The following is a 144,179-nucleotide window of genomic DNA, read 5'->3' on the forward strand; positions in this document are numbered from 1 at the left end:
TGGGCCCCCAGCAGGCTCTACCTTTTGGATGGTGGATGGAGGATGGTGTTTGGAGGTCCTAAACAGTGAGGTCTTTTCTCTGAGCCATTTGGTTTGTTCAGAGGAGAATCTGTCACTTTCCTGCCTCGGGAGTTAAATCCGGCCACTGGGGGTCTGGGTCCAGGCTGGAGAAGGCGGCTGGGCACTCGCCGTTTCCACAGACGTCCACGGATTTCCATTTTGCCAACATCGCTCTGCCCGGGCTCTGCTGCGTCTGCGCCCGGAGCCACAGCTCCTCCAGCTCATCCCTGCAGAGGGGTCGGCCCTCCTCTGCTGCCCTGGGTGGAGGGACCTGGAGTGTCAGCTGGGGGATAGCCCGTGTCCAGCCTCAGGGCCCCTGTGCCTCCAGCTTCCCGAGCGGACTGTCTTCCTCCCTCGGCAGCTTTACTGTTTAGTTACTCGTCCTCCTGCATCTGCACTCTCCTTTTGGAAATATTTTTGGTATTTCTCATCCCCTGCTTCCTCTCCTGGTCTCAGGCCCTGTGAATCCACACCATGGTCTCAGGAGGACGCGGAGGTGACTGTGACCTCAATCCCCTTTCCAGCTGGAGGTCTCGGGTTCATCCTCAGTTGTTTATCGCTTTGAAGAAGGTTTCTTAACTTCTCCAGGCACGAGGAACACCTGGTAAGCCACGAGTGCCGAGTTTCAGGCACCATAGATCTCAGCGGGCGGGTGACCCAGGTGCCTGGTGTGTTGTGTGGCCAGGACTTGGCCCTGGCTTTGGGACAACAACCTGTCGCTCGTTGCAGAACAAGGCGCAGGAAATGGCAGTGTGGGCCAAGTCAGTGCTGAGGTTCAACAGTGATGCTAAAGGGAGGCTCCAGAAAGAAGAAAAGAAAGAACCCCTTCTCATGAGCTCAAATGTCCACTCTGCCCCTGCACTGGATGGACCACTCACCTCTCGTAGCCTAAGCCTCCTCCTCCTTATTTTGATGAGAGAACCTCCATGCAGCCATAAGGACCAGGGGAGTGAAGGGATGTCATTGACAAATGGAGAATGATGAATGGAGGTAAATGGTGGATGGTGGACGGAGGATGGAGGATGGAGGATGGAAGATGGAGGACGGTGGATGGTGGATGGAGGATGGTGGATGGTGGATGGTGGATGGAGGATGGAGGATGGAGGATGGAGGATGGTGGATGGTGGATGGTGGATGGAGGATGGTGGATGGAGGATGGTGCGTGGTGGATGGAGGATGGAGGATGGTGGATGGTGGATGGTGGATGGAGGATGGAGGATGGAGGATGGTGGATGGTGGATGGTGGATGGAGGATGGTGGACAGTGGATGGTGGATGGAAGATGGTGGACAGTGGATGGTGGATGGAGGATGGAAGATGGAAGATGGTGGATGGAGGATGGAGGATGGTGAATAGTGGATGGTGGATGGAGGATGGAGGATGGAAGATGGTGGATGGAGGATGGAGGATGGTGGATGGAGGATGGAGGATGGAGGATGGTAGATGGTGGATGGAGGATGGTGGATGGAGGACGGTGGACGGAGGACGGTGGACAGTGGACGGTGGACGGTGGATGGAGGATGGAGGATGGAGGATGGAGGATGGAGGATGGTGGATGGTGGATGGAGGATGGTGGACAGTGGATGGTGGATGGTGGATGGAGGATGGTGGATGGTGGATGGAGGATGGTGGATGGAAGATGGTGGACAGTGGATGGTGGATGGTGGATGGAGGATGGTGAATAGTGGATGGTGGATGGAGGATGGAGGATGGTGGATGGTGGATGGAGGATGGAGGATGGTGGATGGAGGATGGAGGATGGTGGATGGAGGATGGTGGATGGAGGATGGTGGACGGTGGATGGTGGACGGTGGACGGTGGACGGTGGATGGTGGATGGAGGATGGAGGATGGAGGATGGTGGATGGTGGATGGAGGATGGAGGATGGTGGATGGAGGATGGTGGATGGAGGATGGAGGATGGTGGAGGGAGGATGGAGGAGGGAAGATGGAGGATGGAGGATGGAGGATGGAGGATGGAGGATGGTGGATAGAGGATGGTGGATGGTGGATGGAGGATGGAGGATGGAGGATGGTGGATGGAGGATGGTGGATGGAGGATGGTGGACAGTGGATGGAGAATGGAGGATGAAGAATGGTGGACAGTGGATTGTGGAGGAATGGATGACAATGGAGGCTGGGAAGCATTCCCCACCTCTGGGTAAAGGAAAGACTTCTCTCATTTCTGTGATTGTCACATCCGCCTTCAAAGGATTTTTTGCTCGCAGTCCCTTTGGAAGAGTAGGAACCCTTGGAGGGCTCTCAGCGGGCTTGGGCGTGAGGCGAGGAAAGAGAACACCTCAGTGCGGGCAGACGAGTTCCAGAGAGCGAGCTCCCAGGACGTAGCTCTAACCCTCGCTCAGTTCCTAGGGACAGACCTGGCATGTTCTCCAGCGTGGAGAGCCGTGGTTCTCAAAGTGAGGTCCTCGCAGATGCCTCGGTACCGCCGAGAGCTGGTGAGAAGTGCAGATTGTGGGCCTCAGCCAGGCCTGCTGAGGGGGACTCGGGGGCAGGCCCAGCACGCCGAAAGAGCCTCCGGTGATGTGCCTGCCCAGCTTCCGCCCCGGCTCTCTGCCGGGCACACAGATCGCCCAGGGATCCTGTTAAGATGCAAGTTCTGGGGCCCGAGGTCCTGCGTGTCTATCAAGCTCAAGGTCATGCCAGCGCTGCTGGCTGAAGCACCTCACTCTGACTAGTGAGGCTCTCAAATTTGAGCCGCAGATTGGATTTCAAATTTTCTAATAGCCACATTTTAAAAAGTAAAAGCGAATAGGTTACATATGTTAACCTTTTTATTTAAACCAATACATGGAAAAGATTATTTCAACATGCAATCCATATAAAATGTATCTAAATATGTTACATAATTTCCATGTGTGTTTTTATACTCAGTCTTTGAAATCTTGCTAAGTTTAGAGCACGTCTCAGTGGGGAATGTCCACACCTCAGGCATTCTGTGGCCACGCACGCCTAATGGTTACGTATCAGAAAGTGCAAGTCAGTATGCCCCCTCCACACTCCCACCCACACACCCTCCTCCAAGGACCCACGCTGGGATGAAGGCATAACCCACAACCCTGCCGGTGACTTCCTAGGGAACTGTCTGTCCCCTTATTAGAGTGAATATACATTCCACGTCACCACTGATTTAATATTAAAGAAGATTCACACCTGTATTTGGAACATTTATTGCTCACCAAACATAATTCCCCCACAAAGAGAAAATCATTGTGCCCACTCAAGCCAGAGAGCTGGAATGGAGACCACACAACAAAGTTGGGGTCCACCGGGGGGAGGGAACCGGGGGGGGGGGGAGGTGGTAGCAACACCAGGGGAACAAGGGAACAGGGAAATCCTGCCCACCAGCAGAAAGAGAGGGAGGAGCTGGTGTCTGCCAGCTTTTCAGTGGGGCCCAGGAGGGAGGGGAAGAAGGAGATTCTTCCAGGGAAACTGCAGACCTAAGCTCCATCGCCCACTGGCTTGCAGCCCTTGGGCACACAATCAGGGAGGCCTGGCAACCCCTGAACTGAAATTTTAACAGGAGAATGGGCTATCATTGGGTGAGAGCTCAGGCATCCTAGAGGCAACAAAAGCAAAACCAATCTTTAGGAACATATTCCTACATTCAAAACAAACCAATCAGCCCTAACCGGTTTGGTTCAGTGGATAGAGCATCGGTCTGCGGACAGAAAGGTCCCAGGTTCAATTCTGGTCAAGGGCACGTACCTTGTTGCGGGCACATCTCCAGTAGGAGGTGTGCAGGAGGCAGCTGATCGATGTTTCTAACTCTCTATCCCTCTCCCTTTCTCTCTAAAAAATCAATAAAATATGTTTTAAAACACACACAAATTAAATCCCTGCTATATATGAGGTTCCAATTTAAAAATTCTAAAATATACAAAGAAATAATACACAATGAGTAAAAATTAGCAGAAACATCAAACAAGAGAATTAGCCTCCACTGTTCCAACCATACTGGAGTTAGTAAACCATTATTTTTAAAGTTTATAAAATAACACTATTTAAAATGATTAAAGAGAAATGGGAACTTTGAAAATATTAGCCAGGAAAAAACACACACAGCAGTTGTAGCTACATTTCTATTGAACAAAATAAACATTAAGACAAAAAACATCATCACATGATGATAATGGGAACAATTCATCGTAAAGATATTTTTAAAATCCAGGTCTGTATGTTTCTAACAATACAGTCACAAAACCAATAAAGCAAACGTTAATGTATTTGTAAAGAGAAATTTTAAAATTGACATCATAATGAAATTTTTATAAACCCCTACTCAGTAACTGATAGATCAGGCACAGAAAAAAGATTAATAAGAACACAAAACATTTAAACAGCACAGTTGACAGGCTTGAGTTAATAAATATGTATAGTAAGCCCAGCAATCAGTATAATCTAACCAGTTTCTAGACAAAAAAGTTGGCCTCCACGAATGCCAAAACCCCACAGCATGTAGACCAGTTCTCTGACCACAGTAAAATAACATTGGAAATCAAAAGTGGAAAGAGTGAATCTTGCAAATGTATTTGAAAATTCAAAACCTGTCAACAGCAGAAGAGGTGAAGAAGAAATCATATTGGAAATTGGAAATTAAAATCAAATAATGATGAATACATAACATCAGAAACTAGGAAATTTACAACTTTAAATTCATGTACTAAAAACAAGGAAGACCAAAAAATCATGAAACAAGAGTCAAACTCAAGACATCATTAAAACAATAACAAGCTAAAACTCTAACATGCAAACTCTAGAAGGAAGAAAATGATAGAGACCGTGTTCATTTGGGGAAGTAAATGAAATTAAACCTCTACTGCACACCATGCATAAAAGTCAGTTCCAGCTAGCGTAAGTACTTAAACAGCAATAGTAACATGTTTAGTAAAAAACGTAAGTAAATATTTTTCTAAATTTGCAGTAGGAAAAGATTTTTTCAAACAATACATGGCAAGCACTAGCATTAAATTAAGTGACTGATAAATTTGAAATTGTCAAAGCTAAGAATTCATATTCATCAATAAACACCTTAAAGAGAAAGCAAAAAACAAGTTACAAACTGGGAGAAAATATTTGAGAAATATATACCCTACACCAGATTGGTATCAAGAATATGAGAAGGACAAACAACCCAATAAAAATGAACAGGAGAGATCCAAGAAGGCACTCTCCCAGGGCCAAACGGGGATTCAACTAAATTATAGAACCCGAATAACCAACTGAAGACTAGCTGGAGAGAAGTCTTATAACCAAAGAGAAGCCACTTGGAGACTGGGAGGAAGGGTAAGGCATGACAGAGCCTGGTTCGCTCCCACCGGCTGAGGCTAAGGTTCTGGAGGGATATCTCCGCTGAGGCGTGCTCCCCTGAGAAGTGTGGGAGGTCAGGCTGAGCTCCAAGCCCAGAGTGCGAGAGCCGGGAAGAGGTGCCCACATAATATCTGCAGTGAAAACAGCGTGGGGTTTCTGTCTGCCAGGGGAGACAAGAGTCCCCTAGAAACACAGGCACCCTCTTAAAGGGCCAATGCACAAAATTTCATTTGCAGCCACTCATCCTGGGCTCTGGCAAAGGGAGGATAGAGTGGACTAGAGTTGCATGAGGATAGACTGGGGCTTGTGGCTCTGGGCAGAGAGCTGAACAGAGGCCCCTAGGATTCTGTGCTGAGTCACCCTCTGGCACTGAAGGCATCACCTCTCTTGGGTGGAGCATTCCCCTCCAAGAGGCATCAGCCTGGAAGAAAGCAATAGCCCCACCCTCTGGACTCACTCTCATCCCACCTTGTGGAGCTTACACCCTGCTGAGGAGTCAGCTGCCTATCTCCAGAATCAAGAAAAATCTCAAATAAACTATCTAACTTTACACTTAAAGGAACTTCAAAAAGAACAACAAAGACCAAAGTGAGTAGCACAAAGGAAATAATAAAGATCAGAGCAGAAATAAACGAAATAGAATCTAGTGACACAATACAAAAAATCAATGAAAACAAGAGCTGGTTCTCTGAATGATAAACAAGATTGATAAACTTTTAACCAGATTCATCGAAAGAGGGAGAGAGAGGACAGAGAGAGAGAAAGGAGACATAAATAAAATCAGAAATGAAGGAGGAGAAGTAATAACTGACACCAAAGAAATACAAAGAATTATAAGAAAATGTTATCAGGAAGAATCAGAGAATCTGAATAGACAGATTACAACTAGTGTAATTGAAGTAGGAATGAAAAATCTCCCAGTGAACAAAAGTCCTGGACTACATGGTTTTACAGGTGAAATTTATCAAACATTCAAAGAACTAAAACCTATTCTTTTTCTTTTTCAAAAAATATATTTTTATTTATTTCAGAGAGGAAGGGAGAGGGAGAAAGATAGAAACATCAATGATGAGAGAGAATCATTGATCGGCTGCCTCCTGCATACCCCCTACTGGGGATCAAACCCACAACCAGGGCATGTGCCCTTGACTGGAATCGAACCCAGGACCCTTCAGTCTGCAGGCCAACGCTCTATCCGCTGAGCCAAACTGACTAGGGCTAAAACCTATTCTTAAACTATCCCAAAAAAATCAAGAGAAGGGAAGACACCCAAGCTCATTTTGAGGCCAGCATTATCCTAATTCCAGAACCAGATAAAAACACAACAAAGAAAAAAAAGTATAGAGCAATATGCCTGGTGAACATAGATGCTAAAATCCTCAACAAAATATTAGCAACCAAATCCAGTAATACATTAAAAAGACCATACACCATGATCAAGTGAGATTTATTCTTGGGAAGCAATGTTGGTACAATATCAGCAAATCAATAAATGTATACACCACGTAAACAAAAGAAAAGATAAAAACCACATGATCATATGAGTAGATACAGAAAAAGCATTTGATGAAATCTAGCTCCAATTTATGACCAAAACTCTCAGCAAAGTGGGAATAGAGGGAACATACCTCAATGTAATAAAGGCCATATATGACCAACCCACAGCCAACATCATACTCAATAGACAAAAAATACAAGCATTTCCCTTAAGATCAAGAACAAGTCAGGTATATCCCACTTTTACCACTCTTATTCAAAATAGTACTGGAAGTCCTACCCATAACAATCAGACAAGAAAAAGAAATAAAAAGCATCCAAGTTGGAAAGGGAGAAGTAAAACTCATTATTTGCAGATGACAAGATACTACATATATAGAATCCTAAGGATTCCACCAAAAAACTACTAGAACTGATGAATGAATTCAGGAAAGTAGCAGGATACAAAATAAATATCCAGAAATCAGTTGCATTTTTATATACAAGTAGTGAACTAGCAGAAAGGGAAACTAAGAAAACCACACCATTCACAATCGCTTCAAAAAGAATAAAATACATAAGAATAAAATTAACCAAGAATATAAAAGACCTATACACAGAAAATTATAAGACACTGCAGAAAGAAACTGAAGAAGATAAAAATAAGTGGAAGCACATATCGCATTTCATGGATAGGAAGAATTAACACCATTAAAATGTCCATACTACAAAGAGTAATCTATAGTTTCAACACAATCCCTATCAAATTACCAATCGCATATTTCACAGAACTGGAACAAATATTCCAAAAATTTATATGGAACCACAAAATACCCCAAATAGCCTCGGTAATCTGGAGAAAGAACACAAAGTTGGAGGTATTATGCTACCTGATACCAAACTATACTACAAGGTCAGAGTCATCAAAATAGGATGGTATTGGCATAAAAACAGACATATACACTGAGTGGCCAGATTATTATGATCTCTAAATGCATAATAATCTGGCCACTCAGTGTGTGTGTGTGTGTGTATGTGTGTGTGTGAATATATATATATACATATATATATATATATGAAAAGATGCTCATGTGCATAAATTCATGCATGGGTGGGGTCTGGCCAGCTTGGCCAGGGGAAGGGGACATGGGCAGTTGGCCGGCCTGCCTGCTGGTCGAACTTCTGGTCAAGGGGACAATTTGCATATTAGCCTTTTATTATATAGGATATATACTGAGTGGCCAGATTATTATACGTTCAGAGATCATAATAATCTGGCCACTCAGTGTAGATCAATGGAACAAAATAGAGAGCCCAGAAATAAATTCATGCCTTTAGAGTCAATTAATATTTGACAAAGGACAAAAATAAACCATGTGATAAAGATAGTCTTTTTAATAAATGGTGCTGGGAAAATTGGACAGGTAAATGCCAAAAATTGAGACTAAACCACTTTCTTGCACCATACACAAGAATAAACTCAGAATGGATTAAAGACATAAATGTTAGATTTGAAACCATAAAAATCTTAGAAGAAAACATAAGCAGTAAAATCTTGGACATTTCTTGTAGCAATATTTTTTCTGGTATATTGCCCCAGGCAAAGGACACAAAATAAAAAAATACATCAAACTAAAAAGTTTTTGAATAGCAAAAGAAACCATCAACAAAATGAAAAGACAACTCACTGAATGGGAGAATATATAAGGGATTAATATCCAAAATGTTTAAAGAATTCATAAAATCCAACACCAAAAAAAACAACAACCTGATTAAAAAATGGGCAGAGGACCTGAATAAACATTTCTCCAGAGAGGGCATACAGATATAGAAACATGGAAAAATGCTCAATGTCACTAATCATTAGAGAAATGCAAATTAAAACCACAATGAGGTATCACCTCACACCTGTCAGAATGGCTGTCATCAATAAATCAACAAACAAGTGTTGGTGAGGATGTGGAGAAAAGGGAACCTTCGTGCACTGTTGCTGGGAATGCAGACTGGTGCAGCCACTGTGGAAAGCAGTATGGAGTTTCCTCAAAAAATTAAAAATGGAGCTGCCTACGACCCAGCGATTCCTCTTCTGGGTGGAATACCTGAAGAAACACAAAACACAGATTTGAAAGAATATATGCACCTCTATGTTCATTGCAGTGTTATTTACAATAGCCAAGATTTGGAAGCAGCCCAAGTGCCCATCAGTAGATAAATAAATGTAAAAGCTGTGGTACATTTACACAATGAAATGCTGCTCATCCATTAAAAAAAAAAAAAAAAAAAAAGGAAATCTTACCCTTTGAGACAGCATGGATGGGCCTAGAGAGCATTATGCTAAGTGAAATAAGCCAGTCAGAGAAGGACAAGTACCAAGTGATTTCATTCATATGTAGAATCCAATGAACAAAATGAACTAACAAGCAAAATAGAGACAGACCCATAGACAGAGGGGTGGGGGAGATGTTGGGGTCTGGGTGGTTAGGGAGGGATTGAGAAAAAAAAGAAAAACTTATAGATAGGGACAACAGTGTGGGAATTACTGTGGGGAGATGGATGGGAGGTAGAAGAGGGTATGAGCTAAAATAAATTTTTTTAAATGAACAGGAAAAATATGAAGAGGAAAGGAATCATACATGAAGAAATGTTTAAAATCATTAGTGAGCGGACTTCCGGCTTCCTCAGCATGGCAGCCTTTCTGGCTCCTCTGCCTCTGTTCTGGCTCCTAACTGCTGGGTCCAGCCTGAGGTAACAAGACCAAGAATATGGGGGTGTCCTGGTCTCCGTCAGGACACAGGGGTGAGGCTGGGCGACCTCGCCCAGGTGACCTGCACCAGGCCCAGGACAGGGTTCCCACCTCACCCGCAGCCCCCGCCTGCTCCGCCCACAGAGTCCGAAGGCAGCCGGGCCCAGGTGGTGGGCTGAGTGTGACCTTTGGTGATGTGCCGTGTGCTTCTCCTGGGAGGAATGGGATCTCCTGGGTGAGGCTCAGAGACACCTGCACCAGGATGTGATGCTGGAGAACTTGGCACTTATCACCTCCTTGGGCTGCTGGCGTGAGGCCGAGGATGAGGCACCTGTGCAGAGCGTTTCTGTAGAAAGTGTCACAGGTCAGGGTTCCCAAAGCGGATCTGTCTTCCCAGAGGGCCCACCCCTGTGAGAGGTATACCCCGGTGTTGAAAGGTATTTTGGTCTCGGCTGAGCATCAGGGAATGCATCATGGACAGAAGCTGCGCAGGCTTGGCCTGTGTGGGAAACAGTTAAATTTCAGTGCAAACCTCCCTCAGCACCAGATACAGAATATTGGACAGAAACCCTTCACAGTCAATGTGAACGGAGCTTCCATTGGGAATGACTGCAAACTTCATGTGTCTGGGAAGCCATTTACCTGCTGGCAGGTTGGGAACGCCTTCCGGCCACTTCAGGATTCCTCTAAGTACAAACCACTAACACTGAAAAAATTCAAACCCCGGAACCAACCGTGTGACAGCCTCTCCCATGTGAAAGACTCATTACAACCTTTAGAACATACAAAAGCTTCGTGGTACAAACACAAACTTGTTCATCAGCAGAGAGTCTTCAATAGAAACAGGTGTTACATATGCAGTGAATGTGGGAAATCCTTTAGCCAGAGTTACAGCCTCATTAGATACTGGAGAGTCCACACGGAAGAAAGGCCCTATGAGTGTGGGGAATGTGGAAAATCCTTCAGCAACAGCCAGACCCTCAGTAACCATCAGAGAGTTCACACTGGAGAAAGCCTTATTAAGGTAGGGAATGTGGGAAAACCTTTACTCATAGCTCTAACCTCATGAACACCTGAGTTCACACTGTAGAAAGGCCATATGAGTGTAAGGAATGTGGGAAATTCTTTATCTACAGGTCCCTTCTCTCAGAACACCAAAGAGTTCACACTGGAGAAAGGCCTTACGAGTGCAGTGAATGTGGGAAATCGTTTAGCCAAAGATCCCACATCAATAACCATGGGAGAGTTCACACTGGTGAAAGGCCATATGAATGCTGTGATTGTGGGAAATCCTTTAGCCATAGCTCCAGCCTCATTAAACACCAGAGAGTTCACAGTGGAGAAAGGCCTTATGAGTGTGGGGAATGTGGGAAATCCTTTTACCAAAATTCTGGCCTCCTTCAACACCAGAGAGTTCATACTGGAGTCAGGCCTTATGAGTGTGGGGAATGTGGAAAATTATTTAGTAACAAGTCCAACCTCAATAAACATTGGAGAGTTCATACTGAAAAAAAAAAAAAAAGATAAAATAAAATAATTAGTGAATAAGGAAAATCAAATTAAGATGAGGATGAGATTTTATACTAATTCGATCCCCCAAAATTAAAAAGTCAGCTTCAAGTCATTGACATAAATCAGCAGATTTTCTTATATGTTGCTTGAAGGAGTGATATTTGATACAATAGGTAGAATTCCTCGTTATATGTATAAAATGTAAAAAAATTTTAAAAAATAGCCTTACCAGGAAGCATATGTCAGAATGTTGATAGCCACAGTGCTTATAATATAAAAACAGAATGTCTTTTGTTGACCCCAAGAAGAGCATACCTGACAAAAGGATTTTTCATGGTTCACTGGACTCAAATTTATGACCAGAGTTTAGCGCCCATTTGTTCACCCAAGCTGCCAAGCTTCCTGCACTGCACTCCTGCTATCTGAGTCAACCCTATAGAAGTCCAGAAATCAACCAATGGGCTGAAGACCTGCCTCAGCCAATGGGGCTGTGCTGTTGTGTCTTCATTTTCATCTTTACCAACCAACCAGAATGGCTGTCCAACTAATCAGGACAGTGCATTTTGGATCAATAAAACTGAGGCTTTGGAGTCCTCATTCGCATGAGAACTGGCAATCAGGGACCAGAGGCTGGAACTCCTCTACACAGCCAGCTTCAGCTCCGTCTCCATGGAGCCCACTCTCAGTTTCCAGTGAAGACTGCCTTTCCCCAGCTGGAGCTGCGAGGGCAGAGCGAGGGCAGAGCGCCAGTGGAGCGCAGCTGTGCCACCAGGGCCTCCTTCCGGGCCGCCTCCCAGCCACACTGTTCCACCACTGACTGTCCCGCCGCCATGCCATCCCACAGCTGAGCTGTACCACCACTGAGCACTATCACAGCGGAGCTGTTTGACAGTTGAGCTGTTTGCTCTGAGTCAAGTCTGTCCCCCGCTTCACCGTACCCCAAATTGGGATTCCTGTAGGCATTGAATTGGTGGCAGTGGCCTTCAGTTGACACTTTCAATAATAGAATAGATCAATTGTGGAATGTTCACAACATGACATGTTGTACCATGGTGAAAATTAAAATACAGCTACATGCAGTATCACAGATGAAACACAGCAATGTAATATTGACTTTAAAAAACAAGTCCCAGAATATAATGTACTGCAAGATGCCCTTTGTATTAAGAACTCAAAATAAGTAATGTCGTCCTAGAAATGTGTACTCACATACACAAAACAAGAGAGTGAAACGCATGGTTACTCAGCTGGGGACGTGGGAAGCAGAACGGGGCGGGTTGGGATAAATAGGTAGCGGTGAGCTGTTGGAAGTCCTCTCTCTGACCGAGCAGCGGCTCCCACCTGCTTATTCTCAAGGTAAGGTGACCAGACGTCCCACTTTTGGCGGGACAGTCCCGATTTTAAACAATTTGTCTCGCGTCCCGCAGCGTTTTAAAAAAGTCCCGATTTTTGGAAAGAATGCACGACAAGCTAGGGAACGGCGGGAGAACGGGAAGGGAATATACGGTTTTGGGCAGCCATGTGGCTATTTAGCCAGGTTATGAGTTTTATATTATTTTTGTTAATTTTATAATGTTAAACTTTAATAATAACAAATAATTGTTGAGAACTGATTATCGAGAACTGCTTATCAAAGTTCGCATTGTTGATCGGTTGTTAGAATTCGACCACCATTGTTTGGACTTAATGAACAATGGCATTTTTTGGGGATTGGCAACGACGAAAACATTTTGTAACTGTCTCTCAGACGATACACATCGTACTGCGTGCTAGTAAGCTAGTTAAACAAGTGATGTCATTACAAACCAGCTATTCAGATAATTTAGGTAAGTAATTTATTTATTTATTTCTTTTTTTTTTCTTTTTTTTTTTTTTACAGAGAGGAAGAGAGAGGGATAGAGAGTTAGAAACATCGATCAGCTGCCTCTTGCACACCCCCTACTGGGGATGTGCCCGCAACCAAGGTACATGCCCTTGACCGGAATCGAACCCGGGACCCTTGAGTCCGCAGGCCGACGCTCTATCCACTGAGCCAAACCGGTTTTGGCATATTTATTTATTTCATAAATACATAAATGTTCTTGAATTTAGCAGACAGTACTCTTATTATTTATATTTTATAGTGGCGGCAAAAAGTCTAGCGCCAGCCTTGAAAGTGACACTTACGACTTACGTTACGGCAAATTCATGACCTTTTAAACAACGACAGCAATCTACTAAAAAAATTCACTCAAATGAGAAATATGCCAAAGAATAAAATAATACTATACATAATTTTTTATTTATTATATTTGTAAATTGTACTTATGTTGAAATTTTAAAAAATATATTACAATACTATTTTTGCGTTCTATGAAAATTTTTGTTGCTCCATATAGACCAAATTTTTAATCAAGAACTCCTCCTCTCCCCCTCCCCCCCCCCCGGTCAATGGTGTCCCGCTTTACCAATGTTAAAATCTGGTCACCTTATCTTAAGGGCATAAACACAATAAATTAGGTCAGGACGGGATAAGGATGGGCATCCTGAGCCAAGAATTCCCACGTATCCAATTCTGAGCACCTGAGGTTCATGAGAAAGTTAACTACGTAGTAATCGAAGAAATACTAGAAAGAATGACAAAACCAAATGCTTTCTTTAAAAGGGTCCTTTGAACAGACTAATAAGAGACAAACCTCCAGCATGATATGAACACGAAGAGAGAAAAGTCACAAAAACAACCCTAGAAATATAAAGGAACAATTACAGATACAGTTAAAATTTCAATCACATTGGAGAATAAGATAAATAACTCAATGCCAATAAATTTGAAAACCTACATAAAGTTAAACATTATCTACAGAAATAGAACTTAATAAAAGTTACATGAGAAAAAACAGAAATGCAGAATAGATTCATATCTATTTGTTTAAGTAGAATCGGTAGCTACAACTCTTGCCACAAATATATACACAGCAAAACAGGTGCATTTTCCCAGATTTCAAGGAACAAATCATCTTATGCAAATTTCTTCAAAGAGTTGAAAAGCAGGATAACTCTCCCGATGCAACATATGTTCTAAACGAGAAAAGTACACGAAAGGAAACCATGTGCCAGATTCCCTTATGAGCACAGATGCAATGGCCCTACCCCAAACAGTGGTGAGTGGCGTCGAACAGTATTTTCAAAAAAGTAGATTTATCACAAGATGCCAAGGATAGCTTCACCTTAGACAACAGAGCAGTGTGCTCCATCACATTAACAGATTAGGAAGGAATAAAACCACTATCCCCTCAATAGATGTAGAAAGAGCATTTGTAATAATAATGATTATAATAATGATTCTTAGTAAAATCAGAGAAGGAAATTTCCTTAGTCTGATAAGGCCAGTTGTCAGAACCTAAAGCAAACAACTTTGAAATTATTACCAAGTGAAACTTTGAAATCATTACCATTAAAACAAGGAGTACAAATTTTTTACAAAGGAAAAAGAGGAAGATTCTACAGATAAAACTAATAGATCTTAGAGGATTTAATTACCAACTGATAAATATAAACAAATCATGGGGAAATGTAATTTTTAACAATAAAATTTATAGATATCTTTGAATAAATCTAACAAAAAATGTTCATAAACTTATATTGCTAATAGTATAAAACTCCATAGATGGATTTAAAAGACCTGCATAAATGGAGAGTTTTAACAGACTGTTCAATATCATAAATATAATGTCTCACAAAATAATCTATAAATCCCACCTAATTCTAATTTATATCCAAATAAGATATTTCATATAAACCTGAAGTGCTGACCTTAAAATTCCGAGAAAACAAAAGAACCAAGAAAAGCCAAGTCTATTCTGAAGATGGAGATGGTAGAGTTTCTACTTCACATATCAAGCCTCATCATAATGTTACAGAAATTGAAGCAGTATTTATATATTTACATATATACATGTATATGTATATGTAAAGAAATATAGACATATAAGACTTACCTGGCAGAAGTAAAATTATAAATCGGTATTTATAAATTGGGGAAGAAATTGTGCTGGGTCAATCAGCTATTTATATGGAAATAGATAAAATTAGATTCCTACCTCACATCATTCACAAAAACAAATTCCACACATATTGAAAACCTAAATATGAAAAATAAAACTAGAACAGACTGACAGCTGTCAGAGGGAAGGGGGTGAGGGGAAATAGAAGAGGCTAAAGGTAGGATAAATGGTGATGGAAAGAGACTTGATTGGGGCGGTAAACACACAATACGATACGTAGATGATGTATTGTAGCATCGTATACCTGAAACCTATATAATTTTATTAACCAATAAATTCAATTAAAAGCATTTTGATGAGGATATAGATGATTTTTATGACATTAGGGAGAGGGAATGATTTCAGAAACATCGCATAATATGCTCAAACCATAAATAAAAAGGCTGAAAACTTCTCTGATAAATAAATGTTATACAAAGTAAAAACACAAGCCATTCAGAGACATTTGTAACTACAGATGAAAAGATTGGTATCTAGAATATGTGAGTCAGAATATCAGTAAGAAAAGGGTAATACAAATGAGCAAATAATATAAATAGGTAATTCACAAAAAAAGAACATGAATGATCTCTTGAACAAATGAAAAAACACTGAACCTTACTAATGATCAGAGAAATAAAACAAGGAGATACAATTTCACTATCCATTTAAAATACATTTTAAAATGTGAATGTTTTGCCCTAGACCAGTGGTTCTCAACCTTTCTAATGCCACGACCCTTTAATACAGTTCCTCATGTTGTGGTGACCCCCAACCATAAAATTATTTTCGTTGCTACTTCATAACTAATTTTGCTACTGTTAATGAATCATAATGTAAATATCTGTGTTTTCCGATGGTCTTAGGCTCTACAGCAGCAGTTCTCAACCTGTGGGTCTTAGGTGACCCTGCTAGTGGTTCTCAACCTGTGGGTTGTAACCCACAGGTTGAGAATCGCTGCTGTAGAGCCTAAGACCATCGGAAAACACAGATATTTACATTATGATTCATTAACAGTAGCAAAATTACAGTTATGAAGTAGCAACGAAAATAATTTTATGGTTGGGGGTCACCACAAAATGAGGAACTGTATTAAAGTGTCGCGGCATTAGAAAGGTTGAGAACCACTGCCCTAGACGGTTTGGCTACTAGTAAGTGGATAGAGCGTCAGCCTGCAGGTTTGATTCCGGCCAAGAGCACATGCCCAGGTTGGGGGCTCGATTCCCTGCCCCAGTAGGGGGCGTGCAGGAGGCAGCCAATCAATGATTCTCTCTCATCATTGATGTTTCTATCTATCTATCTCTCTCCCTTTCTCTCTGGAAAAAAAATATTTTTTAAAAATAAGAGGTTTCTCTGAGGTTGACAGATACAAGATCAACTCATAAAAACAGTAGCATAAAAAAAAAAACAGTAGCATATTTTTACAATAACAATAAACTAATAGAAAATATAACTAAAAATTAACCACAAACAATAACAACAAAAGTATGAAGTGTCTAGAAATTTTAAAATAATTCATAAATCCTTAAACAGAAAAAACTTAAATCTATTGAAGGACTAAAAGAAGATATAATTGATGAACAGTTATACTCTTGGTTGAGAATAGTTAATATTAAGAAGAAACCAATCGTCCCCTAAACAAGCTAAAATATAATGCAACTAAAATTAGAATTCCAGCTGAATTTTTGGTGGATTTTGATGAATTCAATCTAAAACTTATTTTAAAATTTTAATAAAGCTTCAATAATAGCCAGTTCAACACTGCAAAATAATTTTTAAAAAAAGGTGAATAGTTTTTAAATCTATTAACAAGTTTTGGCAAGAGTATAGCTCCCATGAACGGCAGCTGAGGTGAATCAGTGCAGCTGTGCAGAGCGCTGCCAGTCCCTAGAGGAGCTGAGAGTGCGCCCCACATCCAGATGTCCACTGGGGGCAGCCCTGGCACATGTGCACCGGGGAGCATTATTGAACACCTGAACAATTTTAGTGTACACTTCAGTGGCCTTTAGTACATTCTCAATGTTGGGCAACCACCAACTCTATGTAGTTTCAAGGCACTTTAGTCAAAGTGCTCCCCAAAGAGAACTGTGTACCTAGTAAATAGTCCCTCTGTATCCACCACCCCTCCAGCCTCTGGTAACCTACAGTCTACTTTCTGTCTCTAGGGATTTGTCTATTCTGGATATTTTATACAAATGGAATAACATAATATGTAGTCTTTTATGCCTGGTTTCTGTCACTTAGATTATTTTTTTGAGGTTTCTCGATTTTGTAGTATGTATCAGTACTTCCTACCTTTTCATGGCTAATTAATATCCCATTGTTTGGAAATACTATTTTTTTTATCCATTCATCTGTCAATGGACACTTCAGTTACTCCCAACTTTGGCTATTGTGAATAGTGCTACTACGAACATGGATGTACAAATATCTCTTTGAGATATTTGCTTTCAATCCTTATGGGTATACTAGAGGCTTGGTGCACAAAATTCATGCACAGGTAGGGTCCCTAGGCCTGGCCAGCGATTGGGGCTGATCGGGGCCTCCTGGCTGCTGGCTGAGACCTTCCTTCTGGCTGCTGGCTGGGGCCTTCCTTCGTTCCACACCACCCCCTGGTGGTCAGCACACATCATAGTGAGCAATCGAACTCCTGGTTTCCTGGTCAAACTCCCGAGGGGACACTTTGCACATTAGCCTTTTATATACTAGAGGCCTGGTGCACAAATTCGTGCACAGGTGTGGTGGTCCAGCAGGCCCACCCGATGGGGGACCACCGGGCTGGGCTGGTGGGTGGGAGGAGATATGGGCAGTTGGCCGGCCAGCCCCACCCCTGATCAGGGTGTTGGGGGCTGATCAGAGCCCGATCAGGTTGGTTGGCTGCCTCAGTGCGCGTCATAGCCATGGGTCGTTCTGCCTTTCTGGTCGCTGGGCTTTTTTATATATATAGACTAGAAGCGCGATGCATGAAATTTGTGCAAGGGGCTCGGCCCTCGCAGCCTCAGTGGCTTGCCTTGGCCCTCGCAGTCCTGGCTTCGTCCAGAAGGTCATCTGGAAAATTATTGAGCTGTCTGGTTTAATTAGCATATTACGCTTTTGTTATTATAGATGCCCAAAAGTGGAATTGATTTCTATTTTTAAATTTTTAAGGAATTGGCATACTGTTTTTCATAGTGGTGGTACCATTTTATATTCTCACCAACAGTGCATAAAAGGTTCAATTTTTTCGCATCTCTATAGACTGTTAGGTTCAGTTGACTTATAGTGTTGGTCAAATCTTTTTATTTTTTTAAATATATTTTATCGATTTTTCATGGAGAGGGAGAGGGATAGAGAGCCAGAAACATCGATCAGTTGCCTCCTGCACACCCCCCACTGGGGACATGCCTGCAACCAAGGCACATGCCCCTGACCAGAATCGAACCCAGGACCCTTCAGTCCACAGGCCAACGCTCTATCCACTGAGCCAAACCAGTTAGGGCAGTGTTGGTCAAATCTTGTTTCATTGTTGAACGTCTACCTACTTGCTCCATCCATTATTGAGGATGGGGTACTGAAGTCTACAACTATTGTTTATTTCTCCCTTTATTTCCACGAGTTTTTGCTTCATGTGTTTTGGTGCTCTCTTATTAGGGGCATACATAATCGTTATATGTTCTCAATGGGTTGACCCTTTACTATTATAAAATGTTCCTCTTTTTCTCTAGTAAACATTTCTTAAATTTTGAAGTCTATATTATCTGATGTTAGTATAGCACTTCAGCTTTCCTGTGGTTTCATGATCTTTTTACATTCCTTTTGTCTTTGATTTAAAGGCCCTTATAGACAAGTTAGATCATTTTGTTAATTCAATCTGACAATCTCTGACTTTTGATTGGATTGTTTAATTCACTCACATTTATTACTGTACTAGAGGCCCGGTGCATGAAATTTGTGCAGGGGGAGCGGGGGTCCCTCAGCCTGGCCTGCACCCTCTCCAATCTGGGATCCCTCAGGGGATGTCTGACTGCCTCTCGCAATCCGGAACTGCTGGCTCCTAACCGCTTGCCTGCCTGCGTGCCTGATCACCTCTAACCCCTCTGCCTGCCTGTCTAATTGCCCCTAACTGCTCCCCTACCAGCCTGATCGCCCCTAACTGCTCCCCAGCTGGCCTGATCGCCCCTACTGCCTCTGCCCCGGCCCGCACTTGAGATCCAGGATTCCCTCCTGCGGCCAGTTGCAGGCACCTGGGACCCAGGCTTCCCTCCCTCTGGCTGGCTGCAGGCACCCAGGACCCAGGCCGGCTTTGCCTGGGCCGCAGCCACAGGTGCTGGCGCCCAGGACCGCAGGACGGGCAGCTTGTCCCTCTCCCGGGCCACAGGCGTAGGTGCAGCCGTTGGTGCCTGGGACCACGGGGCAGGTGGCTTGTCCCTCTCCCGGGCCACAGGCGTAGGTGCAGCCGTTGGTGCCTGGGACCACGGGGCAGGTGGCTTGTCCCTCTTCCGGGCCGCAGGCGCAGCTGCTGGTATCCAGGACCATGGGGACCATGGGGCGTGTGGATTGTCCTCCCGGGCCGCAGGCACAGGTGCAGCCGCTGGCACCTGGGACCGCGGGACAGGCGGCTTGTCCCTCTCCCGGGCCACATCCTGGCTGATTCCCATTCCTCTCTCACAAGCTCATTTGTACTTGGCTTGTCCCCATTCCTTTCTCCCCAGTGTTGAGTGTCTGAGCCATTACTGCATGACGGCGTGATGACCATTTGCATGCCCTTGACTGGAATCAAACCTGGGACCCTCTATCCACTGAGCCAAACCGGTTAGGGCTATCCTTCATTTTATAATACCTTTGCTGGATACAGGACTCTTGGTTTATCATTTTTTCATTGAGCACTTTGAGTGTTATCCTTACCTTCTGGCCTCCATTACTTCTTCTGAGTTACTAACTGTTAATCATGAAGTTCCCTTGTAAATGATGCATAATTTTTCAATTTCTACTTTCAAGATGTTCTTTTTGTCTTTGATTTCAGCGTTTTACTATGATGTGCCTGTGGGTCTCTTTATATTTATCCTTTTTGCAGTTCATTTAGCTTCAAGGATGTTTTTCAATACATTTGGGATGTTTTCAGCCATTATTTGTTTGAATATTTTTTCTTCTCCTTTCTCACTCCTCTCCTCTGGTACTCCCATTATGTGTACATTGGTGCACTTAATGGTACATCACATTTCTCCAAGGCTTGGTACATTTTTCTTCATTATTTCTCTTCTATCTTCTTTGAATAGCATCTCTATCAATCTATCTGCAATTGGCTGAATCTCCTGCCATTTCAATTCTACTTGAGCCTGCCTAGTAAATTTTTAATTTGTTGCTACACTTTTTAACTCTATAAATTTAGCCCCTGAACCTTGAAGCTGGAGAGGATGAGAAATGCTGGCTGCATGCCCCTCCAGTGAGATACTGTTCCCTTGACTGGGAACTGAGGGAAGGAACCCAATTTTGTGAGCTAAACATACCTGAATTATAGCATCTCTCATCACTGAGATGGGGACGAATAAGTTGTGGCTCAAAAGTCATGGACTCTCACTGTAGATTTCTTGACTAAATGTTTCTTTGTTTGCAGTATTCCCTTAGGACTGTTTCTGGAAATATTAAATTTTGAGGTGGTGGTGGTGGTGTTTGTCTGTCTTTTGAAATTGTGCCATTATGGTTGCTTTCTGAATAGCAAGTCGAAAGGGTCCCTCACACTGCCATTCTGGAGGTGAAAGTCTAAAAGATGTCCTAATGTTGGAAAGGTTAACTGTATTTTATGACACTATGAGAGATATTTAAAGGAGAAAAATTACACAATCAAATGGACAGATGCAGAAAAAGCATTTAATACAACCAAGCAGTGTATTCTGGGCTGCAAAGAGCATTTCTTTAACCTGGTAAAGGCCATCTGCTAGAAAACAACAGCAACTGTGTACTGGGTGTCCCAAAATGTATACATACCTAACAGCTAATAGCTCAATTTTGAAAATGAAATGTATCCTAATAAACACTGCCATTATAATTATTCAAAGTGTGTGTATACATTTTTGGGAACACCATATATTAAATGGCAAAAACCTAGAAGCTTATCTTCAATGTCAGAAATAAGACAAGGATGCCAAACATTGTTGTTTACACTCATTATCATATAGGAAATATATAAAATATAAATATCGGAATAGAAGAAATATAATTGTCATTATTTGCAGTTGATATAATTGTCACATACAGAATAATTTATAGATTACCAGAACTAGTAGAAGTTCAGGAAGACTGCTAGAAGTCAACAATAAAACTAGAAAATAATTTTTAAATGTTACTGTAGCAACCAAAATTATAAGATCATTAGGAATAAATGTAAGGTGTGCATAATCTTATAAAATATCAGTGAAAGACAAAACGGAATTATGTCTTTGTAATAAATATTCATTATAAATGCCCTATTCATACATGAGAAACTCAATATTATAATCATACCCAAGCAATCTGTACAGTCATTACAATTTCAAAAACAACAAAATCCAAATATGATGAGGTGATCCCAAAATTTATATGAAACAAAGGTCCAAGAATTACAGCATTTCTAGAGGATGACAGGGTTCATTCTATCATATATTGATAGCCAATTATAAAGCTACAATGATTAAAACAGTGGGTTATTGGCAGTTAGATATGTGGACCAATTTAATGGAACACAGAGCCTAGAAACATTCCCATAATACATGAAAACTGAATAAAATGTAGGGGAGGAGAAAATGGCGGCCAAATAGGCAGACCTGTTGGGCACCTCGTCCCAGAGCCAAGCTGGAAATACAACTAAATTGGAGAACATTCACCTGGAATTTCCATCTGTGGTCCAGCTGAGGAGGTGACCTATATCAAGGAAGAACAGGAGGGACCTGGAGGTTGGCAGGAAGGGCAAGATGAGAGGTGGGGAGCCCGGAGAGGAGGGACCTGAGCTACAGGGAGAACTATTCCAGGAGCACAGGCAGGGCTCCCACCTGCCGGCGGCGGTGCTCCCGACCCACTACAGCGCCACCTGCAGTGCCCACATCGTCCAAGCGGCTGCAGAAGACAGCAGGACTGCTGGCAGCAGCACAGTCTAGACCCGGCAGACCAGAGCCAGTGGGGACAGAGCCAGTTTCAATTGCCTTTTTTTTTTTTTTTTTTAAATCTCTAAACCCAGAGCACAGAAGTCTTCATTTGTAACTACACACCTGAGGCACTGGCACAGGGAAGGAGGTGTGGGTTGAGGTGCCTGAGGACAGGCGGGGGATGGAGGGGGAGCAGGGCAGGGAGACTTGGAAAAGCACTAGCCAGGAGTCCTGCATTGGGTCATTCATGTGCTTGCAAACTGAAACGGCCATTTTCCCTGGGAGGAGCTTCCTGCTCCCCACACCCAGAGGGCAGGTAAATGAAAAAACAAGAAGAGATCAACCTATGAACTTGTATGAATATATGCATAACCCGTGGACACAGACAATGGGGTGGTGAGGATTGGCGGGGTAGGGAGACGGGAGTGGGCTGGAAGAGGTTAATGGGGGAAACGGGGACCTATGTAATAGTTTCAACAATAAAAAGTTTTTAAAAAGAATATAATGTAGAAGTGGTCTTATGAATTAGGAGGGAAAGGATGAATATATTTTTTAAAGGTACTAGGAAAAATATCTATCCTTACGGACTTTACAAGAGAATTTGTGAGAATGTAATCATAACTTTAGGTCATTAAAGAGGCTATTAAATAAGTAAACAAAACAAAGTATGGAGAGACTAAATTTTACTGTATTTAAATTAAAAATTTCTGTATAATAAATGACAGCATAAACAAAGTAGATATCTGGATGTTCCAATTTCTCAGATTTTTATGTAAAATTTAAAAATTCTCACCCAAAACTAAAAATCTATAAAATATCTAGAAATAAGCTTAATATGAAACATGCAAGATCTTTATGAAAAAGTTATTAAAATTTTATCCAAGAGCATAAAGTATTTTAATTAATAAAGAGACCTATCATGATACTAATGGGAAAAATTATATTATAATTAAGTCTATTCTCCACAATGTTAGTGGAACTTAATAAATTGATTCTAAAATTCACACAGAACAGAGTATGTACAAGAATAAGACAATGGAAGAGGGGGCAAGGAAGGGAGAACTTGCCTCTAGACAATAAGACGCATATGAAGTCAAATGACAGTGAAGAGCATGGTTGGTAGGACAGACATCTAGATCCATTGTCCAGAAATAGGCAACGTACCATACGGTAAACTTGGTATTTCAAATAAATGAAGAAAGAAATGGACTAGTTAATACTAGTTGGGACAATTGCCTTTTCATTTTTGCTTGTAGTGGGGGAGGAACCCTTAAAGAGAAATAACCAATAGTAAAACTAGGCAAATATGACATAAACAGGCAACATACAATAGAGGATCTATAAATGACAAGAAAATATGAAATGTTTAGTTTTAAAAGTAATCAGGGAAATTCAAGTTAAAGCAAGATTATCTCCAACCACAAGATTGGTAAAAAAAAAAAAAAAAAGACACTAGTATCTACTGTTGTCAAGGGTGTAGAGTATGGTCCTTTGAATAGAAGAAAACAGTTTTATTATCCTATATAATAAAAGCCTAATATGCTAAGTGTCTGCTCATCCATTCAACCAATCAAAGCATAATATGCTAATGATCTACTAAGGCTGCTCAACCACTCGCTATGACGTGCACAGACCACCAGGGGGCAGATGCTCCAACAGGTAGATTAGCTTGCTGCTGGGGTCTGGCCAATCAAGACTGAGCGAGATGGGCCGGACACACCCTGGAGCCCTCCTGCGGTCCCTCCCCGACTGGCCAACCTCTCGTGTCCCTCCCCTGCCCAGATCATACATCAGTGGGGTCCCTTGGCCTGACCTGCACCCTCTCACAATCCGGGACCCCTCAGGGGGGCACATTGACTGTCAGATAGTTCCATCCTATCTAATAAAAGAGTAATATGCAAATTGACCATCACTCCAACACACAAGATTGCCGCCCCATGTGGTCAAAGATGGCTGCCCCCATGTAGACACAAGATGGCTGCCACAAGATGGCCAACAGGGGAGGGCAGTTGTGGGCGATCAGGCCAGCAAGGGAGGGTAGTGGGGAGGGACCAGGCCTGCAGGGGAGGGCAGTTGGGGCAACCAGGCCAGCAGGGGAGGGCAGTTAGGAGTGACGGGGACGGAAGGAGAGGGCAGTTAGGGGCAACCAGGCCTGCAGTGGAGGGCAGTTGGGAGCGACCAGGCCTGCAGGGGAGGGAAGTTGGGGGGGGGGGGACCAGGCCTGCAGGGGAGGGCAGTTGGCGGGGACCAGGCCTCCAGGTGAGGGCTTTTAGGGACAATCATGCCTGTAGGGGAGGGCAGTTGGGGGGACCAGGCCTGCAGGAGAGAACAGTTAGGGGTGACCAGGCCGGCAGGGGAAGGCAGTTGGGAGGGACAAGGCCTGCGGGGGGGAGGGGGGGGCAGTTAGGGACAACCAGGCTGGCAAGGGAGGGCAGTCAGGGGTGACCGGGCCAGCAGGGGAGGGCAGTTGGGAGGGACCAGGCCTGCAGGGGAGGGCAGTTGGGGGGGTCCAGGCCTCCAGGTGAGGGCAGTTAGGGACAATCATGCCTGTATGGGAGGGCAGTTGGGGGGAGATCAGGCCTGCAGGGGAGGGCAGTTAGGGGTGACCAGGCCGGCAGGGGAGGGCAGTTAGGGGTGACCAGGCCAGCAGGGGAGGGCAATTAGGGGTGACCAAGCCAGCATGGGAGGGCAGTTGGGAGGGACAAGGCCTACAGGGGAGGGCAGTTGGGGGTGACTAGGCCTACAGGGAAGGGCAGTTAGGGGCAACCAGGCTGGCAAGGGAGGGCAGTCAGGAGTGACTGGGCCAGCAGGGGAGGGCAGTTGGGGGCGACCAGGCCTGCAAGGGAGGTCAGTTAGGGGCGACCAGGCTGTGGGACACACACCCCCATGCATGAATTTCATGCACTGGGCCTCTAGTCTATATAATAAAAGCCTAAGCAATAGTTATGGCATAATGACCAGTCTCTATGATGAGCACTGACCACCATGGGGCAGACGCTCAACGTAGGAGCTGCCCCTTGTGGTCAGTGCACTCCCACAGGGGGAGCGCTGCTCAGCCAGAAACCAGGCTCACGGCTGGCAAGTGCAGTGGTGGTGGCAGGAGCCTCTCCTGAGCAGGTGGGCAGTAAGGAGCGAGGGGTCCTGGACTGTGAGAGGGATCCCCCCCAATCCCTCTCCCCCATGAATTTTCTGCACCGGGCCTCTAGTCTCCATTAAAATTAAGAATATACATGATTTTTAATCCAGCAATTCTATGAAGGTAGAGGTGTCATTATAGGAATGAAAAGACATCTTGCATATAATGTTAAAGAAAAAATTAATTGCAAAATAAGGATATAATCCCACTTATGTAAATCACATGCATTGAAAAAAACAAAACTGGCTGCTGTAATAAAGAGACTCCAAAGGACAGTGGTTTAAGCAAGCCAGAAATTAATTTCACTCTTATGTTACAGGAGAAAGGAATTTTTCCATCCTTAACACGACTTCTGCCGATCCCATGCCACTGCTTAAGCTCGCACTTGCATCTCAGCCAGCAAGAAAGGGGAATGACAGGATTGTACACCCAACTCTTTAGTTAAAGACCTAATCTGGAAGGTCTACTCACGTCCATTGCCTGGTCGTGTGGCCACAATTACTGTAAGAGGCTTGGAAACAGCCTTTAGCTGGGCAGCATCTGTCCAGATACAACTTTATTAGTAAAGAAAGGAGAACAGTGTAGATTTCAAACAGCGTATGATGCCCACACACTTCCCACTGACTAACTGCATCAGGACTTCAATCTCTGAACAAGGGGACACAGTTCTCTTCTAGGCTAATGACTACAAAAATAAAAATACCAGAGGACTTCTCAGAATCAGAACAGTCATGAGCTGGGCTCCCTTCTGAGCCAAGTACTCCAGTTTAAAAATCCCTTCCATGACTTCTAGATAATGATGGCGAATGAGGGAAATATAGAACCTTTCTCCTCTGATATATATGGAATTGCTCTATAAATAGAAAAAGAAATGAGCAAGCCAGAATCCCCCCAGAACAGCAGAAAACCCCTGTGGTAATCGCGACTCGACTTCTCCTGCCAAAGTGGAGGGTCCTGGCCCAGCCTACTGACCAGAACCTCAGGTGAAAAAGTAACACACGTCCTCCCCCAGAGCTGCCTGCTGCCCCGCAGAGCTCCCGCCCCCACGCCCATGCCCAAGCCCCTCTCGTGGTGGCAGGGAGGAGCGTACAGAAGACCTGGACACAGCTGCTCTTTCAGCAGGCGTGGGACGGGGGGAAAGCCAGCATAATACAGGAAATGAGAGGACGAACAGCAAGCCAGAGAACACAAATCCAAGAAACAAACATGTAGCACTGAACAGCTCTAGAACAAAAAATCTAGAAATATAATGACTTTCAGAGAAGACTTCAGGCCATGGCCATTGTTGCTCAGTGGTTAGAGTGCTGGCCCTGCACTGAAGGGTCCCAGTAGGGCTACATGCAGGAGGCAACCATCAGATGTTTCTCTCTTCCCCCTCCTACCCTCCCTTCCACGCTCTCTAAACAAACAAACAAACAAAAATTAAAAGACTTCAAAGCTGAGAGCTTAATGTAACAATGAGAAGGAAACAAGGAAAAACAGGCTAAGAAAACAAACAGGTTCAAAAAGCACCATCAGAGAACTGCAAGCACAGGGATAACAGCCAGAAAGAGCAGCTGAAACCACCTCTCTCACAGGAGCGCCACCACCAAGGCGAAGGCCAGACCCCTGCGGAGAGCAGTGCTGCCTGACACAAGGCCACCAGCACCACGGAAAGGAATCCGAGGTCACCTCCCAGCACAGCAGAGGGCTGGGATGGCTCCCGCGCAGCATCCAGCATCCACGGCAGATCCGGGAGGGCTCTGGAGTGCTGTTTGTTCGCGCGTGTGTGTTGGCTGTGCTATCTGTACTTACTTTTGGTTCTGCTTGCTTTTTTGTTTTTGTTTTTGAAGATAACATTTCATTTTCCTAAAACCAACAGTCACGGTAGGGACTTTGCTTGCTATAAAACCGAGTACACTACAACTTTCTACAAACACGTCTTGTTTATCTCAGGCTATTTCATGCTTTACTAACAAGAATACCTGCCAATTCAACAGCACCTTAAAAGAAAGACTATTTATCAGCAATTAAGATGATGCAAAAGATAAATCTCATCTTTTTTGGGGTGGCAAATGATAAATTTAAACATTTTAAAAAGTTAAGCACCAAAAATAATGCTGTTGTCAGATATTGCTGAATTAATTTATTGAGCAGGTCCCACCGAACAGAAGACATGTTTTAGTGCAAGAAAAGAACTCTTGCGATTCCGGTCACAGACTTCTCGATGAGCAGCAGCGTGCTCGGGGACAGCGGCTTTTGGGAAAAGGAACAACGTGTCCGAGGACTGTCAGGCCCGCGGTTTTATAACATAATTCATAGCATCAAAAAAATCACCCCTGTGCTTATAAATCCTTTAAGTCCCACAGAATTTCTTCTTCCTTAAAGTTTTAACTATGAGGTAGCTATCATTCAAGTAAACATCAAATGCAGCCAACCTCTGCTGACAGACGTGAGCACTAGTCATAATTATTGGAAATCGCCACTGGAAAGACAATTAAAAGTTTAGAAATTAATGTTAATCAGCAGTATTCTGGCTTGAGTTTCCAAATTCCTTCCCCACCAGAAGTTCTATGAAAAGTGCAGAGGTTTCTCAACAGTTCTCGAAAGACACAAGACTGGGACACTGTTAACTTGGGCTCGAACTCCTGCAGAAGCTCCTGCGTGCTGGCCTGGCCGTCCACCTGGGCCTGGAAGGCAATGAAGTTCCTCATTTCCACCAGGAGGTCGTCGTGCTCCGTGCAGGAGGGCGGCGCGGCGCAAGCCTCGTGAGGGGGCACGTTTTCACTTTCCAGCCGCTCTGGCAAAATCAGGTGGTTCCTGGCTCTCATTTTAGCCAACAGTGAGGACGACGCGAGGGCCCCGGACGAGGACTCCACAGCTTCCACGTTTCCGCTAAAATGCTCCGAAATGTGGTCTTTCCCACCCTTGTTCACGATGCCGTCCTGCAGAAGGAAGAGCACGGCACTGGTACGTCTAACGTCCAACTGCGGCCACTAATCTCCCCAGAGCTCCGAGGGATACAGTACATGGGTGCCGGGCCAGGGGTCCAGTTCGTGGGGAAAGAATGAGACACCAGATACCACAGAGGGAAAGGAGAGTCACCATCTAAATCCATCCGTATTAAACCAACAACAAGAAAACTCCCAAAGCCACACCAGTCACTCGGTGGCCGCTCTGCGTGATGAGGACAGAGGGAGCAGAGGGGCCGGGGAGCAGGCACCAGGAAACTGCCTCCAGGAAGGCTGAGTTCCGTGGGCTTCTCCTGCTCTTCCTCCCAAATCTATCCCGGTCTAGGCTGGCACTGTGGGATAGGAACAATATTGAGCTGTACTTCTTCTTCTTCACTTGTTATCATTTTATTCTTTACTAATTTATACCTCATGTGTTACCTTAAAAACAAAGGTTCGCTGAAACCGGTTTGGCTCAGTGGATAGAGCGTCAACCTGCGGACTGAAAGGTCCCAGGTTCGATTCCGGTCAAGGACATGTACCTTGGTTGCGGGCACATCCCTAGTAGGGGGTGTGCAGGAGGCAGCTGATCGATGTTTCTCTCTCATCGATGTTTCTAACTCTCTATCCCTCTCTCTTCCTCTCTGTAAAAAATCAGTAAAATATATTTTTAAAAAAGAAAAGTATAATTAAAAAATTTAAAACAAAAAACAAACAAAGGTTCTCTATTCGTATTAATCTAAAATAGGAGTCTGAACCTGGCAGTTCCAAAGGTTGTCAGTAGCATAGCCCTTAACCAGAAGACCAGAGAGCACTGAGGGGGCGAGGCCCGAGGGGGTGAGGCCCGGCTGCCCTCGTGGGAGAGACCGGCAGAGCTCCGGCAGCTGGTGAATGCCAGCATCCCAGGCCTTTGTTCTAGAGGGCAGTGGTCTTTGGAAGCACTGAGCCTCCGGGTGGAGCAGGCTGCCTGGGCCACGCCTCCCACCTGTCACCGATCCCTGTCTGACTCCCCCCGCCGCCCCCCATGACACACACACATTACCTTTCTCAAGGAAAAATAGAGAATTTGTTCCAGATTGTGGGTTAAAGACTTTTTCTGTTAGGGAGTTAGCTGGCCTTTTAGATTCGAATAAAGTGGTTCATAAATCAGAGCAGACAGCACAAATCGCAGGTGGCTTTAGCCAGCGACTTCTTTCACATCCGAATCGGGTTACATTTCCCTGGGAATGCAATCAGTCTCCCAGGTGGAAAGAGACAGGCTACCACATTACCTGGCCTTTCTGCTTCGGGGCCGTCGAAGAAGGACGCTGCACCGAGAAGCTGGAATTCCTTTTCTGACCAAATCTACTCCTAAATAAGGAAAAGAATCACAGATAAAGTGTTGGTTTTTGTGACGAAGAGGTGAAAATGCCTTTTCAACAACTAAACTCCGCCTGGAAAACGTTTTTCTGCGTGACTCCTCTTTCACAGCCATGGCCCCGCCTTTCCTCCACTCCATTCTCCTGGGAAGAACTGCTGCTTCTCGAGCAAGAACCCCTCCACATGCGTGTTCAGCACACGGGCCACTGCCTCCTCCCGGGGAGGAGAGCCCTCCCAGGAGAGTGGACTGAGCAGCACAGCCACGCCGACCGTGGAGCTGGCGAGATGTCTTATGAGGCTTAACCGTGATTCCGCATCTCCTCCTGGTTTTAACAAAACAGCCCTCCCTCCCCGGAAAGCTTGTCTTTGGAAAGCAGGGACAAAAGCCAAGAAGGTAAGGCTACAAATGTGTTTCGCTGAGTCCCACAAGCTGGCTGGCCGTCCCTCCCTGAGGCTTTCCCCCGCAGGAGAGCGGGAGCCCCGCCTGCCCTGACTGCCCGGGACAGCCTGGCCCTCGCCCAGCGCGGCAGGGCAGCACTCCTCACCTTGCTCCCGCTGGTGCACCGGAAACGCCCCGGCGGCCGGTCCAGGTGGGAACGCCGGACGCCACTCCCAGACACCGCTGACGGGAGAGCCGCAGTGCCTTCAGGGCGTCCTGGGCCACTCGGTTGGCCTCCGCCTCCACCAGCACATAATCGGGGCTGGCTCCATCCATGATGGCGTCGTGCTTCATGACACTGTGCACGCCAACTAGCAAGAACATGGGAAACAGGAAACGTGTTAGTTCAGGTGGGACACAAGCGCCGTTTTTCTTCTGTACAGTCTAGCATGTTGTAGGTAGAGGAAAACAATGAGTATTTTTATTTACTGAGACCCAGACACTTACACGCTGTGGCTACTTACCTTCACCACATGGTATGAGCTAGGGCCGATCACTATCCCTGTTTTACAACGATGGAAGCATGATGCTTCGATCATAACTTCAACATCACCTCTTCCCACCTATCTGGAAATTTTAAAAGCTTCTATGGGATGGTATATGAATTATATCTCAATAAAGCTATCTTTCTGAATCAATCAAGAGAAAAAAAATTCTTTATTGAAGGGAAAAATATAAACCAGAATTATAGAATTTCTAAAATGTAATAACCAAGAAAATATTACATATTAGACTAATTTAATGTAGTTATTAGTGAAAAATTCATAGCCCTAAATACTTATATCAATAAAAATAAATGAATACAAGAACTACATTTCCAAGTCAAATGGTTTTATAAAAAGTAAGCAAAAAAATTCACCAAAACACAATAAAAACAAAAGCATAATGAAGATAAAAGCAAAAATTATGAAGTAGAGAACAATCATGGATCTAATTAATAAATCAAAATCTTGGTTTACTAAAAAAAAAAAAAATCACAAAATGGGCAAACTACTAGCTTAACTTGATCAAGAAAAAAGGAAGGTGTGTGGGGGACATAGAAAATTAGAAATGACAAGAGGGAAATTATCTTGAAAAAGAAGTAAATTAAAAAGAAACATTTCAAGAGTATTTTCTATGTCTCTAGGCAAATGAACTTGAAAACTAGACAAAACAGATAATTTGCTAGGAAAACAGACCAATAACTGCAGAAAAGGCAGAGTTAACAAGTTACAGGAAAGCATCAGGCCCCGACGGTTTCTCTCTGAAATGCCATGCTAAGCTGCCTCCTTGAACAGAGGACCATGCCAGCGACCCGTTCAGGCCTAAACAGGACCACACCCCACGGACGACTAAGCTGGCAGGACTGCCTGTCCCCAGGGTCCTGACATTGCTGAGACTCCTTCCTAATTGTTCTCCCTTGACGTTAGCCATCAGCTTTCCTGCTTCCAGATGCCTGCCTCTGGCCATACACACACACACACACACACACACACACACACACCCGCCGCGCCCGCCGTTGCTGCAATCTCCCGTGGTTGGAAAATCAGATAAATATAACATGTAGGGAAATTTCCTATTAATGTTCAGACAGGACAAATCCATTTAAAGCAGTGCACCCCTCCTGTAAGTGGTTATGTCAAGTGCTATTGTTCTCCCAAGTTTCAAATCCTAGGTCTTCAAAAGGGAGAAGTGAATGTAATTTTCAAAAATGTCAATAAATTTCAAATCTTAATTTTAGAAGAAAAAGTTACTTCCAGCAGACAGCACTGTGAGTAGAGGCTGCTACTGCTAGAAGCGGCCTGCTCGTGCTCGGTCCCCAGCACACCTGTGGCAAACTCAGCACTGGACTGCCTGACTTTTGTTTATTTGTTAATCCTCACCCAAGGATATTTTTCTCCATTGATTTTTAGATAGCGTGAAAGGGAGGAGAGAGGAGTAGTGTATATATGTGGGGGGGGGGGGGGGGAAGGAGAGAAGGAGAGAAGGAGAGAAGGAGAGAGGGAGAGAGGGAGAGAGACAGAGAGGGAGAGAGGGAGAGAGGAAGAGAGGCAGAGAGGGAGAGAGGGAGAGAGAGAGCAAGAAACATCGATGTGAGAGACACATCTATTGGTTGCCTCCCGCACACGCCCCAACCAGGGCCAGGGATTGAACCTGCAACCCAGGTACATGCCCTTGACCAGGAATGGCACTTGGGACTCCACGGTGCACAGGCCGACACTAACCACTGAGCCAACACCGGCCAGAGTGGATTACCTGATTTTTTGAAAAGCTTCTCTAGAACATAGTCATCATGGTTCTGCTGCGTGCTCTCCTGCTCGTTTTCACTGTCCTGCTTCCGGTACTTTCTTTTCTTCACAAGGTGTGGAATTCGAGTTCCTTCAAACTTGGCGTCTCTGCGGCTCTTGGAGCTCTTAGGCTTTTGCTTTGGCCTCGGAAGCGTCTCCTGGGTCTCTTCTTCTGCCACACTATGCTTTGTTTTCGACTTGTGCTTGTAGAAGTTATTGTCCATTTGTCCATTCTCCCAAAGAGGTTCAGTTTGGACCTGGCAGCTTTCTCTTTTGTCAGAAAGACCCTGCTTTTCACCGATCCTTTCCCCGCCAGACGTCCTGCCCGTGTCACTGGTTCCTGGAGAACGTGAGCACTGCCCCTCTGCACTCGGCACTGGTGAGTCCTCCAGTCGACACACCGCGTCTGTCTCCTCAGCAAGTCTGTCACCGCGAGCTCCAGTGCCGGGTGTCTGAGGGGCCTCTCGCAAAGGGTCACCTTGATTAGAAGGCACTGCATTTACTGCTGCTCCTACAGCTGCGGATTTCTCTGCTGATGCTGTGCCATCGCTGGCAGGTGCATTAGAATCAGGGAACCTTTTGCATATTGGAATGTTATGGTCTGTTCCAAAGGCCAGCTGAAGTTTTCTTTTTAAGTGGCGTTTGGGTGTTTGAACATCTGAGCCAGTTCCTGTAAAAGGAAAAACACACTTATGTTACATTTTATAATTCTTATATCAGTTATTCCTTCAAGTTAAACGACCTTCTGCAATACCTGCAAAAATAGCACTTGTTTCAGTGCCCTGGGATGCATCAGGACTCGTCAGAGTGAACAGCTCATAGAGGTCATTGGACTTGAAGAACCGCCGTTGCTTCGGATCCTTTAGCACTCGATTTGTCAAGAACTGCTTGAAGATTTGTCTGAAGATAAAAAGTAAACTGGTATGAAACAATATTTAGCTCTACCTCAAATGCTAATGATAAAACAATGTAAGAGAGACATGATAACTGCGGCTGTACAGGTGTCAAAACAATGCCTAGAACTTCTAGCCTTGGACATTACCATTCCAAAAGTACACAAAACATCAGTGGTCTCCCATGTGTTACAGAATGTAGTTAGAAATAATACCTTATTATTCTTTATACCCCACGGGTTTCTGCAACTTCCAAGATTCATCACATTCCAAGAAACACCTTTTTCCACACAAGCAGGTGGCGCACAGCCTGTCTACGCTGCAGAAGCCGGCCCCGGACTCCTGAACAGGCCCTTCCCACGACGGCTCAGCAAACCCCGCCTGGGCTTTGCAGTTTTCACACGGAGCTACCTCACCAGCTTCCACCTACTGAGCCACACCCCACGCTAAAGCACCAGGCCACTGTCACTCTTGCCCAGATCCCTCCATAAAGCAGCCCTCCCCGCTTAGTGGCTTATTCTTCAGGCGAAGGCGTGTATTTCTAAGCGGAGAGCTCTCCCTCTCAGGACTCAACTGGTCTCCAGCCCTCTCACAGCCAGGCCCCTGAAGAGCAGGCACGGTCCCACAGGTGGCCCAGCACCTGGTGGAGAGCAGGGGCCTCCCTTTAGGAGCTGGGCTGTGGCTCAATAGTCTTCAGCAGGGGAGGGGCGAAACTGGCAATATCTCCATCCCACTGTGTAGGTGCTCCTTGCTCAAATCCCTCCTCTTCACAGGGAGAAAGATGGAGGAGGAAACAGGTGTCCTGGTCAACCTTCCTCTACGGGGCATCAGAGCCAACGTGAACAGAACACCCACGCCAGTCACACCCACATGCTATGTGAAATACCAATATTGTTAGCATTTCAATTCTGGCACGTCTTAAAATTTTTCTGAAAAAAAGATGGCACACTACAGTAGGCAGGAAAATTTCTTTCAAATAACAATAGTATTAAGTTAAAACAGAAGCAGTCCTTGACGTTTAGTAAAGTAGAACAATGACCATGTTCAAAGACACCTTTTAAACAACTCACAATAAGCCATTTTAAAAAACTAAAATAAGGCTTATTTTAGTAAAACAATATATATATAAAAACAAAACAAAAAATTCAAGAACTGCATCATCCCTCACGTTATAGCCACCATTGCTTTATAGATGCCTGCCCGCCCGGGCGGAGGGTTCTGACCCACACACGCGCGCGGGAGCGGGCCCAGCACTGACCGGTGGTAGATCTTCTCCTCGATGGTGCCCGCCGTGAGGAGCCGGTACACCGTCACCTGCTTCCTCTGGCCGATCCTCCACGCGCGCTCCCGGGCCTGCGGCAGAGAGCACGCGTCAGCAGGGCCCTCCCAACGACAAGCACCGGGTAAGGAGAGGGGGCTGGGTGCTGCCCTCCGCTCCCAGTCAGAGTGCGGGCTAATGAGGCTCACACACCTCAGGCCTGTTAGGAAGACAAACAGGCAAGTGACAGAGAGACCGCAGTCTCTGCCTGAAGAACGGTGAGTCTGTGGCATTCCCTTCCCAGACCTGGTGATGGAGGCTGCGAGCGAACAGAGGCGCGTCCTCCTCAGGCCGAAGCCCAGCAGCAGCACGAGCGCAGAGCTCGCAGGGCCCGGCGGGCACCCCGGTGCGGCCCGTCACCGACTGCTGACCCGCTGACTCGCACAAAAACCCGAGGCAACTTCACTCCAAAGCCTAACTGCTGACAGCCCACTGCTGAAGCTGACCCCTAACATAAACACATGCTGTGTATGTTGTATGTACGATATACTGTAGTCTCACAATAAAGTAAGCTGGAGAAAAGAAAATCATAAAGAAGACAAAGGACATTTACTGTACTTATTTTTAAAAAGCCTCAGGTAAGTGAACTCACGCAGTTCAAACCCATGTCGTTCAAGGGCCAACTATGTCTCCAACACACTCCTTTTAAAACATAAACTGACCTGCGTGTCTGTGCTTGGGTTCCAGTCGGGGTCGTAGATGATGACTCTGTTGGCCCCCGTCAGGTTGACTCCGAGGCCGCCCACCCGAGTGGTCAGAAGAAACACAAATATGGACGTGTCCTAGAGTAAGACACACAACATGAGTGCACACACTTAGGACAGAGAGACTCTTCCCCTCTGCCGCCCCTACTCCACCCACGGGCAATGGCCCTGATATAAGGAATGGGCTATGGACTAGAGACCTGGTCAGTCAAAGATGCCATCTCACAACTCCCACTCTTAATAGCAATATTAGTTGACATGTAAAAGTTTGGTTTTCAAGAAAAAATATATACACATTAATAATTTTAAAGGCACACAGACACACACATCAATAATCAAGAAATGCAGAGTTAAAAGCAAAAACTCCCGCTCCCCCTGCTGCCCAACCCAGACCCAGCACGCTCAGGCGGGGTGGCACGCCTGCCCTGCACTCAGCAGCAGCTTGGGCATCACTGCCAGTCACTGGTCACCTCGTTGTATCTTGTGATCAGTGGCTGTCTTGAAGCTATGGTCGTGGTACCATCCATTTTGAGATAGGAATACTTCTGGGCTCTAAGAAAGACTTCAAGTATGTCCAACATCTGTTTGGGAGAGAGGGTGGGGGATAAGAGTTTAAAAATTAAATGCACGCTTCTGTGAGTGCTTTCACATTTGTGTAAACAGCCACACCTTCCCAACAGTCACATTAAAAGGGTTTCTTGCTTTGAGGGACATAAATTGCTACGAGTATTTTTGGGATTTCCCTGCTGTTAATTTTTATAAGTTTTGTAAATAGCTGGGCATTTATTTGAGTTCAGGTCCAAACTCGCCCAGACCCAGAATCACATGGTAACTAAGCCTTTTTTAAAGCCAACTTCTGGGCGCCAAATCTAGAGAGAGAGAGAGATCTAAGCTCCCAAAGGGATTAGCAGGCTGCCACCCCAGTATCAGCAGGTAGAGCTGCTGAGGGGATCCTTACTTTAGATTATATTCTGTATTTTGAATTATAAGCCGTAAAGAACCAACTTGGCTCCTGCATGAGCTTTGTCGGCTCACCTGCCTTGACTGGGAAAACAGCAGTACTCGCTGGCCCTGCTTGTGCCATATCTTCAACAAGGACTCAACAACGATCATTTTCCCAGAACGTTTCCAGTATCCAAACTGATCTTCCTCTGGTTCATTATCGGAAATGCCTCTGAGAGTCTTGGGGCCTCCAGAAAAGAGATCAGGGTGGTTGCAGATTTTCCTCAGGGCTACCAGTCCAGAGAAAACCTAGGGCATAAAAGAACATGTGCACTCTATAGAGGACTTGGTGTAAACTCACAGTCGCTCAGGAAGGAGGGGAGGAGGCTGTTCAATACGGAACGCAGATTAAGAAGGAATTCTTCACTCGCTTCTTAGCTTCCTCCCTAACCACAGCATATGAGGAGCTAGAAGAAATTAACCTTCAGTCAACTTCTTTTCCTGATAGGGCAAGTTCTCCAGAAACAAAAAAATTCTACTGGGCCAAACATGTCTGTGGGGGTCATATTCAATTACTGATTATCTATTTCCCTCACTAGAAGAAAAGGTGTGCAGCTCACAGCATCAGAAAAACGTGATCTATAAAACTGACTCATCTTTTACGTACAAATAAAAAACGTCAAGAGAAACCAAGATGGCAGCACAGGTAAACACCTGAACTTGCTGCCTCGCACAACCACTTCAAAACTACAACTAAAAGACAAAACGGACATCATCCAGAACCACAGGAGAGGCTGGCTAAGTGGAAATTCTACAACTAGAAGGGAAGAGAAAAGCACACTGAGACTCAGAGTAGCTGTGGAAATAAAGTGCAGAGGTATGGAGGCGTGCGCGGAAAGGGCTGGCAACTGAGTACGAGGCTGGCTTTCTCAATCAGGAGGGAGACACAAGCTCCCGACTGCTCTGAACTCCAGTTCCGGGCGAGACTCTGGGGACCCAGACTCATATGGGGAGAAACTGGATTGTCTGGCAGTGGGCGGAACTCGAGGGCGCCTTTCTCTCAGAGGTGCTTGCAGTGATAACCAAGGGACACTGAGACCCGGGGGCCTCTTAGGGAAGCCATTGCTGTTTGCCCTGAGACTCTGCCCCCACCCAGCTGTGTGCAGAGGCTTTTGCATATGAATGGCCTGGTCCTTTGAAATCTAAACTTACCTAACAAACTGCAGCTGAGTCAGAGAGACCCAGAACATCCAAAAGAAGGCCCAAGGCCCCACAGAAGCTTGCATTGCTTCACAGCTGGGCCTCATCTGGGCATCTCCAAAACCCAAACAAAGAAGAGGAATCTGCAGATCTCTCCGTAGCTCCTGCTGGGTGGCCAACGGCAGAGGTTAAAATAGCATCTCTTTGGAGATCCAAGAGCCAATATACCCAGGAGACAGAGTAGGACCATCCAGATTACAACTCCTCAGATCCATAAGGGACACACTCAGGGGGCAGACTCAGTGAGCACCAAAGCCACACTGAAGCAAATCTTGCCTCATAAGGGTGTCTCCAGCACAGAAGTTCTCCCATCGAAGACACAGCTGATCCTCACAGCCAGTTGGCCTGGAGGTCAATTCCTCCCAGTGATACCAACAACAATCAAGGCTTAACTACAACAAGACTGTGCACACAGCCCACAAAGGGGTGCACCAAGCATGTCCACCTCAGGTAACTGGGGAGGCTGAGCCACTGGGCCTTATAGGACACCTAGCACACAAAGCCACTCTATCAACTCAGGGAAGCAGCCAAAATGCGGAGACAAAAAAACAGGTCACAAATGAAAGAAAAGGAGGGAAGCAAACTACTGGATATAGAGTTCAAAACCACGGTTATAAGGTTTTTCAAGAATTTTCTAGAAAAGGCCAATAAATTTAGCAAGACCCTCAAGGATAAGAAAAAGGACCAACTAGAAATTAAGCATACACTGAATGAAATAAAAAATAAAAAATATATACAGAGATCCAACAGCAGACTGGAGGACTGCAAGAATCAAGTCAAAGATTTAAAATACAAAGAAGCAAAAAACACCCAACTGGGAAAGCAAAAAGAAAAAAGAATCCAAAAATATGAAGATAGTGTAAGGAAGCTCAGGGACAACTTCAAGCGTACCAACATCAGAATTATGGGGGTGTCAGAAGAAGAGAGACAGCAAGATACTGAAAACCTATTTGAAGAAATAATGACCGAAAACTTCCCCCACCTGGTGAAAGAAATAGACTTACAAGTCCAGGAAGCGCACAGAACCCCAAACAAAAGGAATCCAAAGAGTACCACACCAAGACACATCATAATTAAAATTCCAAGAGCAAAAGACAAAGAGAGAATATTAAAAGCAGCAAGAGAAGAAGAGTTATTACCTACAAGGGAGCACCCATACGACCGTCAGCTGATTTCTCAATAGAAACTATGCAGGCCAGAAGGGAGTGGCAAGAAATATTCAAAGTGATGAATAGCAAGAACCTACAACCAAGACTACTCTATCCAGCAAAGCTATCATTCAGAATTGAAGGGCAGATAAAGAGCTTCACAGATAAGAAAAAGCTAAAGGAGTTCATCACCGCCAAACCAGTATTATATGAAATGCTGAAAGGTATTCTTTAAGAAGAGGAAGAAGAAGAAAAAGGTAAAGATAAAAATTATGAACAACAAATACATATCTATCAACAAGTGAATCTAAAAATCCAGTGAATAAAAACTCTGATGAACAGAACAATCTGGTGAATATAATAGAATCAGGGGCATAGAAAGGGAGTGGACTGATAATCCTCGGGGGGGGGAAGGGGTGTGGGGGGTGCGGGAAGAGACTGGACAAAAATCATACGCCTATGGGTGAGGACAGTGGAGGGGGAGGGTAAAGACATGGGGTGGGGAGGGAACCGGGTGGGAGGGGAGCTACGGGGGTAAAAAAGAGGAACAACTGTAATAATCTGAACAATAAAGATTTAACAAAATACAAAAAAAAAAGAATCAACAGATGAATGCATAAATAAGAGAAACAACAAATCAATGTGGGTTTTTTCTTTCTCTCTCAAATCAATAAATAAAATTTTAAAAATTAAAAAAAAATAAAATAAAAAACGTCATGCCCATCTCCATTAGCAGAAATCAGTCACATAACTTGCAAATGCACTGAAATAGTCCACTCCTGAGGACTCACTAGAAGTTCTATAATTTAGTATGAGTCGAGGTTTCCACTAGTATCATATCAGAAGTAGTATGTGCATGGGAAACACACAAATGGGAAGATGTGCGGTGGTTCACTCTGCAGGACACACAGCAGGGGAGCGCTGCCTCCATGCCTGGCAGGAGGGCCTCCCTCAGTTTTCAGAGCACATTCACATCGACTCCCCGGTATAAAAGCTCAAGTAGGAAAAGGTAAGTCATAAACTGAGCCAGTAGTGAAAGACTATGATAGTTCTGACCAGTAAATAACAGTTCAACAAATACACTATAAAGGATCTGCATAAATCAGGAACATTGTCAAAATCCCCCAGTGTCACCTAACTCATCTTTCCTCCCCAGCCCTTGCCTCCAACACAGCAGTCACAGCCATGTGTGGCCACAGCACAGGAAGTGTGGCTGGTTTGAACCGAGAGGAGCCACAGTATACATACAATGACCCTTTGAACTGAAGGCAAACTTTTTTCAATAAATCAGTCAGCCCTTCGTATCCACAGGCTTAGCATCCTTGGATTCAACCAATCGCTGACGGAAACGGTGTTTCTGATCCAAGGCTGGGAATCACGTATGCAGAAGGCTGACTGTATGCATTGTCCTGTGCCATTTTATATAAGGTATGCGAGCATCTTTGGATTTTGGTATCTATGGGAGTCCTTAAACCAATCTCCTCAGGTACCAAGGGACGACTATACACTGAGTGGCCAGATTATTATGATCTCTGAACGCATAATAATCTGGTCACTCAGTGTATATCCTCTATCAGTGGTCGGCAAACTCATTAGTCAACAGAGCAAAATATCAGCAGTACAACGATTGAAATTTCTTTTGAGAGCCAAATTTTTTAAACTTAAACTTCTTCTCACCCAGGCCATGGTATTTTGTGGAAGAGCCACACTCAAGGGGCCAAAGAGCCGCATGTGGCTTATGAGTCAGTTTGCTGACCACAGTCCTATATAATAAAATGCTAATATGCAATTGTCCCCTCCACCAGGAGTTCGACCAGCAGGCAGGCCGGCCAACCACCCATGTCCCCTCCCCCTGGCCAGGCTGGCCGGACCCCACCCATGCACGAATTCATGCACTGGGCCTCTAATACACACACACACACACACACACACACACACACACACACACACACGTGGCCAGATTATTATGCGTTCAGAGATCATAATAATCTGGCCACTCAGTGTAGTTAAGTTTTTGAGGAGTCAAAAGTTAAAAGCAGATTTTTGTGTGGGGTGGGTACTAGCACCCCAACCCCTGAGTTAAGGGTCAATTACCCAATTTTGAAGACTTAACTACGAAAAAAAAAAAAAAGAGTAAATATCTCAATTATTGATTACATATTAAAACATTTTGGATATATCAGGTTCAATAAATGTATGATTAAAACTGATTTCGCCATCTTTCTTCACCTTTTTTAAGTGACTACTGGAACACTTTAATCACACACGTGGCTCCTATCCTGTATCTACTGGATAGTGCAGATCTAGACCATGTAAGGCCTCAAGACTTGGAGGCACCTGAAGATTAGGGGAGATTTAGGAGAGATGAATAAATGTGAATGATTTAACAAACCTCCAATAGAAGACAAAATAAGAAATTGTGAGACCTAGTGTTCTCAGTGGTTAGAGCATCAGTCCCTGCACTGAAGGGTTGCGGGTTCAATTCCGGGTCAAGGGCATGGGTACCTGGATTGCAGGTTCCATCACCGGCCCCTGAGTCAGAGTGTGTACAGGAGGCAACCAATTGATGTGTCTCTTACATCGATGTTTCTCTCTCTCTTTTTCTCCCTCTCTCGCCCTCCTTCCTTCCCTTATACTCTCTCTAAAATATCAATGGGAAAAACTTCCCTGGATGAGGATCAACAAAAAATAAAATAAGAAAAGAACTGAAGTGACTTAACCTGGAGGAAAAAGCATGCAGATGCCACAGAGCCCGGTAGCCCTGTCCCTGCACTCATCTCTGTCTGCCCACAGATAAGCAGGAGTGTGCACCTGGGAGCACACCGTGCTACTCCAATGAGAACAGGTCAAGGATTACGCAAGTCTTCCATGTCAAATAAATAAACCACATGTAAGATTCTGAAACACAAACACGTTGAATAGTTTACATGAAGCTTTAGACTTAATTGCTGATTATAAACCTACTACATACACTTACTGAACAGACATTTCCTCACAGACTGATGAGTATTGCCAATAACTAAATTGTTATCACAGAAAAATGTATAATGATAGTTCTTCCTCTAGGCGCCTAGTAACCCCAGCAGGCCAAGACTGCTCCCCGCATCCTGCATGGATCAGCAGCCCCCAAAGGACTCACCATCAGATCTGTCATCTAGAGCTGCTCTCCCACTAGACCCCCCGGTGCTGGGTTCAAGTCTTAACAGCACTCCGCACAGACGAAAGGGAGCGTGCGGAGTGTAGCCGTGGTCTCTTACTTCTGGTAAAGGTTCTAAATGAAGTGAAGGTTTGCACCAAAATGTTTTCAAGAGTGTAACTGTGATGCCCTGGCAGTCATGGCTCAGTGGTTAGTGTCGGCCTGTGCACTAAAGGGCCACGAGTTCAATTCCCGGTAAAGGGCATGTCCCTGGGTTGCAGGTTTGCTCCCCGTGCCCGGGTCAGTATGTGTGCAGAGGCCAGTTATGTATCTCTCTCACATCGATGTTTCTTCTCTCTCTCTCTCTCTCTCTCTCTCTGTCTCTCTCTCTCTCTCTCTCTCTCTCTTCCCTCCCTCTCTCGCTTTCTCTGTCTCTCTCCCCCTTCCTTCTACTCTCTCTGAAAAAGCAATGGAAAAAATATCCTCAGGTGAGGATTAAACAAACAAAAATAAAAAAAGAGAGAGCGAGAGACAGTGATCCGCTGACCGGTGCTGATATCTGTTCTTTCCCCGCTTCCCTTCCTTTCTCTAGCTTCTCTCACTTTACTGACCTGCATCTCTCCATTGAGAATTCTGTAAACTTCTTTGGAATCAATGAAATTTTGATAGACTTTATGTTGCTCATCTGTAAGACGGCAAAATAAGACCTATGGGGGAGAAAATAAAACAAAAAAAACCCCTGTAATTTCAAAAAACATTTTAACAGAATAAAATAATTAAAATATCAATGAAATTTCCTAATCCAACAGCACAATGTATGCAATTTTAACAATGTATCTCTTGTTTATAAAACAAAATGAAGCCACATCTCAGAAATGAACAATGAGTACAGTTCCCTCCTCTCATCAACCCCTATTTCTGTCATCTGTCCACCTCCTGGTCCCCACCCCACTGTCCTGAGAGTCCCTGACGACTGGCTTCCTGCTCACAGGAGAGCTCAGGACCAGGTGCTGAGCTTCTCCATCTTAGCCATCACGTGCCGGGAGGCTCACCTCCCATGATGCCCCCGTGCCTCAGGTCAGGCCCACACCTCTGCTCCCAAGGACTCTGCAGGGACTGGCTGATTCATGCCCTTCCTCCATTTTCTTTCCTCTTCAATGTTTGCAAACACCACCTGAGTAATCCTTCTAAAACAGAACCCGAGTGTATATAATTCTTAATTTCTTAAATTCATATTTCAGTCCTTTAAAAATGGCAACAGAAAAGCCTCCCCTCTCAATCGCAAGTTAATTGCGCAAGTTATTCACCAGGTTCCTAGAGTCTGCAAATCACTGTTTCGGGTGCCATGCGGACCCCGAAGATGGGAAAGACAAAGTCCGACCTCGGAGTCCAGACTAGGAGAGGCGCCAGTGGAGCCTAGTGAGGTCCCCAAGTGGAACCTCTGTGTGTGCGCTTGTGGAGGGATGGGAAAACCTTCAGGCAGAGGGGCCTCAGGTGCAAATGGGAGGAAAAGTGGGGCATTTTTTTAAAAATCAGAAGCAATTTGCCTTGGTTACTGCATAGAATACAAGAGGCATTCTAGGATTCCACAGTAAAAATAGTGTTGCAAATAAGCTAAATCAGTATTCTTGGTGGGGAGAGAGATATTGAAGGTATCCAGCAACACTGCAATATTGAGAGGACTGGGGAGTGCCGACGGGCAGGCCATCGGACGACCCCACCGACTTCTGAGGATGTGAAGCAGAGCAGAGAATGAATCACCACAGCCACTGGTTGATGGGGAATCGGAGGCAGTCAGAGGGCTATGGCCTGAGTGGCCGGCAGGGGTGGGAGCCTGTGGGGAGTGCTAAGACCACAACTAAATCTGGAGATGAGTTGTGCTGGGAAGCAAAGAGGCAGCCATGAAAGTAGCCTTGATGACCAATCTCCCAGATCCTTTAGAGTTTCAACACTCCAAATCTACAAAGCCTTTATTTTTAGATGCTGGACAGAAGTTGTGGTCATCTATTGAGATAACAGGACACTAGGGTGAAATTTAAAAGGATGATCCCTCAAAAGCCTAAGTCAGATGATGTCACTCCTCGTCAAGGGATCTTCCTGTGAATTTCCTCTCAAGTCTTCCCCATGCCCAGTGGCCCTATCACACACCTGTATATACAGATGCAGATCAGCCTGCCCACAGCCCCTCAAGCACACCTATTACCCTCACCAACTCCGCATCTGAAACGCAGAGTGACGGAGAGGTACACCATGCTTTAGGAATATTTTGGTAACTCCTGGATTTACAGACCTGTTCATTTTTATCCGGTAAAGAAAGACTCATCTTGACATCTGACTTCATTCTCCGCAGAAGGTATGGATTTATGGTATCTCGTAAGACGCATGCACACTTATAAGCAGTTTTAACCTTTAGTAAGACAAAAGGAGACACAATTACTGTATGTTTAAGGAATGCATTTGTTCCTAAATCTCAATTGATTCCAATGCTTAAAAAAAGAATTTTCAGAAGAATGACCAATGATTATACAAAATTGGTTGGAAATGGTTTGGAAAAATTAGTGTAAGTCCAATATGTTCCAGGAGGTGGGAGCTTTCATAATATCAGTAAAAAACACATCTTATTAACCAAAATGTAAAAGCAAAAGAACAGCTGGTAATTTTGTACCCTATTCCTTTTCTATACTTTGCTTTAATTATTACTGTATAGTTAAACGCCAAAATAGAGATTTATTTGGTTCCCAACCAACCTCTAGGGAAAAAACTGCTTGCAAACAAATCTCTATTTACAATCTCATATTCTCCAAAAGCTACAAGAGAATGGCTACGCTGCAAGCTGAAGATCAAACGGCAACCAGGGGGGAAGCTGCAGCAGTGGAGGCAGCCAGATAATCAGCAGAGATTACTGCCCTTTGGAGACTTCAGAAAGTGAGTTCAAGACAAGCCCTATGATCCCAGAAATGAAAGGTCGCTCAGGTCTACCACGGAGCATATGGCTCTGTAATGGAGCAGCCACATGAGATGGTATTAACTATGTAGAAAAACAAAGACCCACAGCACAGAAACCACTCTGCATTTCATTTAAAGGCAAACAAAGAATTTAATAAATTATTGATATTAAAAAAATCTACATAGGCTTAACAACCTAGTGAATTACTATTTAATGGAAAAAGAAAAATCCTAACTAAAGTTTAAATTTAAGAAGTTAGCTGCAAAATGAATGAGAGGTTGATCATAATACAGAAAAATTCATGTTACAAACTTAACATAGTAAAAATGTTAACATTTAAAAGACTCTATGAACACCTCAAGTATGTATACATGTATGTGCATGTATGTGTGTTTATCTTCTGTGATATTTTTGCCAAAACATGCAAAACCTGAATCCAATCACAAAGAATGAAAGACAAACCCAAAGTGAGGCACATTCTATAAAAAAACAGGCCTATGGTCTTCAAAAATGTCAAGGTCATCAAAAGCATAAGAAAAGTTAGAGAAACTGTCCAAACTTAAAGGAGACTAAAGAGACACAGATACTACCAGAACTGGCAAAATGTAAATGACATACACATTAGATAACAAAATTCTATCAATATTATATTTCCTCCTGATTCTAATATTTACTAGGGGCGTGGTGCACGAATTCGTGCATGGGTGGGGCCCTCGGGGTGGCCTGCAGGTGTTGGGCCCCAGCTTGTGCCCCGCCTGGCACTCCTGCAGCCCCGCCTGGCACTCCGCCATGGCGTGGCGCTGCCCTTTCACCTGCCCCACCATGCCGCCGTGGTCTCACTCTCGTCGGGGCCCATCAGGGCCAGCAGTGTCTCCACTGCTGCCTGCTGCCAGCACTGCATCACTGATGCCCACCATGTTCCGCGCCGCCCCCTGGTGGTCAGCGCATATCATAGCAAGCGGTCAAACTCCCAGTCGAATGACCGCCCGAGGGGACAATTTGCATATTAGGCTTTTATTATATAGGATGCTGTGGTTCTGTTAAGAAAATGTCCTTGTTCTTAAAAAATACACACTGAAGGATTTAGAGGAAAGAGTATCATCTGCAACTTGCTCTCAGATAATTCAGAAACAAACATAAATCTGTGTGCAGATAGAGGTGCGGGGGAGGGAGGGAAGGGAAGATCGAGCAAATATGGCAAAATGTTAGCTAAACACGAAAAACTAGTGAATCTAAGTGAAGAGCATGTAGTTCTTTCTAATTTCTGTTGAACTTGAAATTATTTGTGGCCCAGCCGGTGTGGCTCAATGGTGAGCACCTACCCATGAACCAGGAAGTCACGGTACGATTCTAGGTCATGGCACATGCCTGGGTTGCAGGCTCAATCCTCAGTAGGGGCGAGCAGGAGGCAGCCGATCAATGATTCCCTCTCATCACTGATGATTCTATCTCTCTCCCCATATCCCTTCCTCTCTCTCTGAAATCAATGAAGACATACTTTTTTAAAGAAATTATTTCTAAATAAAAAAAAAACACTATAAATGAAGAACAATAGGGATTCAGTGGAGGAAGAGAGCCCTTACAAAAGTTAATTAAAAATCATTCAATCTCAAGATATATAAGGTATTAAAATTGTTGTTGACAATCCTCTGATAGTAAAGGTCTAAAATTCTATTTCTAATCAAGTATTTCAAACATGTGAACGTCTCTTTCAGTGAAAGGCTTTTTGTTGAGGCTCAGCCTTGACCTAACAGTGCAGGCCCCCTCTGAGGGCTGTGCAGAAGCCCTGCCTCTCACCCAGGATGGAGCCTGCTCTCAGGTCGGCTGTCCATGCCGGTGACAACCCCATTCTCCCAGTCACCCAGGACTAAAATCTCAGGACTCAGCAGCAAGCTCACCACCATCTATCCCATTTCCTTTATCTTAGCAGCCTCCACATCTCATTTGTTCTGCCTAAAAAATTGCCACCAGGAGCCCTCCTCTCCACCATCTTTCTCAGCACCACCACCCAAGTCCAGGTCCAAGTCCAGGTCCAAGTCCTCATCGCCCTCATCCCCACGGGTCCTGCAGGGCCCTCAATGCAGCCTGAGTACCCACTTGCAGCCTGAGTACCTGACCTGCAGCCTGAGTACCCACCTGCAGCCTGAGTACCTGACCTTCAACCTGAGTACCCACCTGCAGGCTGAGTACCCACCTGCAGCCTGAGTACCTGACCTTCAACCTGAGTACCCACCTGCAGCCTGAGTACCCACCTGCAGCCTGAGTACCCACCTGCAGCCTGAGAACCCACCTGCAGCCTGAGTACCCACCTGCAGCCTGAGTACCCACCTGCAGCCTGAGTACCCACCTGCAGCCTGAGTACCCACCTGCAGGCTGAGAACCCACCTGCAGCCTGAGTACCCTCCTGCAGCCTGAGTACCCACCTGCAGGCTGAGAACCCACCTGTAGCCTGAGAACCCACCTGCAGCCTGAATACCCACCTGCAGCCTGAGTACCCACCTGCAGCCTGAGAACACACCTGCAGCTTGAGTACCCACCTGCAGCCTGAGTACCCACCTGTAGGCTGAGAACCCACCTGCAGCCTGAGTACCCACCTGCAGCCTGAGTACCCACCTTCAGGCTGAGTACCCACCTGCAGCCTGAGTACCCACCTGCAGCCTGAGTACCCACCTGCAGGCTGAGAACCCACCTGCAGCCTGAGTACCCACCTGCAGCCTGAGTACCCACCTGCAGCCTGAGTACCCACCTGCAGCCTGAGAACCCACCTGCAGCCTGAGAACCCACCTGCAGCCTGAGTACCTGTGAGAACAGCCCTCTGCCGTCTCCACTCAGACAGCCTCGGTGGCTCTTCCTTGCCTGAGCGCCTCTGCCTCCCTTTCAAGGCTCGCCTTTGCGGAACCCACAAGCTTTCCTGGTGCTTCCCCACAAGCATCTCCAGTCCAGTCAAGTGTCTCTTCACTGCCCATGGCCACCTAAGGTGGCTGTTGCCTTGTTCTCGGGCCTGTTTTCCCAGAAGCAGGATAAGAATACCTGTCGCATTAAGTCTTCCCTGACCAGTTCTCTCTGGTTTCCCCTTCCTAAGACTTTATACTACTTTATAAGATGGACTGCCCCAATTTGCACTAAATTACATGCTGTCCGGAACTGATTCACTCTTGTTTCATAATTTGACTGCTCTCAAATATTTTACATGATTTTTAAAAAATCATCTGGAAAAATATGAGCTATTAAGCAAACATAATTTTGTGATTTTTATCAGATACTAATTTATAGGCTTGGCCATTTCCCTTATTTCTAAACAGCTTGGCTACAATGTATAATATTAAAATGTAGAAATACCAGCAGCGTTACCTGTACTGGGGAGGCATTTGAATACCCCCCCATGGTGATGGGGACCGAGAACTGCTCCATAAACACAGGTAACGTGCCCAGCTTCCCTGGGAAGACAAAGTCAAAGAGCGACCACAGCTCACGGAGGTTATTTTGCATTGGTGAGCCAGACAAGATGATGCGATGAGGCGTGCGGAACTATTTTGGGGAAGGAGATATTTTCTTATTAAATTCAGCTTTTAACAGATGATCACCGACTTTACCCCAAAACACTCCCACTCTATTTTGTTATTTAACACATTTACGTATCATTTTGGTCTTTCCAAAACACGGGAGACATTTTATATAATTTTAATTCTTCAACTACATAAGGGGAGAATTATTTCTTATTGTTCTAGCTGAATACTACGGATTTGAGTTAGATTTGTTTACATTATAACAACTGATCCCTATAAGGATATTAACTTACATGAACAATTAGAATTTAAAAAAAAAAAAACAAGACTAAAGCAAGAATGAAGAATTATCTGTATTAAAGCTAAATGTATATTTCAAATTCCTTATGCAAAGGCACAAGGCAAGATTTAGTAAATGCGTTACTAAAATCAGGGAGTTTATTCCAATTAAATATCATTACCCACCTGGAAATCCCCCTTGTTCCGAGAGGTCATACCTGTTTGCAAGCAAGGGTGATGGCAGCATTTGGATTTCGAATTTTGTGTCCCTCATCCAAGATCACGTAGTGCCAGTCATGCCTACTGATATCATCCTGCCTCAGTCGGACGTAGGAGTAAGAAGTGATCAAAATTCCGTGACAATGAGCAATATCTCGAATTAGTTTCTCCTAAAATGATAATAAAATGGAAAAGCAAGTTTTAAATAAAAAGTTAAATTAAATAAGCATGACTCTTAAAATGACAGTCTTCCAATCACTGTGCAATCTAAAGAATTTTATAAATATATATACAAACACAATACAGACAATTGTAGTTATACATTAGCAGCAATGGAAGGTTACCGCAGGTTTCATTCATCTGTAAGTAGCAAGTACTAACACAGTCATTATTGGGGAAAAGGGCTCAAAAGAAGACTAAAAGAATTATAACATACAAACACTCAATTTTTATTTTTCCAAAACCTCCTTTGTGTCAATCCTTGTTAAACTTAAAACAACACGGTAGATGCAAAGTGATTTATTTTAGTAAAAAAGATAGAAAATGAGAGAAAAGCCAACGAGATAAGATAAACAAATCCAGGCGTTCTAACAACTTATGGCATGAATTCCAGGATAATAGAGTCGAAAGAATATAAAAGTAATCATTTTTTTTAAAAGGTAGGAAAAAATCTGAGGAGACTTGGGTCTAGAAAGCAAAACATCCAAGAGTGTCAGGTGGAAGGAAACACTGAGAAAAGACACAGACTAGGCAAATACCTACTAGATGTCTGAATTCCAAAAATAAAGAAAAATAAGAGAAACTACTACAGTTTTTAGTTAGAACAAAAAAAGAAAAGATTTCCTTCAGAGGAAAGACTAACTGTGTTGAATTTATTTTATGCAACATTAAAATTTTCAGAAAACAGCCTGGCCAGCATGGGTCAGTGGTTGAGCATTGACCTATGAACCAGGAGGTCATGGTTCGATTCCAGGTCAGGGCACATGCCTGGGTTGCGGGCTCAAACCCCAGTGGAGGGCGTGCAGGAGGCAGCTGATCAATGATTCTTTCCCATCATTGATGTTTCTACCTCTCTTACCCACTCCCTTCTTCTCTGAAATCAATAAAAATATATTTTAAATTTGTTTTTCAGGAAACAACTGGAAAATCTTTCCATAATTCTAGGGGAAAGCAGTGACCCGGGAACTGTGCACTGATCCGAAGTAGCAGTCATGCTTGAGAGGAAAAGAAATTCCACCCCAGACAGGCAGGGGCAGAACACAAAGCAGCAGGAGGTGGGCCAGCGCAGGGCTGCAGTCACCCAGAGAACACGGTGCGCCCGCAGACCCTGGGCCGGAAAGCTCATCGCACACAGTGTGCTCAGGCATCTCTGAGAGACAGAGGCCCCATTACCAACCCCCACTTCACAGATGAGGACACTGGAGCTCAGAGACAGTAAATAGCATACCAGGTCACACAGCGGAGAAGTGGTGGAGTCAGGATTTGAATATAGGAAGGCAGCCAATTCTAAAGCTTATTAACTAAATGTTACGAAACACTGCCTCTTACTTTACCATAAAAGAAAAAGAATTTTAAGGGAAAATTACATGTAATATACATTCCAGTTCTTAAAATAAATTATTAAAACAATAATTAAGTAAATATTAAAACACTGTTAAATACTAATAAAAACTGTTAAAAATTTAAAATATAAAAGGGATATATTAAGTGTTATTATAATTCCAGTTTAGTTTTAAAAAACCTAGAGTGAGAATAGGGAAAATAAAAGAGTACTAAAAATCCTACCCTGTCCAAGGGTAGAATGGGGCTTAGGTGATCGATATAGTTTAATTTCTTAACCGCAAGAGAAAAATACATTGAAATACATTTGTAAGCCATTTATGCCCACTTACTGATTCATATTTGCTACTCTGGCATGAATATGAAAAAAAAGAAATAATATTATAGAACTAACAAACCACTGTAGGGAAAACAAGACAAAACATGCCATGGGTCTCCATATGACAGTGGGTAATTAGCAGCTAGATTTACCACTGGGTTAAGTACAGAAAAAACATTATGGGAATTATCAAAGACACTAGAGGCCCGGTGCATGAAATTCATGCTGGGGGGGGGGGTCCCCCTCAGTCCAGCCTGCACCCTCTCCAATCCGGGACATCCCTCTCACAATCCAGGACCACTGGCTCCTAACTGCTCACCTGCCTGCCTGCCTGGTTGCCCCTTACTGCCCCCCCACTGGCCTGGTCGCCCCTTACTGCCCCCCTGCCAGCCTGGTTGCCCCCAACTGCCCCCCCCCCCGCTGGCCTGGTCGCTTCTTACTGCCCCCCATGCCAGCCTGGTCGCCCCCAACTGTCCCCCCTCACTGCGCCCTCCCTGCCAGCCTGGTTGCCCCCAACTGCCCACCCTGCAGGCCTGGTCGCCCCACACAGCCTGCTATTCGGTCATTTGGTCACCCCTCACTAACCCCCCTGCCTGCCTGGTTGCCCCACGCAGCCTGCTACTCAGTCGTTTGGTCGCCCCTCACTAACCCCCCTGCCGACCTGGTGACCCCACGCAGCCTGTTCGGTTGTCTGTTCGGTTGCGATGGTCGCTTAGGCTTTTATATATATAGATAAAAGGAAATGCAAACAAAAATAGGGCAGGATAAGAAATATAAATATCAGACAAAAAGAACTGAACAGAAAAAAAAGGATATTTTATATTTTAAAGGAAACAACATAAAGAAAGAAGAGCCATGAAACTTTACCTACCAAAAAAGCACCACAAGACAGAAAAGCAAAGCCCTGAGAGCTACACTGACAAAGTGGCATAGCCACAGCCTTCAGGGGACCTGACCACTGCCTCTCAGAGTGTGACAGATGAGAAGAGAAAAAACATTGAAGAAAACAAAACATTTAAAATTAAGATACAAGGGATCTGAGTGTATTGTGGCTCTCAGCAGTGCTCAGACCACATGAGGAACATCCCTCTTCACACTTCAGAAAGGCTGGGCCCAAACCCAGCAGTCAAGCAATCTGCTCAAACAGGAAAATGAGAGGACGGATAACACAAAAATTAGTGAATCTTAAAGACAAAAACCTGACAGAAATGATAAAGCAAAAAACTAAACAATTCTTTGAAAAGACAAAACAAAACAGACAAACCTCTAAAAAGTCAACCCAAGAACACACAGACATGAGAACTGGCAAAGCAGGGTCACCGCAGGTGCAGAGAACACAAGATGCTAGCCAACGGTGCTGCACTCTAATGCCAAACCATCACATCTGACAGGAGACGACTGCTGACAAAATAAGTCACCAAAATGGACTCGAGAAAAACGAGACAAACCAATCAGTATATCACACCCAAAGGTTTCATGAGTGAAGTAGGAATCCATCCTGTTAAACTGTCCCAAAATACAAAAGATAGAATAAATTCCAAATCATTAATATAAAGCTAGCAAAACTCTGTTTTCAAAACTGACATACACATTAGAGATTCATTACTTTATAAATAAAATTTAGCAACATAAGAATAGATTAATATCAGGAAACCTAATTAAATAATTCATGTAAACACAATCACATAAATTTTTACAAATTTAACATCTTAAAAATTGAAATTATCTTAATAAACTATTCTTAGAATATTTTTAATTAGAGTACAAAAGTGTATAACAAGGGCCAAGAAATTTATGAAATAAAAACAAAGAGGAGGATAAAAAAAAAAAAAAAAAAAAAAACTTCCAGCAAACAAAAGCCCTGGGCCAGACGGCTTCACAGGGGAGTTTTATCAAACATTCAAAGAACTAAAACCTATCCTCCTCAGACTATTCAAAAAAATTCAAGAGGAAGGCACACTTCAAAGCTCTTTCAATGAAGCCAGCATTACCCTAATCCCAAAACCAGATAAAGGACAAGGAAAGAGAATTACAGGCCAATATATCTGATGAACATAGATGCTAAAATCCTCAACAAAATTCTAGCAAATCAATCCAGCATTACATTAGAAAGATCATACACCATGACGAAGTGGGATTTATTCCAGGGATGCAAGGCTGGTACAATATCTGCAAATCAATAAACGTGATACATCACATAAACAAATTGAGAGAGAAAAATCACATAATCTATCAATTGATGGAGAAAAAGCATTTGACAAAATCCAAAACCCTTTCCTGATAAAAACTCTCAAAGTGGGAATAGAGGGATCATACCTCAATATAATAAAACTAGAGTGCCAGTGCACGGAATCGTGCACCAGTGGGGTCCCTCAGCCTGGCCTGCGCCCCCTCCTGCAATCCGGGACTCCTCGGGGGATGTTGGACTGCCGGTTTTGGCCCAATCCTCGCAGCCAGGCCAAGGGACTCCACTGGTGCACGAATCCATGCACCGGGCCTCCAGTATGCATATAAGATCTTTGGTTAATCTCCTTATATCCTCCCCCTTGCCCCCTTCCCTCTGAGATTCATCAGTCTGTTTCCATGCCTGTGTGTTGAGCATCTGCCCACTGGTGGCCAGTGTGCATCACAGCTACCGGTCAAACAGTCTCTTAGGCATATATATATATATATATATATATATATATATATATATATATATGTGTATATGTGTATATATATATATATATATATATATAGAGAGAGAGAGAGAGAGAGAGAGAGAGAGAGAGAGATCCTTATATGACAAATCTACCGCCAACATCATACTTAATGGGCAAAAACTAAAACCATTTCCCCTATGAACAGGAACACAACAGGGATGCTCACTCTCACCACTCCTGTTCAACACAGTAATGGAAATGCTAGCCATAGTGATCAGACAAGAAGAAGAAATAAAAGGCATCCAAATTGGAAAAGAAGAACTAAAACTATCATTATTCACAGATGATATGATAGTGTACATAGAAAACCCTAAAGACTCCATAAAAAAACTACTAGATTTAATAAATTAATTTGGCAATGTAGCATGATACAAAATTAACACCCAGAAATCTATGGCTTTTTTATACACCAATAATGAACTCACAGAAAGATAAACAAACAAACAAAAAATCCCACTTATCATTACACCAAAAAAATGAAGATACCAAGGAATAAGCTTAACTAAGGAGGTAAAAGACCTGTACTCAGAAAACTATAGGACATTGAAAAAAGAGATAGAGGAAGACGTAAACAGATGGAAGAACATACCATGTTCATGAATTGGTAGAATCAACATCATTAAAAGGCCCATACTACCCAAAGCAATCTATAGATTTAATGCACTCCCCATTAAAATACCAACGGCATATTCACAGACCTAAAACAAACTCTCCAAAAAATCATATGGAATAAAAAAAAGACCCCGAATAGCTGCAGCAATCCTGAGAAAGAAGAACAAAGTTGGAGAGATCACAATACCAGATATCAAGCTGTATTACAAAGCCACTGTTCTCAAAACTGCCTGGTACTGGCACAAGAACAAACATATAGACCAATGGAATAGAACAGAGAACCCAGAAATCAATCCAAGACATTATGCTCAATTAATATTTGACAAAGGAGGCAAGAATATACAATGGAGTCAAGACAGTCTCTTCAATAAATGGTGTTGGGCCCTAATTGGTTTGGCTCAGTGGATAGAGCGTCGGCCTGCGGACTCAAGAGTCCCAGGTTTGATTCCGGTCAAGGGCATGTACCTTGGTTGTGGGCACATCCCCAGTAGGGAGTGTGCAGGAGGCAGCTGATTGATGTTTCTCTCTCATCGATGTTTCTGACTCTCTATCCCTCTCTCTCTTCCTCTCTGTAAAAAATCAATAAAATATATTTAAAAAAATAAAAATTAAAAAAAAATGATGTTGGGAAAATTGAATAGATACATGCAAAAAAAATGAAACTAGACTACCAACTTACACCATACACAGAAATAAACTCAAAATGGATAAAGGACTTAAACGTAAGACAGGAAACCATAAAAATCTTAGAAGAATCCATAGGCAGCAAAATAGCAGACATTTGCCATAGTAACAGCTTTATCAATACAGCTCCTAGGACAATGGGAACTAAGGAGAAAATAAACAAATGGGACTATATCCAAATAAAAAGCCTCTGTACAACAAAAGAAACCATCAACAAAACAACAAGAAAGCCCACTTCATGGGAGAACATATTTGCCAATGTTATATCTGATCAGGGCCTAATCTACAAAATGTGTAGGGAACTCATACATCTTAACAAAAGGAAGATAAACAATCCAATTAAAAAATGGGCAAAGGACTTAAATAGACACTTTTCGAAAGTGGATATACAGAAGGCCAACACACATGTGAAAATATGCTCAAAGTCACTAATCATCTGAGAGATGCAAATAAAAACGACAATGAGATACCATCTCACACCTGTCAGAATGGCTATGACAAGTGCTGGCGAGGATGGGGAGAAAAGGGAACCCTCGTGCACTGCTGGTGGGAATGCAGATTGGTGCAGCCACTGTGGAGAACAGTATAAAGTTTCCTCAAAAATTAAAAATGGAACTCCCATTTGATCCAGTAATCCCACTTCTAGGAATACTATATCCTAAGAAATCAGAAATACCAATCAGAAAGGATATATGTACCCCTATGATCATAGCAGCACAACTTACAATTGCTAAGATTTGGAAACAGCCTAAGTGCCCATCAGCAGATGAGTGGATTTAAAAACTCTGAAACACCTACACAATGAAATACTATACTGCTGTAAAAAAGAAAGAACTCTTACCATTCGCAACAGCATGGATGGACATGAAGAGCATTATGCTAAGCGAAATAAGCCAGTCGGAGAAAGATAAACATCACATGATCTCACTCATTTGTGGAATATAATGAACAATATAAACTGATGAACAAAAATAGATCCAGAGACATAGGAGCATCAAACAGACCGTCAAACTTAAGAGGGAAGGCGGCGGGGGGGGGGGGGGGGGAGGTGGTAAGAGATCAACCAAAGGACTTGTATGCATGCATATAAGCATAACTAATGGTCACAGGCACTAGGGCGGTGAGGACATGTGCTGGGGGGTGGGAGTGGCCGGGGAGAGGTCAATGGGGGGAAAAGGAGACATATGTAATACTATATGTAATACTTTCAACAATAAAGAATTTAAAAAAAAAATAAAGAGGACGAAATTGTCTTCTCATCTGTCACAATAAACTTAACACTTCAGAGCCAATAACACTGCTTTAGAGAATAATTATAACACCTGTGCCTATTAAAGGTTTGACAGGTGAGAGCTATCACATTATGACTGGTATTTTGCCATCTTCCTATTCATAATTTCCAGTGCTTGCACAATACTACATTAAAGGCCACCCTGACTTAACCATTTCCTGACTTCCTGCTTATGATGAATGCAGCAGTAAATACCTCCGGGCTCACACTCCTTCATCGCTTCCCCCTGACTACACCCCTACTCTGCTGGCACCGCCACCAGCTCCTGTCCAAAGATGCAGCGTTCCCCCTCGAGCACCACAGCCCATCTCCCAGGACTTCTAGAAGCAGTGATGATTTCAACAGTTCCTCCACATCTAGATCTTCCACGGAGATTCTGGCTGCTAGAAGTATGAAGCAGGTTGGGCATGAGACAGACGATAGATAGCAAACGGAGACCCGGACTGTTCCAGGCCGCATTTCACTCCAGGCACAATGCTGTGTGCGAGCACAGAGAGAAAAGGAGATGAAGACAACCACAACTGCTTGGGGCCTGAAATACACCAGAAGTTAAGTCACTGATACCATTTTCCACTGGATCATGGCCCAGCCCTGCAAACGTGGACCCTGCGATCCCGACTGCTGGACGCCGAATCCCCAGGATGGCTCTGGACAGCACTTCACCAAGTTACACAAATGAGATTCCAACCTCTCACATATGTACCCCTGGTACCATAGTTAGCTTCTTTTTTATGTTTAAGGATTAAAGTTTATCTTTTAAATTCTGTAATGTTATCTATAAATGTATAATGAGTAAGGATTAAGAGAACACTTTTAGAAAAAGAATAAGTAAAATTTTAAAATGCCCCCATTGAAAAGATAACCTCCACACACAATAGCTACTGGTAAAAGCACATCCAAGACTATCTGCTTTCACCTGATTCAATCACAGAATTCTGTAACTGCTAAGACTGGAGTTTCAATAATGGTGAATTGTTGAATATTACGGATGTCTCTATCCAAATACTTAAGACAAATTATCTCGGGCGGTTTCAAATTAAAAGCTTGTAAAATATGTAACCTCGCTCCTAGTTTTTGCAATTAATAGGGTACGTCTGCAATTAGCCTGACTTACTGAACGCAGTGCTGCTGTCATTAAAAGATGTCTGTTCGAGAGCTGCTGTTATTACGGAGGCTCAGGAGACCAATCGCTCCTAGAGGGCAAACAGTGGACTGGTAGGAAACAAGAGCCATAAATCACACTGTCAGGCGCCGAGAGCGGAGGGGAGCACCGGCACATGAAGGCCATTCACGGCAAGCACAGCATGGCAGCTTCCCAGGCAGGATTTACTGCACCTGTAATTAATTAAAATTTCCTTCAAGCTAAATCTTTAATAAACAAGGATTTGTGCTGACAATGAAGAAAAAATGGCCCCAGCAACATAATTTTACAATACACCTCACAGAACAAGCACAGCATCTATCATTCCTCGTATCAGGTGAACATACCGTCTCTGAAGTTAACAGGAATTACATCACTTTGCGTAATCATTTGTGTACTTGGAATGGGTCTGAAATGTTTAGGGTGCTGGAGGCACCGTGTGGCCCTTTTCTTTTATTGGTTATGGTTTCACGCTCTACCAGCTTTTTAAAAAGCCAAGTCTTTTTACTCTAATGTTTCAGAAAACAGGACTTTTAAAAGAGCACACAATAACAGTTTTATCAGATGCCCATGTTTTGTGTGGTTTGTCCTTTAATCACACGCTGTAGTTCTCAAAAAGAATTTTAACGTTCTACTTCATTGTTTCCATTTGGGGCCAAATGTCTGGACACGAGGAAAGGTCTATCCATGAATGACCATGAACATTTTTGATGCGTTTCTATGGAATCATCAGATATGCTAGAATGTATTTTCTTTCTCAACAACTAAGATAGAGACCTACAATATTCTTTGCTTCTAGTAGAAAAAATTCCCCGAGTAAATGTAAGCTTTGCACATGCCATTTCACAGGAAGTCAAACTGGGTTCATAGAGGCTAAGTGACTTGCCCAAGATGACTAAGTGATGAAATGATAGATCCAAGATTCAAACCCTTGTCTGGTAATAGCAGAATCTAGACTTTACACCTTTAAGCCATTGTATTTCTCTTTTTTTAAAAAAAAATATGTCGTTATTGATTTCAGAGAGGAAGGGAGAGGGAAAGAGAGATAGAAACATCAACGATGAGAGAAAATCATTGATTGGCTGCCTCCTGCACACCCCCCACTGGGGATCAAGCCCGCAACCCAGGCACGTGCCCTTGACCAAAATCGAACCTGGGACCCTTCAGTCCGCAGGCTGACGCTCCATCCACTGAGCCAAACCAGCTAGGGATATTTCTCACTCTTAAGCCTCTAAATGCCATGAATTGATCAAAATAAGATAAAACCCTTTGAATTATCTAAAATGTTCCACAGAATTACTATATCCTACATAGAAGCATAAGGTGAGACATAAATTGACAACTGTTTCAGAATATAAGCAAGAAACTTCTCGTTATACATCTGCAAACAAACTGAAAGAAAACTCCTTAATAATTAAATAAATGTTTCAACAGAGTGTTAAAGATACCGCCACCTACTGTGAATTATGGCAGAAGTATCAAAAAACTACCTTCTTTTATTATCTTTTCATATATTTTCTTTCCCCAACAAAATAGTTAGCTTTCAAGGCCAGTTGAAACCTTATACCCATTTTGGGAAGCCGTAACAGCATAAAAAACCTGGAACATCATGTTTATAATTACACAACAAATAAATACTAATTGACTGACGCATTAGGTTTGTCTATATTAAAAAAAAGGGACCACAAAACATGAGAAAGGGAAAAATTTTGACTCCTATTAAATAAGATTTTAACTGACCATTGAAGGAGATTTAAAAGGCTAGAAATGACTTTATCTGGTTGGACCATTTGGTTGAATATATTAATCAAACATTTTTTTTTTTTTTCATGGTAGCTGGGTTTTTACTTGCTATCAAAGAGAATATGAACAAAGATAATATAACATGGTGACAGAGGTGGGAAGAAGAAGAAGAAAAATAGATGCATCCCATTTAGAAATTGTTTGTTCATTTAAATATGTTCTCTAAATGCAAAAATTTCAAAATTTTGTCATACCAGCTACAACAAATCATTATGAAAACTAGAGGCCCAGTGCATGAAATTCGTGTATCGGAGGGGGGGGTGTTCCTCAGCCCGGCCCACACCCTCTCCAATCTGGGACCCCTCAGGGGATGTCCAGCAGTCGGACATCCCTCTCACAATCCGGAACCGCTGGCTCCTAACCGCTCGCCTGCCTGCCAGCCTGATCGCCCCCTAACCACTCCCCTGCCGACCTGATTGATGCCTAACTGCTCCCCTGCCAGCCTGATCACCCCCAACTGCCCTGCCCTGCAGGTCTGATCACTCCCAACCGCCCTCCCCTGGCAGCCTGATCGCCCACAACTGCCCTCCCCTGCCGGCCTGATCGCCAACAACTGCCCTCCCCTGCCATGACCTGCCTCCTCCACCGGGCCCCACCTCCACTGTGCACGTGGCCATCTTGTGATGGCTATCTTGTGATGGCCATTTTGTGACGGCGTGAGGGCGTGACAACCACCTAGGCTATTATTAGTATAGATAAAGATAAATCTATTTGAATGGTAAACAGAACAATTCTGGCATGATTACTCTGTTAGGTATTTTTAAAGAGAAATTCTCTTCTCTCCCCTATTCTCCCCACCCTGAATGTCCATATGCCAAAAGCACCACTGTTACATTTAGACAGGACAACCAGTGGGCACAGAAAGCTGGAGAAAAGGAGACTTAGCCAATAAGGATGGAAAGGAGGGCAGACAATAGATGCAGGGTGAGAAGCTAGACCGGCAAAATATTTGAAATATGACTAAGGAACATAAATTCTATTGCAATTGAACGCACTTCTAAACCAACAGGTGTGCATGGGATGGCAAAGATCTGTACATACAAGTATGAAAGGACAGAGCAGAGGGATCAAACACCACTTGGATGCCTGAATCCAAAAGCCAGAGTTCTGATCTTGGCAGTGTTACTAACAGGCCTGGGTAAGGAATTAACACATTTTTGAAATATCATCACAAATAGCAAAATGATATTAGCATTCAAAATAAATGGATTGTGTTTCTAAGTCAAGAGTATGGTTTGAAAGAGAACATCATTTTGATCTTTCGCTTGACAGCTTGCATCTTTAGAGATCTGAGATACATTTTTGTTTGTTTGGTTTTTAAAGAAACCTGAAGTGATCTGCTTTCCTACATAATCTCCAGGAGATATATATATATATATACACACACACATACACACACATATGTATATACACACACACACATATATATATACACACACACATACATACATACATATATACATATATATATATATATATATATATATATACACACACACACACACACATATATTTTTGTTTGTTTGTTTTAAATATATTTTATTGATTTTTACAGAGAGGAAGGGAGAAGGTAGAGAGTTAGAAACATCGAGTAGAAAGAAACATCCATCAATTGCCTTGTGCACGTCCCCAACTGGGGATCGAACCTGCAACTAAGGTACATGCCCTTGACCAGAACTGAACCCGGGACCCTTCAGTCCGCAGGCCAGCACTCTATCCACTGAGCCAAACCAGTTAGGGCAGATCTGAGATATTTTGTAACAAAGAAGAAACAATAGAGTTAAAGGTCAGAATAAAATCACAAGTCTATGAAGACAGAAGAGAAGCAGTCCAGAGATGGAAGACGCTTACATCGCCTTGCCATACTAGCAGTTAGCAGCTGTGCATCACAGCAGGTTGCCCAGGACCAAACCAGAGAGGGTCAGACCTGCATTACCACCATTTGCCCACCATCCAGAACTGAAATATCATTGCTGACATGTACACATAAGGAACTGTTTGACATTGAAATTGGGTCTCAAAAGAACTGTTGGCCCAGAAGAAACTCACTACAGACTGATTCATTTGCCTTTCAGCATAACCATTATTGCTTGTCTCATTTATGGTTCTTATAAGTGTATTTCTAGTAGCACATGATCTCACTCATCTAGGGGAAATGATAAACAACATAGACTGATGAACAAGAACAGACCCAGAAACAAGGAGGCATGGATCAGACTGTCAGGCCTCAGAGGGAGGGGAGGGGAGGGTGGGGATAAAGGGGAGAGATCAACCAAAGGACTTGTGTGCATGCATATGAGCCTAACCAGTGGTTAAGGACAACAGGGGGGTGGGGGGCATGCGTGGGGATGGGTGTGGGATGGGAATGGGGGGAAGAGGACAAATATGTGATACCTTAATCAATAAAGGAATTTAAACAAACAAACAAACAAAAAATCACAAGTCTACTGCTTTTCCTTAAAGTTTAGAAAGGAACTTCAAGTCCTTGGTGAACTGTAAAGAACTGAGAAAATTATGAACAATCACATGTCAGCAAAACAACCTCGGAAGCTAAAATCACTATAAGCGGAAGTGAAATATCTGTCCTTAAGATTTTGCCCTCTGAACAAGTTAAGGAAGCAAGCCTTACCAAGAAACACTGACCAATGTCAATGCTACTTCCATTAATGAGTCAATGAATTTAATTTACATGCAGGAAGTTCTTCAGGTTATCCTATCTAATAAAATAGTAATATGCAAATTGACCATCACTCCAACACACAAGACAGCTGCCCCTATGTGGTCAAAGATCCTGCCGCCACGTGGACACAAGATGGCCGTCACAAAATGGCCAGCAGGGGAGGGCAGTTGGGAGGGACCAGGCCGGCAGGGAAGCAGTTAGGCATCAATCAGGCTGGCAGGGGAGTGGTTAGGGGTGATCAGGCTGGCAGGCAGAAGTGGTTAGGGGCAATCAGACAGGCAGGCAGGCAGGTGAGCAGTTGGGAGCCAGCAGTCCTGGATTGTGAGAGGGATGTCCGACTGCCCGTTTAGGCCCGATCCCAGTAGGATCAGGCCTAAACGGGCAGTCGGACATCCCTCGAGGGGTCCCAGATTGGAGAGGGTGCAGGCTGGGCTGAGGGACATCCCCCCCATGCACGAATTTCGTGCACCGGGCCTCTAGTAATCACAGAAGATACACAGGTGAGCCGTGATCCAGGTGAAGGTGTGAAATATATACACTTCACTAGCCCAAAGAAAAGCATAAAGATGGACATATAAAAATTTTGCCTTTTAAAGACAAACATCAACTAATGGATCTTTCTACAGAATTTTGCAAAACAAAACATTAAGAGATGTCAATAGACAATGGAAGTGAAAAAAGGATGGTGACAGGATGGTTATAATTTATTTTGACTAGAAAAACAAAAGAAACTGTTATTTTTGCCCTGGTGGGTTTGGTTCAGTGGTTAGAGCAGGGGTCCTCAAACTTTTTAAACAGGGGGCCAGTTCACTGTCCCTCAGACCGTTGGAGGGCCGGACTATAGTTTAAAAAAAAACTATGAACAAATTCCTATGCACACTGCACATATCTTATTTTGAAGTAAAAAAAACAAAACGGCAAAAACACCTGCATGTGGCCCGCGGGCCGTAGTTTGAGGACGCCTGGGTTAGAGCATCAACCCTCAGACCAAAGGGTTGAGGGTTCGATTCCCAGTCAAGGAATCAGTTGCAGGTTTGCCAGCCATGGAAGGGGTGTGTGTGTGGGAGGCAACCAATAGATGTGTCTCTCTCACATCGATCTTTCTCTCTCTCTCTCTCTTCCTCCCTTCTACTCTCTCTAGAAATCAATGGAAAAATATCCTCAGGTGAGGATTAAAAAAAAAAAACACCAAAAAACCCAAAACTGTTATTTCCATGCTGCTAAAATATCACTTTTTAAAATCACAGCATTATATTTTAACTCAGTTTGTATTCCATTTATCATTTAAAATTCAAGGCAAAGTCAGTTGGTTTTAACAACAGCTAGTATAAGTAAGATTGCATCTCACCAAACTTGAGCTACCAAACTGTGGATAGTACTGATTCACTTCCATCAAAAGTTCTGCTTACTCATAATCACAAACAAGTTGGGAATTTAGAAGAAAGGGGTACTGGCAAAATTACAGAAGCCCTGGGTCTGGGGGCTCATGTGTGTCTCCCTCAGAAAGGCCAACATTCACCAGCTCTTTCATGGTCCATGAGAGCTCACTCAAGAGCTCCGACACTCAGGAAAGAAAGAACGCAGAATAAACTGCCACTTCCTGTCAATAAAACAACCTCCGAACCCACAGTGAAAACGTGTAATTATTATTTATTCCGCAAATGCTTATAGGGCACTTGGGATACAAAAATGCGGAACACACAATCCCTACTCTACGCAACTTACAGTCTAGATGGTGAGACAGATGATAATAAAAAAAGCATAACACTACACATCTATGCGACCCCTAGGAATACAGATAAACCTCCTTTTAGATAATGTGGTTAAAATTAGGAATAAGTGAGGAAACACACTATCAAAATACAGTGATTATAATTATATGACAATCAAGGATTCAAAGAAAAAACTAAAAAGCAACAATGCAAACTGTAAAATTCTCAAAATGGCACAGTTCTTTTGTTCATTGAAAACATGTTTTAAACGCATATTAACAAATGCTTTTGCCAATTAAAAGTTATTATGACCTTTTGCGCCCACCTTCCTAAAACCGTTTGAAGCCCCCAATACTCCCAACCCGCCAGGGGACTGTTGGTGAGCCTGCCTTACGGTCCCCCTCGTGCTCCCAGGCTGAGCCTGTCTGTGCCCAGCAGGACAAACAACATGTCTCATCACCACTAGGGGCTGGAATGATAAGCCTACATTCACAACTGTTTTCACAATACACAGCTCCAATCAAATCAGTGACAGTTTAACTGCATGAAGAGAAACACAGAAACACACATTTGATATACATGGGTCAAAGAAAACAAGCATGTAAATGGAAGGCTTTAGGATGAAACAAACAAAAAGGTGCTGAAGGCTGTGCTGTTACCTTTCTGTGGGTGTAGGAGCCGGTTTCGTGTAGAACTGCCACTCTGAACGGAGGCCACCAGGTGTGAAATTCCTTCACCCACTGATGCATCACTGTCGTAGGGCAGACAATGATTGTCGGACCCAACCCCTCAAACCTGCACCAAAATGTCCAAGAAGAAAAACAACCATAAATGACAGCGCAAGGATGATCAACTACCAAAAAATAAAAAAAGAAAAGGAAAATCCTAGCTATGGAAATTTGGTATGTCCTATAATGAAAAAGCTGCTAAGGTTAAAACCCAGTCAGTGAAATCCCCACCATCCCATTCATCAATTGGTGAATGCAGGTATTAAGAGAAAACACTAGCTAACACATTGGAAGATAACATCTATGCTCAGTGGTTGACCAGGAGGTCACAGGTAGATTCCTGGTCAGGGCACATGCCTGAGTTGCAGGCTTGATCCCCAGGGGGTGGGGGGTGGGGGTGCAGGAGGCAGCCAATCAATGATTCTCTCTCATCATTGATGTTTCTCTCTCTCCCTCCCTCTCCCTTCCTCTCTGAAATCAATAGATGCATTTAAAGCAGTGATGGGCAACCTTTTGAGCTTGGTGTGTCAAACTTCGCCAAGAAACTGAGCATAACTCAGGTAGTGTGTCACCTTGAGGAAAAAACATTATTTCGCAAATGTTTCATCCTCAGGAGCAGCAAATGTTTCATCCTCAGCTTGCGGCTACCTCAGCGGCCGCGTGTCATCAGAAATGGCTATGCGTGTCAGTGCTGACACGCGTGTCATAGGTTTGCCATCATTGATTTAAAGTAAAGGAAAATCAAACAAAAATCACGTAATAAAAATACTTTTCTCTCCTCTATTCCAGATTAATGACGAGATTATACAATGTATCTTAAACTAAGGGAACACAAGAGTGAGTGCCTTTCATCTGTTTGACCCTTTATAGTTTACCACAAGTTTTCACCCACAAAATTCCAACCAGCCTCACAGCCCTGGAAATAAGCAGGACAGAAATGCTCGGGTGTTCAGAGCCCAGAAGGCTGACGTGCCAAGGCCACGTGGTCACCAGGAGATGGGCAACGCCTAGAAGTCAGTCTTCTGAGCGCTGCAGTCTGCTCTTCCACATGCTGCTCGCTTCCCATGTGATAAACACACGGAGGAGCATCGTAGTGGCCGTGGCTAGTGAAGCCCAGGCCAGCGAGCGCAAGCGCCTGTTCTTGTGGAAACAACTGAGCACCAAGCCAGAGCCTTCCCAGCAGCCCGCCCACCAGCAATCCCAAAGAAGCACCTGTCCGCGGCGGGAAAGGGAGCCGCTTTTTCCTCTTCATTTCCTCCTTCTACTTGCACACCCACAAACAAAGGAAGGGTTGACTAAACCATCCTGTTCTTCCATGCAGCAGAGGTCAGTGGTTAGCACTGCCTGGGTCTGAGTCCCAGCTCTGGACACACTCATTCTGTGATCTTGGGCACATTACTTAATCTCTCTGAACCTCAGTCTCTCGTCTTAAAGTGGGAACACCAGTACTGATCATATGGTTTATGTAAAGACTGAATCAGTCAATATCTGTAAAGTGCTTACAGTCAATATTGTACCACACAGTAAATACTGTAAGTGCTTGTTAAAGAAGATGGAATATCATGCAACCATTAATATTCTTTCTGAAGAATATTTTAAAATCTGGAAAAATGTTCATAGTAAGTCTTCTAAAAAAAGACTTGCACATAGGTAGCTGATAGAGGGGTTGTGACCACTATCCCAGCATGCCTTTGTCCTAGCTCCTGCCTAACAGAACCAGTGCTGGGCAGCATCCACGCTTCCTTCCCAGAGGCGTGCCTGCGGACTCAGCACTGTCTGGCTGTAGTGAAGAAGGGAGAAGCAGGAGTCCCGATTCCGCTCAGGCTGTCAGCACACACCACTCCCCTGGCAACGCTCCCCAGTCCACTAAGGGCCTGGGAACACTGGCTCACCCAGTGAGGGTAGTCCCCCCTTATCTGTGGTTTCACCTTCTGCATGTTCAGTCCAAAAACGTTAAATGGAAAAGTCCAGAAACAAACAATTCTCAAGTTTTAAACTGTTCTGAGTAGCCGGACTGTGATGAAACCCCACATCCGGCTTCAGCCGTGCGCCACCCCTTCGGCCAGTGTACCTGCGCTGTATACACTTCCACCCATTAGTCACTTAGCCGCCATCTGGGCTCTCGCGTTGACTGTCGTGGCACCACAGTTCAGTCACCCTCAGAGTGGCCTGCGCTATGGCACCTGCCCACGCCACTCCCCTCCTTTCCTCCTCAGGTACACACCACACCATCCCACATCATCACAAGAAAAAGAGGGTGAGAACAGTAAAAGACGACATTTTGAGAGCGAGGTCACATTCACACATCTTTACTGTAGTACACTGTTATAATTATTTATTTTGTTATTAGTTACTATTGTTCATTGCCTACTGCACCTAATTTATAAATTAAACTTTATCACAGGTGTGCAGGCATAGGTGCCAGGTATTCACTGGGGATCTTGGAACACACCGTGTGGATGAGGTGCTGCACCTTCTCAGCCGGGGAGCGTTTCCTGTTGGTCTCCTGCTGCGTGTGCACAGGAACTAGCCCGATGGCCACGGGGCAGCTGGGCTACAGTGCAACATCTTATGACCACAAGGAGAAATGTGGGCCCCTGGGCCCCTGAGGACATCCCAGCCGACTGACCAGGCTGTGTTACTGCCCACCCCGAGTTTCCCAGGGATAGCACACAGACTGGCAGAGTTTAACCTATGTTGAAACCGGGCTTTACTTACTTACAGTCAAAAGATCCTGATGCGCTGTAAACCACAGGTAGCTGAGCCTGCCCATCCTGCCCTCCCTACCCTCCTGTGACAACAGAACAGTGTCCCTTCTCTCATCGGAGACCAGCCCCTGGGCCTGGCCATGAGCCCGGGCCCCACCACAGCCGCCCGCCCACTGCTGGCTGCTTCATCTGCAGTCCTGCAAGGGGCCGGGTGCTAGTAAGGGCGTAAGTGAATATTAAGCAACTTCAGCTCTGGGGATCTTAACATTAGACTCGCGCAGCTCCTGCTACAAGAGGAGCCGACACTGTCCAGACACTGCTGACCTCCATGGCCCTCTCCCCCGTTCTGGAGCAGTCTCGGGCACTTTTTAAACTGCCCTTCTTCCCCTCCCCTACCTTTTTCTGCCCGACACAGTGTTGACTAATGTACACTGCACATTCTTGCCCATGTTATCGAATTAATTTCCATAGTTTCAATTACTCCCTCTACACGGATGACGCCAAATCTAGGTCTCCAGCCCAGATCTCCTTCCTGAACTCCAAAGTACCATATGCTTGGATGTCTAACTGCTGTATCTCCACTCAGATGTCCCCATGGCATCTTCCCCCCCCACACACCCTGCCCTCCGCATGTCTCCTAATCCAATGGAAAGGACTGTCACCTATTCTCCAGGTGCCCAATTTGGAAATCCAGCCCTCACTCCTGGTCAGCCCCTCTTGCTCTCCACCATATCCAACCTATCCAGTTCATGTCACGTCTGGCTCCTAAATCCCTCCAAAGCCCCCTGCCTGCGCATCTACACTGCTGATGCTCAGTTCTGGCCACTATCATCTGACCTAGTTACTGTGTGTACTAGCATGATCAGTTCAAAAAAGCAAAATCTGAATGCTTCATCCCTTTGCTTAAAAAAGCCTTTTAATGTCTGCCTGTTGTTCTTGGAACAGTTTAAACACCTAATCTGGCCTATGAGACCATGAGGATCTGAGCTCTGCTCCCCTCATCAGCCTCACCTCGCATGGCCCCACCCCAACATTTGCCCTGAGGCTCAGCACTCCACCTGCCCGCACTGTCTTCAGTTCCCACAAAGAGCACAGCCTGGGCCTCTCACTCTTTGCCTCGCCCCTTCCTGTCCTTTCATCCTCGCCACTGTCTATTTGTCCTGCAGACCTCAGCTGCCTCTGTCGCTTGTCCCTGTCCTTCCTCTCCAGAAGACTAAGGACCCTTCCACGGTGCAGCACACTAATGAGAACCCGTACTAACCAACCCAATCACAGCACCCTCATTCCTAAGCAGCGCCTTTCTTCAAACCATCCCAATGCCTAAGCCACGGGAAGGAATTAATGAATACTGGCTTTATTAAATAAAAATATTTTTAAAGGTTGGCAGAAAATATATTGAAATGTTAAAAGAGATAATTTCTAAGTTTGGAGATCATATGTAATTTTTATTTTTTTGCTATAGCTCAATAAATGATACCTGAACTTAAAAAAAATTATAAATCAGAGTAAATCACACAGTGCTTGAAATAATAAAAACAATATTGTGCAAAACTGAAAAATACCTTGTAGTTCTAATAGAAAAACAAGCCATAACCTAAACGAGGCTTACTCTATACGCCAATGTGACAGAGTCTCCACCTGCTTCTAAATCCTTTCAACCTGCACCTTCAGTCCCTGCCCTGCCCTCTGCTCTGCTCAAGGGCTGGGGCTACAGAAGTCAGAGGCTGCAATCGACTCTGGCCCTTCCTGCAGAATTCCCCAAACGTCTCTGCTTCTCACCAAGACAGGTCCTGGGAGAGTGTGCCTCTGCCCTGGCCCCTTCCAAGACAATATTCCTTTCTAAAAGGATTAAATGCACCGGCTTATATCCTCCAAGAGGAACAAGAGTTACCATCAATATGTACTTAGCAGGAATTAGGAAACAACCATTCAAATCTGTCTAAAATAGTTAAAAACAAATTCACTTTTAAATAGGCATAAATACACACATATGGGGTTTTTATTAGGTTCTACAGCAGTTTTTCTCTTTCTGCAAACTGCTACAATGATGACTCACATTTTGTCATTTAAGGCCAATATTACATTCTGGCTGAACATCTTTGTGAATTATTACGCCCTTCAATTTCTGTCATTCTTCCTTTATTTAAAGACTATGGAGGTTTACAGGCTGAGTGGACAGCTAGGAGCAATGCCAACCTTGTTCCTGAACCAAAGAAGGAGGAATCAAATTCACTCACAGTCACACCGACTACCCTACCCTTCCCAGCCCTCGACACTGGTGAGATGGCCACTGGAAGTGCCAAATACCCTGGAGCCCTGGTCGGCAAACTCATCAGTCACAGAGCCACATATCAACAGGACAACGATTGAAATTTCTTTTGAGAGCCAAATTTTTTAAACTTAAACTTCTTCTAACGCCACTTCTTCAAAATAGACTCGCCCAGGCCGTGGTATTTTGTGGAAGAGCCACACTCAAGGGGCCAAAGAGCCGCATGTGGCTCGTGAGCCGCAGTTTGCCGACCACGGTCCTAGAGGATTAGCATCAATTACCAAAGTGGCTACAGCTCCTTTCATCCTCGATTACCATTGATCACCTCACAAGTTTAAGACAAGCCAATAGTGCCGGGGTCAAATATGTCAACTGCAGGATGGAAGTCTGCTAGTCACAGCCTAGAACTTACCAGAAAATACAAAGCAAAATATTTACTTTTGAAAGTTTGTTAACTTTTTCAAGCCACTTATTTGTAATTAGAAACTTACTAAATGATAGTTAAGACTTTAAAATATTATCTGAAGTTTGAAAGATAATTTCTTTCCTCTCCATCATAAAATTTGGGGTGTGTCTATCATAATATAGATGGCAAAGTGAAAATAAGATAGTATGTGTATTATGAACTGGGAACACAGTGACCAGTATAGATTTTTATTAACCACATGTCATATGTTTCTTCCTTCTTAAAAACACACACACATACACATTAAAATAAACCACCAAAATGTCTTTTATCACGAAGTTTCTTCTTGCTATCACAGAGACTCACACTATTTTAATGATCATGGGCCTTAAAATTACAACACTAAGACCTCCTCAAGTTAGGGCCCCAAACTGCACAGCTTGTAGGAGTTCGGGGGAAATGTGCACAGCCAATAAAGCAAGGCCGACTCATAGCACCTGACAACTCAATTTCATTTGAACTTTCATGTGACTCTTTTCCTTTAGGACATGAACACAGAGGAAAACTCTAAATTCATTCCGTTTCAGAGGAGGACATGTTACAAAGCTGTTACATAGTTCGCTCTGGCACACGGGAGTGGGGGGACCCTCAGTGCACCTCTATTCATACAGAGCCTCGTTGTTCTGATGATATACACCACATTCTGGGAAGCACTTGTACCAATACTATTTCAGTGAAGACGATCTGGGCTATAGTCCAACACGTCACACGATTTCATTATGGAAAGAGGATATGCGCATCGATAGCTAATTGATTACAGCTGTTCTCATCATTAGCCCTGACTTCGCTCCTACAATTGTCACTGCTCGGGAGGCATGTTTTAATTTTTAGATCAAAATTACACTGCAGGGATGACTTTAGGTTTCCTAGGCCCAGAGGACTAGGTTCCATACAGGTTTCATGATAATAGAAAAGGAAAGGAGGAAAAGACATGGGAAATAAGAAAATCCCAGAAATCATTTAAGGAAAGAAAGACAGTCCTAGAAAACATCTAGTTATCAAACAACAACAACAACAGCAAAACCCAAGTGGAGTTACAGAGCCAAGCCCACCTACGAGCCATTTAGAACAGAGAAAGCATTTTTACAAATCTAAACTAATGGCAGTCTTAGAAAAGAAAACATTAAATTCAACTCTGACTTCTCCCTGGGCTGGAATGTCTTCACCTGTTTCCAGGCAAAATGTAACAGAATTCTAATATTTGAAGAAAAACCTCTTCTTCCTTGTAGTAACAACAAAATATTTAGTATTTTTAAATCGCCAAGTGTTTTTTTCCCTTTCCCACATTTACATAAATATTTCTAAAACTTTAAATACTCCTCCTGAGAAGTGCTGACCTGCTAAATTAATAAGAGAGTAAGGGATACAAACAAAGCACTAAACTCTGCAGGTAGAAAGTTCTTCCCTCAGTAGCCTGTGGTTTGTATTTGGCTCTCCACTACACACTGTCTGTGAGGAGATGGGGACAGCACAACACTTCCTGCAGCTGTGACTTCAGACACACTGATACGATGTTAAAGGTGTCTCCAAACATATCTAGAGAGTGCCTGAGGTTTCTACCACATAACCATCAGGTAAATATCTTGCTTTTGCTCCTTGGATAGGCCTATTGGAATCTAAGAAGCTCTCAGTATTCTGCAAAGTGAAATAAGCCAGTCAGAGAAAGACAAGTATCACATGATCTTACTTATGTGGAATCTAATGAACAAAATAAACTGATGAAAAAAATAGTTCCAGAGACACAGAAGCATAGAAAAGACTGATGAATCTCAGAGGGAAGGTGAGGGAGGGTGGGAAGTGATCAACCAAGAGCTTGTATGCATATATGCATAACCTGTGGACACAGACAATAGGGTGGTGAAGGCCTGGGGGTGGGGGAGGCAGGGAGGTGGGCTAGAAGGGGTTAATGGGGGGAAGAGGGGACATAAGTAATACTTTCAATAATAAGGATTTTAAAAAATAATAAGCTCTCAGATTAACTGGCTTCAAGAATAATCCACATAATTTACCTAGCATTATTTTCCCAATACTAAACCATACAAAGCAAATTTACAGCTTAAACATGGAAACAGTCACCAAACTGATTTTAAAATAAAGTATCTCAGTCCTACCATACCGAACTAACACTTTAAAATTCTTATTCTTTCCGAGTACTAAAGCTTTAATAGTTTATTTAAATTCCTAAAGAAAATAAAGACTAAAATCTAAACACAGTTTTCTATCATTTTAGCATTTCAGATAGTCACTTAGGCTGTGGCCTTAGCATTTCTATAAAGACTTGGAAGAGGGGGTAGAAAGCATAGTGAGCAGACAAGTAATGTCATTTTAAGAAATCGCTGTCTATAAATGTTCTCATGCACACCGACTGTAAAAGAAATTCGGGAGAATGGCTTTTCCAAAGCCCCAACTTTCCCCATGAATAGACTTTGTACTTACTGTAATGCTTACCTGGTCTCCTGCCAAAACAAATATTTTAATATAAAATTTAATAAATGGAACTAAAAGTATCATGTCTAATTTAAAATTCCATATTGTGTAAACTATTGATATTAACATAATTGAGTTTGTAAACAATCCATTTGTAGAAGCTAACCTTAGACAACTGTATTGACCCAAAATATCTAGTGGGGCTCATCTGCAAAATGAAGCCTCAATGCCTAGAATTCATTAAAAGTGTTACATGTTTAATTTCTCCTGCCCTACAGCTCCATTGTCTCGTAAAAATTTTCCTTTGATCTCCCCCACTAAAAGAATTAAAGGAATATTGTAATTGAAATGTCATCAATAATTCACAAGACCCTCCTCCACAGCAATACATCTGATAAAATATTAATTGAGCTCCACAGACTGACAGTCTGCAGAGGAGCACTTGCCTGTAATTTGAACCACGAGTTCTGATCTTGCTGTAGCTCAGACCTGCCAAGAAGGCAATTATCTGGATGGTCTTGCCCAATCCCATTTCGTCTCCCAGAATTCCTCCTGCCTGCTGGCAGTGCAATTCCCACAGCCACCTAACACCTGTCTGCTGGTACCTACAACAACAAACACCAACAAGAAAAAGAAAATGGCAAATGGTGGATAATACAGATCATAACACAAAGTACTCATGAATTAATCATTTCACTAAGTTCTAGTACCAGTTAGAGAAACATGCCGGATGTGTGTTTTACATAAGTATTATATTTATAAGGTCATACATTTTTTATTATCTAGGCCTAAAATCACAAATTTTTCTTTATAGAACATTAACACATTTCTAATTAAACTGATAGATGGTATAATTAGGAACTATTTTCTTTCCTTTACAACATTAAAAATAGCTTGGTAGATAAACATAAACGCATTATCTTTTTCAGTATCTTCCTGGAGGGGGAAATCTCAAATATTTTTAGTTTTTAAATTTTCAACAATTTTCTATTAACAACAAGCATGAACAGCATCAAAAAGCAGGCCACAGATTACCAATTTACAGCATATATTACTGAAAAGTCACTGATAATCATATTTCTTTTTTTGTTGTTGTTAATCCTCACCTGAAGATATTTTTTCCATTGATTTTTAGAGAGAGTGGAAGGGAGGGGGAGAGACAGAGAGAGAGAAACATCGATGTGAGAGAGACACACTGATTGGCCGGGGATCGAGCCTGTCACCAAGGTACGTGCCCTTGACCAGAATCGAAACTGATACCCTTCAGTCCATGGGTGGACGCTCTATCCACTGAGCCAAATTGACTAGGTCCATATTTTCTTTTTATAAGAAAAATTAAATTAAATTTTAAGGTGATAAACAAGTCTGAATAATAGAGTTCCTCACAAAATTAATATATAACAGATGATTCTGTCATATTACTAGCATATGCAAAAAAAAAAAAACATTAAAAAAAAATCAACAATAGCCCTGGCCGGTTTGGCTCAGTGGCTAGAACGTCGGCCTGCGGACTGAGGGGTCCCGGGTTCCATTCTGGCCAAGGGCACATGCCCGGGTTGCAGGCTTGGTCCCTGTGCAGGAGGCAGCCGATCAATGATTCTCTTTCAGCTTGTTTCTCTCTCTCTCTCTCTCTCTCTCTCTCTCTCTCGCTCTCTCGCTCTCTCGCTCTCTCGCTCTCTCTCTCTTCCTCTCTCTTCCTCTCCCTTCCTCTCTGAAATCAATAAAGATATATTTAAATAAATAAATAAATAAATAAATAAATAAATAAATTATTTGACACTGCTCATTTAAAAAAAATCAACACTGGGGAGGAACCAAGATGGCGGCATAGTTAAACAACTAATCTGCTGCCTCACACAACAATTTCAAAAATACAACTAAAAGACAAAAACGTCTACCACCCAGAACCACGGGAAAGCTGGCTGAGTGGAAGATTTACAACTAAGAAGAGAAAGACGCACAATCGCTGAAAAACTGAGGTACGGAGGCACGCGAATCGGGCCGGCGGCGGGCGGCTGGGTGCGCGGCTTTTCTTCAACCCGCAGGGAGACAAGCTCCCGATCACTCTGAAATCCAGTTTCTGGGGACACTCGGGGGACCCAGGCACCTACGGGGAGAAGCTGGACTCTCGGCCATCGGGTCGGAAAGTGAGAGTGACTTTTTTGCAGTGGTGCGCCCAGCAATCATTGTTTACTGCGCTGGAGCGCAGGGCACAGGGACTTGGAAACGTGGAAAGGCAGAGACGGCTGACGGCAGCCATCGCCGTTGGCCACGCCCCAGCCTAGTGACGCCCTGAGACCCCACCCAGCCCTGAGGCCCCGCCCTGAGGCCCCGCCCCGCACATTCTACAAACCCGCCCCGGCTCCACACAGCGGCTTTTGCATATAAATGGCCTGTTCTGTGGCAGCTTAACCAACTGCAGCTCCAGTCAGACTGCTCCAAAACCGCCCAAGCAAAGGAGGAGAAAACTAGCCCTTGCTGTAGCTCCTGCTGGGGGACACACAGTACACAAGGGTACACCAAGAGTGTCCACCTCAAGTAACTGGGAGGCTGACCCGTTGAACCAATAGGACACCTAGTACACAAAACTACCCTACCAACTTAGGGAAGCAGAGAATATGAGAAGGCAAGGAAACAGATCACAAACCAAAGAAATGGAGGAGAACAAGCGACTGGACATAGAGTTCAAAACCACGGTTATAAGGTTTTTCAAGAATTTCATGGAAAAGGCCGATAAATTCAATGAGGACCAACTAGAAATTAAACATACACTGACTGAGATAAAAAATATTATACAGAGACCCAAAAGCAGACTAGAGGATTGCAAGAATCAACTCAAAGATTTGGAATACAAAGAGGCCAAGGACACTCTTCCAGAGAAGCATGAAGAGAAGAGAATTCAGAAAGTTGAAGATAGTGTAAGAAGCCTCTGGGACAACTTCAAGCGAACCAACATCAGAATTATGGGGGTACCAGAAGAAGAGAGAGAGCAAGATGCTGAAAACCTATTTGAAGAAATAATGAACGAAAACTTCCCCCACCTGATGAAAGAAATAGACTTACAAGTCCAGGAAGCGCACAGAACCCCAAACAAAAAAAAATCAACAATACAAAAAACCTTTTTAATATTTTAAAGCAGAACTTGACTCAAGGACGTTTTCATAGATACGAAAACATCAGAGCTCTTGAAATTTTAAATAAGGAGTACAGGTCAAAGGTAATAACAACACAGTCCCCTCTACAAAAAAATAAAGAAAAATGTTGGCATTTTCCTTTCTCAATGGTGTATTTATTTAATCTAGTCTAAAAATAAAATAAAGTTTAAAAAAGGAATAATGCAAAAAAGAATTTTTAAGAGTTAACATCATGGAACAGTATAAAGATTACATGGCAAGTTAAAAAAAATCTAAAAAAAAAAAAAACCCCACCTAAGTTAAAAGACAATGAAATCCAAAGGATTTTTTTTTTTTTTTCAGGAAAATATCAAGACTAATGAGCTTCCCATCTTAAAAGAAAATGATTTTATTTTACTGCCCAAATTTATTTGGTACATGGTATGTCTACCTAAAATCTCATTATGAGCTGCAGTCCTTGTTGAACTAGTTTTACTTAATCTTCTCTCATGTCATAATTAACTTTCCCCCAGTATTTTGCAAATCAATTCCAAAAGTTTGACTCCAGCTGTTGCCATTATTATCTATCACATTAGGAAAGCTTAGAATGAGAATTTTGCTGCTTACTAAGTTTGCTAATCATAATATACAATTTGAATATGCACCCTGGAAAAAAAGGATTAAAAATCAAAACATAAAAAGTGCACTATGAATAAAAGATCACTTAATTTGGGAAGAAGGACAAGTTCTACTAGCAAGTGGTATGCAATCAGAGAATAATGGCAACTACTTGGGGAGCCTAGAGCCTATTGCCAGGGAGGCACCAGGCCAGGTGGTTGGATACAGCCTCAAAACCACCCTGCAGGGGGCTGCCTGCCCGTTTCATAGTTAGGAAATGAAGGCACACAGAGGTTAAGTAACTTGCCAAAGGTCACACTGTTAGAAAAAAATGAGCAAGGCAGAACTGAAATCCAGAACCTCTGATTCCTACCACTTGAGATAATCCTGACCAGCAGTTCCAAGGAGGGGCTGCTCTGCTTCGTAGGGGACAGCTGGCACTGCCTAGAGGCAAGTGTCAGGGTTCTCTAGTGCTGAAAGCCCGAGATGTTGGTCAACATCCTGCAACGCAAAGGAACAGTCCCTACAACAAAGAATTATTCGGCCCAAAATATCGTTGTGCTAAAGATGAGAAATCCAGATCTAGAATAAAAGCTGGCTGTGAGCTGGCTGTAATACACTAATCCTAGCTTTGGAAAAGGATGTATTCAAAAAACTCATGTACAGAACTAATCCTTTATTTGTGGTTTCACTTTCTACAGTTTCAATTACTTGCAGTAAATCACAGTCCAAAAATATTAAAGAAAAATTCTAGAAATAAACATAAGTTTTAAGTTTGCACACCATTCTGAGTAGCATGATGAAATCTCAAGCCTTCCCACTTGGTCCTGCTGGGACCTAAGTCACCCCTTTGTCCAGCATTTCCCCTGCTGTACATGCTCCCTGCCCGTTAGTCACTTAGTAGCTCTTTTAGTTATCACATCCACTGCTGAGATATTACAGTGCTTGTGTTCAAGTAACCCTTATTTTACTTAAAAATGGCCCAACCACAAGAATGGTGCTGGCAATTCAGACTATGCCAAAGAGAAGTGAAAAGAAAAGTTTGGTACTATCTACAGTTTCAGGCATCGATTGGGGGTCATTAGGGAAAGTTAAAGATTTTTACAAATTACTGTACCATAGTAAAGAAATTATTATACTCTGCTTCTCCCATGAGACTAAAACATCACAAAATTATCGCAGATAATTGGTATATTTTGGCATTGTCACACTAATCCAAGATTGCATTAACTAGTGTAGCTAAAAGTAAGGTCAAAAGGGTGAAGCTTGCCATTCGATTGCTAAATTATACAGATGAATGCATTTGCTGGGCAAACTTTCAAAACAGAATTTTAAAAGTTAAACATGATCTTACAGAAAATATCACTTAAATGGGTAATTGTATCTCCTGACTCCCTTGTGTACAATTCTCTGTTAATCTAATTCCAGAGAGTGCAGTAAATACAGGAAAAATACATATCTATAGTTTAAAATTAAATTGCCTTACCTAAAATATAATCATAAAATAAAAATAGAGACTATCAATCGTATCACTCTTTTTCATATAGCAGAAGAAAAGGAACAGAAGTTTTATAACATTTGTGAAGTATTTAAAAACCCTGTTTTTGAGAGATGAAAAAAAAACAAAACTCCAGAAATGTGCAATTAAGATAAATTAAATAAACAAACAAACGTGCTAACATTAACTACAATAAGGTTAATAGTCAACACAATAAAACATATACATTCTTAGTAAGCAAAGTTTGGTTATTAACTATGAAATTTTTTTGCTAGAAAATTCCACATTTATTTTTTAAAAATGCAGATTCAACTTGAGTCTTGAGGATATTTGCCAAATCACTATATGTGTAGAAGTATCTTCTTCGATAAATCACCTTAATCTGTAATTTGGCCTGTTACTTAATAAGTAATCGCTTCAGAGAAGATGAAAAGAGTTGCCAATAAGCATCTTTATTTACATTTCCATAGTTAATTTTCATTTTGGGAAAGCTATAAACAAAGTTGCCACCTCTCCAAGCTATAAAATCTATAAAAATGACTAGATTCAGATTTTAATTTCTTTGCAGTTTTTCTGTCTAGTTATGGCAACCCAACCAAGATACTTCAGCACATCTTTAGGATTCAGCTTTTTCTAAATGTTTAGTGAGATAAAATAATTCTTCCTGTACTTGTTTTCTCCCCAACACTCCAAGAAAAGTTAAAACTACCGTATAAATAAAAACTCTTTGAGATGAAATATAAAAAGCATGCTATTTTTAAATAGACATCTTGCAGAAGTTTAAAGCATGGCTGACAGGTAAATCTATGAAGATTAAACATAACCATTTCAAAGAAAGAAGTTTGCAACCCGCACCCAACTACCAACTGATGATGAGAGACAGAAAGAAGCTATTTAATGGTTTAACTTCCTATATGCATCTAAGAAGCCTTCCTGAAGTACCTTGTTAAGCAAGTCCCAAGAGTGATGAGACTGAAAATGTGCCTCAGTATTCACATTCATCACGGGAGACTGCCAGGGCCTTGCAGGCTTTCCGCATGCGCCTGCCATGCAGCATCCGGTTCTAACACTGAGGCCACTTCACATTTGAAGCATAGTCAGTTTCAAAGAGCAATTCAATCCTGAAGGTGTTTGTCTATATCTTCTTTTTTGACATTAGGACATCTACATAAAATATTTAGATGCACATTTGGTCGGCTCAAAAGTATTATACCCTTAGGTACAATATAGGGCACTCAGAAAATAATCTAAACAGTTTTTTTATTCTACATAGAAGTAAAAAACCTTCCCAATATTGATTTTAATATAAAACTCTTCTTAATTAACCTGATTTAAGAAATTAGAGGTTTGGTTCCTAAAAATTACTAAGAACAATAAAATAACTCAATGTAGATGGTTTTTAAATGTGCTGCTTTTAGTCTGCTAAGACAGGTCCATATAGATTCATCAGTTTACAAACATACCCAATGCGCACTTTAGTCAATTTATTATCATCTAATTTTAATGAACAGCATGTGGCTAAAATTTCATTTGACAGCATCTATTTGCAATAAATTGCTGCAAGTACCTAAGGGCCTACAGGTAACTGCTGTGTAATTCCTAAAATATTAATCTGCACACAATGGCTTGATGACAGAATAAAAAGAAAAAACACATGGCACATACTTGAAAAGCTTTTTGAACAGAAAACCTGGCACTTTAAAACCTTCATCAAACTCAGCATCACTTTCCTCAGAATCATCTTCAAGCTTCAGACACTTCTCTTTGTCCTGCAGTCTCAGCTTATTCCATCTCCTACCATGAAAAGAGAAATCATATTTCCATTATTTTGATTATAAGACAGATTAAAATAGATCGTTCTAGATAATGCACAGGAAAAAACAGGCAAGTGAGAATGATCTTTTTCGCCCAAAACACCAATATTCAAAGAAGAAAAACAACTAATTCTCTTTTCCTTCCTTCTCAATTCAATTCTTATTTGAATTATTGTAGCTGCACTACAAATATTTTTAAGGTCCCAATTCATTATCAAAACTACCTGTTCCTCATTTGGAATATACCCTGAGGGAAAATTTCTCTGCTAGTTCCTAAGATATAGGAACTTAATTTTACAAAAGATTCAGTGAAAATTTCAATGTGGCTAAGTATCTCCAAAACAGCAGTATAACAAAAAATATTTTATTTCTAATTACTATTTCTGTGCTAAAAATATGCTAGTAATACCACAAAACAGGAATATAAGGCAAATTTTTGGTCAATATGACTATAATTGGGTTCACACATTGATTACTTAATGGGGGGGGACATCAATAATATAAAAGTACTGATAATTATACCAATAAGAAAAAAGTGTGTTCACCAAATAAAATCTAAGTTACAAATTTAGTACATATTGCTTTTCAAATATAAAATAAAATGAATATTTATATTTCAGAAGGGTAATGCCATCTATTTATATATATAAAAAGGCAGTAACTGTAATGACCGAAAGTTCAACCAAACACCAAAAGTCAGTCCTGCAGTCAGTGCTGAGTTGCTGTGGCGACCCAGCACTGACTGCTGAGGGGGCTGTGGATCAGGCCCAGAGAGAAGCCTGGAGAGAGAGGCAAGGTCTGATCAGGCCTTCCCTCTCTCTTTCTCTCCGGGCCTGACCAGCAGCGCGCTTCTCTTTCTCTCCAGGCCTCCGCGGGGGCTGCTGATCAGCCCTGCCTCTCTGATCAGGCATGGAGATAGACCCAAAGACGCTGACTGACATAGAAACCAACCAATCAGAACCAAATCTGGGTGAACTGCAAGGAGCCAATGGCTGCCTAGGAGACAGAGCTTTTGATGCTGACTGGCATAGAAACCGACCAATCAGAACCAAATCTGGGTGAACTGTGAGGAGCCAATGGCTGTCTAGGAGGTGGAGCTTTAGACGCTGACTGGCATAGAAACCCACCAATCAGAACCAAATCTGGGTGAACTGTGAGGAGCCAATGGCTGTCTAGGAGGTGGAGCTTTAGACGCTGACTGGCATAGAAACCCACCAATCAGAACCAAATCTGGGTGAACTGTGAGGAGCCAATGGCTGACTAGGAGGCGGAGCTTTTGACACTGACTGGCATAGAAAATGACCAATCAGAACCAAATCTGGGTAAACTGTGAGGAGCCAATGGCTGCCTAGGAGGCGGAGCTTTTGACGCTGACTGGCATAGAAACTGACCAATCAGAACCTAATCTGGGTGAACTGTGAAGGCAGAACCTAAGGTGGGGCTGAGGAGGGGTTTTAAGGCAGTTGGGGGCAAGATCAGGTCAGCAGGGGAGGGCAGTTTGGGATAAGATCAGGCTGGCAGGGGAAAGTAGTTAGGGGTGATCAGGCAGGCAGGCGAGCGGTTAGGAGCTAGCGGTCCCAGATTGCGAGAGGGATGTCTGACTGCCAGTTTAGGGATCGGGCCTAAACCGGCAGTCGGACATTCCCCAAGGGGTCCCCAATTAGAGAGGGTGCAGGCTGGGCTGAGGGAACCCCCCCCTTGTGCACGAATTTCGTGCACTGGGCCACTAGTATATATAATAAAAGCCTAAGGACCATTATGGGGGAATGACCAGAACAGTTGCTATGATGCGCACTGACCACCAGGGGGCAGATGCTCAACGCAGGAACTGCCCCCTGGTGGTCAGTGTGCTCCCACAGGGGGAGTGCTGCTCTGCCAGAAGCCAGGTTCATGGCTGGTGAGTGCAGCAGCGGTGACGGGAGCTTCTCCCACCCACACAGCAGTGCTAAGGAGCAGCAAGCTGAGCAGTAAGCAGCCTGTCGCTAAGGAGCAGCAAGCCTAGCGTTAAGGAGCGAGGGATCCCGGATTGTGAGAGGGATGTCCAAGGGGTCCCGGACTGTGAGAGGGCACAGGCTGAGCTGAGGGACACCCCCCGCCCCCCGCCGTGCACCAATTTCATGCTCCGGGCCTCTAGTATATACGTAAAAGAACAGAATGTGTAAGATCTAAAAGTCTCAGCAATATGCCAAGGTTGTTGGGAAGTTGTAGCCATTTAGCCAGACTAATTCTGTATTCATATAACTACAATAGACACTGGTGTCACAAATTAAAAAATAGTTAACAGCCTCACATTTTATTCTTTTCCATTTATAAAAGGATGACTTTTCAGTAGGCTTGCAAGTGACATTTTGAATTTCACAAAATGGTGGAAATAAAGCACTGATACAGATAAATGCCTTCCAAATATAAAGCTCACAGCAACATATATAAGAAAGCATTTATCTGCCTCTCATGCAAGAAAAACATCGCACATCTAAGGGAAGGTAAAGGAGAAAAGGTTAGAATGATATTGCACAAGGTGGATTCTTCGGTATCAATTACCAAACCAGCATGGAGGCCAAACAGAGCAACAGGCGACCCATCCAGGGAACTGCTTAAAGCACCTCCTTTGATAAATTCTTGCCTTGATGAAAGTTTCAACTCTTCAAAGCAGCAAAAGGAAGGATTAGCTGAAGTTTAACTGAAACCACTAAAGAAGACTGGCTGGTGACCTGAAACTGCTTCTCAGGGTACTAAGAGAACCTATAAATCAGCATTGCTGATAATTTCCAGAGAACAGCAAATGGAAGAGGCAGTATATGGCCAAGTCTAAGGAAATAGCTGTTATGTAAGATTTAGTATGTAACAGTCTTTTTATGTAAAAAATTAATCACCTTTTTGTGCTTAACTTCTAAAGACAATCTCTTCCTCTCTTTTATTTGTATTTTTCTTCTTAATTTCCAGGCAACTGATTAAATGAAGAGTGATGCGGTGGGCTATATAACAGTCTCTGCTAGTCTGAGTTTCACTTCATTATAAACTTAGTTCCATGCAATGGCATACAGCAGTGGTTCTCAACTGACCATCCTCCATTACCCCTTTGTCACAGGGGGATTTGACAATGCCTGGAGACATATTTGGTTTCTACAACTACTAGCATAGAGCTGGCTGAGGCCAGGGATTCTAAGCATCCTACAACGTACAGGACAGTCCTCTACAACAAAATGTTATCTGGTCTCAAAGGTTAATAGTGCCAAGGCTGAAAAACCCTGGTATATAGGTATCCTTTACTAGTAGAACTTAAATATTCATACCTTTTCTTGACATACATGTATGAATTCTTGCTACTCACTACCTGAAATTTAGCAAGCAAGCAAATTCAAATGAGATATTCCTCAGTATCCAAACTCTTACTATCAGAGTTCAAAACTAAACATGTGCAAAACAAAGGATACTGTACTTAGAAAATTTGTGGATAATATAAAATTTGTGGAAAGATCACAAAAACTATCACAGTATTTAAAAAGTACTTCATTTGCAAAAACTCACAGACAATCTTATAAGAAAAAAAGAAAAACACCAGAAGTTACTGGCTTTTTAAATTTGGCACAACAGGTCATTAAATACTTTATATACTAGAAATTCACTGACAGATGATCACCATTTCCTTAGACTCAGCCCATACATCTTTGTGGCTGTTAAATTTCCCACCACATCACTCTGTACCAACAGGGTATCAGCTTCCTCCTCCCTCCCTGCCTCCCTCTTAAAATGCAGGCATCGTGTCAGCACAGAACACACAGCACCTCGGAAACCACAGAAGCCACTATAGAAATGATTGCATCCCAGCGTCATCCGCTTCATAAAGAAAGATGAAAAGAAACAAACATTTATTCAGCTTGGCTAAAGGATGACTGAAGGTGGTGGAGAAAAATCATTATTACCTATAAATATTTGTATCATTGTGAAGACAAATCACCCAGTAGAATCACATATACATTCTCAGAGACAGAAAATACCAGTTAAAAAACCACACGCCCATGTGGCTCAAGCTGAGAGATTCTGTTACACAGCAGCAATCCCTAGGTGGCTTGTAGCCGAAACAGACCTGCCCAAGTCACTAGAGCCCACGCAGGGCAGCAGCGCCAAGCGCGGGCGGACAAGAAGTACAAGGCACACTGTGGAGTGGAGGAGAGCCAGAGTCATCTGAATCCTGAGAGAAACAGGTGCTGCTCCCATCCTCACTGCCCTCAGGGGTCTCATGCTCTTCTCGCAGCCTGGAGGGCTGAGGGTTCTGTCTGGCCAGCAGGTGTCGAGGGGATTCTGTGCTGTGAACACACTGGGTTAGACATGCAGTACGCACAGGCCCAAACAGAGAGTCCTGGTCTCAGGTGGTCCAGAACCACATCCTGACTGCTGTTTATTAGCTCCTTAAACCAAAGCAAGTAAATTAATCTGTTTAGCATCTAAGTTTCCTCAACTGTGAGACGGGGAGAACAACAGCGTCCACTTCCCTGGGTTTGGGCGAGAATTAAATGAGGTGTCACATGTAAAGCACTTATTAGCATAAGCCTAAAATAAAATAAATGCTAAATAAATTAATCTACCATTACATATAATGCTACCTATATGTGTGAAACCCTCCACAACCCTGAGGCAGGAGCCATTACTATGCCCACAGAGGGGAACAAAGGAATATGTAGTCCAATACAATCGCACATGATACTGCAAAGCACCACCAAATTTGACAGAACTCCTGAACAAGTCCATTTGAACTAAAACTAAACTGGTTTATCAAACGGATACTAAGTGGATTATTTCGAGTAACATGATCAGCACGGATAAAGACAGTAGCCATCAGAGGGTACCTGCTGGTATACCTCACTTTTAAAATCCTGTAACAGACTATTACAGTGAACTGTCGTGAAGTAGGTCCATCTTTTATATAACAAAATGACTTTTATATAACACAGAATGACTTAAAATTAGTTGATGGCAGAAAAATAAGATCTGGGCCCAAGTAATTTGAAATCTTAAAAATTACAAATGGCTCCAAAATGTCAAATTCTATTACGAAGTAGTCCAATATTTACATTTTTGGAAAAGAAATAACTTTTTCCTGTTTTCTATTCTCTCATTTAAAAAATTCACACATGTAATAGTCACAGCTGCAGCCGCATAAAACCAAGTGGGCCTGGTGTTTCTGGCAGTGTCTCTAGCTCCTCACACAACGACCACAGTCAGCCCGCTGTTGACTCCACTGGCAGCCACTTAGAAGAGAACCTAGCAATAAACATAAACTTCAATTCCAAGCAGATGCAAGCAGAGAAAACACTCCCTGGCTCCCCCACACTCATGCAGGAATGAGAACCTGGCCCACGCCGTGAGGCCTGGGGCTGATACCACAATAACCATCTATCAGTAGCAGCTCGGACCCAGAGCCATACTGCTAGCAATGAGGGCACCGCAGGACCAGTTGAACTGTACCAGGAACAATACTTCCTCCAGTTGTAACTTACTGGGTACCTTGTCAATGAAACCCTAACAATACACTGGAGAGCTAGTTGCCACCACTTAAAGTTAATTTACTTCCGAAAGAGAAATTTCCAGCATGTCAGGAGTGTTCCATACACACAAGCGGAAAAATACAGAGAGGTGGCAGAATGTCATCCCTTGTGGCCTCCTCATATCTGTGCATCTGCATTCCTGCACTGTCCCCAGCCTCCCCCGCTCCAACACACATCCCACAGCTGTGGACCCTTTAGACCTCTGCCCAGCTAGTGTCTCCAGAGAAGGAAGCCTTCCCTCACCAGCCAGTTAGCCATCATGTCCTCCAGGTGCTTCCTCAACCCCTCGGCACCTTAGGCATACCCGGTGTCTCTGCTAGCATCTTTTGAAATCCGTATCTGTCTCCCCTTAAGGCTGGGAGCCACTTGAGAATAGAGACTTAGTCATTTTTATATCCCCAGAGACTAGTATAAATGCCCACCTCACCACAGACACTCAATAAATGCTGAATGAATGAATGGGCTTCAGAACCGGGCTAGGAATAAGGAAAAATCAGGGTTGGAAAATGATCTAAGTGGGTCACTCAGAAACGGGTTCAAGAAACTTCCAGTTCCATCTCATTTACATCCTCCCTCCCGCTGCATTTCCCACTCACACACACGTGACCTAAGGAACAACTCCTGGCTATATCCACTGGGTAACGGGTCAGGTCCACAATGAACAATCAGCCAGGGCAAACCCCAACTGCAAGGTCAGAGAAATTCTAGTTCAGAATTTTATAACCAAAAACGTTATATTGAACATAAAAATGTTGTAAGTCATCTTCAAGTCCTGAGTTGTTTTTTGGGTCCCCCAGGGGATTCACTTTGCAGCCAGGTTCTGCACAGGGGCTGATGGGAAGAATCCGAAGCCCCAAGGTAAAGCCCAAGCTGCCCTCGGGCCGGGGGAACAGCTGGGCAAAAGATTAAACTTTTTATGCAGGACTTTGTCTTCTGACAGAGGAAGAAAGATGTTAACTAGCCCTAAAGTACATTTGCATTAGCAGAAAGAAAATGCTTTTTATGTTCCCACCTTCATCTTTTTCTTTAATCCAGACATATACTAGTCACAGCTGCAAGTGTATTATTCACTTGGGGGGTGGTTCTATCTCCTACAGCCCCCCTCCCCCCAGTGGCAGCCACCAGAGGAAAACCCAGTAAAAAAAAGGTTTAAGACATCCAGTGAGAACTGGATATAGGCAGAGAGCTGCATTATAGATCTGCAAAGGTAAGGAGAGGTCTGAACTTTAAAAACATCATTTAACAATTACTGCATTTGTCTCCTTGACCACAAAGTGAACAAATATTAGGTTTTTATAGAACTAAATGAGATTATATATGTATTATACCCTTTGGATTAAAACTGCATGTTGTTGTTTTTTTACACAGCATACATGCCAGATGCTTTTATAATTATTGGCAGATTACACACACAAAAAGGTAAAACTGAGAAATTTTAGTTAACTGCAGGTTAAAGGTGAATAAAGAATAAAACACATATAGCAATCTTGGGCAGGCAGGAGGCAAGTGCAGCCCCCAGACTGAAGGCCATCCTGCTAGCCAAGATCAAGATCACTGTAGTCCACCCTGGACAGAACATCCTGCACAACTCGGACAGCAAGAGTGTGTAAATCCAGCCTTACATGGCACAACAGAAGGACCTGGAACACTAACCTTAGAACAAAGAGATCTGTGAGGAACCAGTGTAATCTTGACATACCCACACTTAGAACCAATGAAGTTTGAAGAATACTCCCTGGGCAGATGTCTAGTGCCCCCTAGTGTGTTCAGAGGAAATTTCATTTTTTATTTTTCCCCAAACTACTGAAAATGTACTTATATTTGTCACTAAGTGATACTTTATCACTAAGTGGAGTGTTAATCATATCAATAAAAAATGTATGAAAGGTAAGAAAAGCCTAAAATCAATAAAACTAAGTTTGTAACAGCTAATGATTTGGCTAAGCATATTAATACCAATTGTGAAACTGCCTCTTCCTTTGGAGAGAAGTCACCTTTTCATATATACCAATATTTATGGTTCTCATGGACCCCTTACCGGCTTGATGGGGTCTCTGAAGTAATGTTTTACCTCGTGGGCACGCAAATAACAAAAACAGCTACTATTTACTTAGTGCCTGACATATGCCAAGTTCTTGGACATATTATCGTTTGTAATCCTCACAATGCCCTTGAAAAAGGTGCTGCTGTGATACACATTTTATGGATGAGGATATCCACAAAATCTCAGAGCTACCAGATGAGACTTTGGCATTCTGATTTCATGGCCTGTGATTTCTAACCTCTATGCCAAATATCACTTCCTTAAGTAATGTCAGCTAGCTCTGGTCAAGCTGTGTTTTGAAATTATACATACAACCCTAGCCGGTTTGGCTCAGTGGATAGAGTGTCAGCCTGCGGACTGAAGGGCCCCGGGTTTGATTCTATTCAAGGACACATACCTCGGTTGCAGGCTCCTCCCTGGCCTGGACCCTCGTCGGGGCATGTGCAAGAGGCAACCATGTGTTCCTCTCACATTGATATTTCTCTCGGTCTTTCCCTCTCTCTTCCACTTTCTCTAAAAATCAATTGGGTGAGGATTAATTTAAAAAAATAGAAATTATACATACTTACAAACATACACACCATAGTAGCCTGCCCTAGATCAGCAATGTGAAGATTCAAACCCAGATCATTCTTACATAACCTTGCCTCTCAAAAAGTATTTTTCAAAATCCCCAAAACCACCTATTTTCTCCTAGTACCAAGCAAAGAGTAAATAATCATTTCTTTAATTGCTATACAATGCAAACAACTATACAAGAGCAAATCAAATTCTACTAAACCTCAATTCAAATTTGTCTCAAAAAATGTCAATGCTAAAGTTTAAGGAGGAGAAAGATGGCTTTCATTTTCGTGCAATAATGTGACTTCTTCCCGACCTCAATACTGTGCACAGTGAGTCCAAACTCACTTTTCACTGGGCACGTGCCATCTGTCCAAGGAGCAGTAAAATCAGTTTAGTTCTTTTGACTATAGATAATCTGGGTTGAACAGATGCATAAGACACATTTAATATTAGACAATCCAATATACTCAACTGTCTATACAACCCACAAAAAATGGAAAAATATACCTATTAATAGGAACTGTCAAATTATTAGTAACTTGAGATCATATATTAACAAAATGAACATGCTCTCCCTGAAACAAAGTCACAAATTTTACCTTACTGCTCTGTCTTCATTTTTACATTGCAAGGCCACCAAGGCCAGAGCAGTTTGGATCTACGTGGACTGAGAGGAAGTCACAATGATATAGTTAAATCACTCCTAATACAGGGTGAAATTCCAATCTGAGGATCATTCTCCACTGACTGCAATATCCATGAAAGAAATTCTACAACAGAAGCACAATCAGTACAATTTGATTTTTAAAAGTATATTCAAGGCACCAAGCTGGGTATTTAATATAGTTTGCATTTCTGCAGCGCACTGGGTTCTCTATTTCAGACAGCTCAGAATCCCTTACAGATTACTCTAATTTGCTAAATTGAGATACTCGGTGTTTTACTTTTCTTATCTGCCTTTTTATGGTCTTTCTGGGTGGACTTAATTGGCACATCTAAGCAGATGAAATAGCCTCAGTTAGGAGTCCAGATCTCACAGAGTAAATTAAGACTGATGCAGACAATTATGCACTGGAGCTGAGAATGAGAGGTGTGTGCAGAGCACAAAGCTAAATTAGTCTTCATTTGTGTCTTAGCTTTATCATTTAAAAGAAGGCAAGATGCACCCTAAGAAAATTCTTTACGGCGGTAATTTTTGCTTCTCTTCAAAACACTCTTTAAGATTTACATATTGAATGGAGTCATCAGTCCTTTTAAGATCAAAGTGATTCATGTAAAATAAAGTAAAAAATAAGACCTAGATGGTTTGGCTCAGTGGATAGAGCAGACCGAAGGGTCCGGGTCCGATTACAGTCAAGGGCACATGCCCAGGTTGTGGGCTCGATCCCCAGTGGGGGCGTGCAAGAGGCAGCCGATCAATGATTCTCTCTCACCATTGATGTTTCCATATCACTCTCCCTCTCCCTTCCTCTCTGAAGTGAATAAAAATATATTTTTTTAAAAAACAACACCGACTTTTTGGTTGATCTCTTACAACCCCCATCCCCCGCATGTGCTGGGGGGTGGGAGTGGCCAGGAAGAGGTCAATGGGGAAAAAAGGAGACATATGTAATACTTTAAACAATAAAGAATAAAATAACATAAAATTTTTAAAAAAACACAGACCCTTAGAAGAAAATAAAAAAAGGACATAGTTTTATTTCTTGAGAAAGAAATTAAGTCCCAGAAACTGATTATATTTAGGTTTCTAGATCAAGTCCATATTAAACTTTTACTAAATTCAGATTTTTAGGAATCAAGTGATGTTGGTTATTTTTGTTTTTTTTTAAATTGGGATATAATTGACATATAACACTATATTAGTTTCAGGTATACAACATAAGATTTGATACTTGTGTATATTGCAAAGTGATCCCCACAGTAAGTCTAATAAACATCTGCCACCACACATAATTATAAATTGTTTTTCTTGGGATCAGAATATCTAAAATTTACTCTCTTAGCAACTTTCAAATATGCAATACAGTGTTACTAACTTAACTATAGTCACCATACGGGTTTGTGTTTTGTGTGTGTGTTTTTAAATCAAGCTCTACAAGGTAATTTGGCCTTTATGTAAGTGCCACCTAAAGGTGCTGAATCCTCACCCAGGGCAAACTAAGATCCAAATGATGGACCCATAGCGGACAATCCCAGCACAAAGGGAGACATCTCTAGACATCTCCAGTGCACTAGAGAAATGCAAACTATATGAAATACCCAAACAATAAGATGGAGACAGAGCACTGGCAGAGTGGGTCCAGGGGTGCGGCCTCCAGCAGCATTTCGGGGGAGCAGTGGAGAGCATGCAGCAGGCCTCCATGGAGCAACGCGAGGAGCTAGTTGCTAAGGCCAGGCTCTTCGGAGACCACTGCACCCGACCAAGCTGGCAGGCCGCTTCCACCTGACCCACACCAACTTCAGGCCCCAAATTACTTCAGCTTTTTGAGCTCAAGTTCCCGTCTCCTAAGGGGCTGTGAGGTTTAAACCAACGAACCCACATTACGTGAAGCGCTGCAAACCAGTAAATATTCAATAACGTTAGCTATTATTGTTCTCATATAATCTCCTCCCATCCCTGCTCAGGCCACAGAGGCCTCCAAATTTCCAAATCCAAAAGACTTTTTTCAACGTTTATCCTACTTAGCTTGACGCCTCTTAGCAACTGAAAATGCTGAGTCTTCCCCTTCTAGAATTATGTGTGTACACAGCCAAACCCTCTGAACAAGACTCAACACTCTCCTGGGCTCCAAGGGGAGGACAATGAAACAGTCTTCCCAAAGGATTAAGCCTTGCAGAGCGTTGGAAGATATTCTTTAAGATTTACATAATGAATGGAGTCATCAGTCCTTTTAAGATCAAAGTTATTCATGTAAAATAAAGTAAAAAATAAGACAGAAGAAAAAAATCTTTAAGGTAAAAAATGTGTTAAAAACCAGTCACATCAACAGGCATCATGGCTATGGATTCAGGTTACACCAGGATCAGAAGGCAAATTCTATATGCATGGCCAGTGTGGCTCAGTTAGTTGGAGCGTCTTTCTATGCACCGAAGGGTTGCAGGTTTGATTTCCAGTTGGGCACATGCCTGGATTTCGGTTTGATTCCCAGTTGGGGCGCATATGAGAGGCAGGCAATTAATGCTTCTCTCACATCGATGTTTCGCTCTATTTCTCTCTCTCTTTCTTTCTCCCTCTTTCTCTCTAAAATCAGTAAAACATATCCTTGAGTGAGGATAAAAAAAAATTCTATCCACACAATACTTGTCAGGTCTAGACTCCCTAGCAATCTCCCCAAATCCCTATCCAACTGGCTTTTTAGGTTTGGTTTCTATCAGGAAGGTAGAGGCAGCTATATGCTGATTCTTGGCACCACCTTGTGGTCACATCTAGATATTACACATTCCACATCATTCCACAAATGGAAGGAAACTGATATTTACACAACCCTGTCTTGGCACCCAATCCCAGTTCTAACTCTTAAGAAATGGTTAAAACTGCAAAGACTGACTTGAGGTCCTGGATTAAATCAGAAAGTAGGATCACAGTGCTATTATCCAGTCCCAGGAAAGGTTAAGCTGTAGAGGAGGCTTGGTAGGAAATTCCCACTAAGCATCAGCTAAAAAAAAAAAAAAAAAAAAGATACCTAGTTAGAATTGATCTTGAGCTAATAAAAGACTTACGGCACAAGCTGAAAGCATAAAGGATATGAGATGTCTAAGAGTCACCCACTTTCACGAATTTAAAAGAGCTTTATAATTAACACATTGCAGGCGGATCACGAGCATTCTCATCCTCTCTAATAAAAGTATAATATGCAAATTAACCATCACTCCGCTACATAAGCCATGCCCACCAGCCAATCAGGGCGAGTATGCAAATTAACCCCAGCTAAGATGCCTACCATTGGGTTTCCCCGGCAACAAAAGAAGCTAAGCTTTCCACACACTCTGGCAGGCCCAGGCCTCCACTCAAGGATACAAAGTTTCAATTATAGAAGGTAAACAAATCCAAACGGCAGCCATGGATCCAGCAGGAGGCTTGGCTACTCTCCAGGCTACAAAGTTTCAATTGTAGAAGGTAAATAAATTCCAGATACCAGGGTCTCTGCTTGGGTTACCAGCAGCTTGGCTGGCTTGCAAACCACCACAGGCCCCTTGCTCAGGCCTCTCCACGCCCCAAGCGAACCCCACCCTGATCCAGGACACCCTTCAGGGCAAACCAGCTGGCCCCCACCTACACACCAGGCCTCTATCCTCCTATCTAATAAAAGAGTAATATGCAGATTGACCATCAATCCAACACACAATATGGCTGCCCCCATGTGGTCAAAGATCCTGCCCCTATGTGGACACAAGATGGCCATCACAAGATGGCCAGCAGGGGAGGGCAGTTGGGAGGCACCAGGCCTGCAAGGGAGGGCAGTTGGAGGCAATCAACCCTGCAGGGGATGGCAGTTAGGGGTGACCAGGCCGGCAGAGGAGGGAAGTTGGGGGCAAACAGGCTGGCAGGGGAGCAGTTAGACATCAATCAGGCTGGCAGCGGAGTGGTTAGGGGGTGATCCGGCTGGCAGGCAGAAGCAGTTAGGGGCAATCAGGAAGGCAGGCAGGCGAGCAATTGGGAGCCAGCAGTCCTGGATTGTGAGAAGGATGTCCACTGGGATCGGGCCTAAATGGGCAGTCGGACATCTCTCAAGGGGTCCCAGATTGGAGAGGGTGTAGGCTGGGCTGAGGGACACCCCCCCCCTCCGTGCACGAATTTCGTGCACCGGGCCTCTAGTGTTTTCATATTACACAGTGTTTTACATAAATGTTAAAGGCATGCCTTAAAATTAAATACCCATTGCATTTTGAAGTTATTTATTACATGTTCTTACAAGCTAATATCTTTTTAAAGTATGACACTTTGTAAAACATTTTTTGTACTCATTCAATAGGAACTTATCTGGCCACTGGGTAAAGCTAGCAATAAAACTACTGATGCACAATATGTTAACAGGGCTATAATACATAAGTTCAAAAAATGTGCCTAGACTTTGGCACAATGGGACAGAGTGGGGTGGGGCAGGTGGGGTCATGGAGTAGGGTCAGCTGGTTTGAACAAGACCAAGATAGAACTACAGCCAGGCACTACAGCTTAACAGAGAATCCTATCTAATAAAAGAGTAATAAGCAAATTGACCATCACTCCAACACACAAGATGGCCGCCCCCATGTGGACACAGATGGCCGGCAGAGGAGGGCAGTTGCGGGGGACCAAGCCAGCAGGGAGGGCAGTTGAGGGGGACCAGGCCTGCAGGGGAGGGCAGTTTGGGGGGGGAGGGAAGCCAGGCCTGCAAGGGAGGGCAGTTGGGGGCAATCAGGCCTGCAGGGGAGGACCGGTGGGGGGGACCAAGCCTGCAGGGGAGGGCAGTTGGGGGGGCCAGGCCTGCAGGGGAGGACAGTTGGGGGGGAACAGGCCTGCAAGGGAGGGGAGTTGGGGGCAACCAGGCCTGCAGGGGAGGGCAGGTGGGAGGAACCAGGCCTATAGGGGAGGGCAGTTGGGGGGAACCAGGCCTGCAGGAGAGAGCAGTTGGGGGCAACCAGGTCAGCAGGGGAGGGCAGTTAGAGATTAGCGGGCCAGCAGGGGAGGGCAGTTAGGGGCAACCAGGCCTGCAGGGGAGGGCAGTTAGGGGCGATCAGGCAAGCAGAGGCAGTTAAGGGTGATCAGGCCGGCAGGGGAGAGCAGTTGGGGGCAAGATCAGGCCGGCAGGTGAGGGCAGTTGGGGGCGAGATCAGGCCGGAGGGGAGGGCAGTTGGGGGCGAGATCAGGCTGGCAGGGGAGGGCAGTTGGGGGTGATCAGGCAGGCAGAGGCAGTTAGAGGGGAGATCAGGCCAGCAGGGGAGAGCAGTTGGGGGCGAGATCAGGCCGGCAGGGGAGGGAAGTTAGGGGTGATCAGGCAGGCAGGCAGGTGAGCGGTTAGGAGCCAGGGGTTCCAGATTGCAAGAGGGATGTCCGACTGCCGGTTTAGGCCCGATCCCACAGGGGTCCCCGATTGGAGAGGTTGCAGGCTGGGCTGAGGGAAACCCCCCCGATCCACGAATTTCGTGCACTGGGTCACTAGTGTTTTAATAAATAAATGCCGTAAGCGTATTTAAAATATGCTTCCATATTTCAAAACATAAAAGGTTAACCTGACAGGAGAGTTTGTGTGTTTGACCTTGGGTCCGGGAAGAAAAGGCCAGACCTTGGAAGCTGCTATTGATGGGCCTTGCAGGGCTGCTTGAATCTTCACAGACCTAGCCTGGCCCTGGGCCCTGGGCCTAGAAGGAAAGTTTAAAAGCTTGCTCTGGAAAGCCATTTGGTGTCCTTGACCAAGTGCATCCCTAAGAAGTGCCACTGTTGCCTGAATGAACTGAGGGTGTGTCAGCCCTGAGATGTTCAGTTGAACAGACTGATTTTCACTGAGCATTTCTGACGATTTTTGCAATTACTCATGAAATTTCTATCTACTATGTTTTGTTTTGTTTCTTCACTCTGGGACCTAAATTAGGGTTGTGTCCCATTTTATTGTCTTTTAAGTTTAAATTTAGCCATGGCTGGTGTTGCTCAGTGGTTAGAACATTGGCCCGTGCACCAAAGGGTCTCAGGTTCGATTCCCAGTCAAAGGTACGTACCTGGGTTGCATGTTCATTCCCTGGCCCTAGTTGGGGCATATGCAGAAGGCAAAAAATTGATGTGTCTCTCTCAAATCCATGTTTCTCACCCTCTCCCCCCAACTCCCCTGCTTCCTTTCCACTCTCTCTAAAATATCAATGGAAAAAATATCCTTGGGTAAAGATTAACAACAACAACAACAAAATGTACATTTAACATGTTTCTCTTTTCTGCTCCCCTTGCCAACAGGGGATTCCACTTTGGCTCCTTAAAGTTTGCTGCTTAGGTCAGCTCAAAGAAGAAAGCAGGGACCCCACCTCCTCCCCCACAACAAGGGGTTAAAAGGACCCCTAGCCCACACTCAAAACTTTCTTTCAAGCGTACTTTTGCTTTGCTTGCTGAATAAGCCTTCTCTCGTGAGTTTGAATCTTGGCTCTGAATTCTTTTCACAGCCAGAACTCAAGTACTGAGGTCTGCTTTCACTGTTTACATCTTGGTGCAGTGACTCAAATTGTCCTACTCACTTGCTGTGGTAAGTCATCCTCTCGGACTCACTCCTACCTCTATGCTCTTGGTCTCTTTTCTCAGGACCTGCAGTCAGGTAAACAGTAAATACTGGCAGTTCGTTAATTACCTTCTGGGAGTCCGAACTAAACTTTCGCTGGAAAAATGAGAGCCTGAACTTGTTTGGTTCCAAAGACAAGGGGCACTTCCTCCCTCCAGCTAGCATCTTGGGTTATTCTTAGGTGACTAAGAAACTATGTGGCGCCGAAACCGGTTTGGCTCAGTGGATAGAGTGTCGGTCTGCGGACTGGAGGGTCCCAGGTTTGATTCCGGTCAAGGGCATGTACATTGGTTGCGGGCACATCCCCGGTAGGGGGTGTGCAGGAGGCAGCTGGTCAATGTCTCTCACTCATCAATGTTTCTAGCTCTTTATCCCTCTCCCTTCCTCTCTGTGAAAAATCAATAAAATATAAAAATAAAAAGAAACTATGTGGCAGTCTCAGCAGGCATCCCCATGATGTGCAAGAACTCCATAGGGAATTCCAACTCAACTGTAACTAAATTACTGATTTGTCCACTGATGTGCACATAGAGGCTGGTTACCTAGCGCTCCAAGTCCTCGCGGCTATATTAGACAGCCGAGGAGAGCAGAGACAGGGGGTAACAGCTCCTTGGAGCTCAACACACAACAGCACACTTTCACCCACTACACAATATCCCTGGAAATTTTGCTCAGACTCTACAGCTCTTACCAGTAAATTAAAACTGAAATTAATAGGAGAGCTTACATCAATGATGAGAGAGAACCATTGATCAGCTGCCTCCTGCATGCCCCACACTGGGAATCGAGCTCACAGCCCGAGCATGTGCCCTGACCGGGAATCAAACCGTGACCTCCTGGTTCATAGATCGGTGCTCAACCACTGAGCCACACCTCCCGAACAAGGTACCGGTCTTTTAAAACAGCTTTCTGCATACTCCTTAAGGTCCCTGAAACAGGGTAATAGGACCACCCTCAATTCCTTCTACACTCTTCTAACGACCTTTTCTTTATTTCCAACTTCTGTAAGAGCCTCAGGAATAACTTAACAGGGGCTCTCACTTCCCTTCGAGAGATGGCTGCTCTCTCTCCAAGGCCTCCACAAGGACCAAAGAGCTTGGGAACATGAGAGACAAGGCAAAAGGTCACTAGCCCGACTATTGAAGACCAGAGTTACAGGAGGAGTTTTCCACCCAAGGTGACGATGGTACTAGGCACCCCTTGGATGGATAGACGTGACTTCCGGTAAGACTAGCTAAGGGACTTCCGGTAAGACTAGCTAAGGGACTTCCGGTAAGACTAGCTAAGGTTGGAGGCCAAGAAGCAGGGATGCCTGGCTCCAAACAGGAGCACTCTCCCCTGGGTGGCAGGGTAACCTGCCCTATTGTGGCTCTCAGACCACAGGGCAGCTCAATATAGCCCAGATATTAGCAGGGATGCCTCTAACTCTTGGTTCAGAGTATACTTGTCTCTCTGAAGATGGGGAACCAGTCCACTTCCAATGGACTTATATCCATTTCCCTTGGGAATTGCAAAACAGGAGGCTCCCATCAAGGGAGAGGCCTAAAGATCAGCCATCCCTTTATGGCTCTCAGGGATGACCCCAGGCTATGCATTACCTGTAAACTAGATCCCTCCAGAATTGTTATACTCTACTCACAGCCCCTGCCTCCCTTACCTCCCCCAGGTAACACCTCTCCTTCTTCCTGCTCTCCAGTGACCCCAAAGGATGAAGAAAGAACTACCTGTCAGGCTCCAGTCCCTCTTTCTCCATATCTGGGGCCTTTTCAAGCTACTTTAACTGGCCCTTTACAAGAGGTAGTAGGACTGACTGGGATCCCTATAAAAGTACATGCCCCTTTCTCTATGAAAGACTTACATACCAAATCCAACAGGACTTAGGAAAATTATCAGAAGATTCAAAGCTTTGATCTGACCTGGAGAGACATTACTGTAATCCTTGCTCAATTCCTAAATAAGGAAGAAAAAGACAAGATCATAAAGGATGCCATCCAGCTTGGGAATGGCATGCATATGATAAATACCCTCTAGGAGTGACAGCTGTACTGGTCACTGATCCTTTATGGGACTATTAACACCTCCCAGAGAACCTGGAACTGGGACCATTTCCTAAATTTAGGACCAATCCTAAAAAGCCTTCTAGAGGGAATGAAACAAAGCCGATCTACACCTATTAATTAGCAACTATAAGCCAGGAACCTCAGTAGACTACTACAGCCTTCTTAGAGAGACTGAGGGAGGCCATCATTAAATATACTAACCTAGACTGATTTGGAAGCAGGCCAACGGTCTTACGAGACTGTTTTCTAACCTAGGCTGCCCCCGATATTCTGAGAAAGCTCCAAAAGCTCTCTTAGGACCACATACCCCTACCCCAGGCCTACTTTTGGCAGCCTCATCCGTCTTCTATAACCGGGATCTAGAGGAGGAGGAGGCTCCAATCAAGGGAGAGGCCTAAAGATCAGAGATTGGCTCAGTTATTAGCCATGCTCCGCTGTCGCTACTCGGGTTGAGCAGATCCAGGTTGCCTTGGAAGAACACCTCCCAGAAACTACTATCCTACCTAATAATAGACAAATATGCAAACTGACCATACCTTCGCTATGCCCGCGATTGGCCAGGAGGCGCGGGGGGGCGGGACTCGGGGTGGCCAGGGTGGCCGATTGGGCCGGGGGGAAGTTGAGCTTGCGTTGCCAGCGGCGACTGGAGCCCAGCGTCTGCGCCATGGCTGTGCTGCAGCACAGAAGGGGCCTCTGGGGCAGCGAGCTCACGTCCCACCGAGGACCATCAAAAGCGGGGGAGCTGGGTGCCTGTCTGCTCCGGCACCAGGCCTTTCAGAAGCCTCTACCCTGCTGGAGGCTTCTGAAAGGCCTGGTGCATCAGCGGACAGGCACTCAGCTCCCCCCCCTCTAAACGTGCATGATTCAATCATGCACTGGGCCTCTAGTATCTACATAAGATCTGGATATTGGCAGAACCAGCCCCAGAAAGTAAGCCCCAGGATCAGGGTGAGCCACCTGGCCGCTGTTCACTCTGCCATGAGCATGGGCACTGGAGGTGGAACTGACCCAGGAACTGCAGGGATCCTGGGTCCAACTTGTCTCTCCCCATACGGCCCTAGACTAAAGGGGCCTTGGATACCATCTGGCTCCCAAATCGAACATCAACATCATGGGGATGGAGCCCAGGGAAACCTTGGAAGTCAAAGGTAAGACAGTTAAGTTTTTACTTGATATGGAAGCTGCATTCTTGGTCTTGACAACCTTCTCTGGATCACTCTGCTCTGCCTCTCACCTGGTGGCAGGTGTGGATGGTAAGCTGACCCACCGATGGCTCAAGCTGCCAATCAGCTACCACTGGAAGAGTCACTTATTTTCCTACCCATTTATAGTTATCCTTGGTGCCCCAGCCCCCACCAGGTTGAGATCTTTTAGAAAACTAGGAGCCAAATTAATTTTCCCAGGGGGATAGGCATCTTCATTAAATTTTATAGCCATCTGTTCCCCTCAAGACCCTCAAAATTCTAAGAAAGAGAATGAGCTAGTTAGTTAATTTCCTGGATAAACCCTGAAGCTTGGGCAGATAAAACACCTGGCCGAGCTAAAACTGCCAGCCCAATTTAATAACCTGAAGGGAAGCCAACCTCCTCCATTAGCCCCTCTGGTCCAACATCAATGAACTTACCCAGGAGAAGACTGGCTACGAGACATCACCCAAATGCCAAGATATAAGGGACCAAAATACCTTTTAGCTTTTATTGACACCTTCACTGGATGGATTAAAGCATATCCCACTAGGACAGAAAGGGCCTCAGAAGTAACTAAGGCATTACTTAAGGAACTCATCCCCAGACTTGGCCTACCCCGGTCTCTACAGAGCAATAATGGGCCATCCTTTTTGTATTCCAGGGCACCCAACAACTAGCTACTTCCCTAGAAATTTAATATCACCTCCACTCCTCCTGGAGGCCCCAGGCATCAGGAAAAACAGAAAGGACTAATCTTACTTTAAAGTCCATCATTAGAAAACTAAGCCAGGAAATGGCTCTCCCATGTGTTGAAAACCCTGGTAGAAGAACCTCCCCAAAGCTCTTCTTCAGGTATGAATTACCCCAGGACCCTCTCCAAAGGTAAGCCCTCATGAAATGTCATTCAGACGCCGTATCTCAAAGAAATATATAATCTCCCGGGGACAAGTTCAAAAGGCCATCTGAGAATATGGAAAAGAGAGACTCCCTGCCCCTAGGTGGATGACCTAGGAAGGGAAGCCTTCTTACCAGGAACACAAGTACTTATAAAAACCTGGAAAGACAGATCCCCTCAAGATCAGCTAACTCCATTTTGGAAGGGGCCCTTCCCTTTACTGTTACCCACCCTTACAGCCATCAAGGTACCTGAGATTGCAAGCTGGATACATCACACCAGAGTCAAAACTTACATGTTAGAAGACTAGACACCCATTCAGCATCCAGGATACTCCTGCAAGCCAACTGGAGATTTCAAACTCTTCTTTAAACAGGTTGCCAAACCAGATAAGTCCAAATAATTATTCTCCTCCTTGCTCTACACCTAGGGGATAATACTCCTTCCTTAAATGCCTATACCTTAAATCTGCCTGGCCTTCCAGGTTATGTACCCGCTCTCAGGACTGGGGACAACTAGCCACTGAAACCTACACGGACTGATTGTCACCCCCACTTTCCTACACATACAGACAAATTATGTCTCGCCTAAGAGAGGAATAGAAAATACAATCAGTTTCTAACTCTCTATTCCTCTCTCTTCCTCTCTGTAAAAAATCAGTAAAATATATTTTAAAAAAAGAAAGAAAATACAATCAAAGCCAAAAGATTTTCTTCCCTTGGTATCAAAAACAACTAGATATCTTACACCTCTAAAAGTCCACCCAAGCCCTTGTTCACCAATTTAATAAATGTAAGAGGCACCCAATTCCCGATTTGCCCTTCTGGCTCCCTAAACCAGGGGCCAGCGACAGGAAGCCTGTCCTCCACCCAGTGCTCACATATTTTTACTGTCCCTGCCCACAGACAGTCCACAACTCAGGGATGAGCCTAGGACTACAATCCTCTACAGGACGAGAGGGAATTGATGAGTTAATCTATTGGCCCAAAGGACTGACTATTAATAGCCAAAGTTACAACAGCTCCAGAGAGTCATTCTCCTGTGGGTCTAACTTTACTAGACCTTCCTTCTTCCTTGATGTAACTCAACCAGACCTGAAATGTATCCACTAAATGCCCCTGGTTCCCATCACCAAAATCATTATCTTTGAGAACCTATCAGGTCCACCCCATTCCTTGAAAGATACTTCCCAGAGACCAGATCCATGCCTTAGTCCCCTCACCTCCACAAATACAGCAGCTCAAGGAATTTGCTTACTCTTTTATCCAAGAAAATCAAATAGGGCTACCTGACTCCGTAGGAGGGAAGGCAGGAGAGCTACCAGGACGGGAGGTCATGGAGGAATCCACTGTACCTATATGGGACATGACTCTCACTGCGAAAACACCTCCCCCACAGGGCCTACACTTCATCCGTGCATCTAATACCTACCTTTCCCTCCCACCTGGATGGTGAGGCCTTTGCACCTTAGGGTACATAACCTCCCACATCATCACTGCCTCACTCTCCCTGCCAGTTTTTAGTAAAGAAAGATTATCCAAAAGAGCATTCCCCTCATCCCCCTCTTCATGGTTCTCGGTGTGGCCGCAGGGGCAGGGAGACTAGCCTTCCAGTCACAATCCCAACTCTCCCTAGAAACTGCAGATTCCTTTGAAAAGGCTGCTGAGACTCTTTCCCGGCTACAAAAACTTGATTTTCTTGCAGCAGTAGTCTTACAAAACAGAGCTTTAGACTTACTGACTGCTGGGGGCCGGGCGGGGGGGGGGGGGGGGGGGGGGTACATGCATAAACCTAAAAGAAATCTGGTGAAGGGATCCCTCCATTCTGAGTTACTTAGTGCTCTCAGTAAGCTGCAGTGAGACTGGTGAGACAGGAGATGCAGCAGTATTGTGCTCAGGGAGATGGTGGAGAAACTTGCAGTATACACTGTTCTCGGCTCACAGAAAATGTGTGGCAATACGCAATGCTGACGTTACAAGGAACACGTTCACCTTCCCTTTTATCTTATATCTCACTTGCATCATATACTAACGAAGTCATGGAAATAAAAGCCAAAGTCAGTCTTTAGCATAAAACAGGACAGTGAATAGGACAGGTGTGCTGTGTATACGAAGTACATTTCTGGCATGACAGTGGTTTATAATTCTGTAGATATCTACTTTTTCAAGATAGGGAGGGAGGATTTAAGAAAACAAGCTTCAACAATAAAGCTAAAAAAAAAAAAAGAAGCAGCAGCCAAGCTTATTCTTTCACATGTTAAAGCTTCAATTTCAGCTCTTATTTGAAGTAAAGTCGTCTAAAATTACTTTCGTGCTTCAAAAGAAAAAACAAACTATCCAGCATGCTCAACATTAGTCAAACTTTCCTTCTCCTGACCCTGGTCACAGGGCGACCACTTTTGGTGTGAAGGCACACAGCTCATGCTTCAGGAGCCCGCATTTCACCTTGCCCAAACCCTTCTCCTAGGACAGTGGTCAGCAAACTCATTAGTCAGCACAGCCAAATATCAACAGTACAACGATTGAAATTTCTTTTGAGAGCCAAATTTTTTAAACTTAAACTTCTTCTAACGCCACTTCTTCAAAATAGACTCGCTCAGGCCGTGGTCTTTTGTGGAAGAGCCACAATCAAGCGGCCAAAGAGCCGCATGTGGCTTACGAGCCGCAGTTTGCCGACCACGGGCCAAGGATTTTCTTCTTGGACTTGCCCCCAAATCTCAGTGAAGACTCAGCAGTAGAAGCATTTGGGTCAGCTCCAATGAGGACTCAGGGGCTCTGATGGTTTGAGTACGCTAAGGCTGCAGGAAGTTCAACCTTTGGATAACAGGGATCTAATATATTAAGCTGGATCTAGAACTCTTATAATAAACCTGCTTTACCTAAGATAATGCAAGTACAACCTGTTTATAATAACCTCCCCAGACTGACCTTAATCGCTGTTTATAATAATCTTCATCTCCATCGTCTCGGCATCTCACTCCTTTCCGACCTCCTCCTCCTTTGGCAGCTTCAGCTTCTTCCCCCAAACTCTCATCATCAATCTCCTGCTCTGTCATTTTCTTCTGCCATTTCCGTCGCTTGAGCGCAGGCCCCAGTTCAGAGTCAGTGCCTTCTGCAGACAGGTCCACCTCTGCCGCCGCCTCCCGCTCCTCCTCCTCGGTGGGTAAGTACTCAGACTCTTCACCCTCAGAATCTCCCTCTGCCTTGGGCCTCACATCAGACTCCAAGCGTTTCTTTCCCTTCGGCAATCCCACTTTCCCCTGGAACTGAAGAGCCCTCTTCTGGAGTTTCTTGATGTGCTTTTTCAAGCGCTTGTCTGTTTTCGAAAGAACTTTGCTTCTCTTGTTTGGTTTGTTTTCACTGAGTGTTGGGCTCAGCTCAGAAGTGACCAAGGCTGGAGTTTTCCTAGATGCTCTTTTATTACAAACTTGCTTCTTCCTTTCAAAAGACAGTTTTGCTTGATCTGCCAAATACTTTTCAAAGCCTGATGCTTCATTAAGCATTAGTTTCCTAGGCTTTTTCTCCTGTTTCTGAGGGATCTGGGTACCAAAAGGTGTCATCTGGCCAGTGCGGATGAGCTCTTCCCAAGCAGTCTCCTGGACAGGCATGAGCATGCTGCCGAGACAGGACGGCCCCGCTTCTGAAAGAGGGACAACAATGCATTGGGCACTAGCGCTCTCCAGGAGGACAAGGGAGGGATATACTCAGCTACTCAATAAACAGTAGGCTCCTACAATTAGTTAATATTTAAAATATATCATTAATCATTAATATCTGGCTAATGTGACTCAGTGGTTGAGTGTTGACCCATGAACCAGGTCATGGGTTAGATTCTCAGTCAGGGCATATGCCTGGGTTGCAGGCTCGATCCCCAGTAGGGGCTGTGCAGGAGGCAGCCAATCAATGTTTCTCTCTCTCTCTCCCTTCCTCTTTCTCTAAAATCAATAAGAACATATTTTTTAAAGTATGTATATACTAGTACATATATATATCATTAGTATACTAAAGCATATGAAGAATAGAGTAAAATTTATCACACCACTTTTAATATACTCCTGTTCAAAAAGGTGATTTCTCAATAACTTTTTCTAAAATGTGGCATTATAAATATACTCTCAGGCATCCAAAGACAGACCTAGTCGTGTGTAACATAAAGACAGATAACCTTAGCTATGCTTCCTTACCAACTAAAGAGGAACCCGGGAGGAAGCACTCTCCCAAGTTTCCATGTCATTGCTAATACCAGCATTCAGGTTGACTTAAATTCAAGAGACAGTAAAACTGAAAACAGACATCTAAAGAATCAGCATGCACTTAAATGAGAAAAACATAAATGTTAGGTCTGCACTACCCAATATAATAGTCACATGTGGCTATTTAAATTTGAGTTGAAAATTCAGTTCCTCAGCTGCACCTGCCATATTTCAAGTGTTCAAAAGCACATGTGCCTGGACAACACAGACAGACATGTCCATCACTGGATAGCATTATGCTAGGTGCATGAAGTTAACTGGCCGAGGGATGGACTAAAATTGGCAGCTATGCCATAATAACATAAAGTAACCTAGAAATCATCCTTCTTTCATTTGTTGAAATTAATAATCTCTGACAAGATTACTTCAGCCATGTAGTAGTATTACTTTATGGTATAAGTTTTATTTCCCTGATGACTAATGAACTATGGTACCTTTTCATAGATTTATTGATATTTTGGATAGCCTCTTTTGAAGAAAAGGTTCAAATCCTTTGCCCAAAATACCCAAAGAAGTAAGGCTCAACAGGAAGAAATTCATATTCTCAACTCTACGTTTCTTGTAGGCCAATAATACCACAGCCAGTTTCTCAGTAAACCTGAACTAAAAACAAAAGTCACTAAAGTGCACAGATCCTAATGTAGAGCTCAATGAAATTTCAGAAAAAACATACCCATACACCAGTATCCAGATCAAGAAACAGAAATTACTAGCGTCTCAGATGTGCCCTTCTTGGTACCTCCCAGCCTCTAACCACCTCCCATCCCTATGATAAAGACTGACTATCAACAGTAAAGACAAGTTATAGTTGACTCTGAACTTTATGGAAATGGAAATGTTCATACTCTGGTGTCTGGCTTCTTTTTCTCAACGTTACACTTGTAGGATTCACACTTGCTGAATATAGCTGCAGTTTGTTGATTCTCATTGTTGTTAGTGTTCAATTATATAACAATACTACAATCTTTCCATTCCACAATTAATGGACATTTGGGTAGTTTCCAGTTTGGGCTACTAGGAATAACGTTGCTATTAATATTCTGGTACACATCCTTTGGATATATGTTTATAATTCTTTGGGTTTGTTAAGCTTTAGTAGGCACTGCCAGTTTTCCAAAATGGTCCTATCAATTTTAAGTTTCACCAACAGTGTTTGAAAATTCCAATTGGTCCACATTTCTGTCATTCTATTTTAGCTACTGTTAGGCATGTAGTAGTATTACTTTATGGTATAAGTTTTATTTCCCTGGTGACTAATGACTCATGGTACCTTTTCATAGATTTATTGATATTTTGGATAGCCTCTTTTGAAGAAAATGTTCAAATCCTTTGCCCATTTTTCTTATAGTTTGCCTTTTAAAAGAAGATTTCTAGCCCTAAGCAGTTGTGCAGTGGTTAGAGCGTCAGCCTATGCACCAAAGGGTCACAGGTCCAATTCCCGGTCAAGGGCACGTACCTCAGTTGCAGGCTCAATCCGCAGCCAAGGTAGGGCGCCTGCAGGAAGCAACCAACCAACTTGTCTTTCTTCCACCCTCCCACCCCCACCCCTTTCCATTCTTTATGAAAAACAATGGAAAAATATTCTCCGATGAGGATTTAACAATTTAAGTAAGTAAGTAAGTAAGTAAGTAAATAAATAAATAAATAAATAAATAAAATGATTTCTAGTTCTCTATACATTCTGGATTCAAGTCTTCTGATTGATATATGTACTGGCAATAGCTTCTCCTACTCTGCCGATTTTCATTCTCTTAATGCTATCTTTTTAACATACAGAAGTTCTTAGTTGTAATATAGTTCATTTATCAGAACTTCCCATTTTTTTGTCTCATTAAGTCTTTGCCCCAAAGTCATAAAAACTATTTTCCTATATTATACTGTAAAAGCTTTGTTCCACCAATCACATTTAGATATACAACTCATTTGGAACTTGTTTTTGTATATGTGGATTAACTCAGCACACATACTGAAAACATGATTCTTCTCCCCAGTATTACAGTACCCCATCTGTCATAAATCAAGTGACCATATGTGGGTGGGTCTCTATTCTGTCCCATTGGTCTACTTGTCTATCCTTGTGCCAATACTGCAGTGACTTATTACTATAGCTAGATAGTCAGTCTTGATATTTTGTTCTTCTTCAATATTGCCTTAACTCTTCTTGACCCAATGAATTTTTATATGAATTTTAGAGTCAGTTTGTTAATGCCTTACCCTACACTTTCCACCCTACAATCTCTTCCTCAAAGACCCCTGGAAATATATATTGGGGTTGCATTGAAACTATAAATGGACAGAACTGACATCATTACAATACCACATCTTCCAATCCATTATCACAGTGTGCCTCCCCATTTATGTAAGTCTTCTTTTCCAACATTTTCTATTTTTTAAACATTTTTCTACTTATTTTAAAATATATTTTTATTGATTTCAGAGAGGAAGGGAGAGGGACAGAGAGATAGAAACATCAATGATGAGCAAGAATCTCTGATCAGCTGCTTCCTGCATGCCCCCTACTGGGAACTGAGCCCACAACCTGGGTATGTGCCCTGACCCAGCATCAAACCGTGACCTCCTGGTTCATAGGTTGATGTTCAACCACTGAGCCATGCCAGTTGGGGAACATTTTCTATTTTTTAATATAGAAAGCATTGCAGGAAACTATATTTTTTGTTAAGATTATTTTTAGGTATTTGATTTTTATTATAATTGGCATCTTTATTAAATTTTATTTTTTGGTTTTGCTGGTACATAGAAATATGACTTATCTATATATATAAAAGCCTAAGCGACTGAACGAGCAAATGACCGGTCGCTATGATGCACACTGACCACCAGGGGGCAGACACCCAACACAGGAGCTGCCCCCTGGTGGTCAGTGTGCTCCCACAGTGGGAGCACCACTCAGCTGACCAACAGGCGCCAGATGCAGGGCTCACCTCTCCAGATCGGGACTGACTGGGTGCGAGCCCGCAGCAGGTGCACTGGGGCTGGGATGAGCAGGAGCAGCAGGCAGGAGCGGCAGGCAGCGTTGGACTGCGGGTTTTGGCCCAATCCCAGCAGGCCATGCCAAGGGACCCCAATGGTGCACAAATCTGTGCACCAACCCTCTAGTTTTTTGTTTTGTTTTGAATATATTTTATTGATTTTTTTACAGAGAGGAAGAGAGAGGGATAGAGAGTTAGAAACATCGATGAGAGAGAAACATCGATCAGCTGACTCTTGCACACCCCCTACTGGGGATGTGCCCGCAACCAAGGTACATGCCCTTGACCGGAATCGAACCCGGGACCCTTGAGTCCGCAGGCCGACGCTCTATCCACTGAGCCAAACCGGTTTCGGCGGGGCCTCTAGTTTTTATATATCAGCCCTATATTCAATGATATTGCTAAATTCACATATTAATTCCAATAGATTGTCCATTGATTCCTTTGGATTTTCTACATAATCATGTATTCTATGAATAGTCATAGTTTTATTTCTTCATTTCAATCCTTATGCTTTTTATTTCTCTTTTTCCAATACTACACTGTCCAGTACAATGTTTAACAGAAAAAGGGGCAGTGAGTACTTCATCTCCTCCAAATGAGGAACAAAACCTACTTATAGGGCTGGATTCTTTATCAGATAATTCCCACAACAACCTCTGAAGTGGAGCACTATGTGGAGAACAGGGGAAAGAAACCTCAGGTAAGCGCATGAGCAGAGAAATGAAGGTCTACCATACCTATGCCTACCTCATAAGTTCAAAACAGAATTGCAAAGGTTCAGGAATGAGGTCAAGGTCTATGCCCAGGCAATGCAGAGCTGGATCGCACAAAGAGTCCTACACACTCTGTTTCACTGCCTCTCAAAATTGAGGACAGGGCACTAGGGACCGAGAAAGGGCAGAGGAGGGAGGTCGATAAGAGAGAACAGGAGTCTGAAGTGCTGGCTGGTGCCCCAATGGAGAGATATAATAGGAACCAAGAGCTCAGAAAGAAGGCAAGGCCGTAAGTCTACCAATGTGTAAGATTTTAGAACCCAGGTGCCCGCAAAAGCCAAGGAGCGTTGGATGAGATTATTTGGGAAGAGGTTCAACAAGAGGCTCAGCAAAAATTCCTGAGAACAATTAACATTTAAGATAAGGCCAGAATAGTTGGCCAAAAATAACTAAATAGGAATGGTCTGAGGGCCGAAAGGAAAGCCAGTTGAAAGACAGGAATCCCGGGAAACACGGGATTTGCTAATGCAGGCCAGTGGAGCAAGGGTGAAAAGAGGCTTTTGGATTTGGGGAAGTAACTATTAATCCGGGGCAAAGTTTTATCAAAGAATCAATGGGAGGTGAAAGACAGCAGCAAGTTTTAGGCAGCCAGACAAGAACAAAAATTTGTTACCAGTGAGAACTATGGTGCCTCAGCAGCAGAAAGCATGGCTTTAAAAGTGCACATCTCTAATATTTTTTCTGTTGCCTCAATTAATTCTTCATAATTCTCTTGTCTTATTAAATAAATTTCTGGAACTAGTAGAAAATATTTGCTTGAAGAGCTTAAATGTTAAGAAGCCTTAATTTTTATTTCGAGTAATAAATGAACAGCTACAAATAATTTCTAAACATACATACATATACACTGACTACAGAGGTATTTCATTTCAGAGCTTATGCATTTTCTCAAAAGGTTTTCCAAAAGATGCCCATCTAAAACAGTGATATAAACAAAATCATGGCCATGGTATACCTGGAATGAAGGTATCTTTCCTTAAACAACAAAACTGATGTTTGGAAAGCCTATCAAATATGCCTCAAAAATATATGTGAAATCAGTTCTATGAATGCTGATGGTGATGGGCTTACAAAATGTACCTCAATTAAGATGTCAGTTGTCTTTATAAAATTAACTATACAAAAATGTAAGAGTTCTAATTTATTAAACATAATACTAAATGTGGACCAGCAGCCAACAGTAGACTGAGTTAAAATTTCACTTTCACTCTCTAACTTGGGTTCTGCAGGTGTAGAGAATAAAATTTTCCTAAATCAGTTTTGACACTAAGGCAAAGAAATATATTTTTCAGAAAACCTAGGCCAGGACTCACTACTGGCATAAAGTATCAATTCAGAACACAAAGACACTGTTCCCAGTACCTCACCTGCGTCCTCCTCCTCCAGACTGGCATGATCTAGTTCAGCTTTTACCGCCACTCCTCCCAGGAGGGCCTGCAGGCGTTTCTGTTTTGCTGTGATCTTCTTTAGTTGTTGTTCCTTAAATGGTAAATGTGAATACAGAAAACATCAATGCAGTGATTTATTGTTGCAAATACAAAAGACAGCATTACAAAATTTTTAAACTTTAATCATGAGAAAAATAAAACAGAAATTCCATATATTACTATTACTATAGAGAACCTTATTTGAGCCACTGCCATATTTCTAGCAGGAAGTAGGGCTAAATGCATTTCCATCAGGCAGGTATCCCTGTCCCCACCCACTCTCCCAACACAGCTTTCTACGTGCCCAGAACTGAGGGTCACACGTACTGACGCTCCGCTGATTTGGGGGTGGCACTGCTCTACTTGGTTCCCCATTACAACTGGGTAAATCACCACACTCCTCTGTGTTCGGACCTTAACAGCCAATGGGCTATGAGGTCAATGGGTTGGAGGGTGAGAAACATAAACGTGAATGTTCAAAAGTTGAAACAGTCAGTCCCCTTTGATAACTTACCATATTTATGATTGTTCTTTATAGAATTCTACCCAACCACAAAATTTTAAAAGGAAAATATATTTTGATATACCCTTTTACCCCAATCACAACAGACTCCTCTGTCTTGTTACCCTCTATACCACCAAAGCTCAGATATGGGGATATTCCTACAGCCTCCTCAATTAACAAGGCCTGTGGTACTCAGTTCTTCCCAAGGTCAAGAATGTTTAAATACCAAACATGAATGTGGGGCAAGGGAAATGCTGAATATAAAGGCCGTATTAGAATAACTTATAATTTGTTTGCAGTTTTTCTCAGCAAAATCTTATTTAAAACAGCCTTTCTCTCTGAATAGTCTATCTCTAAACATCAAAGAGCTGCTAAAGAAAGACAGGGATATATAACTGAGTTGGGCTATTATCTAAAATGGTCTAAAATTTGAGCCTCTCCTCTCCTTGAAACCCCAGCCCACCGAAGCCCAAGGTCAAAGAAGGTCTCTGCACATTAAACCACACGCTCCCAGAGGCCGGATGCTGCTTTTCTGATTTGGGAAGACCAACAGCTGCTTCAAGCCACTACTAGCTGTGACTCTGGGGCTACTATTCGGGAGGTGAGAGAAGATGGGGTAGTGAAGATAATGGACTGATGCGTGGAAGGCAAAAGGAGGAACTGAGTCTACACACATCCCCACTAGCACAGCTTAAGTGAAAGATGCACAGACTCTACTCATTGCAATGAATCAACTGCAAGCACGAGGATATCTGTTAGTCATTTTGGATGGCAGAAATAAAATGATCAAAATTAGTCATTCCTATCTTCTGCAATGTATTTCTAAAAAGTGTTTCAAATCTCACACACACAAAAAAATGTCCTAAGTAACAGATAGTCCCTACCCTTAAGTTCTACGACTCTAAATGCAGACGCAGTGTGGCTGGCTGATGACTGTAATACCTGAGGCCAGCCTCTCAGAACAGTGAGCATGTGTTCACTGTTCCTGTATCCCAGGACAGAGTGTAAACAAGCAATGCAAGCAGGAGCTAAGCAGGAAAAAAAAGAAAGTTCATACAAAATAAGGAGACTGAGTAGAGGCCTGCACACCAAGCAGGAGCTCTGTGTTCGGACCACAAAACTGGGTAAAAGAAAACAGTGAGGCAAGGAAGGCTATGAAAGTACACCAGTAAGAAGGCATGCAAAGCCAAAAAACTTTTTCTCAAACATGTATGTATATGTGGGAGTATGTCTGTATGTATTTTTAAAATACTCTAACAAAGGATATTAAAGGGAAACAGTTGAAAAATTAAACATACATAAAAACTCAAAATTTTCTACTATAAATATTTGCTTTAAATCTTGTAAGTATTTTTCAGAATCCTTACTAAACATTAAATGTCTAAATGACTTTTTCAAGTGTTATTTGAAATCACCTTGTTATATTTTTGCCGTTTTACAGAATCTAGTTTCCTGTTGATGTCTCTGTTGGTGGCAGCTTGAGGGCTAAGTTGTTCAATAATTTTATTGATTTGCCTTAGGGATGTCGTACATGACCTGAAAAATAAGATAAAATGTATATTTTCCACCCTGGTAACATTTCTAATAGTATAATATAAAGATTGAAATACTAAAAACATGGTTCTCTTATTTCTTATTAACTAAGATAAAAGAAACTAAACCAAAATGCATAGTCTTCTTGGCCATAAATAGAACTTGAAGTGTTGTTAGAAGTTTAAGATGACTAGTGTTTTCTTTTATCTGCTTCTTTAAATCAGCTCATTCCACTTTGTAAGCTGATTAATTTATCCTATAAGCATTTTAAGTGACTAGTTTATTCAAGAGACTACTAAAACAATGTGCAATAAGTTGTCCTTTTATATGAGAAGATGAATACATTTTTTTAAGACTACTTTTTATAGAAGTTTTAGGTTCACAGCAAAATTGAGAGGAAGGTGCAGAGATTTCCCATATACCCCCTGCTTCCCCTATTGTCAACAACCCCATAGATGGATTTTAAAAGCCCATTATGAAAGTCTCTCAACGCTTGGAAAAGTACTAAAAATGCTTAAACATTTTCTTGGATAAGTCAGACATCTGTGGCAATATTTTTCTTTCACATGACCAGAAAATGTATTTGCTGTAGTATTACAAAGGGGAAAAAATCAACTTTTAATACATTGCTCCTAAAATAGACACCACAGAATTATAGCTCCCAATTTTCAAAACACAAATTCAATCTTGACACTTGTGTAACTTGCTGTTGTATGCTTTCTGGATTTTAGCATAAAAAGATGTTATCAATGCAAGTGCCTGGCAAAGCTGAGGACCCCATGGCACCACCATCCAGTGCTAAGGTGCCTGTGCCCTGCAGCTCTCTGCCCTGCCACCTCTGCAAGCAGTGGACACATTTCTAAGGTCAAATGTAAACGGTGTGTTCATTACAAAGGGTTGAGGCGCTCACACCCGAAGGTCAGACTACAACTATTCGAGAACATCTGCGACTCAAGAGACCAAAAGAACACACCAGGAAACTCAATAGAAAACATGTCCTTTAAGTGCCAATAGCCACCTGTACTACAGCCCTCCCCAGTGGGTAACCAACAGCTCCATGTTCCTCCTCCTTCTCCCCTCCCACAACCACCCCCAGCTAAGACTGCACCACCCCTCCATCCAGCCCTCCCCTTCGCTTTCTTGCTTGCCTGACACTGCCTGGAACACTGGCCAAGGGAGAGAAGACTAGCAATGGAGTGTGAGCTCAATTCTGTACCCCCTCCTAGCCCAGCCCAGAGCCTCTCCCTTCTCTACCAATGTGTTCATGTGCTATGCTCCACAGGGCCCAAGTCTCCTCTAAAACACAAATGAAATCTCCATGGGACTTCATCTTCTTACAGTCAAAAGTAGGAAAGAAAGGAAGAGCAGAGTGATATTTTTCCTTTCTAGAAATGCAAAATCTGAAAAATTACCAAAAGACATACTCATTTTAAGAGAAAGAAACTACAAGATAGAGAAAAATGTGAGGGGCAGGTATGCTCCTGGGTTCTCGAGCAGGACACATAAGAACTGTGAGTACACTTCTCCTGAGAATGATTCTGTACACATGCTTGTGAGTCCGGGTCACTCCTCTCCATTAGGCACAAACAGGCTGTTGTGAGCTGGACTGAAACTTTAACAACCATGTGCATGCTGCTCCGGAGGGAAAGGGCTGAGGTTCAAACACAAGGTCAATGACTGCCCTTTTGATTCTATCCTCCATATGAGAAATTCTATGAATCTCCTAATATTTCTGGGATACTACAACTAGTACCTGAATTTCTCCATCCCTTGTAAACACAAACTCTGCAATTAGAGAGAAGATGGTCCACACTCACGTGAGGTCATCCAGGACGGACTGGTACTCCTTCTCTGCATCCACGAGCTGGGCAGCATGGCTGGCCTCATGGATGGCACTGTCCACCTGCTGAAGCACACCTTGCTCCAGCACGTCCTGGTCATAGACGTCCACACCCAACCCCTGCAGCTCAAGGGCCTGTGCACTGGGCTCCACCGCCTGGATCTGATGTCTGTCGATGTGCAGCAGGGCAGGCCTTCTCCTCGGAACTTCCCACGGACACCCCTCCGTGGAGAGGGATGGCCCATTAGCAGAGGAACAAGAGGGGAGGCTTTCCTCCATCTCTGCATCACCATCATTTTCTTGCTTAACTGTCATTTTTTCACCATCACTGACACACCGACTCTGTAAACAGTCTTGCTCCTGAGTTTGACTTGAGTTGGGAATTCTCTCATTCGGCATCCTTTACAGACTACCTAAAAGTAAAAAAAAAAAAAAAAAAAAACACTTTCAATAAGCCTTTTCTGTTATATAGAAAGGATAGCTACATAGTTTCTTGAATATTTTATGAAGCAGACTGATTTTTCAAAAGATCAAGTAATAATCCTCCAATTACACAAACATGTTTCCAAGTATTATTTTTCTTAAAAGCTTTATATCTTATTGAGTTCTGATAATAAGAAAAACTGCATAACTCTAACAAAAGAAGAAAAATGCAGTGTCACTGACAAAGGACATTTGGGTAGCCAGCTTAAAAAAGCTGACAACCCAAGTCCTGAGTGACACCTAGAGTCTTCTCCATCTCACTGGCGCTTCCCGCATTAGCCTCTCCACTATATTATGGCATAAATGACTTACATTATAGTGGCATGATCAACCATGATGTATATAGATTTAGATTTAGTGATGTAAGGAGAGAGCTTCTATATGAATCTGACACTAGAAACTTTGAGAATGAACATTTATTGACTCCAATAAACAGAAACAAGAGATAATAATAACACCACTCAAATCGGAATCTGAGAAAAATTAAAATATTCTCAAAAAATAACTCTATTTCAATGTGTGATATAATTTCTCACCTTCGGGTTGGCAAAAACATCAAGCCAAATAATATCCAGTTATAGACCAGGAAGATACCTCCTCACACAATGCTGGTGAGAATATAAATTAGTAAAGCTCCTTTGGAAGGCAATTAGCAATAGCTATTAAGATTTAAAATACATATGACTAGGTATTTATTCCAGAGAAGTACATATGTGCAGGTATGTTTATTGTAGCATGTTTTAATAGTTTAATGTAGGCATTAGGTATATTCAGTGATACTGGTATAAGTCTTGTAAAGAGAAAAGAGCCTCATAGTATAAACACATTTATGGAAAAAAACTGCATCTGTATGTATGGAACACACTCAAAGTGATCTGGAGATACACACTAAACCTACAATAGTTGGAAGGGGAAGCAGAAGGGGCAGGGAGGAATACAGAGGAAGTTTCACATTTCCAAATAGTCAGGAATTCCTTGAACAAAAATATATTCACTATATTGCCTGCATAACTCTAATAACTAGATTATAAAGCAACATACTGACCAAGAGACAGCCTTGCTTTTCATTTAACTGTGAATAAACTAAGGTTTCTTTCAGCACTGAACTTATTCCTATGAAATGACCACAAGTACCCCCGATAAGCCCCACTCATTCCTCATTAGACAAAAAGGTCCCAGAGACCAAGCACTGGGATACAGAGATGCCAGGAACGTGGCAGCACCTGCCCTGAGGAGCTCACTCTCTAGTGGGAAAGTGTCAAAAACAACACAGCAGGACGGACCCACAGAAGAGACATGAACAAGAGGCCACGTGGACACAGAGGAAGAGACGATGCATTGGGTATGATGTTCAAAAAACACGTACAAGCTTTGAACACCTGGCCCAGGGCGTGATACAGAGGAGGTGATCAATATATGCTGAAAGGAAGTCAGGTTCAGAGAGGAGTCTTAAATAACAAGTCTGGTCTGGACTACTGAGTCACTGGTGAATTCAGTCACAAAAATGAAATCTCTGAAAGGAAGCAGATGGAAGCAGGCAGAGGGGCTGGTGGGAAGTTATGATGCCAGGTATGGGTCAGGATGCAGTCAGAATGCAAATCTGGGCTCAAGAGAAAGAGGTGACAGGGACCAGAGGTTCTTTTAGAGGTTAAAAGTGAACAACAGAGTAAGAAAGTTCCTCCTTTTTTTGGCTTATTTTCAGGAGAAAGAATTAGCTTAGTGCTCCATCATTAACTAGTCTCCACTTTCAACAGAGGCAAGATCCTTAATACTGGCTGAAATTTAACAACTGTTTTCATTTTTCTTATTTGTATGTATGCAAAGACTTGTTTTTCAGTTAAAAAACACATAAATTCAAATATATTACATAATAATATAAAATAATATATTAAATAATAATCCTACCTAATAATAGACAAATATGCAAATTGACCGCACCTTCGCTATGCCCAAGCCACGCCCACCAGCCGATCAGGACGAGTATGCAAATCACCCCAACGAAGATGGTGGCTAATTTGCATATCAAGACAGCGTAGAAAGAAGCCAAGAGCTGCAGAAGGGAGCAAAGCTGCAGAGAAGCAAGCAAGCCAGGGGGAGGAGAAGGGAGGAGCGGAGGCGGGGCCTGGGGAGAAGGAAGGAGAGTGGGCGGGGCCGGGGGAGAAGGGAGGAGCGGAGGCGGGGCTGGGGGCGAAGGAAGGAGAGCGGGCGGGCTGGCGGAGAAGTGAGAAAAGCAGGGGGGCTGGCGGAGAAAGCGGGGTGGGGGACAAGGGAGGAGAGCAGGCGGGGCGGGGTAGAGTGCAGCAGGAAACCCTATTGCAGGATTTTTCCTGCAACGGGAACACTAGTGTTAGATAATAAAGACAAGGTTGAATAATGTTTGCAGAAAACCTAATAGAAAAGGAAGAAGAGGGAATAGTTAAAAGTGGAAAATGAGATGGCAAGTTCACATAAGTAAACTAGAAAGAATCCAGTGGATTTGGAAATTAGCAGGTCACTGGTTATCTTAGTTTAAAAAAAAAGTTTCAGTGGAGCAATGGGGACAAAAACCAGGCTATAGGGAGTTAAGTGAGTAGCCACCAGTGGGTAGCCTACCCTCTAAGCCTTAGAGTCTAAGGAGCTTGCCTATGGAAGTGTGACAGCTGGAATGATCCTATATAATAAAAGCCTAATATGCTAAGTGTCCGGTCATCCGGACACCACTCAACCACTCGCTATGATGTGCACTGACCACCAGGGGGCAGTCAACCGGTCGACCAGTCGCTATAACGTGGCACTGACCACCAGGGGGCAGATGCTCCAATCAGTAGGTTAGCTTGCTGCTGGGGTCCTGCCCATCTGAACTGAGCAAGATGGGCCCCACACGCCCTGAAGCCCTCCCCCAGTCCCTCCCAGCCTGATCGTGCGCCCGTGAGGTCCCTTGGCCTGGCCTGTGCCCTCTCGCAATACGGGACCCCTTGGGGGATGTCACAGAGCCGGTTTCAGCCGATCCCGCAGGCCAGGCCGAGGGACCCCTCTGTTGCACGAATTCGTGCCCTGGGCCTCTAGTACAGTAATAATGAATTGGGAGAGGAAAACTAGGTCAAGAAAAACTATAACATGTAATAGCTGGAAAGGGAGCAGGGAGATAACCTACAGAGAACACTGTACCAGAGACATATTTGTATATGTATATATAAAATATATACTAGTATAGTCTACACACACACAAATGTCACTATAGTAACTGTTGTTGTAAGAGGAAAGGACAGGATTCTTTATGACAAAGTAACAGAGGGACCTAACTGACATTGTGCAGGTCAGGGAGGCCTCTCCGATAAAGTGATGTTTAAGCCAGTATCTGAAGAATGAATGAGTTAATCAGCCAAAAGTGTTTTTGCAAAGAACAGCATGTGTAATGCCTAAGGCTGGTCTGGGCTGGTGCACTTGGAACATGGAAGGAATGGGCACAGTGAGCATGTATTTACATTCCTGGTGCCCATCTAACGCTCTGCACGGCTTAAGTCACCTGGGGAAACGGTACCTTCGCTGTCCTCCCCTCACAGCACCAGTTCTGTGGGGCGACTGGGACTCGGGGCTGGAGCCTGGTTGCAGGCACCCAAGGCTGAAGGCGGGGGGAGTGAAGAGGTGGGTAGGCGAGGGCCAGACGGCACGGGCCTGCGGTAACGCGAGCTTGGACTTGACTCCAAGTGCAATGGTAAGACTCTTAAGAGTTTTGAACACGGTGATGATAGCATGATCCAAATGATGTTTGTGGACTACTGCGCCGATAACAGACTGGAGGAAACGGTGCGACAAGGAGATGGGAGAACACGGGTGAAAGGTGACGCAGCGTGGAACAGGGTGACAGCAGTGACGAGACGCTACGTGGGAAACCACCTTCCAGCTCTCGCGTGCAGACGGCTCTGCCCTCCTGCCCCGCACTGGCTACCAACGCCCCAAGTGCCCGACGTGCATTCAGCCCGATTCTCCTGCTCAAATAACAAACGGCTCTGATATTTAACCGAGATCAAACTGGGCCGAACAGACCCTCCGCGGGGCCTGCCACAGGGCCAAGAAGTGGGGCTCGGTCGCCGGCTCACCCGGGCCGGCCGGTTTGGGGACCCGCCACCCTGGGAGCGCGCGCCACGGCGTCACTTCCGACCGCAGGTGGGCGGCACGGGGGGCGCGCCCGGCCCCCTGACAGGCCCGGGGCTAGGAGCCCGAGGGGCCCCGGCTGCCGGGCAGCACGAGCGAGGCCCAGTCACTACCCGCCCGACGCTCGGCCCGGCCGCGCCAACACTCACCCAGGGCCGCGAGGCCGCCGGCAGGTACTCGCAGACGCCGCCGCCGCGAGCAGCCAGGACTCTGACTGGAAGCGGCCACGGCGCATGCGTGGGGACCCGCCGCTAGCACCGCCCCCAACGGTGACCCGCAGGGCCTGCGTGGGCGGGGCCAGGGCGGCGCCCGGTGGACTTGGAAGGCGGTCGAGGCCCAGGGGTTGGAGGGCTCGGTGCAGCTCCGCCTTTCCACCTTTGACCCGGATGTGAATGAGGATCCGGAGCGTACCTAGTTGCTGGCGCTTCATTCCTGGTAAAAACGCCTCTGTAGGAAGGCGGTTGTGAGCATTAAAAGACATGATTTTAGAGAGAGAAGGATTTGAGTAGACGGTGCGAACGTAAACGCTCACAACCGTGAACCCCAAAAAGAAAGCAAGCGTGGGAAGTGCCACCCATTTCAGTAGCCACTTCCCCTGGTCATCTGACACAGCTGTGAGCAAGGAAAACACACACACACACACACACACACACACACACACACACACCCGGGGCGGGGTCGGTGTGTGCTCATAGTGGGCCTGCAGGAATGTCTTGATTGCATTAGTGATTCAATAATTTAATATCTGCCCTCAGATCAAAGATAAGGAGGATTTTGAGCCAGGTGAGAATTTTAGGTTGGAGCATTTGAAGAAACAAAATGCCAACACAGAGGTTCAGAACAAACGGGGGAAATTGAAATTCACCCAAGGAAGGAGTAGCCCTGGTGCCCGGGACTGAACCAAGTGGCGGCGGTCAGCCCAGGGATTGCAGCGCCGGAGGGCGGATTTTCCAGGGCCGGAATGAGAAAGCCCTCGGCGTGACAGCGGACTAGACAGGATCTGTGGGGCCTGGGTAGGAAAGGGCCTTCCTCGATTAGAAGACTGAAGTGGACAGTGGGAAAGGGGGTCGGGGAGCGGACTGGGTGATGCTCAGGAATATCACCGTATCTCCTGTTAGCAACGCTGATGTACATGTGTTTCTGTCATCCCACATCAAAGTGTAACTTGTTTTTTTGTTAAGAGGGAATAGAGAATTCTATTGGTCTCTTGAATAAAATACTGAGAATAGAAAGGCATTTGGAAATCTTGTGACAGCTGCCAATAGTAGTTTTCACGCTTGAATCTGAAAGCAGAATTTTCCCCAAATATATAGTGGTCACCAACCATTTTAATAATGAGGACCCCTTTTTAATATGTACTATTTTGGAGAGTCCCTATATATCAGTCAGAATTTGGACAGGTGGTACATCAAACTGGGTAGTTAAGGAGAATTAATAATTTTTTTAAAAATATTTTTTTATTGATTTCAGAGAGGAAGGAAGAGAGAGAGAGAGAGAGAAGCATCAGTGATGAGAGAATCATTGATTGGCTGCCTCCTGCACAACCCCCACCAGGGATGGAGCTCACAACCTAGTCATGTGCCCTGACCAGGAATCAAACCGTGACCTGGTTCACAGGTCGATGCTCAACCACTGAGCCACTCCAGCTGGGTAAGAATTAATAACTTTCACAAAGCTGTAGGCAGGGGTTAGGAAAACAACTCAGGATGGCACAGTACTCCTAGGGCTAAAAGAGACAAGAAGCTGTTCCCATCTGTTATGGGCTAGATTGCATCCCCCCAAATTTAATTGAAATCCTAACCCCCAGTAACAGAGAATGTGACTGTATTTGGAGATAGGGTCTTTAAAGACCTTAAAAACTTTAAATTAAAATGGTATCATTAGGGTGAACTTTAATCAAATATCACTAGTGCACTTCTACATATGTAATCAAGAGAATTGAAAGCATAGATCCACACACAAAAAATGTACACAAAGAGTCATAGTACTGTTATTTGTAATAGCCAAAAGGTGGAAAAATCCAAAAGTCCATCAACGGATGAGTGGATAAACAAAAGGTTGCATATTAATACAATGGAAAATTATTCAGTCATTAAAAGAATGAAGGACTGATACATGCTACAACATGAAAACATCATGCTGTGTGAAAGCCAAACACAGAGAACCACATACTATATTATTCCATTTATATGAAATGTCCAGAAGAGACAAATGCATAGAGACAGAAAGTACGTAAGTAATTGCCAGGGCATGGGGGAAGGGGAGTTGGAGAGTGGCTGTTGAAGAGTATGGGGTTTTTTGGAGGGGTGATGAAAATATTCTGGAATTAGTGACAATGGTTATACAATTTTGCGAGTATCCTAACAGCCACTGAATTTTACTCTTTAAAAGTGAATTTTATGGTGTGTGAATTATATCTCAGAAAAACAATTTGGAAAAAAATGATTTAATGCCCACCCAGTAGAGACCCTCCACCCAGAGTCAGGCTCAGATCTGTGATTCCAGAAGACATATCAACACCACATCAGACACACCAAAATGCACCATGACCTCCAGCAACTACTAGGCAGCACTATATAGAATCATTGATACTTGACTATTTTTTACCTATAAAAATGGCAATACTGCTGCCTGCTTCTGCCCTGCCTGCTGCTTTTCTCCTGCTACTAAAACCTTACTCTGGGAGAAGGAGCCAAGATGGCGGCGGAGGTGAATGGCTGATCTGTTGCCTCGCATGGCAGTTTCGGAAATACAACTAAAAGATGGACTGGTGAGCGTGGCGACTCCTGCTCGCGTCTCCCCAGGCCGGGCGGCTGCTCCTCTCAGTCAGCACCGCAGCCGGGGCCATGGGCTTGTGGGCGCCGTGGCTTCTGCTGTGGCTGCGGCCGCAGACTCGGTGCAGCGACTCTCGGTGAAGGAAGAGACCATCTTTCTGCAGGACTGGCCCATCCGCGTCACTGACCTGGCCGAGCTGCCCAGTGAGATCCTCGGGGCCCCAGAGGCTGCCGACACCGACTTGGAGGATTCTTAGGACTTCCCGTCTTACATTCAAGTCCTTTAGCCATTTTGAGAGAGGAAAACCAAGAAGGTGGCAAAGTTAAACAAATGAACCGCACCATGCACAGCAATTTCAAAAATACAACTGGAGGACAGAGCGTCTGCAACCCAGAACCACAGGAGAGCTGGCTGAATGGTGGACTTACAGCTAAGAGGGAAGAGGAAACAGCGATCTCGGAGGGGATAAGGTGCGGAGGCGCGTGGGTCGGGCTGGTGGCGGGGGAAGGGATGCGCGGCTTTTGTTCCAACCCTAGGGGAGATTAGCTCCCCATCACCCTGAAATCCAGCTTCTGGGGACTCGCGGGAGACCCAGACGCCTGCGGGGAGAGGCTGGACTCTCGGCCTTCGTGTCGGAGAGTGGGAGTAACTTCCTTGCAGAGGTGCGCCCAGCAATCAGTGTTTGCTGCGCTGGAGTGCGGAACGAGGGGGCTTAGAAATGTGGAAAGCAGAAAAAGCAGACTTGCAGCCATTGCGGTTTGCCATGCCATGGCCTGGTGGCGCCCTGAGACCCCCGCCCCGCCCTGAGACCTGCCCCACCCTGAGACCCGCCCCGCACGTCTTGCAGACCCGCCCCGCACGTTTCTCAGGCCCACCTGGGCTCCAAGCAGCGGCTTTTGCATGTGGGTGGCCTGCCCTGTGGCAGCTTGACCAGATAAACTGCGGTTCTAATCGGACTGCTCCAGGGCCGCTCAGACAGGAGGAGAAAACTACAGTTTTTGCTGTAATCCCTGCTGAGTGCCTCAGGCAGTAGCTGACCTACACTACATTGGAGACCCAGAAACGAGGGCATCTAATGGTCGGTGTGAGATGACCCCAGATTTCAACCACTCGCATAAGGGACACATTCAAGAGGCAGACTCAGTGAGCGCCAAAGCCTTGCTGCACCAAGACCTGGCCCATAAACGTGTCCCCTGCACAGCAACTCTTCCTTTATAGACAAAGAGGGTCCTCACGGCCAATTGGCCTGGAGGACAATTCCTCCCAGTGACACCAACAACAATCAAGACTTAACTATACAAAGGAGGACCAAGATGGAGGCATAGGGCGGAAGCCTGATTGTTGCCTACCACAACAATTTTGAGACTACGACGGGAGAGCAGAGCAGACACCATCCAGAACCACTGGAGGGCTGGCTGAGCAGATGCTCTACAACTAGAATAAAAGAGAGGGGTACGCGGGATGATGCTGATACTGGTGACCCAAAGACCACACTTTAAGATCTACAGCTCAGGCGACACAATGGCGGCCTGGAACGTGCTCGGCGCAATTCCCCCGGCGGTCTCCGGCTGAGGGGATGGCTCCACTTGCTGCCGAACACGGAAAGATGAGCCCCTGGGAGACATGGGGTGGGAGACTCCGCACTTGCTGACCTCCGAGTCCTTCAAAAATCTCAACCCCCCAGAAGCAGCCAGGTGCGCACGCTCAGCGACTGGCCACCGCTGCAGACCCAAGGGCCAACGCAGCGACACTGGACCAGCCTGCCGCCGCGCACCAGGCACACCGGAGCTTCGCCGAGCCCACCGCCCAACGAGTTCTGCGGCAGCCGCCCTGGAGCTCTGAGAAAATGGCCGAAGGAATTGCTGAGAGGGAATTGACCAACAGGAATTGGGATCAAGAAGACGAAACCCCACTGTGTCCAGAGTCCGGGTGAGGCCGCACGCCCCTGGGCCCGGGGGAGGCTGGGAACTGGGTCAGGGTGAGGCTGGGTCCCGGGTCCGGGCGAGGCCACATGCCCCTGGATCCGGGTAAGGCTGCACGCTCCTGGGTCTGGGTGAGGCTGGGTCCAGGGTCCGGGTGGGGCTGCACGCCCCTGGACCCGGGTGAGGCCACATGACCCTGGGTCAGGGTGAGGCCACGCGCCCCTGGATTCGGGTGAGGCCACACGCCCCTGGGTCTGGGTGAGGCCATGCACCCCTGGGTCCGGGTGAAGCTGGATCCCGGGTCCAGGTGAGGCCATACACCCCTGGGTCCGGGAGAGGCTGGGTCCGGGTCCGGGCGAGGCTGCGCGCCCCTGGGCTCGGGTGTGGTCACACACCCCTGGGTCTAAGCAAGGCCTCACGCCCCTGGGTCTGGGTAAGGCTGGATCCCGGGTCCGGGTGAGGCCATGCCCCTGGGTCCGGGTGAGACTGGGTCCCGGGCCCAGGTGAGGTCGCGCCCCTGGGTCCAGGTGACGCCATGCCTCTGGGTCCGGGAGAGGCCACGTGCCCCTGGGTCCGGGTGAAGCCGAATCCCGGGTCCGGTGAGCTGGGGTCCGGGCCCAGGTGAGGTCGCGCCCCTGGGTCCAGGTGACGCCATGCCTCTGGGTCCGGGAGAGGCCACGTGCCCCTGGGTCCGGGTGAAGCCGAATCCCGGGTCCGGGTGAGCCGTGTGCCCCTGGATCCGGGTGAGGCTGGGTCCCGGGCCCAGGTGAGGCCGCACACCACTGGGTCTGGGAGAAGCCACGTGCCCCTGGGTCCGGGTGAAGCTGAATCCTGGGTCCGGGCGAGGCCGTGTGCCCCTGGATCCGGGTGAGGCTGGGTCCCGGGTCCGGGTGAGGCCGCACGCACCTGGGTCCGGGTGAGGCCACACGCCCCTGGGTCTGGGAGAGGCTGGATCCTGGGTCTGGGTGAAGCCGTGTGCCCCTGGATCCGGGTGAGGCTGGGTCCCGGGTCTGGGTGAGGCTGCGCAAACCTGGGTCCGGGTGAGGCCACGCGCCCCTGGGTCTGGGAGAGGCCACGCACCCCTGGGTCCGGGTGAGGCCACGCGCCCCTGGGTCCGGGTGAGGCCATGCGCCCCTGTGTCCGAGTGAAGCTGCATCCCAGGTCCGGGTGAGGCTATGTGCCCCTGGATCTGGGTGAGGCTGGGTCCAGGGCCCGGGTGAGGCCACGCGCCCCTGGGGTCTGGGAGAGGCCACGCGCCCCTGGGTCCAGGTGAGGCAGGATCCCGGGTCCAGGTGAGGCTGGATCCCGGGTCCGGGTGAGGCCATGTGCCCCTGGATCCGGGTGAGGCTGGGTCCCAGGCCCGGGTGAGGCCGCGCGCCCCTGGGTCCGGGAGAGGCCACGTGCCCCTGGGTCCGGGTGAAGTTGAATCCTGGGCCTGGGCGAGGCCGTGTGCCCCTGGATCTGGGTGATGCTGGGTCCCAGGTCCGGGTGAGGCTGCGCGAACCTGGGTCCGGGTGAGGCCACGCGCCCCTGGGTCTGGGAGAGGCCACGCACCCCTGGGTCCGGGTGAGGCCACACGCCCCTGGGTCTGGGAGAGGCCACGTGCCCCTGGGTCTGGGTGAAGCTGGATCCCGGGTCCGGGTGAGGCCGTGTGCCCCTGGATCCAGGTGAGGCTGGGTCCTGGGTCCGGGTGAGGCTGCGTGCACCTGGGTCCAGGTGAGGCCACACACCCCTGGGTCCAGGTGAGGCCTTGCGCCCCTGGGTCCGGGTGAAGCTGGATCCCAGGTCCGGGTGAGGCCGTGTGCCCCTGGATCTGGATAAGGCTGGGTCCCGGGTCCGGGTGAGGCCGCGCACACCTGGGTCCAGGTGAGGCCATGCGCCCCCTGGGTCCCGGTGAGGCCACGTGCCCCTGAGTCCAGGTGAAGCCGTGCCCCTGGGTCTGGCCGAGACCAAACCAGAGGGAGTCGGACCTGCATTACCACCATTTGTCCACCATCCAGAGCTGAGGGGTCAGTGCCGACATGTACACATAAGGAACTGGTGGACATTGATATTGGGTCTCAAAAGAACTGTTGGTCCAGAAAGAAACTCACTACAGACTGATTCATCTGCCTGTCAGCATAACTATTATTGCTCGTCTCACATTCAGTTCTTATAAGTATATCTCTAGTGACACATGATCTCGCTCATCTAGGGGAAATGATGAACAACATAGACTGATGAACAAGAACAGAACCAGAAACAAGGAGGCATCGATCGGACTATCGGGCCTCAGAGGGAGGATAGGGGAGGGTGGGGGAGGGGGGAGAGATCAACCAAAGGACTTGTGTGCATACATATGAGCCTAACCAATGGTTAAGTTCAACAGGGGGTTGGGGCATCCATGGGGAGGGGTGTAGGATGGGAATGGGGGGATGAGGACAAATATGTGACACCTTAATCAATAAAGAAATTTTTAAAAAATGGCAATACTATATGATTCTACTGAACATTTACTTTGCTGTAAAACCTGAAAGGATTTTTACCAATTTAACTTCAAAATTGTTTGGCAAATGATAACTCATTAATGTACAATTGGTTAAGATATCTTGGCAATTATCATACATACTTAGAAATTCTTGTAAGTAAAGCTAAGAAATAAAAAAATGCTGGAATGCCTTGGGGCTTGCACTGTTGTTTCTCTTGGAAATCTTGTGACAGCTGCCATGCAAATAAGCTCAGTGGACACCAGGCCAACTCCAGAGGTGTGAGAGGCCATCCTATACCATCCAATGTCAACAGGAAACTGAGCCTCCAGCTGACTGCAGGGGTCAGTGGAGCTGATGCAGACCAGAGAAATTACTTGCTGACTGATTCAAAGAATTATGAGAACTAATAAATCCTATATAATAAAAGCCTAATATGCTAAGTGTCCGGTTGTCCAGTCAGTCGTTCAACCAATCAAAGCATAATATGCTAAGGCCACTCAACTGCTCACTATGTCGTGCACTGACCACCAGGAGGCAGACAGTCAACTGGTTGATCAGTCACTATGACGTGAACTGACCATCAGGGGGCAGATGCTCTGACTGGTATGTTAGCTTGCTGCTGGGGTCCAGCCGATCAGGACTGAGCGAGATGGGTTGGACATGCCCTGGAGCCCTGGCCAAACTCCTGTGTCCCTCCCTGGCCCCGATCATGCACCAGTAGGGCCCCTCAGCCTGGCCTGCACCCTCTCGCAATCTGGGACCCTTCAGGGGATGTTGGAGAGCTGGTTTCAGCCCGATGGCAGAATGACTGGTCACTATGACGTGCACTGACCACCAGGGGGCAGACGCTCAATGCAGGAGCTAGCCCCTGTTGGTCAGTGTGCTCCCACAGAGGGAGCCCCGCTCAGCCAAAAGCCGGGCTCGTAGCTGGCGAGCACAGCAGCGGTGGCGGGAGCCTCTCTCATCTCCACAGCAGCACTAAGGATGTCTGACTGCGAGAGGACACAGGCCAGGCTGAGGGACTCCCTCCAAGTGCACAAATTTTGTGCACTTGGCCTCTAGTCTATATATATAAAAGCCTAATATACAAAGTGTCCCCTTGGGAGTTCAACCAACTGGGAGTTCGATCGCTCGCTATGACATGTGCTGACCACCAAGGAGCAGTGTGGAATGAAGGAATGCCCCGACCAGCAGCTGGCAGCCGCTGGGGACCCTACCCATGCATGAATTTTGTGTGCTGGGCCTCTATTACTCTAATAAAAGGGTAATATGCAAATTAACCATCACTCTGTCACAAAGCTGGCGGCTCCTATAGCCACAAGATGGCGGCACCCAGTCCTCTCAGCCCCATCAGAGTCCCCCAGTCCCGGGGGGTAGCCGCTGAGAGCAGGCAGCATGAGCAGCCTGGAAGAATGCTTGCGTCATCGCCCCGGCAATGAGGCAAGTGTTCCGCACCCGGCCTCAGATGGGCCTCTGGCCAGGCTGGGGCACAGATGGGCCTCTGGGTTGCGGAGAGCCTCTGGGCAGCGGGTGCGGAGTGGCCAGGCCCCGCAGAGAGCTACTGGTGCACGGATTTGTGTGTAGGGCTACTAGTCCTATATAATAATACTATATAATAAAGAGGTAATATGCAAATTGACCATCACTCCAACACACAAGATGGCCACCCCCATGTGGTCAAAGATGGCTGCCCCCATGTGGACACAAGATGGCTGCCACAAGATGGCCGGCAGGGGAGGGCAGTTTTAGGTGATCAGGCCAGCAGGGGAGGGCAGTTGGGAGGGACCAGGCCTGCAGGGGAGGGCAGTTGGGGGTGACCAGGCCAGCAGGGGAGGACCAGCCAGCAGGGGAGGACAGTTAGGGGTGACCAGGCCTGCAGGGGAGCAGTGAGGCATCAATCAGGCTGGCAGGGGAGTGGTTAGGGGGTGATCAGGCTGGCAGGCAGAAGCAGTTAGGGGCAATCAGGCAGGCAGGCAGGCAGGCGAGCGGTTGGGAGTCAGCGTCCTGGATTGTGAGAGTGATGTCCCAGATTGGAGAGGGTGCAGGCTAGGCTGAGGGACACACACCCCATGTACGAATTTCGTGCACCGTGCCTCTAGTTGGTTATATAAAGCACTGTGTTCTGGAGTACTTTGTTATACAGTAAAAGTTAACTGATATGGAAGGTGACCCAAATGGCTGTACCAGAGATGGGGAAGACAACAAGATGAGGACCTGCCATTTACACAAAGACAATGGCAGCCAGCAGTCACTGCACAGTTACCCACGGAGCATGCAGGTCCACGGAGTCCACACACATTGCCAGCATTCAAAGGAGATGTAGGAGTGAAGCAAAAGAGACTCATTCCTGCTTCCACCAAGAGCAGGTGATCCCTAAGTGGGATCCTTCTTCATACCATCCCAGCGCACTGCCCTTATGGGCACAGAACCTGGGGCAGGGAGGGGAGGTTGGGACGGAGGGCAGGCCACAGGCTCTCCTCTGCCAGCAGCTCATGCTTCTGAAGGTCTGGGCAGAGGATCATAACACCCAGATAAGCTGAATATTTACCTGAAAGGACACAGGTTTTAATCCTGTATTCAAATACTAGCCAAGCTTACTAAGCCTGACCTGGATAATTTTTTCTGGCAAGAGATCAAGTTTTCTTTTCAGAAACAGAAAAAGAACCTGAAAGAGCAATGTTGGTAGCAGTGGTTATTAGGGAGGATCACATTTGCACATTGCTGGATTAAAACTCCCCCATTTGGCCTGTTACGTTCTCATTCATTTTTCTCACCCTCCTATTTGGAGCTAGCAATGCCTCTGGCCCTTGGACAGTGGAGGAATGAATGTTGGGTCTTTGCTCATGCCTCCACTTCGGGTGGTCAGCATGGTGGTAGTCTGTGAGTCCTTTGTGGGTCGGCTCCAGGTCCTGCCTTTTCATAAGCTTTCCCAGCACTCTTCATGCTGCAAGAAGTCCTCCTTGCTTTCTGTCCTTAACTCCAGCACAGCACTCACCGTTTTGTAGCTGCTGGGTCAGGGGCCATTTCCCCTGCGATCAGGGAATGAGATCTCTGCTGCCCCAGAGGGCCCTGGCCCTTTCCCTCCAGGTACAAGGAATGCCACTCCCCGGCCCTCTCCCACAGCCACTAGGACTGCCAGGCACTGCAGATAGAGAGATGTGGCCACTGCAAGATCTCAGAGCCACTGGCTATTCCAAGGTTGTGTGAAGTGGTGAAGCTAGCAGGAGCCCTACCCACAGCCCACCTCATTTTAGAGAGGTCTGTAGAGACCCTCAGACTCCTGGAGATGCTTTTTAATACTTCCTGTTCTTTGCTGGCAAAATGTTAATCCATTTGTGGCAGCATAAATAAAATTAGAGAGTTTAATTAAAACTAATGCATGGGTGAGTGGAGAGCAGCCTGGCCACTTTGCTCACTCAGCCCAGTAGTAGTAAATAATGAAAAGGTCGCACGGGGAGTGACTGGGTTAGAAGTGTAGGGCAGCCAATAGGGCCCCAGAGAGCCCCTCCATCTGGTGCAGTTTGCCAGTTGGTGGAATCACCATTTTGGTGAGTCTTATGAACTAATTCCACACAAACTGTTTCAGTTTTCTGGCCCTTCCCAAAAAAGGGAAGAAATGATTAGTATGCAGGCTGCGCATTCTCTGCTCATCCTCGATGTGCTTTCACAGGCACCCCTCGATGTCCTCATCTCGCGGAGCGAGCGGAGTAGTGGGCACAGTGAGGGGGCCACATGACAGGTACTGAATGGGCAGCTGCCTCAGTGTGTAGAATACAAAAGGGAGAACTGTCCTACACCCACCTGACTTTCAAGCTTTCCTAGACAGTCACATAGAAAGCCGGTCCGTAATTATTTGGGCTGAGGTCTGAAATCGTGTGAACATAAAGTTCTTTTTGCACAGTTTTACTAAGGTATTTTCCAGATATCCAACTGAAAGGGGACAGAAATAGAATGTTGGGGAACCAGCTAGTATTTTAAGAACTATTAATCATGCTCTGTTAACCATGATTGTTTTATTCTGATTAAAGAAGGCACATTCACCTGCCTGGCAGCCACACTTGGGACCTAAGAGCTCACCTGGAAATGCAGGCCCCTCCCCATTAGGAGTTGCTTATTATCATGGAAAGATTAACTTTGCAGCAGACACCAGAATTGCCAGCCCTTTTTGCATACCTGCAGGCCTTTGCAAATCTCCAGCCTGCTCACCTGTTAACTATCCATTTGGCCCATCCTTTGGTTAGTTCCCCCCTGTAACCCCAGGCCTTGCATATCACTAAGCCCTTTGAAGACCCCAGCCCTTTGGCATATCTGTAAGCTGCCCATTTGCCCTTTTGCCTACTTTCCTTTGTGCTTCTACCTGTATAAGCAACTGGTTTATGGTGGGCTGTAAAGCAGATTTTTTGACAACCTGCTGCTCTCCCACACTGCCAGCAATATTGGAATAAATGCTCATATATGATTCAACCCTGCCTCTGCTTAATTGGCTTGAGTAGTAACAGGCAGCACGGACCCATTGTTTGTCCAGTTACACACCTGCTGTGTGAGCGAGGTAAGCTGGGACTTTGGCAGCATTTTACAAGCCGCATCTCCAATGCCAGCATTCCTCCCTCTCGGGTATTGCACCTGCATCAGGCAGTCTGCACTGTAGCTTGTCACTGAATGTGATTCCACGTGCAGATACAAGCATTTTTCTATTCACTTTGTCCCTGCCCAAGCATTTACATGCTGAAATGAATAATATTTTATTATGAATTACTCCCCCTTTATTTTATTCAGCTAGGGCATTATACAGTCAAACCTTGTTTCTCCAACAGCTCCTATCTCAAACAATTTGGTTCTCAACCAAGTTGTTCACAGTTGTCAAATCAAATTTCGGGTTTGGAACTGACAATCCTTTCTTGCTGATAACTCAGCTGACAAAAAGCTTCTCTCAGGCAACAAAGGAGGATTAGCACAATTTTAAAACATAAAGAGGCCATTAAGAGTGCTAATGTTGCTAAGTGTGTGAAGGAAACAAGGATCACAGACAGTTGAAGAGGTAGAAACACTGTTGTTGATTTGGATAAAGGAAAAGCCAGTGACAGCATTTCAGAGGCAGTGATACAAGAACGCGGGAAGACGCTGCATGCCAACCTGAAGGACACCCCTGGACTGAGGCTGGAAGTGATTCCTTTAAAAGTAGGAGGGGGTGGTTTGATAAATTTAAGAAAATAAGTGTTTACTCATAGATTAAACAGTACATTGGACAAGTACTATATATAAGAAAGGCTAAAACAGAATCATTTGGGGGTCTAGAATGGATTGATTCAATTTACATTATTTCTAACGGGAAAAACAATTTGGTTTTTGAACAAAACGCTTCTCAAACAGCCTTCAAACAAATGAAGTTAGAGAACCAAGGTTCCGTTGTACTGATATTTTAAAACTGTGTGCATGTGTGTAGGGGTATTAAGAAACGTTTTTTATAGAAGTGGGTGCATTGGATTAGATGGGTCACGCCAACTCATGACAATAAACATTGCTGAGAGCATTCTGGAAAATGCCCTCCCCCTGCTCCTCCTATTTCCTGTCCTCACCATCTTGTCAGCTCTGATTCAAATTCCAGGGGACTTCCGGAAGTTACTTCTGGGCCCCTGGAGCTGCTCTTCCCTCTCTTCCACACAGTTCGTTGGACTGGGCAAGTTGTCCCCGGTCTAGATCCTCCATCCAGCTGGCTGCCCTGCCTGGTTCTTTCTTTTTTTTTTTTTTTTTTTTTTTTTTTCTCTTTTTTTTTTTTTTTTTTTTTTTTTAAATTTCTTTATTGATTAAGGTGTCACATATTTGTCCTCATCCCCCCATTCCCATCCCACCCCTCTCCTCCCGTATGCCCCAACCCCCTGTTGAACTTAACCGTTGGATAGGCTTATATGCATGCATACAGGTCCCTTGGTTGAACTCTCCCCTTCCCTCCACCCTCCCCCTCCCCTCCCCTATCCTCCCTCTGAGGCCCGACAGTCCGATCGATGCCTCCTTGCTTCTGGTTCTGTTCCTGTTCCTCAGTCTATGTTGTTCATCTTTTCCCCTAGCGAGCTTCCCCCTGGACCAACAGTTCTTTTGAGACCCAATTTCAATGTCCAGCAGTTCCTTATGTGTACATGTCAGCACTGACCCCTTAGCTCTGGATGGTGGACAAATGGTGGTAACGGAGGCCCGACTCCCTCTGGTTTGGTCTCGGCTGGACCCAGGGGCACGGCGTCACCCGGACTAAGGGGCACGTGGGCTCACCCGGGCCTAGGTGCACGAGGCCACACCCGGATCCAGGGACACATGGTCTCACCCGGACCCAGGGACGCTTGGCCTCTCCCAGACCCAGGGCCACTTGGGCTCACCCGGACCTAGGTGCACGAGGCCTCACCTGAATCCAGGGACGCATGGTCTCACCCGGACCCAGGGACGCTTGGCCTCTCCCAGACCCAGGGCCACTTGGGCTCACCCGGGCCTAGATGCACGAGGCCTCACCCGGATCCAGGGACACATGGTCTCACCCGGACCCAGGGACGCTTGGCCTCTCCCAGACCCAGGGCCACTTGGGCTCACCCGGGCCTAGGTGCACGAGGCCTCACCCGGATCCAGGGACACATGGTCTCACCCGGACCCAGGGACGCTTGGCCTCTCCCAGACCCAGGGCCACTTGGGCTCACCCGGGCCTAGGTGCACGAGGCCTCACCCGGATCCAGGGACACATGGTCTCACCCGGACCCAGGGACGCTTGGCCTCTCCCAGACCCAGGGCCACTTGGGCTCACCCGGGCCTAGGTGCACGAGGCCTCACCCGGATCCAGGGACGCATGGTCTCACCCGGACCCAGGGACGCTTGGCCTTTCCCAGACCCAGGGCCACTTGGGCTCACCCGGGCCTAGGTGCACGAGGCCTCACCCGGATCCAGGGACGCATGGTCTCACCCGGACCCAGGGACGCTTAGCCTCTCCCAGACCCAGGGCCACTTGGGCTCACCCGGGCCTAGGTGCCCGAGGCCTCATCCGGATCCAGGGACACATGGTCGCACCCGGACCCAGGGACGCTTGGCCTCTCCCAGACCCAGGGCCACTTGGGCTCACCCGGGCCTAGGTGCACGAGGCCTCACTCGGATCCAGGGACGCATGGTCTCACCTGGACCCAGTGACGCTTGGCCTCTCCCAGACCCAGGGCCACTTGGGCTCACCCAGGCCTAGGTGCACGAGGCCTCACCCGGATCCAGGGACGCATGGTCTCACCCGGACCCAGGGACGCTTGGCCTCTCCCAGACCCAGGGCCACTTGAGCTCACCCGGGCCTAGGTGCACGAGGCCTCACCCGGAACCAGGGACTCATGGTCTCACCCGGACCCAGGGACGCTTGGCCTCTCCCTGACCCAGGGCCACTTGGGCTCACCCTGGCCTAGGTGCACGAGGCCTCACCCGGATCCAGGGACGCATGGTCTCACCCGGACCCAGGGACGCTTGGCCTCTCCCAGACCCAGGGCCACTTGGGCTCACCCGGGCCTAGGTGAACGAGGCCTCACCCGGATCCAGGGATGCATGGTCTCACCCGGACCCAGGGACGCTTGGCCTCTCCCAGACCCAGGGCCACTTGGGCTCACCTGGGCCTAGGTGCACGAGGCCTCACTCGGATCCAGGGACGCATGGTCTCACCCGGACCCAGTGATGCTTGGCCTCTCCCAGACCCAGGGCCACTTGGGCTCACCCGGGCCTAGGTGCCCGAGGCCTCATCCGGATCCAGGGACACATGGTCGCACCCGGACCCAGGGACGCTTGGCCTCTCCCAGACCCAGGGCCACTTGGGCTCACCCGGGCCTAGGTGCACGAGGCCTCACTCGGATCCAGGGACGCATGGTCTCACCTGGACCCAGTGACGCTTGGCCTCTCCCAGACCCAGGGCCACTTGGGCTCACCCGGGCCTAGGTGCACGAGGCCTCACCCGGATCCAGGGACGCATGGTCTCACCCGGACCCAGGGACGCTTGGCCTCTCCCAGACCCAGGGCCACTTGAGCTCACCCGGGCCTAGGTGCACGAGGCCTCACCCGGAACCAGGGACTCATGGTCTCACCCGGACCCAGGGACGCTTGGCCTCTCCCTGACCCAGGGCCACTTGGGCTCACCCGGGCCTAGGTGCACGAGGCCTCACCCGGATCCAGGGACGCATGGTCTCACCCGGACCCAGGGACGCTTGGCCTCTCCCAGACCCAGGGCCACTTGGGCTCACCCGGGCCTAGGTGCACGAGGCTTCACCCGGATCCAGGGACGCATGGTCTCACCCGGACCCAGGGACGCTTGGCCTCTCCCAGACCCAGGGCCACTTGGGCTCACCCGGGCCTAGGTGCACGAGGCCTCACTCGGATCCAGGGACGCATGGTCTCACCCGGACCCAGTGATGCTTGGCCTCTCCCAGACCCAGGGCCACTTGGGCTCACCCGGGCCTAGGTGCACGAGGCCTCACCCGGATCCAGGGACGCATGGTCTCACCCGGACCCAGGGACGCTTGGCCTCTCCCAGACCCAGGGCCACTTGGGCTCACCCGGGCCTAGGTGCACGAGGCCTCACCCGGATCCAGGGACTCATGGTCTCACCCGGACCCAGGGACGCTTGGCCTCTCCCTGACCCAGGGCCACTTGGGCTCACCCGGGCCTAGGTGCACGAGGCCTCACCCGGATCCAGGGACGCATGGTCTCACCCGGACCCAGGGATGCTTGGCCTCTCCCAGACCCAGGGCCACTTGGGCTCACCCGGGCCTAGGTGCACGAGGCCTCACCCGGATCCAGGGACGCATGGTCTCACCCGGACCCAGGGACGCTTGGCCTCTCCCAGACCCAGGGCCACTTGGGCTCACCCGGGCCTAGGTGCACGAGGCCTCATCCGGATCCAGGGCCACATGGTCTCACCTGGACCCAGGGGTGTGTGGCCTCTCCCAGACCCAGGGGCACGTGACCTCTCCCAGACCCAAGGGCACGTGTCCTCACCCGGGCCTAGGTGCGCGAGGCCTCAACTGGATCTATGGACTCCTGGCCTCACTCGGACCCAGGGGAGCGCGGCCTCCCCCAGCCCCAGGGGCGCTTGGCACCTCCGCAAGAGTCCCGCCTCTCCCCGCAGGCATCTGGGTCTCCCATGGGTCCCCAGAAGCTGGATTTCAGGGTGATGGAGAGCTAATCTCCCCTAGGTTTGGAACAAAAACCCCCTTCCCCCCCCACCAACCAGACCCACGCCCCTCCACACCTCATCCCCTCCGATTTCGCTTGTTTCCTCTTCCCTCTTAGCTATAAATCTACCATTCAGGGGCGCTTGGCCTCGCCCGGGCACGGGACCCAGTGTCATCCTGGTCCAGGGGCACATGGCCTCACCCGGACCCGGAGTCCGGCCTCACCTGGACCCAGGGGCATGTGGCCTCACCTAGACCCAGGGGCGTGAGGCCTCACTTATACCCAGAGGCGTGTGACCACACCCGAGCCCAGAGGCGCGCACCCCCGCCCGCACCCGGGTCTCAGCGGGGCCCCGTCTTCCCGATCCCAATTCCTGCCGGTCAATCCCCCTCAGCAATTCCCCTGGCCATCCTTCCAGAGCTCCAGTACGGCTGCTGCAGAACTCGTTGGGCGGCGGCTCGGCGAAGCTCCGGTGCACCTGGTGCATGGCGGTGGGCCGGTCTGGCGTCGCTGCGTCGGCCCTTGGGTCTGCATCAGTGTTTGGTCGCCGAGCATGCGCACCTGGCCGCTTCCGGGGCGTTGAGATTCTTGACGGACTCGGGAGTCGGCAAGCGCGGAGTCTCCCACCCCATGTCTCGTAGGGGCTCGTCTGTCCGTGCTTGGCTGCCAGTGGAGCCGTCCCCTCAGCCGGAGACCGGGGCCTCTGTCCGGTACACGGCGCGCGCGACCCTCGGGACCATGCGCGCGGGGGCCGCGCGGCGGGGACGGGCGCTGGGCGGCCACCGGGCTCTGGGCATCGCCGCTACCGCTTCCCCCCAATTTGTACGTCTTAATCCCTTGAATTCAGTCAACTCTACTGAAGTCTAACGCCGCCGGGAGGTGCACGGAGAGGGCGCCCGGGCCTCCATCAGGTGTGCGGCGCGCGCGACCCGCGGGACCATGCGCGCAGGGGCCGCGCGGCGGGGACGGGCGCTGAGCGGCTGCCGGGCTCCGGGTGCCGCCGTTGCCGCGCCCCGGGCGTCGCCGCCGCCGCTTCCCCCCATTTTGTACGTTTTAATCCCTTGAATTCAGTCGCCGGGAGGTGCACAAAGAGGGCGCCCGGGTCTCCGTCCGGTGCGCGGCTCGCGCGACCCGCGGGACCATGCGCGCGGGGGCCGTGCGGCGGGGACGGGCGCTGAGCGGCTGCCGGGCTCCGGGTGCCGCCGTCGCTGCGCCCCGGGCGTCGCCGCCGCCGCTTCCCCCCAATTTGTACGTCTTAATCCCTTGAATTCAGTCGCCGGGAGGTGCACAAGGAGGGCGCCCGGGACTCCGTCCGGTTCGCGGCGCGCGCGACCCGCGGGGCCATGCGCGCGGGGGCCGCACGGCGGGGACGGGCGCTGAGCGGCTGCCGGGCTCCGGGTGCTGCCGTCGCCGTGCCCCGGGCGTCGCCGCCGCCGCTTCCCCCCAATTTGTACGTCTCAATCCCTTGAATTCAGTCGCCGGGAGGTGCACAAAGAGGGCGCCCGGGTCTCCGTCCAGTGCGCGGCGCGCGCGGCCCGCGGGACCAGGCGCGTGGTGGCTGCGCAGCGGGGACGGGTGCTGGGAGGCCGCCGCGGCGGCGTCCCCAGCGCCCCGGACCGGGCAGCCTGCGGGGGCTGTGCAGTTGCAAAACTGAGTTTCCCAGGGTTTCGCCCGGAACGGGGTTCAGTGCAGTCGAAGCCGGCGCTCAGCGCATTCCGGAGCCTTTATCTCCTTCCTGCCCGTGAACGCCGGCCAGGCCGTCAGCCGCTCCCTCCTCTCCAGCTCCTTCCTCCCCGGAGGCGCGCGTGCTCGTGTCTCCGCCCGTTTCTCCATACCTCAGGCTTCTGCGGCTCCCCCGACCGTCCCCGTGGCCTTCTCCTTCCCCCCAGCTGTGGGCATCCCAGTCCACCAGCTTTCCTGTGGTTCTGGACTATGTCCGTTCTGACCTCTAGTTGTATCTCTGAAATTGCTGTGCCCGGCTGCGGGTTAGGTGCCCAACCTATGGCGCCATCTTGGTTCCTCCTTCCTGGTTCTTTCTTGAGCTCTCTGCCTCCACACATCCCATGCCCACTCCAACTCCTATAACTGTTGAGGAAGCCCAAGAGTTTTCCTTACTTTCCACCCACTAGTATGCCCAGGGGTTAGGTTCATGAGGGTAGGGGTCCTTGGCCTGGGCTGGACACTGGGGCAGTGTGGTAGGCAGAAATTGCAAGGTGATGCCCTGACTCCCCACTCCCGCCAGGCATGTCCTGCATACATCCCCAGGCTGTGTGATGGATTTTACCCCACGACCAGGTTATGTTATGCGGCACAGTTGACATTAATTAAGATAGGGAGGTTTGCTACCTGGGCCTGACCTAATTATCCAAACCCTTTAAAAGCTGAGGGTTTTCTCTGGCTGGTGGCAGAAGGGGAAGGGGGAGCTTCCCAATGTGTTGATGAGAAGGCTAAAGGCTAATTCTTTCTATAACATGTGGTTCCCTCTAAGGTAAGGTGACCAGATTTTAACATTGGTAAAGCGGGACACCATTGACTGGGGGGAAGGTCTTTTTTTTTTTTTTAAATATATTTTATTGATTTTTTACAGAGAGGAAGAGAGAGGGATAGAGAGTTAGAAACATCGAGGAGAGAGAAACATCGATCAGCTGCCTCTTGCATACCCCCTACTGGGGATGTGCCCGCAACCAAGGTACATGCCCTTGACCAGAATCGAACCTGGGACCCTTGAGTCTGCAGGCTGACGCTGTATCCACTGAGCCAAACCGGTTTCGGCCCCGGGGGGGGGGGGGGGGGGGGCTCTTGATTAAAAATTTGGTCTATATTGTAATCGCTTTTGGTTTTTTTAATAAAAGGAAATTCACTTCTTAGATCATCGTTGAATTTGCATCCTCTTTTCTTACTCATTATGTTAAAAATCTAAAAAAAATAATTTAAAATTATATTATAAATTATTATATACATATTGCTTAAAAACACAGTAAGTAGGTACAGAATTACATGAACATATTTTATTGTTAGTTTATAAATTAATTAATTTGATTGTTATAAAGTAACTATATTTTAAAAATTATTTTAATCCTATATTTCTTTCTAAATAATAACAATACTAACTTGTATTATTTTTCCTCTGAATTTGCCGTAACGTAAGTCGTGTCACTTTCAAGGCCAGCACTAGACTTTTTGCCGCCACTATAAAATATAAATAATACGAGTACTGTCTGCTAAATTCAAGAACATTTATGTATTTATGAAATAAATAAATAAATTACTTACCTAAATTATCTGAATAGCTGATTTGTAATGACATCACTTGTTTAACTAGCTTCCTAGCACGCAGTACGATGTGTATCGTCTGAGAGACAGTTACAAAATGTTTTCGTCGTTGCCAATCCCAAAAAATGCCGTTGTTCATTAAGTCCAAACAATGGTGGTCGAATTCTAACAACTGATCAACAATGCGAACTTTGATAAGCAGTTCTCGATAATCAATTCTCAACAATTATTTGTTATTATTAAAGTTTAACATTATAAAATTAACAAAACTAATATAAAACTCATATCCTGGCTAAATAGCCACATGGCCACCGAAAACCGTATATTCCCTTCCCGTTCTCCCGCCGTTCCCTAGCTTGTCGTACATTCTTTCCAAAAATCGGGACTTTTTTAAAACGCCGTGGGATGCGGGACAAATTGTTAAAAATCAGGACTGTCCCGCCAAAAGCGGGACGTCTGGTCACCTTACTCTAAGGGAACTTTCCTCAAGTGGAGCAATGTAACCCAGATGGGAAAATATAACCTATTGCCCCTTTTCCTGCAGTCTGGGCTAGCAAGATTTGTTGCCTGTTTGCTCACATGTTACAGAGGCCATAAATCCTAAAACAATACACAACCCCGGGAGGAGGCTGTCAGTGCAGGTGCCAGACCTAGCCCTTAGGTGTGGTCTCACAACTCCCATCCCCTCGCACTGGGCTTTTTGCAAAGCCCCCGAAAGGTCCAGAAGTCCCATCCATATTTGGGGACGAAGAAGCCAAAAAGATATAAAGGAAAAGCTTCCACCAGATTGCTTTGCTCAGACTTTGAGAGGCAACTCCTCTGCGTCCACTGGCATAATAAAGCTGTGTAACTCCATTTCTCTAAGCGTTGCTTGGTTTTTCTCTATTCTTCTATAACATCACTGCAGCACTGAAGATGGGTGGGGCCATGAGAGAAGGAACACAGGCCCCAGCTGCCTTTCAACACAGAAACAGGACTATAGTTCTACAAGAACTGCAGCCTGTCAACAGTAAGAGTGTGCTTGGAAGCACAAACTTCCCCCAGAGCATCTGGTCCTGCCAACCCCTTGATTTTAGCCGGTGATACTCTGAACAATCACACTCTCTTCCAGTCATGCTATGCCAGCCTTCTGATCTACAGAACTGGGAGCTAATGGATGGTGCTGTTTTAAGCTACTAGGTTTGTGATAATTTGTTGTGCAGCAATAGAAAATTAACACAAATGAGCACTATTTTCCTGAGGACCACAAGGCGAGGTGTTTAGAGTGACCAGAGAAGTAGTACCTGTAAGGAGTGGAAGCCAAAGTCCCAGGTTACTTCGCTCACACAGCAGGTGTGTAACCGGACAAACAATGGGTCTGGGCTGCCTGTCGCTACTCCAGCCAATTAAGCAGAGGCAGGGTTGGATCATATATGAGCATTTATTCCAATATTGCTGACAGTGTGGGAGAGCAGCAGGTCGTCCTAACGAAATAGGTATTTATCTCTCACGTTTCTGGGTTGGGAAATTCAAGGTCAAGTGGCGGCATGGTAGATCTCATTCCGAGGCCTCTTCTCTTGTCTTGGGCATGGCTGCCATTTCACTGAGCTCACATGACCTCTTTGTGCACATAAGGGGAGAGAGGGAGCCAAACTCTCTGTGTCTCTTCTGGTAGCATCATTAATCCCATCATGCCCCCCCCCCCCACCTCCCTCAGGACCTCATCTACTAGTAATCACCTCCGGAATGCCTCATCTTTAAATTTCCTCATGTTGGGGGTTAAGGGTTCTACATACAAATTGGGTGAAGACACAAACATTCAGCTCATAATATAATCCTTTGCCCAGTTTCTGGACTGGAGCCAATTAGGTAATCTGAAGCCCATTGACTGAAGGAGAGGCCGGGCCCAGCAGGAGAGACCCTGCAGCCCTAGGATGATTTCCTTGGGTGCTCTATCTTATCCTTAGAAGTAGTGACAGTTCCTCAGTCACTATTCCTGTGTTCTTTACTAGTAAAGTGATCTTTATTTTTTACTATCCAATCTCTTATTACTCCATTCCCCTGTTAGTGTTTATAATTCTTTATATTAAACTCTCTGTATTCAAATTAATATGTCATTTATCTTTCTTGATTGAACGCTGACTGATACAAAATTGGTGCCAAGAACGATTTTATCATCCACCCTCTGATATATCTCATATTTGTTTAGATCTTACTAAGACACCTAAAAAACTTATTACTTCACGCTCATCAGACCTGATCAGCATAATATTGTCAATGTAGTGGACCACTGTGATGTTTTGTCAAATGTCAAGATGACCAAAATCTCTGTGAACAACAATATGGTAGAGAGCAGGAGATTGGTAAAACTCCGAGGCAAGGGTGTAAAGGTATACTACTTATTGTCCAAGGTAAAAGCAAATAAATTCTGGTGATCTTTATAATTGGTATGGAGAAAAAGTACTAGCTAGGTCAATAGCTGCAGACCAAGTGCCAGGAACCATGTTTATTTTTTCTAGTAAAGTTATCTGGGATAGCAGCTAAAATTGGAGTCACCATTTGATTAAGTTTGCAATAGTCCACAGTCATTCTCCAAGATCCTTCTGACCTTTGCACAGACAAAACTGGTGAGTCACATGGGGATGTGATAGTCTTCATCACCCCTGTTTCTTTCAAGTCTTTTTGGTAACATTAATCTGCAATTCTCCCAGGGGTGTAGAACTGCTTCTGGTTTACTATCTTGGAGAAAGTGGAAGTGCTAAGTATGTCTAATTCAATTATACATTTAAAAAAATTTTTAAAATAGCCCCAGAGTTGGTTTATGGACCAAGAGGGCCCACTGTAATTCAGACTTTGGCTACAATTGCATCTATCACCTGACTACCATCAAATCCCACACTGACTGGTGGGCCATCAGAGTCAGTATCTGGTAATCTTGGAGAGATACGGCAATTTCCTTTCCCCAAATGCACAGTCACTCCAGTAAATAGCAATAGGTGTCTTTGGAGGAGGCTGGAGTAATATTTACAACATTTATTTGTGGAAATGATGCAGGGTTTTTCTCAAGGGACTTCTTCATTCAAGGGGCTGAGTGTGTGAATTACCTTACATCTAAAAACAGCTTGAAAAGCCATGACTCGAGTCAGATTTTAGTTACCAGACCAAGAATTTTTCCTTATATAGATCAAGGAATACTGTAGTAGACTCTTCATGTATTTCATTCTTAAGAACACTGTAACTAATTGGCCACAGCCAAAGACCTCTGTGGGTAAAGGCATTCTGAATGCCTGTGCATCCTTGCTGTCCTTTACAGTAGATGTGTCTTTGGCCTTTAAGTGCTGCCTCTTGGCCTCCACTATTCTGAAATCTCGTCCTTATTGCAACCAGAGAGCCCATCTCAATGCCTGCATTCCCTACAGTCATAGCTGATGTACAAAAGAAGGCAGCCACAGAGCTGTTCAAAGATGCAGGTGTTCTGATCACCAGTGTATTTCTCAATGCCTTAGCGAAGGGAGTGTCTCTTGGGCCTTCTCCAGAACATGGGTGGAGGTAGAAGTACAGGTACATGATAAATCCAGCCCGTAATTCCTATCTGTCTAGCCTTTAAATTCCATTCTCTGTATCATGCCAGGGCAGCTCTAGCACTCCAGCCTCATTGCCAGTAAATCTAGGCCAGATTGAATCCAAGTTTCAGTCAACCAACCAAATAGGCTGTTAGAGTCACCTCTAGCTGTATGATCTAACACATTAAATAAAGACATATATACAAATATCTATACATATGCCTTATATGCACAAACATATTGTAGCAAGATAAAGAAGGAAATGCACATAATAATTATAGTCCTCATACTGAGACACCCAGAGGGATCTTCTACATTCCAGACACACTCTTCCTTACCTCCGCTGTGGCAGGAGTCCAGTTTCCCCTCGGTAGTCAGATCAATCACCCCAGCCAGCACCATAACTGCCTATTTGCCTGTTGATTCGGAGGCATAAAGAGTCCAAAGTGGCCAGAATACGATTTTTCCTTTTTATTGAATTTATTGTGGTGACACAGGTTAACAAAATTATACAGTTTTCAGGTGCACAATTCCAACTATCATCTGTACACTGTATTATATGTTTACCCCGCCAAGTCAAATCTTTTTTTTATTTTATTTTTTAATAATATTTTTTAAAATTTTTTATTAGAGTTGAGATACAGTATAATTTCAGGTGCACAACCCAGTGATTGGACATTTATATAACTTACAAAGTGATCATCCCAATAAATCTAGTACCATCTAGCACCATACATAGTTATTATAATATTATTGACTATATTTCCTATGCTATGTTTTACATCCCCATGACTATTCTGTACCTGCTAATTTGTACTTCTTTTTTAAATTTATTTTTTAATTCTTATGATTGAAAGTATTACATATGTCCCCTTTATTCCCCATTGTCCTCTCCAGCGCCCCCTACCCCCCAGCCCAGGCCTTCACCCCCTATTGTCTGTGTCCATTGGTTATGTTTATATACATACAAGTTCTTTGGTTTATCCCTTACCGCTCCCCCCCCCCCCCAGTCCCACCCATCCTCCCTTGCCTTCCCTTTGAGGTTGGACGGTCTGATGATGATCTTAACTTCCAGTTCAATGCAATTATTATTGTGTCTCCTGATGGAGGCATTCCTTCCTTTGGGACCAAGACCTCTCGACAGCAGAACATAAAGTCACAGGAACAGGAAGAAAAGGGTTGCTAGTGGGTCACAGGATAAAAGTGAGTGGTGCCGCTCCCATTTCCATCCCTTGCTTCCTGTACCAGTCAATCCTGGCTATTGGAGACACAACACCAGAACACACACAGTCTTCTGGAGGACCTTACTCCAGCCCTGCAAACTATTGTCACCAGCTGGCACTGAAACCTCATCTTCAAAAGGCCATTCCAACATGCTCTCAAGCCAGTTGCTTCAGGATGGTGGGGAACTTGGGAAGACCAGTGGATTCCATGAGCCTGGGTCCACTGCCTCACTCCCCGTGCTGTGCAGTGAGTTCCCTGATCAGAAGCCATGCTCTGTGCAATAACAGGATGGTGACGAAGGCATTCTGCAAAACCATAGGTGGTGGTTTTGTCAGAAACATTGCATGCAGAGAAAGCAATCACATTCAGATTGTTTATTACAGTAAGGATAAAATGCTGCCCCTTCCGTGATGGAAGTAGTAATCCTATGTAATCAACTTGCCACTAGGTATCTGGCTGGTCACCCCAGGAAATGGTTCCATGTCAGGAGCCAAGAGTTGGTCAAAGGATTAACTCTGACCTTACTTCAGTAAGTTACTGAAACGGAAACTACGGAAACTAGGCCCACCTCCTCTTGCCTGAGGACAAAGCATTCTTTCCATAGTTGCCCCTCAACCGCCATATTCTTTATCTATAGTCAGCACCCTTTACGACCTTAGTCAATTATCTAAGCCCACATGACCCGTTCAGTCCCTACCCCTCCTAGGCACCTCAAACCACATATAAGGAATGCTGTAAAAAAATAAAATTTCGAGGCTTGATCAGAAACCCTTTTGTCTTGCCTCCATTCTTCTGCGTCCCTTGTCTGTCTCTCATTCTCTTAGGTGCGCCGCCTCAGTACCCTCGTTAGAAGACCCCGCTGGCTGGGGCATTTCTGGCGCCCAACGTGGGTTCCGAGGGTCGGCTCTCCGGGGAACATCTGCACATCGGTCTGGCCGGGCACCCCCTTGAGTCGCCGCGGAACGCGCCGTGAGTGAAGACTCATCCCTTGATCGCCACAGAGCTGCCCGCCCATGAGTATGATCGCAGTTGAGTTTTGCAGATGATCTTTTCAGACAAAGATTTAAGAGTGAATTCCTTGTGAGAACGAATTTTTATGCCCTTTGACGGATTTCCTACACTTTGAGCTTCTCGTTTCAACCCCCAGTCCACTAATAAGCACTCGTCTCGCCGATCCGGGAAGAGTTAAGGGTACCGCGATCTGGCTGAGCGAGAACTCTGAATCACCCTGAGGAGTATTTTGTCTCTGGTCGGTTCCTCGTCACGTCTCTCGCAAACCCTGAGCTCGCTTTGTCTTAGTGGTCGTTAACCTGGCATGGGGCTTATACATCCCGACCTATGATACACGAGCAGGGGCCTTTGGGCAAACGGAGATCGTTGACGAGACAACTGTCCTAGGCACAACGGAAACTCAGGGCTGACCTGGTACGGGGTTTATACGTCCCAGAGGCTTACGCGGAGGAGGCAAAAAATTGAGAAGCTCCCACATCGACATGGGCACCTCTCTCAGTTCTCTCGAGGTATTCCTCGGTGGGCTCAAGGAGTCCCTCAGGACATGAGGAGTAAGGGTAAAAAGAAAGGACCTTAGACATTTCTTCTCTTTTATTCATGAAACATGTCCCTGGTTTCCACTAGAGGGCACCATCGATTCAAAGCGATGGAAAAGAGTGGGTGACGCCCTTCAGGATTATTATGAGACTTTGGCCCAGAGAAAATCCCTATATCCGCCTTCTCTTACTGGAACCTTATACATGATATTCTTAAAGTTCATCCTCTAGATCCTGATATAAAAGATATAATAAAAACAGGAGAGACAGTCTTAAAAGATAGTTCCCGCCCGCCCTTGGCTTGTCCATCGGTTGTGGTAAATATGCCAGAAGACCCACCTCAAAAGGATCTTATGGAAGAAACCAAAGAACCTCATCCTACCCCTAGCACTAAGGTCCCCGGTATCTATCCCTCACTTAAAGGTTTAAATAAGACCCCCTTCGATGATAAACTCTCCCTGGGAGATCAAGAAACCCTTGATGAACAGGCTGCTCATTGCCACGACGGTGAAGATCCCTGGGGTCTCACTGCTCCTGCTCTTCAAGAGCCTCCTAATAAAGCTTACAAACTCCCACCCTACAACCCCCTCACCCTTTACTATCCTCCTCCTTTCCGTGCTACAGCTCCAAATCTACCCTTTAATTCTGACCCCATCAGACAAGCTAAAGTCTCTCTTACCCGAGACATATCCTCTTTAAAAGAAATCCTCCAACAAAAACGTGAACACCTCCAGCTTATTAAAGAAGTCCAAGCCCTCGAGGCAGAACTTATCACCCTCTCTACTAACCCAAACCCTTCCAAAACCGTCCCAAAAAACCTGAAATCAAAAACCACCCTCCACGCTTTTCCCGTCACCCGCAGTCAGGGTTCCCGCCCTACGGTCGTTGAGGAAGAAGAAGAAGGCTCTGACTCTCAAACTCAAAATCCAGACTCAGACAATGAAGCTTCAGACACTGAAGACCCCAACCCTAGCCAGAGTAACACATCTGAACAAAAATACCGCCGCCTTAATCTTAAACATCTTAAAGATCTTAAAGCCGCGGTCAGTAACTATGGCCCTACGGCCCCCTTTACCATCACCCTTCTCGAAAGCTTAAGTGACAAATGGCTCACACCTAATGACTGGCTATCCTTAGCTCGAGCCACGCTCTCAGGAGGTGATTATGTCCTTTGGCGTACAGACTTTGTTGAAAACTGCCGAGAAACAGCCCAACGTAATAATGAAAGTAAAAACTCCCGCTCGTGGACCAGAGATAAACTTCTTGGCCGACCCCCCTATGAAACCAATGAAGTCCAGGCCAAATTTCCCCCTGGTTTACTAGCCCAAATCCAAGTCGCCGGTCTTAAGGCTTGGCACCGTCTCCCCCCTAAGGATTCTGCCACTACCTCGCTAGCCAAAATTGACCAAGGAGCTGACGAGCCTTACAGTGATTTTATCAGCCGCCTCACGGATGCCGCTGAAAGATTAGTGGGGAGAGGTGAAACGGAAAGTGCCTTTGTGAAGCATCTCGCTTATGAGAATGCTAACCCTATCTGTCAAGAGACAATAAGACCTCATCGATGTGGCAATCTCTCTGATTATATTAAACTCTGCTCCGGTATAGGTACCTCCCATGCCATTGGATTGGCTATAGGAGAGGCTCTAAAAAATTTTACCCAGAAACAGCCAAATACACAACAAAAACCTGCTTTAATTGCAAACAGCCAGGACACTTCATAAAGTATTGCCCCAGTGGCAAACAACCACGGGCTCCCCCAAAGACCGCTTGCCCTCGGTGCCGACGCGGTCTCCACTGGGCTAAGGAATGTCACTCAAAAACAGATATCAAGGATAAAGCCCTTCCACCCCGGCAGGGAAACTCCTCGAGGGGCCAGCCCCTGGCCCCGAACACGGTGCCGAACCAAGGGGCCATCAGGT

General features: G+C 45.4%; 1 protein-coding gene across 1 annotated transcript; it reads right to left on the reverse strand.

Annotated features, from left to right (window-relative positions):
- Nucleotides 1-27,477: 27,477 nt before the first annotated feature.
- Nucleotides 27,478-115,951, reverse strand: ERCC6 (ERCC excision repair 6, chromatin remodeling factor). Its single transcript, XM_054729025.1, has 21 exons — nucleotides 115,725-115,951; nucleotides 111,699-112,134; nucleotides 109,764-109,884; nucleotides 107,784-107,895; nucleotides 101,326-102,037; nucleotides 78,716-78,844; nucleotides 72,268-72,426; nucleotides 63,883-64,018; nucleotides 48,719-48,889; nucleotides 48,067-48,243; nucleotides 44,059-44,175; nucleotides 42,380-42,475; nucleotides 36,318-36,533; nucleotides 35,753-35,863; nucleotides 35,241-35,360; nucleotides 34,519-34,613; nucleotides 33,122-33,267; nucleotides 32,336-33,037; nucleotides 30,207-30,411; nucleotides 29,574-29,652; nucleotides 27,478-28,296 (listed from the first exon to the last, which is right to left on the reverse strand). Exons 2-21 carry the CDS (start codon nucleotides 112,118-112,120, stop codon nucleotides 27,874-27,876), a joined length of 4,449 nt encoding a protein of 1,482 aa, XP_054585000.1. The 5' UTR covers nucleotides 112,121-112,134; nucleotides 115,725-115,951; the 3' UTR covers nucleotides 27,478-27,873.
- Nucleotides 115,952-144,179: the final 28,228 nt, after the last annotated feature.

The sequence above is a fragment of the Eptesicus fuscus genome, chromosome 17, assembly GCF_027574615.1.
Source record: "Eptesicus fuscus isolate TK198812 chromosome 17, DD_ASM_mEF_20220401, whole genome shotgun sequence".
Taxonomy (NCBI): domain Eukaryota; kingdom Metazoa; phylum Chordata; class Mammalia; order Chiroptera; family Vespertilionidae; genus Eptesicus; species Eptesicus fuscus.

Excerpts from the sequence above, each read along its gene's own strand:
- ERCC6 (XM_054729025.1), bottom strand. The coding sequence starts at position 112,120 with ATGCCGAATGAGAGAATTCCCAACTCAAGTCAAACTCAGGAGCAAGAC. Across the intron at positions 35,361-35,752 it reads TGATCACAAGATACAACGAG|GACACGTCCATATTTGTGTT; the intron begins GTGACCAGTGAC and ends GTCTTACTCTAG. Across the intron at positions 33,268-34,518 it reads GAGGAGAAGATCTACCACCG|ACAAATCTTCAAGCAGTTCT; the intron begins GTCAGTGCTGGG and ends TTTTATCTTCAG.